This window comes from Ornithodoros turicata, chromosome 4 (assembly GCF_037126465.1).
Source record: "Ornithodoros turicata isolate Travis chromosome 4, ASM3712646v1, whole genome shotgun sequence".
Classification (NCBI taxonomy): domain Eukaryota; kingdom Metazoa; phylum Arthropoda; class Arachnida; order Ixodida; family Argasidae; genus Ornithodoros; species Ornithodoros turicata.
The window spans coordinates 8,312,437-8,425,531 of NC_088204.1; the positions used below are offsets into that span (position 1 = coordinate 8,312,437).

A 113,095-nucleotide genomic window follows, 5' to 3' on the forward strand; every position below is an offset into this window, starting at 1 on the left:
GTCTGTACCCGTGTATTCACACGAGCGACATCCCCACAGAATATTCCAGTGGAAAGAGAGAAAAAAAAAAACGTTCACAAGGCGGAAGTTCCGCCGCGTGTCATGTTGAGCATTCGTACTGCGCCGGAATATTCGGAGTGCCGTATATCGCGCACGTAGCAGAAGACACCATCGGCCCTGTCGTCTGCTACGTAATACGTTGTGGCCACCACAAGCTGGATTATAGCGACCATGACATAATCGGTAACTCCTATGCAGGAGCCCGTCCGCACTATTCGCTAGGGGCGCTACGCATGGGCCCGCGTCAAAGCCGTGTATAGAGAGAGTTTTGCCATCTTTTGATCTTTTGCCGCATCACCGCAGGAGCCTGTTTTGACGTCAGAGACGCCGTTGCACCGCCCAAAAAGCCTGAATCCAAGCGATGGCCGCTTATCAGCCAGCAGACAGGCGCCATTTTGATGCAGCACACCGGCTAGTCGACAGGTGCTTTTGTCGCGCTCAATGTAATCTACCACAATCGCCGTTGTATCAACTCGACTTCGGCGGCCGGTGGACGACAATCGCATCGAGGGAGGTCGTTCAGCCTTGACGTCACATGACGCGGTTCAAGTTAGGCTCCTCCTAATGGCCGAACCCTCTATATAAACGGCTCTGGCCCGCGTCAGAACCCGAGTGATCTCCATCGTGATTGGATAATGGAAATTTGAATTTTGAACGCGCAGAAGCGGACATACGACCGAGACCCGAGAGAGAGGTACCCGGGTTCGAATCCCGGTGCCGGCTGTGCTGTCCGGGGTTTTTCCTGGGTTTTCCTCAGACGCTTTCAGACATATGTCGGCACAGTTCCCTAGAAGTCGGCCCAGGACGCACATTTCCCCAGGGCGTTAGTCGTGACGTTGCCCACATACGTGAGGCCGACAACGGCAAGCCCTTTCACAATCACCACCACCACCATACGACCGTCGCAGACGACAGCCATGTTTCCCACGAAAACCCGTAGAACGATGATGATGAGCAATTTACAACTCAGTATTCTCGCGGGCAACACGATGCCTATACACGATGTAATGAAACAGACATTCCAATGCGTCCCAACCTTTTTAATCGGGACAACCTTCTTTTTCTTTTCTTTTTTTCAACGGTGATCGTACAAATAACGCAGCTTCGCCTCGGGTTTGCGAAACCGCGAAAGGCAGGGCATGTCGAAGCATAATACGCATGAGGACTGCGCCCGTTTGTTCATTCTGTCGAAGCAGGAAAAATGGCACAAGATCAAGACGTCTCAATCGCGCAGGTGGGTCTCCATTTCGCTGGCAAGTGCACACATGTGTTTTGCGGCCACATGAGCTGCGCACTGCTCTCGCAACATATAGAAAGCCCTGCCATTCGAACCTGGCTCAAAACACATGTGTGAGCGTTCCATGTAATCAAATTGTTGTGTTTCGAGAAGAGTTTCAGCTGAAGTAACAACGTTGAACTGGTTCACGGAAGGTGTAGGCCTAGTAGACGGTAAGTTTGAAACGGGATGTCATTTTGTAGGCGAATATGCATTTGTCTATTCGAGAGAAGTCGCTCAAAGCGCTCGTCCTCTTGCTGCCTATTGTTCGTCGCTGTCTTCCCTCAATCTAAAGGAATGTCACCTCGAGCGCTACTATGAGGGTTCGGCGAGAAACTAAGCACATGGCGCTGGATCAGATCGAAAGCTGACATTGCTGAGTTTGGGCCAGTTATGCGCAATTACTTAACCATAAGTTACTTGTGTGAACAGTAGCTCGAGCAACTTCTTTTCGAAATGTAACTACTATATAGTCATTGGTGCAGTTAATTGGTGCAGTTAAACGGTAATGAATTACTGAGTAATCGATTACTTTTTTTAACCTTCTGTAAACACTGGCAACACTTTTCAGCAAGCCCGATCTTCGACTGAAGCAATGACGCGGAGGTGACTGTGACGGCCGTCTCTAGTCCTCACGGGTTCCATGCAGACCACAGTAATACGATAATTCCTTACAACCGCCACCTACTGGAGCAACAGTAACAATAGTAACGAAACGAAGCGGATGTTTCAACGCCTATACGGTCGTCCTCATCTGGGACAGGGGGCGAGACAATTTAAAAGTAACGGGAAAAGTAACGCGTTACATTTTTAATCGGTAACGTATTACATTTTTAATGAAGTAATTTGTAACGGTAAAGAATTACTTTTCGCGCAGTAGTAACAGTAACTGTAATCAATTACTTTTTTCGAGTAACGTGTACAACTGTGGCTACTCGATACCAATCGCTTTCTGGGCGTTATCGAGTTTTCCTGGGGAGCAATGATCAAGCCATGATGCAAGCCATGTGCAATGCAGCCTAATGAAGCAAGCCACGCAACAATTTATTAGCTATCAGGCTATTTATTGTTATTGTTGAGAAGGTACTGGTGAGCTGGCCAAAGCAGCACCAACGACTTGCGCTATGTGCCCTGGCGAACTACCTAAAAGACATACGTGTTGAAATAGTCTTGTAAATCATTCAGTGCCTTCATACATCAAGCGTCATGGAGGAGCTGGCCGCACCAGTGCGACCTACGTTTCCATTTTTTATTATTTATTTATTTATTTTTTTAACTTCTATTCTGTTCTGGCTATCAGAGGATTTTTAATATCGAAATATGGAACTAGTCAGAATTGCGCCTCGCTTTATTTTGCCTTTCCCAAGAAGCGACCCCTGTACCAGCTTTGGGCAGTAGCTGTAAGTTACATGTAACTTGTAACTGTAACTCGTCCCTTTTTGCAGTTACTATAGTTACTTTTCTACAAAAGTATTTTGTAACCGAAACTATAAGTTACTCAAGTATGACGATATTTTCCACGTGTCACTTTCCTCCAGGGTGGCCTGACCATATTAAACTTAGTTACTTTTCAGTTGCCGTTAAGAAACGAAAGTCGAGTAAATGCAAATTTCAGAAACTATTTTATCACCGGTATATTTAGCACCACCTACCACGCGCTTGTTACGCCTAAGCGCCTGTACTTTCGCTTTTTTTCATCGCCAGGGGCGATGCTCTACCCCATTGCTGGTGGTGATGTGGGGAACGAAATAATGAGCACCTTCACAATAAGGATCGAGGTCCTATGGTGTCCAAAATGGTCAAAGGAGCTCTGAGGGCAGAGCGTTGGCGACCTGCACTGTTAAAACAGAACTTCACCACATAGCACGATCCTAGCCAACCATCATACCGAATGATATCATTCCGTGTCATGATTTCTTCAAAACAGGGGGGAGGCGCCTATCTGCGGGACAAGATAATCTGTCCCAGATAGGCGCCTCCTCCCATTTTCAACAAATCAATGCGCAGAATGATATCATTCGGAACGATGGTTGTCTATGAGCGTGCTATGTGGTGAAGTTCTGTTTTAACAGTGTAGATTTGGCCAGGGACCAAGCCATTTTGAGAGGGGGGGGGGGGCGACAGTCCAGCTGGTTTAGATACCCGGAGGGTGAGGTGCGGGAAGGTTGAAAGTGTGGGCAATGAAGAAGAATGTGCTCTAGATGTTCCAGAATACCGCAGTGACAGCATCTGCACTCTTAGAAATGAACTTCACCGCATAGCACGCTCCTTTAGCCAACCGTCATCTCGAATGATATCGTTATCTGGCCTGATTTGTTGAAAGCGGGAGGCGCACGCCTTTTTTTGTGACAAGTATGAACAGCATAAGTGTCACAAAAAAGGCCTCCTGTTTTCCACAAATCAGGCCAGATAACGATATCATTCGAGATGATTGCTGGCTATAGGAGCGTGCTATGCGGTCAAGTTCATTTCTAAGAGTGTGGGAGAGCCAACTTTCTCGAGCGGTACCACCACTGAGCTGTTAAAGCCGGATCGAGTCGCTTTTGTAATGCACCATCTTGATGAGAGGTGATTCGTGGCATGCGGTAAGCGAGCGTTGGATCAACTCCTCTCAGCATAGATGGGAGCGAATGTCATTTTACCATTGGCGCGAAGCCAAGGGTGTCACCAGGCGTCGAAGAATGGTACGACGGTCTTCTCTCGGTGCAGCGTAATACTCGTCCGTCTCCGAGACAGCTGCTTCTCTAGCGTTGTCGGCCTCTTCATCCCCTATGACACCACAATGGGCTGAAGCCCACTGCCACGAAGCCAGTGAGACTCTGCCGTGTCCTCTGCGCTACTCGCAGAGTTGTACGTAACGCGTTATTAGTAATTGCGTTACTGGTAATCAATTACTTTTTTCAGTAAATTTTAACGTAATCAATTAATTTTGTGAGCAAGTAATTTTCCGAGTAATCTGATTACAGTTTTCGGTAATCAATTACTGAGTAATCGATTACTTTTTTTAACCTTCTGTAAACACTGGCAACACTTTTCAGCAAGCCCGATCTTCGACTGAAGCAATGACGCAGAGGTGACTGTGACGGCCGTCTCTAGTCCTCACGTGTTCCATGCAGACCACAGTAATACGATAATTCCTTACAACCGCCACCAACTGGAGCAACAGTAACAATAGTAATAAAACGAAGCGGATGTTTCAACGCCTATACGGTCGTCCTTATCTGGGAAAGGAGGCGAGACAATTTAAAAGTAACGGGAAAAGTAACGCGTTACATTTTTAATCGGTAACGTATTACATTTTTGATGAAGTAATTGGTAACGGTAAAGAATTACCTCTCGCGCAGTAGTAACAGTAATTGTAATCAATTACTTTTTTCGAGTAACGTGTACAACTCTGGCCTACTCGATACCAATCGCTTTCAGGGCGTTAATTATCGAGTTTTCCTGGGGAGCAATGATCAAGCCATGATGCAAGCCATATGCAATGCAGCCTAATGAAGCAAGCCACGTAACAATTTATTGGCTACCAGGCTCTTTATTGTTATTGTTGAGAAGGTACTGGTGAGCTGGCCAAAGCAGCACCAATAACCTGCGCTATGTGCCCTGGCGAACTACCTAAAGGACATACGTGCTGAAATACTCTTGTAAATCATTCAGTGCCTTCACACATCAAGCGTCACGGAGGAACTGGTCGCACCAGTGCGACCTACGTTTCCATTTTTTATTTATTTATTTTTTTAACTTCTATTCTGTTCTGGCTATATCAGAGGATTTTTAATATCGAAACATGGAACTAGTCAGAATTGCGCCTCGCTTTATTTTGCCTTTCCCAAGAAGCGACTCCTGTACCAGCTTTGGGCAGTAGCTGTAAGTTACATGTAATTTGTAACTGTAACTCGTCCCTTTTTCCAGTTACTATAGTTACTTTTCTACAAAAGTATTTTGTAACCGAAACTATAAGTTACTCAAGTATGACGATATTTTCCACGTGTCACTTCCCTCCAGGGTGGCCTGACCATAACTCCCAACATGCTGTTAAGGCCCATGGAGAATCCGCTGTTTATCGAGGCTGATACATTTATTCGACTTCATATTCTTCCACGTAACTGTAACGCAACTAATGCCCTAGCCACACTGCAAACATTGCGATTGTGTCCCGCATAACTGTCATAAAAAAAAAAAGGCGTACGCCTCCCATTTTCAAGAAATCAGGGGAGAGAACGATGTCGAGATGATGGTTGGTTAGGGGGTGAAGTTGTTGCTAGGGTATATATGTCTACTTTAACGTTGTAACTGTAGCTGTACACTCTTAAAAATGAACTTCACCACATAGCACGCTCCTAGCCAACCATCATCCCGAATGACAACGTTCTCGACCCTGATTTGTTGAAAACGAGAGGCGGAGCCTATTTTGTGCCGTACATAATGCAACAAAATAGGCTCCGCCTCTCATTTTCAACCAATCCGGGGCGAGAACGTTGCCATTCGGGATGATGGTTGGCTAGGAGCGTGCTATGTGGTGAAGTTCATTTTTAAGAGTGTAGTTACTATTTGCGCAGGTTCAATTGTAAATGTAAATTAGTTACTTTTCTTTGTAACTTCGTTCATGATCACGGTTGTCACACAAAACCTTTAGTGGCTAAGTGGGTCGCCTTCCACGCCGAGGCTATAGACGTTCGACTTCCACCTGGGTTCGGATTCCGGCACTGGCTGCACTCTCAGAACAGAACTTCACCGCATAGCACATTGTGCGCCATCCACTTCCACCAATGATACACTCTTAAAAATGAGGGGAGGGTGGGGGGGTAATGGCAGGATAGGCTCGCCTTTGTTGGCCACACAGAAGTGGGCGTCGTCACGACTATAGCAAAAAAAAGGACACAAAACAAAACAAAACACAAAGAAAGGACGGGACGGATGAGGATGAAGGATGGGGATGCGGTGATGGTGCACGAGTTCGTCGGGAAGAGCAAAGTATTAGATGGGTCGTTGAGCAAGGCCTGCCTTCTGCAAAAAGAGAATGAGGTTTCTCTCTCTGAGGGCTCTTAAAAATGAACTTCACCGCATAGCACGCTCCTAGCCAACCATCATCCCGAGTGACATCGTTCTCTCCCCTGATTTGTCGAAAACAGGAGGCGTACGCCTTTTTTGTGACACTTACCGCAGAAACGTTATTTGTCACAAAAAGGCGTACGCCTCCGGTTTTCAACAATTCAGGTGAGAGAACTATGTCACTCGGGACGATCGTTGGCTATAGGACCGTGCTATGTTGTGAAGTTCATTTTTAAGAGTGTATAGGGTTATCGCTTCTGATTTGAAGGGAGAGCGGGGGCGTACGCCCCTTTGTAGTAGTTATATATCCAAATTTGCTACAAAAGGGCGTACGCCCCTTTGTATAGTAGTTATATATCCAAATTTGCTACAAAAGGGCGTACGCCCCTTTGTAGCAGTTATATATCCAAATTTGCTACAAAAGGGCGTACGCCCCTCTCGCTCTTCGAATCAGAAGCGGTGTCCTTATCATTGGTGGCAATGGTTGGCGGACAACGTGCTATGCGGTGTAGTTCTGTTCTGAGAGTGTGTGCCACTGCCACGTAACTGAAACCTTGCGTCCGTCTACCTCGGCTGTTAACTCCTTGTTGCTCGTTATATCACCCACTTCGTCGCGTCATGTCGAAAAGACACACACACACACACATAAATTGGATGATGATGAGCTGGGTCATTCTCCGCCGTTAGGCGGTACACTGCCCCATCGCGCTTGTGGAAGGGACGAGGAAGTGATGATGATGGAAAGGTGTCCGGTGTCGAAAAGAGTATATCATACTGCATCGGAATTCTTCAATAAGACACAAAGGCTACTGACAACACATTCACGATAGTATAGTACGATAAGCCACGCACCTGATAAGAACGGATGCCCTGTCAATAGCAAGGGGCCGAAGTTTGCCACTTATCTGGAAGGTTCACACGCAATGTTCAAGTATCATGCAGTTGTGTACAGGTCTATCGTACTACGCGTCTTTCGATGACCGAGCGACGACTGACTTGAAAGTTACTGCGTGGTTTCAAGTGCGTCAAGTGAAGCGCTCAAAATGTGTGTGGGTGGCAGGACACGACACAGCGCGGTGCTGCGCGCACATGTCACTGTTGGAAATGGGATTCTTTGACGTGTGAAAATCGTCTGTAGGACGTGTGTTCACCTTCAATCATGGTGTACAGCAAAGGTAATGTCTGCTTTATGAGTAAAGTTGCCAGTGAGTGCCGCGCAGTAAATTTAATTTAAAAAGAAAACACCCATCTGAAAGAGTGCCTTACATGGAATTCGACTCGTTTTCTGGAGAGCATGCCCTTCGAAATGTTGCTTTTTTGTAAAGCACCTCATTGAGAAGGGTGTTTTGTAAAACGACTGCAGTATACTGTACAGAAGCAACTGAAATACTACTCGGGCAGACTTGTACACGTTACTCTGTTGGGAAAAGTAATATTTTACGGTTACAAATTACTCGGCTAAAATTGTAATCGTGTATAACGGCAAAAAAAGTAACGCGTTACCTTGACAGTGACTTTCAATAACAATGAATCGCATTGCTAATATTATATATATATATATATATATATATATATATATATATATATATAATAAATATATAATATAATCGAATTCGTTAAATTGTGCATACTGACACGCTTTCTGGAATTGGAGTTTGTTGCCTTTGAACAGGATAGGACCTTTTATGCGAAACACAATATGCATTTAAACAACACAATCAGAGAATACCGCACAGTAATTTTTTTATACCTTTCGGTGTAAATGACCTGCTATGTCACACATACCTTGTGGTGTAAGTGTATACGTATGGTGGGAGCCTCACGCCATAAAAGTGCGTCCCATGGGACAAGACATTTGCAACACGAAAGGTATTTTTAAAAAAAAGCGCGGTATTCGTTGGGCAGCATTCCGTTCAGTCATGAAAGAGCCACATGAAAATGGCATGCTAGAACACCTCCACGTTTACACTCTTAAAAATGAACTTCACCACATTGCACGTTCCTAGCCAACCATCATCCCGAATGACAACGTTCTCGCCCCCGATTGGTTGAAAACGAGAGGCGGAGCCTATTTTGTGTCCATTATATACGGCGCAAAATAAGCTCCACCTCTCATTTTCAACAAATCGGGGCGAGAACGTTGTCATTCGGGATGATGGTTGGCTAGGAGCGTGCTATGTGGCGAAGTTCATTTTTAAGAGTGTAAAACTTGGAGGTGTTCAACGACAACAATAAATGATGAAGATGAAGATGGGGTGTTTCACCGCGGTGGTGCGGTATACCCTACACCCCATTGTACGTGAAACATTGTGAACTTTTGTTCAATCTAATCTAATCTTTAAGTAAATATACGAAGCTCAATCAGTGAACCACACCGCACAATGCTCGAAGCACTCGAATGTTGCAGGACCGGCAGAGCGCATGTGCTTCATGTAGATATACTACACGTGCGCTTGTTACAACACTTCGGCGAGATATTGGATGCGAGAATGACAATTCAATGAGCTTCTTGCGCTAGTGACTCAGGCGTTCCTCGAATTTCTTCAATTCAATTTCGACTCTCTGTATTGCCTTTACGCTGCGGTACAGCATAATGGTGGAGCGTTGCCTAAAACCAGCGGTGGCCGCCTGTCTATACTCCCGAAGCTGCTTGACGCCTTGGCGCGCAACATTCTATTCAATCATTTTGCGCAATACCGAGTCGACGTATGCGTTGTTCGATACGCTTTTTATCCGACCCCAATGGCTGACCACGTCGGTTCTTCTCTCGGCCTCCAACCAAGATCTCTCTTGATGTTGATGTTGACGAAAAAAAAAAAAACAGTGACAGATTGAATAGGGAGCTAGGGAGAGTAACAACAGCAAACTACATGAATGACGATGGAATGAGGTGTCAGGAAAAGGACGCTACAACGAAAAGCACTGGAAAGCTATTCATTAACAATGCGTGCGCAGTATAATGCAGGTGCAGTCAGTGTTCGTATGGTTACGTTTCTGAGTTGTGAGTTGGGGTAGTGCGCCGAACCTCGTGCGGGGAATTTCCCAATTCGTCATCATTAATTTATCTGTGGTAGTTGTTGTTGTGAACGCACATACTCACTTGCTTGCCCTGGGACAACGCTAGCTCAGAGTTTCGTCCTTAAGACCACAACACACGCAGATGAGATGACTCCAGTTGGCATCGAAAGCGGTGGTCTTAGAGCAGAACTTCACCGCAGTGCACGCTCCTACACGCCCAAAAATGAACTTCACCACATAGCACGCTCCTAGCCAACCATCATCTCGAATGACGTCGTTCTTTCCCCTGATTTGCTAAAACCGGAGGGGCGTACGCCATTCTTGTGGCATTATGCTGTTCATAATAGCCACAAAAATGGCTTACGCCCCGCCGTTTACATCAGATCAAGGGAGAGAACGTGTCATTCGGGATGATGGTTGGCCAGGAGTGTACTATGCTGTGAAGCTCTGTTTTTAGAGTGTACACTCTTAAAAATGAGGGGGGGGGGGGGGTGATGGCAGGATACGCTCGCCGTTGTTGGCCACACAGAAGTGGGCGTCGTCACGACTATAGCCAAAAAAGAAAAAAGAAAAAAAAAGAAAACGCATAGCAAAACCAACACAAAGGAAGGACGGACGGATGGAGGATAGAGGAGGTTGAAGGATGGGGATGTGGTGAGGTGCACGAGTTCATCGGGGAGAGTACAGTATTAGATGGGTCGATCAGCAAGGCCTGTCTTCAGCAGGAAGAGAATGAGGTTTCTTGCTTTGGCGGAACGTTCGGCAGAAGAACCAGCGGGGTAGAGGATGGCTGCTAGCGAGCCCGAGGTGGAGCGAGGGAGATGTGTTTCGCGCGCAGAATGGTATGCTCGGCAGTCTCGCAGGATGTGTTCGATTGTTTCGGGTTGTTGACAGTGGCCACAGCAGGCGTCACCCCTAGATCCTATCTTGAACAGCTTAGAATTGGTGAACGCACACCCAGTGCGGAGCCTATGGAGCATGGTCTGGATGCTTCGAGGGAGATTTTTCGTGGGAAGAGGAGGGCGATTATGATGCATGATGTCCCCGTATTCCAGGGTGGCGCAGTTCAACAAGGAGCTTAAAAATGAACTTCACCGCATAGCACGCTCCTAGCCATCCATGATCTCGAATGGTATTTGTTGAAAACGGGAGGCGTACGTCTTTTTTGTGTGACACTTATGGTGTTCATAATTGTCACTAACACACACACACACACACAAAAGGTGTACGCCTCCCGTTTTCAACAAATCAGAGTAGATAACGATATCATTCGAGATGGTGGTTGGCTAGGATCGTGCTATGCGGTGAAGTTCATTTTTAAGAGTGTACACTGTTAAAATGGCTGGCTCCTAGCCAACCATCATTCCGAATGATATCATTCTGTGTCATGATTCCTTCAAAACAGGGGGAGGAGCCTATCTGGTACATGCATAATGTGTCACAGATAGGCGCCTCCTCCCATTTTCAGCAAATAAGGACACAGAATGATACTCGGAATGATGGTTGGCCATGGGAGCGTGCTATGTGGTGAGGTTCTGTTGTAACAGCGTAGGGGCGAATGGTACTCTACGGACTTGCAAACAGGTGACTGGGTAACCTATAGGCGCGTGTCTGTAAGTCTGTACGGTCCCATTCGCTGCTAACGTGTCACGCTGAGTGTGTTCCGTACACTTTTGTCCGGCACCGTACAGAGAGCATCCCCATGAAGAATACTGAGGGATGTCCGAATGTTTTCTGTGGTGGGTGATTCCGCGGGATTATCGGAATCTCAGATGATTGATTGATTGATTGATTGATTGAAAGAAAGAAAAAAATGGGGATTGTAGCCCTCATCACGAGGGCCGGCTACCCCAGATCACCTAAGGAAAGGAATTCCAGACACGTCCACCACACACCAGACACGTCCACCACACACCAGACACGTCGGAATCTCAGAGCGAGAGGGACTGCGCACCCTTCCCTTTATTCCTGTGCCACCATCGCCTTTCCCACCCCGTTTTCACCCTTCCCATTCCCCTTCGCTTGGTGCTCCAAGACGCCACTCACGGGCAGGCTCACCGCACTTCCGCAAACGTCAACCCAACCCTTCAAATGCTGAGCAACTATACGCACTGGCGTCCAGTACTCGTGTGGTGACGTTTCAGTTAGTATAATGTTTATAAACCTATAAGGGGTCTATTGGTAATGATAAACCATCTTGTCTTTTTCCTGCAGACTCTTCTTCTAATTTTCACACAAACATTTAACCACCGTGGTCGTCCGCACCATTTAAGTTTTCGGCTATAGACTTCTCTCTGTTTATAAACAAATGACGTCATAGTGTTCGACAGCGCCGCCAATTTGGTAGAGCTGAACTAAGCTGGAATGCAGGGCCGAATAAGGTCGCGCCCGAAAGCCACGGTCTTGACGGGATTACGATGGTCCCTGGAAGGGACGCCAACTTCGGTCCTACTTTTCTTTCAATAGGAGGCAGAGAACAAGTGCCCATTCGTGGAACCCGGCCCTCCCCTTCGGGTTTGTTTCGGTTTCAGTCTGTCTACCAACGTCATGATGGCGTTTCTCGGGTAGAGGTCTATTGTCTCGAATACTGCACGGCATGCGGGGACTCCGCCCCGCCATGACGTATCTCCCTACGTAGGCGTGACGTCACGCCTCCATGTGAAACCCTCGCTCGGAAGCGCCCTGCCAACACCACCTAGATCTGGGGTGCCCAACTCATTCGTATTTGCGGGCCGCATTGAGCCATGGGGGAACTACGCGGGTCACATACCACGGCTTTGAGGTAGCCTGTTTCTGATATAGATGACACAACACAGAACTTAAAACGACATAAAACGGTTACTTAGCGTTCCTCAATCGCAGGTCAGCAATCCTTTTTATTTGCTGTGTCATGAGAAAACTTGGCACATCTTGTTCTTAATTATTGCGTCAACATCATGTGGAAGTAATTACGAAGTGTTCGCTCGTTAGATGTGGGCGTAGGTTCATCAAAGAAAACGCCTGGTCGCAGACGTACACTCTTAAAAATGAACTTCACTGCATGGCATGCTCCTACCAACCATACCATACGTCAACATACACTCTTAAAAACGAACTTCACCGCATAGCACGCTCCATAATCTCGAATGATATCCTTATCTGCCCAGATTTGCTGAAAACGGGAGCCGTACGCCTTTTTGTGACACTAATGTTGTTCATAATTGTCACAAAAGAGTCGTACGCCTCCCGTTTACAACAAATCGGGGCAGATGATGACGATATCATTCGAGATTATGGTTGGCTAGGAGCGTGCTATGCGGTGAAGTGCTTGCACGCAAGTGAGTGCTATGCGTTTTTAAGCGTGTATGTTGACACAGTTGTCTCGCGACCAGACTTGTACAAAATACTGCGCAAAGGTATTTAAAATAAGATACTAAATACTCCACGCAAAAAGTGTTTAAAATAGCGTACAAAATACTCAAAATTGGAAGTAATTTGCGTAGAGTACTAAATGCTCTAGGAAGTATTAAAGATATTCTCTTTCAAGCACTTTAGTATTAGCAGGAAGTGAAACGCGTATTCTGTATACGTGGCCCTACAAATGAAAGGAATAAACTTCATACGCATTGATTAAGCATATCTTTCATTTGCAAGGTCTCGGTGTCATGTAATATTTGGAGAATCTTGGTGAACCCAAATAAACTTTGTAGATATTTTCTGACCCAAAACTTCGTAATCCCTCGTATATGTCAGCTCGACACTTTCAACCTCTGGCGCGTGTTTATTGCTTTGGTGATTAAGGAAATAAATGCCGCGATCCCCTGGTATACCTACACTCTTAAAAATGAACTTCACCGAAGCACGCTCCTAGCCAACCATAATCTCGAATGATATCGTTACCTGGCGGCCTGGGGGCTTAATCGCTTCATTGTCGTTACGGTCGTTACAGGCTACACTGTTAAAACAGAACTTCACCACATAGCACGCTCATAGACAACCATCGTTCCGAATGATATCATTCTGCGCATTGATTTGTTGAAAATGGGAGGAGGCGCCTACCTGGGGCAGATTATCTTGTCCCAGATAGGCGCCTCCCCCCTCTTTTGAACAAATCATGACACAGAATGATATCATTCGGAATGATGGTTGGCTAGAAGCGTGCTTTGTGGTGAAGTTCTGTTTAAACAGTGTACACTCTTAGAAATGAACTTCACCGCATAGCACGCTCCTAGCCAACTACAATCTCGAATGATATCGTTATCTTCCCTGATTTGCTGAAAACTGGAGGCATACGCCTTTTTGTGACAATTATGAACAGCGTAAGTGTCACAAAATAGGCTCCGCCCCACGTTTTCAACGAATCAGGGGCTAGAACGTTGTCATTCGGAATGTTGGTTGGCTAGGAGCGTGCTATGTGGTGAAACTCATTTTTAAGAGTGTAGCGAGTGGCGGGGAATTTGAAAAGGTGGGCACGTGACACATTTCGCGTGACGTGTACTACGGCCTTCACGTATCGCGCGAAGAGCGCCGTGCACGTGTTTTATCATCGTGCCCACCTTTTTAAATTTCCCGCCACTCGTTAGTCTGTAACGACCGTTACGACGATGAAGCGATTAAGCCCGAAAACGGTAGGCGTACGCCTTTTTTGTGACAATAATTAGACAGAGCATGAACATGTTTGTCCGCGACAACGTACGTTGTCTGCGTTTGTCCAGCGTTTGTTTCGTTGTCGAACGTTTGTCCGCGTATCTTCAGATACGTCCGTCCAACGTAAGAATAAAACGAAACCGCACCAATTTCAGCCAACTTGTTCTTATCGGCGCGTCTGAGTTGCATTTGTTAATCATCAGGAAGGTCGCGAGCAACTGCGGAAAACGGCGAGCCCAACAAAAAGCTCCGTTTCAAGTCTCCTGCACTCGAAGAATCTTTACTCAAATTCGCTCAGGATATCACCAAGCCCGCGACTGAACCAGTCCGCTTCTCGTGGCATTGAAGGTACCAATGTTACAAATCGGCCATTTAAGGTTTGCTCAGAAATTTTGGTATGAATGTCCTGGTAACGTATTAATCGAGTAAAAATCAAACGCGTGGAAAGGTATAGAGACTCATCAGCGAAGACGACGAAAGCAACGCTGAGACAGACACGGGACGTCGAAGCTTCTAACTTTTAAAAGTATGATTAAAGGTTGACTATGATTACAGATTGAAAGTTCGACGTTACCTGGTTGTTTTTGTGTTACTTTTGTAGTCTTCGCAGTTGTCATGTGCCAAACGGCCCTGCTGATTTTTTCGTTAGAGAGTGACAACAGTTTTCTGTCACTAATTAACGAAACGTAAACTGCACCTGCACAGAGCCCAATGATAACGCTACGGGCGTTCATGAAGCTTGGGCCGGCCGTTCTTTTTTCTTCTTCTTTTTTTTTTTTTTTTTGTTTTTGCTCGGGGGACACGCGGGCCGCCACTTCGCCACCCTTGACCTAGACAGAGAAGGCCTGCTTACTCGTCAACCGGTGACGTAACAGCTAAGAGTCAGCCAATCAGGGTCGCGTTTTCAACGGCCGTAGCCAATCACGAACGTGCTTTCAGCGGTCGTAGCCATGGAGACGAAGTACCGTCGTCTGCGAGTAGTGATTGGACGTCCCCGCGTTTACTAAATGGAAAAAAATTTAAACGAAGCACAAAAACATCCCATATCTTTCTCAAGACTGATTTTCTGGAAAGCGTGTTGCACTTTTTTGTTGTTGTTGTTTTTTTCCTACGTCTGCAGGTCTAAAGGTTCCAAGTCAGCTGCAATCATTTCCGAGTTCTCGAATCCGGAGAACGGCGATTCGCAGTAGCAGACGAACTCTGACTTTATATGTCCACGTAGCGAAGTATAGGGAGAGGAGGAAACAAGCGGGCATTCTGTAACTACACTCTTAAAAATGAGGGGGGGGGGGGTCGAGGTAGCTTGCCGTTGCCAACGCCACCTACACAGGCTACACTCTTAAAAATGAACTTCACGGCATAGCACGCTCCTAGCCAACCATAATCTCAAATGATATTGTTATCTGCCATGATTTGTTGAAAACGGGAGGCGTACGCCTTTTTTGTGACACTTACGCTGTTCATAACTGTCACAAAAAAGGCGTACGCCTCCCGTTTTCAACAAATCAGGGCAGATAACGATAAATATTCGAGATGATGGTTGGCTAGGAGCGTGCTATGCGGTGAAGTTCATTTTTAAGAGTGTAGCCTGTGTAGGTGGCGTTGGCCCTGCAACACCGTCTGAGGAGGGTCGACGCGGAAATGAAATGCAGTTTCTTATGGATATGTGTGTGTGTACATACTATATACATAGAAGATAGGAAAAGTCGAAAGCTCAATAGCTGATGCTGTGTTTCCTTGTCAGGCGTGTCACTATTTGTATACAGTGACATAATTGAGAGGGAAAGATTACTTACATGTACACACACGCGCATGACACGGCAAAAGAAGTCGAAGCTTCCACTATATAGAATATAACGTCGAGCATAAATTATTACACAACCGAGCCGGTGGTGTTTATTCGCGCCAATTTCCTTAACCTTCAACGCAGGAATATGTTGCCCATTAAAATACACGTTGCGCACAGAATAACATATGCCCGCTCCCCACGAAACTTCACTAATGAGACTTCTTTATTATTACGACAAAGGGGGTCACCCTGTCAATCACACACGTTCCGCGCGGCTTTAAAATGTCATCGCACAAAGCTTTGAATCTACAACCATGCAGCCAGAGGAGCAATTATTAATATTATTATTCGAAACAGACCAATCAGGACGAGTAGAGCACATGCGAAGTATTTTTTGGGAGTGCGGGGGAGAATTTATCTTAGGAGTAGCGGAACAAGTCGAGAGAAGAGTTCAATTTCTCCTCTCTCTGTTTCTTACAAACACATAAACAACCAATCAGAAAGGTCATGATGTAATCATCTCATCTCAAAGCGTTGCTACAGGAAAGTAGTATAGTAGTCTCATTATGCTCACAGGATTGCGCTCGTTTGACGCAGCGCTCGAAGACAGGTAATATATACTCGACGTCAACGGCAAAATGCACGAACCCCAATAACGTTTCAGGTGGATTGTTACTCGTGGACATCTGCCTGTGGAGACTGCTCAGTTGGATCATGCCTCTAATGACTGAGTGACCGAACGAAGAAAATGTTCCATCACCTCGTCTGCCTGGTTTCCTTCATCCTGGCTGTCCGGGAGTTACGGGCTCTTCCGCCCTGTCCAGCGAAGGGGGGTGAGTATGGGGGGTGAGGGTTCCACATCATTTGTAGGGTGTCATAAAATTCTAGTTAAAATCCTATTTGGTCCACGGTATTTACCTTCAGCGAACTTTTCCCATGACTTGCAAGCGCGAAGATGTTCAGCCACGAGAAATTTAAGTTTCTGAATCGAGATCCGAAATTTGCAAAGTCCACACATATTTTTTTTCTCTCTCTCTCTCTTTCATTCTTTTTCTTTTTTTCTGAAACAGAAAGCGCCGTATCGGGCTTACCTCCATTCCATTATAAAATACGTTCTTTGCTACAATGGTAATAGTGGGAAAAAAGAAAAGAAAAAGTGACGCGCAAATACGCAACGGCAGGTTTTTCTGCGCTGGGGAGAGGGTAATGTTTTCAGAAGTCACGTGACGAAGCCTGTCCACTCACATGGCAGCAATAAGGCGGGTAGACCGGCGTGGGTCCGCAGGAGAAACCACGTGCTGCGTCGAAATTTTTATATGTCGTAGGTAGTCCCTTAGACTATACACAGAAGAAAAATGAGAATTCGGACTTGATCGGTAGGCGCGCGGTGAATTTTTTGTCGGCCCAATACGCGGAGCGCATTCAAGTGGTGGCACTGTGTCCCGCGTGTTGCAAAATCGAATTTTCCGAAGAGACTTTCAACTTGTGCCTTCACATGAAACGTAATTGCTATCGTTTGAAGCCGTTCTGAGCGTTTGTGTCCATAACAGCGTTGTAATCGCTTAATGTATCGTGGAGCAACCAGATGGGCTCGCATTTTTTGCGGGATGTCACGCAAGCATTACAAGTGGCTGGGAGCCCGTGTAGGACAGAATGCGTTCACATCTTTGTAAGAGGTATATCTGTTCAGGGTGACTATAAACAAGCATATTTACTGTACATAATGTATACATTACATAATGTACACATAATGTAATGTCAGGAGAGCCGAAGTGACTTCCAGCGTTCTTTAAAACATTTCCTTTACTACGGCCCCATGACCTCGGACGGCGGAAATCGCACTGAGGAAAGTGTAGTTGTGTAATGTCTTACGCACACACTCAAGGCTAATTCATGGTGCCTTTTGTGAACATTGCCAAAATCAGAGTTCGAGGTAGCTCGTTACTGTAACTACCTTTCTTTTTTTTTTTTCTTTTTTATAACCTGTAACTCAGTGCTTTTGCGCCGTGGTAACTTTCAGAGGAACTCGTTTCTTTTTCAGGTAACTTTGCCAAAGTAACTTAAGCTAAGTTCCAAGTTACATTTAATTCGCTCTTCACTCACGTCCACTTATTTCCTGGCTTTCTCTACGGTTCTTTCATGGCATTCTATGCCACAAAACGTGATATTCAATCAATGACAGTATTTTATTCAGGAAGTAAGAACCGCTGTCACTGAAATGAAGCTGAACCATTGTGCGCCTACAGGGAGTAAAATGCAAAGCGTTCGAATTGTTGGACATTAACGAAATCGATCTAAGCGTGTTGCACTCCTCCGCAGGCATCTGAAAGCCGAACCCAACTGCTCACGCGCGCTGCACCTGCGTAGCGCTATTTTGTGTCCGAAGTAACTTTGAAGTAACTCCGTAACTGCGAGTTACATTTCAGGCTGAAGAACTTCGTTATTTACTTAGTTATATTTTTCACACGGTAATTTAACTCGTAACGAGTTATTTTTGGCCGATGGATCTCTTGACTCGGAGGATCTCTGGACCCGCTTGGATCTCTTGACTTGTCTGAGGGTTCGCCAGGCTTGGATCTTTTGACCCCTTTGTGTTACGTCGTTAACTCTAACATCGCTAAGCAGAAACTTACTCGTATCGAAATACGAGGGACTCGTTTTACGTGCGGTATAAATAGAATACAAATGCAGGTGGCAAATCAACACCTCATTTTTATTGATTGACTTACTTACTTTGTAACACATAGCGTATAGTCCAAGAAAAGCCGACAGTTCTCTTATGTCATTTCTGTTAAAAACAGGTGGTTGCATTGTAAGATCAACCTGTTTGTAACGCAGAATTTGTAGAAGTGCTGACCTATCACAGCAGGCTCGTAGTCGAAGAGCCAAGTCTCTGTTGTGGACAGACGTTCTATATGGCGGAACCGTCTGATCATGGACTCTCTCAGGGTACGAAAGATAGCTTCATATGCCCGAACATCAGTTGTTGTTGTTCTTTGTGTGTGTGTGTGTGTGTGTGTGTGTGTGTGTTTTGTGCGTTTTCTGTATCAAGTTTTTCCCTAATTTTTTCCGTCGTCCACAGAAGGACAAAGACAAAGCACTTTGCTGCTGGTATTATTATCGGTAACAAACTTCAGTTCTAGCATAAAGTGGGGACGGCTGCGCCAATGGACACAAAAGTAACAACAACTCTGAGTCCAGCAGTATACCCTGCATTTTGTGGTTGAGGTCAATGAACGTGACAGGTCAATGTTGATTGGAAAGCACTGTCAGACAGTATATTCCCGCAGGGTCAGTAAAAGAATACAATAACGTGATAAGGGTGGGGGCCAATGAAAAGAAGGCGACAAGGATAAGTTTTAAGACCTGCGGCCTACGATTCTTTGTAAGTTGAGCTCAACATTCATGGTAACAAGCATCCGTTCTGGCATAGCGTGCTATGGCGCCAGGGACAATGGACATAAACGTGCAAAGGCAAAAGGGGGACTCGCCGCCGTAACCTACAGCACAACCTCAGGATTTTCTCGCTTACTTTTTTTTTTGTTCGTGTGTGGTAAGATGAGAGAAAACACCGAAAAGTCTTCACTGTTACCGGGCATATTACTTCCTAACTTAATACTACGTACGGCGCACCGTTCTGCAATTAACATGGTAAGGGATAGACTTTCTTTTTTGTCGAGAATCCTGACTAGTCTGACGCTTTGACTGGCTGTATCTCTTGACTCGCCTGTCACGTGACCGGTTGGATCTCTTGACTCGTTGGATCTCTTGACCGGGTAGGAAGTATTGACGCTTTGGATCTTTTGACTCGCCTGTCACGTGACCGGTTGGATCTCTTGACCTGAAAGCGCTGCGGCCATTGCTGCGACCATTGCGACCAGCGCTGCGACCATGACCTGAAGCGCTGCGACCATGGGAAGGTCGTAATCGGATTAACTCTCGGAAGACACTTTGCACAAAGTTTCGCGACATCCTCGACTACAGAAGTGCACGGAGTGCCCTTACACAGAGTGTGTGAAGTCATCTGCATTACTGTACCTACTGTGTCGTCCTGGCATCACACCTACCTCAATGGCCTCTTCGTTGTACAGCGCTGACCGTGTGTATTGCGCTGACTACCGCCTCATACACAAGAAAAAAAGTGTTTCGGACAAAGGACTTTCGCTTTGCTTCCGAGATCGGCGTAGCTGCCATAAAGAATGTGGTGCCAGCGGATCAAGCTGAAGGCGTAACAGAAATGGCCCAGCTGTGCAGAAGCTGCTTCAAGTACTTCACAGCAAAGGTGGCTGAATCACAGCACGCAGCAATGTCGGCCACATTTGAAGGAAGCTCACAGGGTGAGCCGTTTGTGCACCAGCCCGACTTGGTCGAAGAAATCAATGAGTACATATCATCTGAAGCCATTAACGTCACACCGCTTAAGCCAAGACGGAAGTCGGTGGAGGCATATGCACAGCGGAAACACTCCGAAACAAAAAAAAAAACTCCGGAAAGGAACATCCAGGATTAACTGACAGGATTGCAGCGAGTTTGCATGTAACGTGATGATAGCCTATCAAGAACATCTGACATGAAGCTGCCATCAAAAGTAACATTAAGGAAAGTGGCTCCTACAACAGCCTAAAGCAGTTCATGACACGAGCACTCTCATCCACCCGGAATGCTCTGCATAACACGTTGCCTTCTTACCTTCGTTACCTTGTCTTCTTCGCTGTCATGTTTTTTTTTTGTGTGTGTGTGTACTGTAAATATACTTCGATATGATCACCGTGGACAAATATATTTCTTATAAAGACGCAAAAGTATTCTAAAGCATTCTGTTCTTCACGGGCTCCCAGCACTTGCAATGCACGTGTGTCATCCCGCAAGAAAATGTGAGCACATCTGGTTGCTCCACAATCTATATACATTCAGCGATTACAACACTGTTATGAACGCAAACGCACAGAACGGTTTCAAGTGACAGCAATTACTTTTTATGTGAAGACAGAAGTTGAAGGTCCCTTTGGAAAATTCGATTTTGCAACACGCGGGAAACGGTGTCACTGCTTGAATGTGCTCCGGGTATAGGCCGGCTGGCAAAAAATTCACAGTGCGCCAGCCGATCAAGTCCGAATTTTGATTTTTCTTCTGTGCATAGTGTAAGGAAGTACCTACACCATATGAAATTTTCGAGGCACGTTTTTGTTTTTTTCTTTTTTTTTTTTTTAGATAAAGGCTTCGGAAATTCGTCATTTTTTGGTGGTATAGTGCTACTTAAAGAAGTACCGCTTACGTTCCTGGCAGAGTAGAGCAACAAATTATACATCATTCGATAGCCCCATGAATGACAAATTAAACGGCATAAGGCTCAATCTCATCTGTTTTTTTACATCGTCCGCAAAGTTGCAGTGAATATGGTGCTTTTCGGCGCTTTGAGTCAACTTTGATATTTTTTTGCAGACAAACAAAAACTGACAGAGCACTGCCAACGCAGGAACCTATTGTGCCCTAAGTGGTCTAAAGCCAGGTCAAGATATTACTACAATGCGACAAGAAACATATATTTTTTTCCCGTTCATTCGAGACATCAAGTGTACCGGATTGTTCGATTTCAGATGGAACTAGAAAGGGGAGAGAGCGAAACTGGGGAGCTGCGGCAGACAGCTGACCTACTTGCGTAGCGTTTTGTCGGCCGCCCTCAGTTCTCCGTACAACATTACCTACCTACCACATTATGAATAATACATAATACTAAAGCAACATTGTCCTACAGTCACTGATAGAAAGCCAGGTTAGAATTGCACTGGATGAGATGACAGTAAGGAGAAATGAGTAGACATGAGCGCGGGTATTAAATTTCGTACCCGCAACCACACCCGCACATCCCGACGCCTATCCGCATACCCGCCGATATACCCGTAGCCCAATGCGTACGCATGTTTCAGTTATATGCCGCATGATCGTGACAGCATGGTGAGGACACTGTCCGTTAACGAGCCACTTTTCCAACGCGTACGCTGTGGCCACCGCTGACATGGTTGCCAGCTTACTGATGTGAAGTGTACCAGTCTTGGTGTCGAAAAATAGCAAAAGTTAACCCTATGTGGCAAACAACAACAACTTTATTTTGAGATGATGAATTGGATATGGAACGTCTTGGAAACTATTTTGGGCCCGATGTTCGCCATGAATCGGGTAATACACCAAAATCCGACGGGTTGGTTTTGCGCCTGCGGGTATTGCGGTTATATCCGCGTAATCCGCGGAGGTAGTGCGGGTCTACCCGCACCTATTCCGCACCTGTATCCGCTGGTATACCCGCACCGCGCTCATCTTTAGAAATTAGCCATACGTTGAATGTCACGCGTTTTTTTTCGTAAAAAGAACAAGATAGATGTATGGATGGATACTGTGGTTTTTCCCTTTGGAACGGGTGGTAGCTTGTACCAGCTACCTAGAATTAGCTCATGATTGAAATTACAGCAGAACTATATTTACGCTGCCTGTGTTCGAATTAGAATTAACTAAATTATTCCTATGCCACCAATCATTTAGTCTGTCTGTATTTTGTTCTGCTTTAATCACGGTGAGAGTCCATCATGCTTTAAAGTTCACTCATCCTCTTGCGGGTCATGGTACATATTGCGGGGAGAATGCTCCCCCTGGCGAGACTTCTATCAAACCTGACGTTATTTCACTGTTCAGGGGCCACGGAAGACGTGCTGCTTCAAAACGGATCCTCATTCACGATGTCTTGTAACTTGACGGATGCTGAAGAAGGGCTCACCATTGGAATACGCAAGGAGGAGACTTGGCTGTCGTCAGTTAACTCCTCTCGAGTTGTGGTCTGGAAGAAGGATTACGTGCAGGGGGATGACAGAGCCATTTATTACTGCGTCGTCCGAGGGGACCACTGTGGTCCTACTCCGTTCAGTGCCACGTCCCTCGCCGTCGCATGTGAGTACCAGAACTACAATAAACTGCAATCTTCCTGCAGTTTTTCAACATCATCTGCATTTCTTTGAAGTTTGTCTATCTCACAAGCGTTCTTTGTGATTCGTTCTGGTTTCGTTGCGTACGTGGTATTCTGTCTTACGATGACCAATCGGTGGTGACCAAATGATGATGTACAACTATCACGAAGGCTGACAGTGATGAACGACCATCGCTTATTAATCCAATATGGCTATCGTTCTCCATTTAGATGCCCCACTGAAGCCAACGAAGCACTGGTGCATTGGACACAACCTGGAGACATTCACGTGCTACTGGAGTATTCCGAAGATCTGGACCAACACCACATACCGTGTGCTACTTCGTGTTGGGTAAGGGTGGCTCCACTTATACCATACGTAAGAATGCACTTACTTCGCCAACACATTCCATAACTACATACTGAAGCCCTGTGCAGAACGGAAGAGGTCCACAGCGTCATCATCTGCGAAGACACGCTGGTCTGGGACGCAGCAAACGTGACGTGCCGGCTCGTGACCGCAGGTGGAGCCATCTACCGCATTGAAGAGAAAACGTTCCATTTTACAGTGCAGGCCAACAACACCTTTGGCGGCCAGCAGTGGGAATACGAGGTGGACCATTTTCGGAACGGTGAGGATGACTCCAAATGGGGTCATAATCCCCTGACGTGGTTCTGATCATGAGACAAGACTCTGGTCTATACGTTCTTGCAATGTTATAATCGAACCATAACAAGAAACTATCTTCCCTTCCAGTTCACTTAAGCGCACCGACCGGTGTCATGTGCCAACCATCGAAGGACAGCATCTACGTCACGTGGGACGGTCTCCCGGAGGTGTCTTCCTTCCCTCCTGTTCACTACCGGGTGGAGGTCGCCGATCATCCTCAACTCACACGCAATGTAAGCTCTCAAAAAGAGAAGCGTAACATGACGTTGACAACGTGTACCTCGGCTTGGGGAACACAAACAGACAAAACAGAAAACAAACAGCGCGAGACAAGTCTTGCGTTGTGCTGTGTGTCTTGTGCAGCAACTGGATCGAACTTCGCACTTTTTTTTTTCAGAAAGACATTGTAAAACATTGTGTTCAAAACGAGAAAAAAAAAAGAACTGTGTAAGTTACACAGCGTGCATACAACTAGTTTACTAAGGACAAGCAAAAACGCAGCCGTCATATACGCTTAATTTTCGTCTATTTATTTCATACGCTGATACCCAGGTGGAGAACGCAGTTCTCGAACGTAGTTCGAGATGCGCAAATATGTTACAGCAGGTTGTCACCTGCTGCCAAGAGAAAGTAGGTTGTTATGATGAACAAGTTGCACTGTGTATTCTCCTTATTGTTTTGTGCGCTCCTCAAACTCAAGGAGAGGTTGCTACGGATCCCATGGATGACACCGCTGGACTTTTAGAACATTCGCGCGAAATTCTCCCGCTAGTACATGACATGGTACTTTCTGCAGGTGACTGGCGAAAATTACTCAACCATCACGGACGGCCCCGTACCGTACATCCGCTATGACGTAACTGTCCGGGCGAAATTCGACCAAAGTGACACGTGGAGCCCCGGAAGTGGAACGATTACTTGCACGACGTCGAAAGACAGTAGGTACTCAATAATATCTTTGGTGCTAGCAGCTTTTCTGCATGATACGCCCTCGCAGGACCAACAGCCGTGCCCAAGGTGACAGCCAATGGATTCTCGATAGAAAACTACAAGGAGGCACGCAATGTTCGAGTTTACTTTCAGGTATGACACCTGGCATTAGGCCACGTTGCGTATGGCACACGCATCCAGAAACCCATCTATGAAACCGATACCACTATATTCGCTACTAATTACTACTACTAATCACTACTACTCGGCATCGGCCGATAATCTGCGTAGCTAATTTTTTTCGTCCGAAACCTGCTTAGATATTAGATAAACGAACTTTAAAGATAAGCGCTGCTTCCGCGGCCTCAGAGGCTGCGGCGGCGTGACGTCACTCCCTAAGCGGAGGAGTGAGAGGGCGACGCTGAGAGGAGAACAGCCCCGTAACCCGTAACCTATGAGACGCCCGCACAGCTGTGGCCACGGAGTAGCTGCGGCATTCCTTTTCTCGAGGTCGCGCCGTCATTGGTTCTTAGGCAGTGACGCTCTCTCGTTTTTCAGGAGAGGGAATTCCGGCATACTCTCAACATCCGGCGCCTGCTCTTGTCATGTATTCCCATCGAAAAACAGTGAAACTACGCCACTCTTTCGCACGTGATTTTTCTATAACGTGATCCGTGCCTAAGAAGGAATAAAATAACCCTATAGTTTCGATATCGGCGGGGACGGATGCGACCGCCACCGTGTGTTAGGGTAATTCTTTCCCCGAGTGAGTGTGCACGGGAGTTCCTTTATATGTGTACACGCTCGTATCTCAACGTAGGGTGTCCCAAAGGAGCTGTGGCACGGTGAAGAAATGCGTTACGTGATCGTCTTGCTGGATGGAAAGGGCGGCCACACAATTGTTGCAACGAACCGGAGCGACTACGAGCTCCGTGAGCTGAGCCATAACAAAGGTTACACAGCGCGCATCTACTCAGAAAACGAAGTGGGTCGTTCAGCTGGTTATGCTACTCTCACCATCCCGGCCACCAATAGATGTGAGTATTCCCTCGCAAATAACGCGGCAGGGACTAACCTACCAAAGTGCAGTGCTACCACCTGTGGAAGGGGCCTACATCGATGCTAGTCAGGTATGGTCCGTGCGGCTGCATGTGCGAGAGGGGGAGGATATGAATGCAACGTACACGTTGTTCTGGCGCTGTGGGCGGGAGGAGAAAGTTGCTTTGGAAAGCCTGTCCTGGAAAGAACTGTCAAAGCGAGACAAGAAAGTCGATGTTGCATCTGATCCATCGTCGTGCGTCTACGCCATTGCTAGCCAGAAAGGCGGCCAAGTGTCTCCCATGACTTGGATAGACTGTGTGACACCAAAAAGCAGAGGTGGGTTCCAGGAATGGCTGTTGTGAACGACATGTATCTGAATACCAGTGCCTTTGCACATCTCTATGGTGCGTACTGGCTTTACACGTGTCTGTGCTTTCTGCAGAATATGAGGAGCTGCTATCGGGCACAGACCGAGTGTTCGCTGCCGAAGTCACCGACAGCAGCATTCGTTTAGCCTTTCTCTCCAAGTGCAACCCACTGGTTGCTACGCGACAGATCCACTATCACGCCGCCACCGATGGTAAATTGACAAAAATACTAACCGATTTATACCCTACTAACATCAATATTTGAACCAGAGTCCTACAAGCTCATAACTCTCGAGGACGAGAAAGAGGTCACCATCCCCGAACTCAGCTCAAAAACCAATTATGTGGTGAGCATCAGCAGCTTCTTAGAAGATGGAAGAGTGGTTTTTCACGAGCAACTACGCTTGAAGACAAGGTCAAGGGGTAAGTGGTCCTTAAAAGAAAGCTACAATTACCGTGTATTCACATGGACGGCAACCCAACGAAGTATTCTAGTGGAAGAAAAGACAAAAAGCTGCTCACGGGACGTACGTTCCGCCGCATGTTGAGCATTCGCACGACGCCAGAATATCGGTAGTCGCATACTGCGCACATAGCAGACGACACCATCGCTCCTGTCGTCTGCTATGGAATATCTTGTGGCTGACCCGCAGCCCGCATGACACTCCCAACACCGCCTAGAGACAAAAACACTGATTTCTTAAGCGACGTGACGTAACAATTAAGAGTCCGCCAATCACTACCGTGCTTTCAGCGGCCGTAGCTATGGAGAATAGCCGCCATCAGCCGTATGGACAGCCACTGGAAACCATAGCAGGCCTGGGTTTCAAAATCGTCTGCGGTGGTTGGCTGACACCTTTTCCCGCTTCTGCGATTGGCGGACTTTATATGTCTACGTGCGAAGGAGTGAGAGGAGGCATTATAAGCAGGCCTTCTGTACCTAGGTGGCGCCCATGGTCTCAGTTGTCTCGCGGCGTAAACCCCCAATTATTATTATTGGTATCTAGGTGGCGTTGGGCGTACTGCGCACATAGCTGACGACACCAGCGGCCTTGTCGTCTGCTACAGAATATCTTGTGGCCGAGCCGCAGGACACTCCCCGTGGCCAGAAGAACACGAAAAGACATGACGTTGACCGCACGCGCTCACGTGGCAACAAAAAGCTATGACTTTTTGCGTATTCGCTGGACTATTCTGGAGAATGTCGCTCATGTGAATACACGGTTACTTCCCTGAATGGCGATTTCTTTTCAGCCCTGCTGATGGTTGCCATCGGACTGTGCGTCGGCTTCTTGCTATTCGTAATCGTCGGATGTATCCTTGTTGCATGGTGCCGGAGGTACCGTATCAAGTGATAGTTCCGTGTGGAGAACTATGTAGATCTGAGCCCAGCACTTAACTGTGTCCTCTCCACCAGGTTCTCCGCGCAGTTTGTAAAGTACAAGACTGCCACCGTCGAGGTGCTTGTTCCTGCAGACTTTTCTCAGGTAAAGCAGATATAGCTACCTTCAGCTATATGTTGTCTCCGTAAATATAGCGGAGTTGACCTGTACATATGAGACGTGGAAAGACTCCTTTTCCTACACCAAGGTCGTTTTTCGAACGTGCTTCCTTTATTTCAGAAACCCTTGCAACGTTCAGACAGCATTCGATCCAACTATTTTCCAGAACATGCCGTTCATCAGGTAATATGATCTGCACCACATGTATGAGCAGTTGAAGGAGTGCACAAGTGCATGTGGAAACGGTGCATAGATCAGTGACGCGCATAATGTCTGCAGTTAAAATGCTGTCATATAACCTGGGTCCTCTTGCACGAGCGTTGAGGAGTACCCTCAGTAGATCCGGTAATGCTTCGAGCCCGTGCTGCCCTCAACGCTTCTCGTCCCTAAAGTACTGGCAGAGCTTTTGACGACGGTATTGAGTAATTTCCTCGAGGTTCCTGCTAGCGAGCTCTGATTCTAAAAGCGTTAGTCAGACGAACCTTTCTTTACGCAGATTACCAGTGATTCATCTTCTGACAGCCAATCATCCCAAGCACCCCTCCTGGCCAGCGAACAATCACAGCACACCACACCCTACCTGGACAATCCGAACGAACAGGAAGGGACAATAACCTGCGACGCTGTGTCGAGCCAAAGCGCCTACAGCCACGTGACAGGCCTTGGACGCCGCAGCAACTACGTCAAAGTATCTGATATGATACTTCCTCTCGAAGACGAAGCACATTCTAATGAAGTCACGTTCGGGGACACAGACAGAAGGACAGACATACATTCCTCCACGGCACTTCAACCCTATTACAAGCTATGTGCCCCAACGACCAGTCAACAGCAGAATTCTTCCAGTCAGGAACCCACAGTTGGGTTCATAACGGGGTATTCATCTTGCTTCACCCCGCCGCGTTATTTCCAACTATCCGTCGAGCAAGTCAATGAGCCTGAGGATACCTCTATGCAACGACCAATACCTAATGTCACGGGGGGCTATGTACCCTGTTCGTCGCGACCTTATTCAAAGATATCTGCCACAATCGTGAGTGAGCAACGAGACCACATACAGACAACAGCCGACGCGGCAGAGAGGTGTTTCTCGAGCAGTTCTTCACAGAAGGAAGCCTCGAAGTCCCCGATTTACTTCGAGCTACCTGACACGTCGGCGAGTCAACCAGAGGAACCCAGGTCTCGAGAGCCAGTTGCTGACGGACATGGCCGTGTTCCACCGTACCTCAAGCTATCGGCCATGCTAGCTAGTGAGGCTCAGAACCCCACGCCTCCACAGCCGGTGGTCGGTGATGACGGGTGCTGCCCTTCCGAGGCCGGAACCAGCTATCCTCCTCCATATTTTAGGCTATCCGCTATGATTGCAAATCAACCGCAGCATGAAGTACCCGTTCAAGAGTTCAGAAACTGGACAACGACAACATGCAGTGAAACTCCTCTCCAACAGAATCTGGCGGGCTGTACGGAAGCGCTCCCTAATTGTGCTTCGGAGCCGTCGACTGAACAGGCATGTGAGGACTATGAACTGAGAGACGTCGGATACAGACGTCGGCTATGGCCTCTGGCAGAGACGGAGAGCGATCCAGAACTGCCAGGAACAGTGTGCCATACGAGGAACTTGTACGTGGAAGACAACCGTGCGTGTCTTCTAGACCGTTCAGGTCAGCCCTCCCAAGACAGAGGCTGCCCGAAGTATGTCATCCCGCAGATGCACCGCCTGCTGAGTGCGAGACAGGCTGCTAGCTAGTATAAAATGCGTTACACGAGAGGGGTAAATGTCTGCATAGAAGAGCCGGGAGCGGAAGACGATTTTGCTGCCCCCTGTGCCTGTGCATGAGAGTAGGGGGATGGGGTGGGGTGGGGGCAGCAGATGAGTGTGCGAAATGCTGGGACTATGCAACGAAATTTCAACCATAAACTCGCGTTCTCAAGAATCATAAACAGAGAACGATGTTAAGCAATATAGCCCAATAGCAGTTGCACAAGCTCGCTGAGCTCAAGATCGCCGGTTCGATCCCGGCCGCGGGCGGTAGCAATGTGGGGGAGGGTAAAACATTGCTTCCAGCGCCGTGTGTCGGAGATTTCCGGCGCACATGAAAAGAACCCCGGGTGGTCCAAATTATCCTCAGTCCCACCCTGGGGGCACGTGCAATATGTCGCCACACTGCGCTGACAAACCGTACGTGTAACATCACGGTATCGTTATTATTAGTTACACAAGAATCCTTCAGAGAACGCAACTTTCTATTTCGGAGTGTCGTTTTCCCTTTCTTTCGTTTATCTCTCTCTATCCCTCTATCTCTCTTTCCTTTTTCACGTGGAGATCTGTACATACCCCTTATACGGGGAAAGGGGCAGTGCCCAATTGTACATAAAGCCAATACGGGTATGTTGAAACAATGCCTTTTTGTTTTGTTTTTTTTGTTTTTTTGCGGTGTGGAAGCCGCAGAAGCTCAATCGCGCTACTGGCACCCTTTCTCAGGTTGGGGGAGTTTATTTATGAGAAGAGCTGAGCAGGAAACCCCGTGTTTTTATGCATTGCGATACATAGTATATGAGAATGTCAGAATGGTATCCAAATGTACTGTCCGCATCTCCTTACAAGCGCGAAGCAAGGACATCAGTCGGTGCCAAGGAGTTGCGTGTCGTGCGGTGGACATCTAATTTCATGGGACGCAGGACAAGGCGTCCAAATAAACGATAAAAATCTCTTATTGTAAGCCTATTTTGTCCACATACAAAGAAAATTGTTAAGATTGTAAAGCAGCTGCTGTGTAGAGGTGCGGAGAAAGACGGGTATTGCAAAGGACCAAAGGACACTTTCAGGTTCGATCTCCTCTAAAACGCACGCATAGAAAAAGGAAGGCAATATTATTTTTCAGATTATGGTTCGATTCCAAATGTGATTCTTGTCAATTGCCAAGGTATGTTTTATCGTGTGCCAGATTTCTCGGTCCATGTCTGGGATCCACACGTAAAATTTCCACCGCTTTGTAACACTGGCCGTGGCCAGAATATGCCAGACGCATTGAAGCATCGCACATTGTCGGGAGGTTGAGGTCTGTCCCAGCTAAGGTGCACATACGGTCCATGCCAGAGTTGGAACTGCTGGTATTTGTGTATTTGTACGTAAAGACGTGAGATGGTTGAGGTAGAACACTTGCAACTCCAGTCTCAAGATTTGCAACTTGCACATGGTCCTCTGTGGCAGCAGTATCATTGTGGCATAATTCCTTACCCTAAAGGGTTTTTGAAAACGCAGTTGAATATATGTGGGGAATGGTTTTATCCGTACATTTATATTACTGAAACAAAGCGCTAATTCAACCACCCAAGAACTACCTGCGTGCCACTGGCGTAGCCAGAGGCGGGGTAAGGGCGTTCAAACCCCTCTCAAAATCGTACCTTTGGTAGCGCATTTGGGAAATGGGACAGAGGGTCCAACTTAAGAAGGAAAAGAAATCTAGCCCTTCAGCCAGGGGCGGATGCCCACCCTCGGTTTTGGGGGCGGTTATTTTGTCTGAGCGCATAGTGGGGGAGGGGAGAGAGGGACATCCAATGTATAAACTGACGTTTTCGGGAGCGGGCGGTCCCCCCCACCCCCACCCCCCATGGATCCACCACTGCCTTTAGTGTCAGCTCTCAAAATCAGGGATCGGAACCGGAACAGAACCTGAACCGAAAGCCGAAAAAAAACACGTTTTCTGTCGAACCCGAACCGAACCCCAATTCTTTTGGTTGTCCTGAGCCGAACCGGAACTGAACCGAAAAGTTGATACGGTTACCGGTTCGGGAACCGATTCAGAGGCGAAATATATAATTGTATCACCGACCGACCTTTTTTGTTTGTGTTTGTTTGTTTTTTGTTTGTGACTTTTGTGACGCCAGTTTTTTGCCGGAGCAAAAGAGGGCCCTGACTGGGTTCTGCCAAAAGGCACTCCGCTTCTCGATTTCAGCAGAAGACCACGAGAGTACAATACAGTAAAATATCAAATAAATAATAAATGTGGTAATTACTTGTCTTGTGTTTTCACCTGAAACGGTTATCTCACACTGTTACAACCGTGTAAGGTGACGGTAAGCTCGCTTTCATGGAGCAAAATTTCTGCCGAAGAACCGGTTAAACCAGGACCGAAAAAAGTAACGGTTCTAACTCCTGTAAAGTCCCGATCGCTGCCCGCTTCTTTTTTTCTTTTTTTTTTTCTGGGGGGGGGGGGAGGGTTCTCCCTGAGCCGAACCAGAACCGAACCGACATACCGGAACCGGTTCATGTATGATGGCTGGACACAGGGAGGTCACGCTCCCTCCTACACTAGATAATGTAATCCTTGATACTCATTCTGTTTCCGTATTGGCTGTTATGACTGGCCGCATGACAATAGGCTGCGGCAAAGTGCGCTACCCTAGCGAGGTACCCATGGTGGCGCTGCAGTATTTGTCCTGGCGCGTTATTGCGTCTCAATATCTCCAACTGCGTATGTTGTTGACGGGCTAGATTTATTTTCCTTCTCGTGTTGAACACGACCATAGAGTAAACAAAGCCACGTGACGTGGTCATTAGGAGTCCGCCAATCACAACGTGCTTTTGGCGGGAGGCGAGTCGCCATCAGCCGCATGGGCAGCCGCAGCCACAGAATGCATGTGTTTCAAATCGTCTACGGTGATTGGCTGAAGCAGACGACATCGCGACTCAATATGTCCACGTGACGAAGGGGTGCGAGGAGGCACGCTGCCATCGAGCGTGATGCATTGCGAGCCAGGTGAAAGTAACTAGGAAACGTAACTAGGAAAGTAACTAGGAAAGTAACTAGGAAACGTGTAGGAAAAAGACAACAAAGTGTACGCCGTATGATGTGCATTTTCGTGTTCCTCGGGGTGGGCAATAAAATAAAGTTGAAGAAAAAAACAATACACATCAACGGAGCTTGTTCGAACATGATATCGGGAATATTTCATTGAGTTTTGGGGCAACCAATGAGTAGAACCAGTCTCTGTGCTCCTGTTCGGTAGTTCTCTCAAACTCCAAGAAATGTCTTCCTTTGCAAGTGCTTGATCAGCTTAGCAATCATCTCCGACCACGTCGCAAGAATACAGGATGTCGTGTAACTCATCTCAAACTTTGCAGGGATGATCTTATTACGGCGATGTGAACAACACTAGGAAAATGCCGGCTTTTGAGTGACGTAGGCCATTCAAGTGCATTGAATAAGATTTTTATGGTTTTCTATTTCCTTTCCACACGACAATGACCTCTGCAAAATAGATAACTAAGAATGTAACAGAGACTTGAAGCAGACAACTATCAGCCTGCAAAGTTGAGTTGAGTTTGCCCATATACTGGACATATCGGCACGCTCGCCCCCATTTTCCTGACAAAACCGCGGGCTCCTTTTCGTGCAACGGCGCAAAAATTGCAAAACTGGGGCGAGCGCGCTTCTCGTGACGTCATCCACGTGGCAGTGATCTGACTCCCGACAATCTGAGCCAAACCGACTCGGCGATTCTCAGAGTTGTACCCTGGAAACTTGTGTGGAATGACAATGCAGTGGACCGCTGTGTTACATATCCCCCCCCACCCACACACATTTTTTTAAGTGTCCCCTACTAGAAGCTTTGGATCCGCCCTTACCCCACCTACTTATTTTTGCCGACATGTACGTCTCGACGACGACTCTGATTATTGTGATATGATCGAAACGTGTAATTATTAATAAAATCACTTTCTCGGTACAGCACCAAAGGCTGGCATTCTTTCTCGCAAAAACTTACCTTTCCCGAAAGACACCGGCAAATCTGTTCGGAGAGGCGCTTCCACACAGTTTTTTGCCTTAGTATTTTTGTATTACTAGGAATAATAGCGAGATACCAAGCCTAACAGTTTAGGCTAAGTTCCGCATGCACCAAAAGCAATCACTCTAAACAATCAAACTGTACGCCGACGTCTGCTTCGGTATCCAAGCTGCCGCAAATATAGTCATAGTCAAGCCAAACCAAAATCCACTAGCTACTGGGACTTGTGGCGCCATCTGCCCATGTGTTACCGAGTTAGCATTTCCGCACAGGGCGCATATGTAGCACCCTGTGCATAAGAAGTTCAAAGTTACCCTTTTCCCTTTCAACCATATTGCAAAAAAGAACACAATAAAAGCGTCAGAAGAGCAAGAAATTAGCACCTCTGTGCAGTCTATAGTGTCAGCTAACGACGTATTAAACTTAAATAACGTAATATGAACCCACATCCACGGCCGGAGGTTGTGGCGTGCCTCTATAATCCAGCTACCTGGAGGCGTGGTCTAGTGGATGGGTTGAAGCGGGGAGTTCTGGCCCATGTCGACCTATGTTGACCGGGTGTCCGCGCTAAGCTCGGCGTCGATATGGAATCCCTGGGTGACCCCGGGGATGCCAGGTCGCCTAAGGAGGAGCGAACCGGCCCAGGGCGGAAACGCAGCAGGCAAAAGCTCCCGCGTCCTGCAGTAGTGGGATAGCACCTGTGAATGGGCGGCATGGAACAGCCTCGTTAATACATTCGGACCTAGACCTTTTTTTTTTTTTTTTCTTCGTCTTCTTTTTTTTTTTTCTTTTGTGTTTGTGTGTGCGTGTTCGGCCTAATTATGGGATGCCTATCTGTCACAAACACAGATGTTCTTGGTCTTTTGGCCAATACAATTCTGGTCGTCCGGGTCTGTGAGTGACCGTTTCATCTCTTCTTGTTTTTGTATCAACGGTAAAATAAATAGTGGATGCTACATTTCATGGCTCGCCGGGTTCGAAACAATACATTTTTGCGAAAATAATTCGAATGAAAATAGCAAATGCGTGTGAGAATGCATTTAAAAAGTCGAATGAAGTTTCGTGTGCGTGGAGTGAACTAGGATGCTGCAAAAGGGGAAGAAACACATGAAGACGGCGCTTTCCAAAATAAAAAACAAAAAAATACGAAGCGACTGACACTAAGATCAGTGTCGAATATGCCACAATATTTTTACACATCAGAAAAGGCTGGAAACACATAGAAGGACAAATACATACAAAGCCTCAAAGTGCCTAGAGTGCAAAAGTTTTCAAAGTGCAAAGTGCAAAGAAGATGTGGGTTCGAGTCCTACAGCCTGGCTAACCTTTTCAGTGACTTCCATCTTTCATAATTTTTACACAGCAAGTTTACAGCAGTTTTAGCTAGATGAGCGGCGCCAGTAGCAGCACCACTGCGCCATCTTTCTGGTAAAGCAGTAAGCTGTGAACAAACCGAAGTGGAGCACTGCGGAAGACGCGCGAAGCAGAAGGCAAGGCAGACGCACTCACAGGAAAAGGCGGGAAACGCTGGAGAAGGTCCATAATGCGCAACTTGATGCGATTAGGAGTTCTGCTGTCGACAAAGGAGTCGACTCTACAGTGGCTGCAACAGAACGGCCTTGTGCCAACAACGAGAAGGTGCCCGTATTGCAACGCCGTGCTCACCGTTGAGGTAACGGAAGACGAAATTGGCGAATTCAGGTGCCATAAAGATCACGGGGATGATGGGGCCTTTCAACAATCAGCGACGGCGAACACCTGGCTTGAAGGCACTCGTCTGTTGGCAAGACAGGTGATCGCCTTAACGTACACGTTTGCTAGGGACTACAACTACGACGCGGCTGTCACCGAGTCCTCATTTGGAGCAAGACGAACATCCACCGAAACGGTGACCGATTGGTACAACTCCTGCAGGGAGGTGTGCGGTAACGCTCTGAAAATTAAATATTCGAACGTGGGCAAAATTGGGGGGGACGGCCACGTCGTAGAAGTAGATACGTGCAAAATTGGGACGCAAAGTAAGGGGAACGCTGTGGAGGGGACCTGGGTAATTGGCATGTTAGATGTCCACACGGATGAGCTACGATTGGAAATTAGCTGGGATAACGCGCGCGATGCGATAACATTACTATCGCACATCAAAAACAACGTGGAAAACGGCACTGTAATTGTCACTGATTGCTGGAAGGGCTTCGTGGGGATTGATCAGAACGGATTCGAGCGCTTAACGGGTAACCACAGCTTAAACTACGTTGATCCGGACACGGGGGCCAACACCACCAAAATTGTAGCTCAGTGGAGGCCCCTCAGAAAACAATTGGCAAGGCGGGGAGTCAAAAACGACAGCATGGGGGGGCATCTGTTAGAGTTTTTGTGGCGCCGTGATTGCAGGCGCCATCATCAGGACCCGTTTGACAAAATTTTGCTAGATATTAGGGACATGTATCCAGGTTTGGAATAAAAATTGCGAGGATCCGCCCACTTCGCCTTCCGAAACCGGTTCAAGAAGAAAGAGCCGTTACTGGTCTTGTAAGTACCGAATTGCGTGTCTCTCACATCAGCGTCGGACACCTACAGCTTGCTCAAATCATTTTCCTTTTGCAGCCATTGACGACACTTCCCGCTGTACATTTCTGGCACGTATACATCTCAGTCATCTACTCGGGCATCTCAAGCAAAACACAGTCTTACTATCAACGTGCACCAACCGAGCATCAGTGACAAATATGTGCGCTGCTTATCAAGTATCTCGACTTCACCTCGGTCACATGTTCTGTGTATCAAGCTGGGCTTAACTGTCCTCAGTGTGTCATCATCAGTCGTCCTCCGAACGTGTGCACTCTATGTGTCAGCCTGGATTGTCCCAGGCTCAGTGATCTCATTCTCCATTGGATTGGTCGTAGTCAGCCAGTTTCTTGCTGTTGGACGACCTCATGTTCTTCCTCAGCCAAGTGGAAGTATGAGACTTTTTTTTTATGTTAAAAGCTGCATTTTGTGACAGTTTCACATAGTTTTATTTTTCTTTCTCTCGTAATGTGATATCAAGTAAACCATGTTACACATTTTCCGAGAACACGATACTATATTTCTACTGCCTCTTTCGCTGGCACACAATGTTCTACGTTGTCCCACAGGCGGCCTCCTTCAGAGCCCTATCACATTCACAAGAGAAAAGAGTGATGCACATCGGAACACACACAGTAAGAGATCTTTTCAGTGAAGCGACGCAAAAAATTTGGAGCGTGCCTGAAGAAATTTAATGGAAAGAGCTGGGCCAGGAAGGTGCTGGCACGTTTACACATAACCAATGTTGTTGTGAAATGGCATAAAAGCACCAGATACTTAACTAAGCACAAAGATGCAAGTGAAAATATCCCCTGGGAAATGTTCTAGGAGGGAACACAATTTTTCATAGGCTGTGTGCTGTGGTTCGAGATCTGGGCCCGCTTGCACGAAACTGAGGGAAATACTCAACCAGATTTTCAATCAATGCACGCCATGCTAGAGTGAAAAACTTGAGTGTGTCCCTCAAACAGTTTTGTGCAAATGGGCTCCGGACAGGGATGCTAAGAGCAAGAACACGCATGACTAAAAGTTTAGGGATTGTGGATAAGGTATGCAGAGGGGTGCGATACAGCAGAACACATCTTAAGATGTAATGGTGTTTTACCGTCAGAAACAAGGGGATGGTGATCATGTGAGACGCATTCGGACAGGGCCGAAGTTAGCGTCAAATGAGAACAGGACTGGGCAGTCAAATGATTGAAGCTGAAATAATTTGTGCCGTCAATTTTAATTTAATTTCCATGCATGCTATAAAGTTAATTATAATTTCCAAACATACAGAACACAGAAGATCCCCTTCTGCTTCCTGAAGTGTATGAGGGTTTTGAGGCATTCGGCATGTGACCCTCTAACTAAATCTTCAGGAATATATATGCAGAATTACACGCAAACCTTTTCTTGGAAAGTACACAACAAAAACATTTGAAGCTTCTTGGTTCACAACGTTGTATACAATTCACCTTAACGGCCTATTTGCCAAGTTCGAATGCAAGAAAACACTAGATCCGATACTGAATATGAGAAAACTCATCATCATCATCATGTCTTTTTCTACCAGCTTGGAAGCATTTGTACATGGGACCAGCCATGTAGGATTAGGTACTTTGCACACCCGTAGAGTACCTATATGCTTCATTCCTTTCACGGAGCATAGCCATAATCGCCTCTTTAATTTATTTCGAAGTATTTATAAACAGTTGCGTTCAATTGCAACATCCCTCAGCGACAAAATATCCTGGAGCGTTCCTACTGGGTATGTCCATGCATATATTTGTGATATGCAGGGGCATGCCGTCCTAATTTTTACTTTCACGTTGAAAGCTACCAACGTGGTTTCATGTGGTTTTCGTGTAATATTTTGGCACTGGAGTCGTAAAACGTGATGGAGAGAGTGTCCTGGAGCGCCTCCATGTAGGCAAGGCCGCCGTAGCTGAACACAGAAGCCCAGGCAAACTTCAGGGAATTGCGAGGGAGAGAGCGACGGTGGATGAGGGAAGGGTTGATGAAGTTTGTACAGCCGCTGATGAAGTACTCCACCGTCCAGTCTTTCTTTTCGGGCCGGATGTGCTACAAGTGCAATGGAGCAATTACAAGTGCAATTAGAAAACGACACAACACTTGACGTTGTTCAAAACCCTGCTCGTTCATAGAGTAGTCAAACAGGAGCCACATTTTTGCTCTGTGATGTCTCGTCACTGCGCAGTTTACAATACCGCCCCGAAAAAGCAGAGCTGTGCATAAAAAAGTGAGTCTGACCACTAGGAGGAGCCTAAAACAAAGGGTTGACCCCATCAATCAAACTTTGGACCATTTCATTGGTTGCTCTTTTCTATGGGGGCAGCCATGACACCAAATTTCCCCATGAAGGTGTTGGTTGGGAACGGCGAAGCGGGGATTTTGTGACAAAAAAATTGTCATAAACTACTTTAATTTCGTTCTGAGACTATTCGTCCTCTTCTGGTCAGCTTTAAAATCAGCAATCATTATTTGTGCGATAATGATAGGCCTAACGTTAGGCCTAATGCAAATATATGCATACCATTGCGACAATCGTCGCCAATGTCAGATTCGCGTGACGCGCCGCGAGGTCTTATTTACCACTGAAAATTCGTCTGCTACGGACACAGCGCGATGGTACTTGCAGCGTACCCTTCACGTCACAGTGACGTCAGCATCACACATTCGTTTACGGGCTCCCTGAAGGAGGGAAGGGGTAGCGGAGCAAAGACCTCTCACACGCTGCAGGTGAGCTACCATCGTTATTGCACAAGAGTGGACTTTCACTGCTCCTTTAATGGAAGGACGTCCCAGAAACAGCACATTTGCACCTGAAAGGGCTCAATTAGAACTTATGTGGTTCGCCACGAGCTAGCATTCAAAGTACGATGCTGGCTCTGTGAATAGCGCGTGCCCCGCTCTGCCTACCAGGGCCGGCGATAGGGGGGAGGGAGGGATGCGAGTGAGGTGTACGAGAAGTGTCAAGAGTGCTCAGTTCATATATTTGAGTAGCATCTATAGGGAAGAACTGTTGGATGACACTGTAGACGTAGCGCTCATACTTTACCACAAGACAAAACCTCAGGCGCACATGGTGGCAGCTTAAATTGCAGCGGAGTGATACCAGTACTTGTAGCAAGAAAGCCGGGAACTAGTGAGCGAGGAAGAGGAGCAGTATATAGGTATGTACCTGCAAGTCGTGGTCATGTCCAGCCAAGTATGCGTTTACACGATGCTTCTCCAGTATTGGCACCAAATCCCTGAGCAGGCACTTTGTGGTCCCATGAGAACAGGCAGAGTAGATGGGATAATGGCCCGCGACGAGGATATATTTCGCCCTGTTGAGTCAAGCATGGTTCTTTATTGCATCTTATACCCCTTCACGCGTTGTATGAAGGGTTCCTTACGTTGATTTGCTGAGCTCTTCGTTGAGCCATCGGAACTGTCGGTTGTAGAGAGCTTCGTCCCGACTCTGAGGCAAAGGCTGCGACTCTTCATCGTTTGGATCCGTGTTTCCGCACAAGAGGACAGTGTCCAGCATCAGGATGTCGAGGGTGTCGTTGGTACCGGGAATGGTGTAAGTCTTCTTGTAGTAGTAATCAGGAAAATACCTTGGAACGTCGTACAGAGAAACTATAATGTGTCGGCATGACTACAGGAGCAGGGATTTTCCCAGCACCCCAGAATCCAGAATCTTACAAACACCCCCAAGATACCGACCAGAAAGGTAAAAACCGCCATAAAAGTAGCAGATATGGGCGTCACCCCCCCCCCCCCTACAAGACCCTCCCCTGCGATGAAAATCTTGGGAATATCCCTGCACAGGAGGCTTCCGACACTGGAATTTTTCCAGCGTCCCCCACTAAAAATACCTGAAAGCTGTTAACAGCACATCAAAAATGCCTGCGGTCCCTACAAACACAGGTCACGCGCACGTTTCGACAGCTCCTGACGAAGGGGGTCACAAAGAAATCGCATTATATGTAACAGCATTTTGTGTAGAATGTAGGTATGATGACAAGACACTGAGTTCGACAGAGTACCCTGCCTTCTAGTCTGCTCGCAGTCAATGACATTTCTAGCACCGCAAGAGACATACCATCGAGTAGATCTCTTGGTGTAGGCGATCTGCGCAGAGACATTCCCATCGTGGTCATGGTTGCCAGCCAATACGAGCCAAGGCACGTGTAAAGATGGAGCCGTGTACACGTCTTCGAAGGTTCGCTGCACAAGAGAGGACCTTTACTCTCGTGGCTCAATATTGAGTTCACACTCCAGCTCTCACGTCCACGTTCTTAAAGTGCCACTACAGACAAAAATTATATAATTAACCTCGCTCAAAAGCTCAATACGCGAAATATAAATGCCATATCAGTGAACATTAGGCGCTTCATCGAATTTTCAAAACAGCCCACGAAACTTCATAGTTTCGATTTTTCCAAGACTAGGTGACGTCACCAGGACCTCTATGCATCTGTCTCCTAGCAACAGCGCGCGGCTCCGCTCTCCGATCCACGTTGGAAGACAGCAGCTGTGGGGTGGGGACGGAAGTCGATCTTCGAGGAGCAGTGTTGCCAGACGCCTGTGTAGGCTGGACAGTCCATGACGTTATATTCCTCAAAACTAAAGATTAATTTTGTGGCACTCTTGTGTCACAGGAGAGACACAATCGAGACGCGTAAGATTCTGAAGACGAGTCTTTGTCCTTAGTGGAGCGACACGTCAACGAACTATGGTTAGAATTATTCTCCATTCCGCGTTTGCTCACTTTGAAACGCCTATCGTCAACGCTGCGGACACCTTTGAAGTAAAAGTTGTCTCCAAGGGATAGGATGAAATGGATCTTCTTGGTTTCGGCAATGGCGGCCATGGTCTTGGTCAGGCTTCGCTGGATCCTCGTGGTGTACGGATAGAACGGAAGGCCACCCCAGTCGCCGAACACCAGGAAACGAATGGAGTTGGTGTCCGACGGCTCGGCAATCCGTACCATGGAGGAACGTGCTGCCTCCGCAAGCCCAAGGCATAGTGCTGGACAAGACAGGTATGAAACCACATATAACGTCACTTCGTACAAAAATAAAACAAAGGACTGTCACGAGCTTTGTGTTTCTAAACTCTAGGTTGTTCTTGGCGAACTTGTGCATGTGCCGGAAGGATCCCTTGACAGTTGACACAGTGATTTATCCAGACTCCAATTCGTTTTTGCCCACTAATGTGTCACGGCATCTCCCTCCCTTTCTTTCCTCTGCACCGCTATAAGGGGGAGCGGGGCTTTGTCATGGGGCTTTGTACACGGAAGGTTGTTACAAAGTAACTGTAGGTCCCCCCTCGCCCCGTGCTTGCGATTCTGGATAAATCATTGACATGTATGTAAGGGAGAACGTATAAAAATGCTTGACGATTTTTTTCCCCAAGAATGCACCACAACCCCAAAGTTACACCCCTTGCGAGCCTGATCTGTACTAATCCTAAAAAAAATTCAGCAAAAATAAGCGCTATATGCACATTAAGATCCAGTGCTGGGTAGTCAGAAGGAAAGAGGTGAGACAAGGGGGACAGTTTACCATAGTTTAATGTTATTCGGAGTTACTCGGTTTAAAAATATCACTGTACACCCCACTTTGTGCTTTCTCCGTCTAGCTCACGATAACGGATATAAAGAGGAATAAAGAGGCAGCTGTGCCTGCCTCGTGACGGCTATTGTCCGTCACCATAAAGAAGCACTGTCCAGTAAGGCGAGCAAACAAGGGCACCTACCGAGGATAGCGTAGCCCAGTAGCAAGTGTGAGACGGCTGTGGCCAGCCAGGCACGAGGCCGCATGGCGCACTGATCGCGAGATTGCTCCGCTCAAAAAGAGAAGGAAGACAAGACCGGTCCAAAGCGGAGGAAGATACGACGACCTTTGCGTGATACCACCGTCAAATACTCCCTTTATTTACACTGACGTCACTGTGCGAGTCGACAAACAAGTTTCCTTCCAGTATGAATTCATTGTATACAAAGGCGTGACTCTGTGTTTGGCTTAATGCGTTTCTGTCTTCGTGTTACAGTTTAGAACATTTTTTCTTTGTCTATCTGATGAACCTTAACCGTTTGCCTATGTATCTTTTCAACTGTGCAAATTATATAGTATTGACGGTCATGCAGTGTAATATTTTCGGAAGAAAAAATGGAATGAAATCCAATATTCGTGTTTTGCGTGTGTCGACTGTGAGCAAAACACAGTTATTGGCACATATTGGCAAATATTGGCAAAACACAAATACTGACAGAAATATTTGTGGCAAAACACAAATACAATTATTGCTGTATACATTTTCCGCTTTTAGTAATGATATCCTTGCTCAGGGACGGTTTTGGGCTCAATCGTATTTATAGTGCTTTCACAACACATAGCCCACTCTTCCAAAAACATCTGAAATAACTTGAATGTGCTAATCAAGCTTGCAATGCAAAGTCGAGAAAATTACATTCCCGACAATTTGGCACAAGGAACGCGGCGACGAGCGACGACTCTTCATTAGAGTTTCGGTTTCATATCACTTTGCCGGTGACAACTCACCGCAGTGCCGTACGCAGAAACGTTTACCCCAGAAAATGTACCTAAATAGAGATATATAATAAAGTATTATAAATTGGAAAACAATCACTGACCTGAATAATTTCGTAATAAAATACCTGAGTGGATTGAAGCACGTTCAGACTCAGTTGCGTATCTGACGCTAAATACAATATGGCCGCTTACTTGGTCGAAATGTAGCGTTCGCCTTTGGACCTGTGACAGCTACTCTGAGTAGTTCATTTGACTAAGCTTATTGTATTTGTATCGGAGCATAAACTACAGACGTTGGTAAGTACTAGGAATGTGCGGAGACAGAGCTTTTGTAGTTTCCCTCTCATAGGCCTCCGTCATCCTCGTACAAACTCACTTTGGTGTGGTTTTCGGTATCGATTGCAGGGAAAATGAGCGACGTCTTGGACATCCTGGACATCGACCGTCCAAGCACGCCAGAAATCAGCAAAGAAACCATAATGGGGACTGATGCTCGAAGGGTATGCTTTATATTCTTTGACATTCCCAACTCTCACATACAGTTTCTTCACGAGTCTGACGAAGAGCAACACCGTATTGTTCCTTTTCAGAATAAAATGGTGCAAAAGCGCAAGCTAATCGAAGCCACCTTCAAACGTCCCGAGGGCATGCACAGGGAACTGTATGCCCTGCTCTGTTCAGATGCGAGGTAACATCAATACAAAAAATATGCACGTAAAATTATAAACTATGCATATAAAATGAGCAGCTGTTTTGAATTTTGGAGTGCTTGTCTTTCGGCAGAGACAACCCTCCGCTGCTGCCTACCGACTCATCGCAGGGCTACAAGCAAAACAAGGCAAAATTAGGCATAAAGAAAGTTCGGCCTTGGCGATGGATGCCCTTTGCAAATCCTGCTCGCAAGGTACAACACTGGCGATCCATACATAGGTATAAACAACAATGTTCTGTTGTAGGATGGTGTCATGCTGCATCACTGGAGACGAGTAGCTGACGAAGGAAAAGAATATCCGTTTGCAAACTTCAACAAGGTACGGTTGTTCTCGATTGTGACATGAGGACGTTGTGGCTCTCACAGCTGCAAGTAAGCTCTGATAGTGCTAGATGTACACTTAAATGACCATTGAAAATCCTGGAGTCCTTAAATCGTGATATTCGAAGCCGTTGAAATTTGTCGAGACAGCTCTGCAGTATCTTGCTGTACAACGGCTCAGACGTGGTCTTGTACGAAAAGATATGCAATACTTGAGGCGCATTGCTGATGCAATACATTTACAAATCGCGGTAAACTTTTCAGAAAAGTAAGTCCCACGTTGATTGCTTCGGCCCAGTACTGTGGGAACCACGATTCTTCACGTCTAACTTGGGTTCGAGGATGTGACATGGCGACAATTCTTTCGTAGCAAGTGCACGTGCCAACCTACTCTGGTGCAGAATACCAGCAGCACCTGACGAGTAACAGCTGGACGAGAGCGGAGACCGATTACCTGCTGGAGATGTGTCGTCGCTTCGATCTGCGTTTCCTCGTCGTCCGCGATCGGTACGCGCATTTTCTTTCAACTACAGTGAACCCTCGTTAATATGACCCCCGATAATCTGACATACGCGCTTTATGACCATACTCTTGGGGGACAATGCTGCGGAACCTCTGCAAATCTCCCCCGTTAATATGACAATTCCGCATTATGACAAAAATGTTCAGGAACGACCATGGTCATAATAACGAGGGTTCACTGTACTTCTTCCGCTTCATTCCCAGTCAAACACAAGTATCAACGCCATCTATTTGCTTGGAAGGGGATCTGATAGAACCTACGCATCATAAATACAGTTCTTCGTTTTCAGGTTTTGTGATTTTTCAAATTTGGGAGGGAAAAATTGGGTGCTATGATCTCTGTTTGATATGTCACCAGGGAATTTTCGGCTGAAACGAAAGGCATATGAAATAGGCAACTGCTGTGACATGAACCAAGAATCTTTATATTTGTGCTCGTGACTGGGGCAGTGAAGGACCGCAGTGTTCAAACACTTGCCTGAGCTGCACAAAAGCTCGTCTTTGACCCCTGTAGGAGGGGATCATAAAAGGAGGACGAATAATTTGTCACAAATAGCTCTCTTTGCTGATATTATGATTCACTTTTCCGACGGTTTACCGAGAGCAGCAAGTTGAAGGACCACAAGGATTTCGGGTAGACATCGGGTTTTACCCGAATTCTGGAAAACTTGTTCGGGGGGGGGGGGGGGGGGGGGGGGAAACTATCGTGAAAAATCAGGTTTAACCCGAAAACGAAGAACCCTAAACAGAAACAATTACTCTAATCTAAAATTACAGTGAAACATCCCTATCTTGGACACCCGCGGTGCAGCCGAAACATGTCCCACATAGGGAGGTGTTTGAGTTACAGAATATGAGGGAAAAAAAAATGGAAAAGAACACAGCTGTGTTGAAGCAAAGAACACAGCTGTGTTGCCAGCAGTGTCACGCTGGAATTCATGGTCATTAGTGGTACCTGGTACCTCTCTACCCACTCTTCACTGATAATTAGTGTTGATTTTGGTAGATTCAGTTCTGTGCGGATTCCACTCAATCCCATTACTTTTGGAGCTTTTCGAGCAGCGTGCTGCTTGCTTGAAAGTTTAAACCCACTTGGAATTAAGCTCAAGGACTTGTTCCTGAAGCATCAGCCCACATTTGATTGCCTTGATGAAGTGCACATACAAAGGCTCTAGACAAACTGAATACAAGTGCTCACGCTAAAGAATAGTTACAAGTAGACTGACATTACCCCTTTTTGGACTCCAAAAACTGAAGCAACAAAATGCTGAGACCAGTATAGGAAAAAGAAAGCTGAAAGTTAAGCTCACTGGCTCGTTTTGGGTCTTTTTGGTGCAAAGATGGGATGAGATTGAGATAATTTGGCCAGGCTTCTGTCTGATATAGCAGGGAAAACCCTGTCCTACATCCAAGGTAGGGTGGTGTCCGACATAGAGAATTTCGTCCCCATGTATTTTCAGTGGGAGCCCGCCGGTGCAATGAAATCTTGTCAGAGGTAGGCAGGTGTCCAACTTCGGAGGTTTTACTGTATGTGAAAGTAATTATGACGTTTTCGCACATATAGTGTGTAAAATATGTAACAATTATGCATTTTGCAACAGCTGGGACACAACACGCTTTGCAAGACGCTCAGTGGAAGACCTGAAAGAGCGCTACTACAACATCTGCAATGCACTGGCACGAGCAAGGGCCCCTCCGGGACAGGAACCAAAGACACGAGGTTTCGATGCCGACCATGAACGGCGTCGTAAAGAACAGCTCAACAAACTGTACAACCGCACAACCGAGCAAGTGGAAGAGGAGCAGATGCTGCTCAACGAGCTCCGCAAGATCGAACTGCGCAAGAAAGAACGTGAGAAGAAGACGCAAGACCTGCAGAAACTCATCACGGCAGCGGATAACAGTGCTGAGGCGCGCAGGGTGGAGCGGAAGGGTCCCAAGAAGAAGATTAATCTGCAGAAGAACAGCAAGACAGATGCTACAGTGAGTGGATGGGAGTTTTGTATGGACTGCAGCTATGAAGAATGTGCATCTCTGTCACTAAACAAGACCAGTTTTATCCGCAGAAAGTCCGCAATGTAATGCTGACAGGACTCATTGTTCTACTGTTTGTTAGTTTTCTCAGCTAACGTATCATCTAATTACGAATTCATTTTATGTGAAACGCATCCTCAAATTCAGAGTTCATAGTGCGTTAGCATAGCTCATAAGAATCATGCTGCAAAGTCTTATGCAGTCCTCGAAGCCTCATGAAGCTTGTACTTCTCTTTCATTCCAGTCTATCGAATCTGCAGGTATCAGGTTCCCAGACTTCAAAACATGTGGGGTATCTCTCAGGAGTCATAGGGTAAGATTTCCAGCATTGCTTGCAAGCCACTTGCACGTGATCCGAATGGTGATGCATCAACTTCAAAGTTCTCTACTTGCAGATGAAGCTGCCAGCATCCGTTGGCCAGAAGAAAACCAAAGCCATCGAACAGTTACTACAAGAACTGGGCGTGGGTAAGCTGCAGTTTGCCAACTGTAAACCTACGCACAGCTGTTAACATTCCCCCCAATCGGTTTCAGAGTTGAACCCAACTCCGACCGAAGACGTATGCCAGCACTTCAATGAGCTACGTAACGACATGGTCCTACTGTACGAGCTGAAAATGGCTCTCGCCACCTGCGAGTATGAGCTGCAGACACTCCGGCACCAGTATGAAGTCCTCGCTCCAGACAAGGTGAGCTGGCAACAACAACAACAACAACTTTATTTGATGATGATGATGATGATGATGATGATTTTCCCGTGTAGGTAATCGAAATGCCAGTTCCTGCATCTAGTCCCACACTGTTGCTGGAAACAGCAAAAGTCGATTCACCATCGAAAGGGAAGGGTATCTCTGAAATCATCGACGTGGGTGGCACGGCTGGTACTCCAAACGTAGGTTGCTGTTTAGTAGTGCTTGTCTGTTAATGTTACTGTGTTACTTCTATATTGGTTACTCATTTTATGGTCTTTCCAAACACTTCCTCAAAGCGCAAGAGGAGAGCCGCAATTGAGCAAAGCAACCTTCTGAAGAAATTCAAAAAGATGTAGATCTGCCGAGGCCTTTGTGAAATAAAGTACGTGACACTTCAAATTTCACATTTCTAGAATGTTGACCCCAGGGGCTGCCACAGGTAGGGTTGCCACCAGTCCGGTATTATACCGGCACGGCCGGTTATTTGCTCGCTCTGCCGGTTGACGGTAGGAAGATGATACCGGCAGCCTTTTGCCGGTATTTGTGACTCAAGACCTTTCATATGGGCTTTTGCGGGGTTTTCCCTTCAACATTCCACTACAGCTTGAATAAATCTGGAGCATAGACCCAACTCTGCAGTCACCAGTTCTTTCCTTAGTTATTCATTATTATTATTATTACACACAAGAACATATGTTTCCTCGTATTATCTTGAGCTCTCTCTCTATCTCTGTTTTCTGTGTGTGGTCTTCCACCCCTCACCCACTTCCCTTTCCCGCAAGCCTTTCCTCCTTTCCCTCTATTGCACCTCCTCTCCCTCAGCTGGTATTTTTCACTACGAAAGGTGGCAACCCTAGCCACAAGGGTGGCGCTTCGCATTTCACATTGCTAGAGTGTTGACCCCAGGGGTTGCCACAGGGGTGTATTGCGGTATGTCAGTCAAACTTTACCAGCAACCTTACTGACAAAGCCTTTCTTTATTTTAAGGTGTGTTAGTCTTGCAGAATAATTACATTACATATTCCTTCGTAGTACATTTATGTGGACTAGAACTCTGCGCTTCGTGATGGAATAATTCTACTCTGGCAAAACACTTGCAAACAATATAATAACTTAGCTTTTTCTAAACACAAACGTATATGCTGTACATATTTTGGTTCACAAAGCTAGACTGCAAACAAGAGATAAACTTTTATTCATTCATCATTTGCACAGAGTATGCTCATGCTTGAAGAGGCATGGTACTGTACGAAAGCTCTTGTTGTCTACTCTGTACATTCGTTGAAACCTCTTCCAACCTTACTAAATAATGTGTGTATCGAACAAAAAAAAAGAACGTTGGGTTGATGGTTGACAGACTACTTTTGCACTAAGTACTAAAAAAGGAGATAATCACCGGAACAAGTGCACAGCAACTGTGATGAGAGTAACACGGGTAAAAGTGACTAGACCGCTGTGGATCCTGTACAAAAATTGATCCACTTTAAAGGGGGGGACAAATATTCTGGAGGATGATCTCCTACGCCACCTTTCTCTGTTATCACAGAAGAGCCGAAAAATGTGATTTCTTTAATCCACCGGGTGCTCAAACGTGGCTCGGCTACTTTCGCGTATATTTACATGCTGGGGGTACTGTGCATACTAGCAAGGGAACACGAGAGGTGCCGTTCCTGGTCTCGCAAACCACATAAATACTTTCCAGAAACTATGCAGGATATTCCTGTGCACAGTTGAGTGGTAGTGTATTGCTCTCCTGATATTGTTGTGGTATGTACAGGCAGTCTAACAACTGCAGGTGTCGAAAGTATCCAGGAGTATCCTTAGTCAGAAATGTGTGGAGAATGCTATATAATAATGTCTTCGACAGCGGACATTTTTGTATGAGTGAGAGGAGGCATCTTGCCCTCTCACGTTCCCTTCACCTACGACTCTGTGCGACAATTGTCCAAGGAGGGTACAATGGGTGGGGCAAGAGATCACTGTGGTTGCATTAGGGCACGCATAAGACATTTGTGAGAGTTATACCTGTTTTGTGAGCTGCCTGTGACACGTGTAGCAAACTCTGAGAGAAGAGAAAATATGAGTATTGTACTCCAGTTTGTATATCTTTGTACTACACCCGCGCGATCGTGTATCGTTGTACGACACACGACCCGGCGCTTTTAATTTAATTAATTTAAGCCTGGAATTAATTTAAGCCTGGCGCAACAGAGATGGGGTCGTGGTAGTAAGAGCAAAGAACTGGACTCAAAACGTAATGGCAGAGGATTTGTACGAGACATAAATAAAAAGGGACGGGAAAACATGTCAGCTAGATAATGCGAGTTATCTCGTGGGAGCTGAACAAGAGCACTTAAAGTGTGCATGAGCAGCATGCAGTCATTTCTACGGGATGACAGATTAGCATCTAAGCAGCTGGCTGCCGACATGGCCGACATCTCTTTGGAGCTGACCTACTGCAAGCCGTGTCGAGACGGGTGGGAACCTGACGAAGCAACTAATTTTGTCAATCACTTTCCGAGCCATCTTTGTGCAGGCGTAGAATCCCCCCTCCTTGGCAGTGCTCACACAGAGCTGCACATCCCCTACGGCAGTGGTCTCTGAATTACTTGCCGACCTGCTCCGCAACCAAGAAGGTCGTTCAGGGCTCCAGTGGCGCGATGATTCATGAGTGTGCGTATGGTTGACCTAAGCTCTGTGGTTAGGCCTCGCAGCCGCAGTTCAAGTGGCCGCTTCGTCGTCCAGACTCAGAGTCCAGACTAGCCTCGGAGGCAGGGGCTGCGGAGAGAGAACGGGCCCAGCCACGACTTTCCACACGAGTCTCGCTACCCTCTGTCGCGGCAGGGGCATCAGATGGCAATCCTCGCGATCCACCTTCAGTTTCACTGGTTTCCCGTCGTGTAGAGGGGTCCGGAATCCACAGTATGAGACACTGCAGGAGAGAGTGATAATGGAAACTGTAAGTGTGTGTGTGTGAAGGGGTTTTGTAAGATGTTAGTTCTTAATAGACCTCTCCCTGTTTGTAAACAAATGACGTCATAATGTTCGACAGCGCCACGAGTTTGGTAGAGTTGAACTACGTTCAAAGCCAGTGGCGAACAAGGTCGCGCCCGAAAGCCACGGTCTTTAGGGGATTACGATGGTCTCTGAAAGGGACGCGACCTTCGCTCCGACTTTTCTATCAATAGGAGGCAGCGAACAATTGCCCATTCGTGGAACCCAGCTCTCCCATTCCGATCTGTTTTGGTTTCGGTTTGTCTACCAACGTCATGATGACGTTTGTCGGGTAGAGGTTTATTCTGTACTGCAATCCTGTGCATGCGATACTATTTAAGTTGAGCGTTGTTATTTCAAAATATCATTTTTCCATGGTGCACTTCGCGAGGGCGTGCTTCAGGGAGCTCCTTCCAGTGCCCAAGTCTTTCAGTGTCATTGTAGGCAGGGCCGGTCTGCTAGGGGTGTGCGGGGCCTGAGGCAAAGGCACATCGCGGGGCCTCTTTTACACCAGCAGTAATGAAAAGATATGAAACGGTAAGATTTTCTCAGTGGGAGGTTTTAGCAGTACGGGAAATGGCAGCAGGGGAGAAGGGTGTGAAATCCTCGGGTATAGCTTGCACAGTTGGCGGATTTTTCTTAAGAGTGGGACTTTTTCTCATCACATGACAGAATGGCACATAACACATTCTTCTCTCATTTGCGTGCGATTGAGTGCGTACTTCATGTTTAAAAAAAAGTAATTCCTGGTTGAGGGCTTCGTGCGCGGGGCCTATACAAGCGCGGGGCCTATGGCGGTCGCCTTACTCCCCTACCCTTATCGCCAGCCCCGATTGTAGGTGCATGAACTCAGGTGGCAGCAGCCCCTTGGCCCCACCTCCAGTCGCCCCATTTTAACATGAACCATGGTAATAAGAATGACAAGCGATGTAATTACAATGTGTAGCACAAATCATGCACCGCCCAACGGGGAGACAGCTTTCGTTTATTCGGAGAACTGTCCCCTGGTTGGGTTGCACACACACACACACACACACAAAAAAAAAAAAAAAAAAGAAACAGTTGTGCTACCCGTAGGAAGTTTATGGGAAAAGAAGAAGATCGTACTCTCATTTCAATGAAAAATGGATGAGGTTCCGAAAAACCTTCAGTCGATAAATGAAGCTGTTCTCCATACACAAGCTCTGCACTCACGTGTAGCCGAAGCTATCAAGGATGGATATCTTATCGAAGAACCAGGTGTCCCTTCCACCGTAGAACCAGCCACGGTACTTTGTGTACTTGACCACGATCTTGGTGATGTTGATGATGGACGGATGAGCAGCCACCAGGACCTTGGCTCCTTCACCGCTCTTCACCTCTTCAGAATCCCTAGAGAAGAATGTGATTTTGACGACAGCGTGAATGGCAAGGCCATGTACGTACTGTGTCACTACGAAGGTCTCGTTGTCTCCCGTATCGGTGAACACCGTGATCTCGATCTTCCCCCATGTGCTCTCCAGACCAGCGGAACTGTTGACGATGATCTTGTACTGGCTTGCTGGGGTACGTGACACGTGACCGTTACGATATGTAATAGTATTTGAGGATATACCGTGTATTCACACTAGCGATATCTCCGTGGAATATTCTAGTGGAAGAAAAACAAACAAAAAACTGCTCACGGAGCGGACGTTCCGCGGCGTCCGATGTTGAGCACTTGCGCTGCTCCGGAATATCGGACATACGTAGCAGACGACACCATCGGCCATGTCGTCTGCTACGGAACGTCTTGTGACTGAGCCGCAAGGTAGTATCCCCCATGGTTAGAAGCAGGGAAAGGTAACAGAAACGGTATTATACCGGATATCTAGTAGGTAGCGGTAACAGAAACGGATACCGCACGCTCAGAACAGCCAGTCTTAGTGAGTTGTTTTTCCTCAGACGAATGCTTTCGGGGATGACCAATGAGAAGGGGAGGTGACTCAGAACGTAATCATCTGATTGGGTCGCGACAAAACCGTTTCGCGAACCGTTTGTGTGAAAACGATTCACTACCTGAAACGGAAACGAAAATAATTTATGGTAATAATTCGGGTACTGCGTTACCCGAATTATTACAATCCTTTGCCGTATCATTTAGACAAATTTATGAAATAAAGCTGAATGAAGCGAACTAAAATTAACTGAGGAACTAAAACTAAAATGAACCACCAAACCGGGGCATGCCGATGAACCTCCGATATGAGCTGTGCAAAGAAATAGATTTCAGAATACATACACCGACGTATTAAATTTTGCTACGGTCACAGAGGTTACACACACAAACAAAGAAAAAAACAGAAGAAGAGGGAAAACAACAAGCGAGGGATGGGGCGGTACTATGGTACTGAAACGGAAACGTAACGAAAACAACAATGGTGGAAACTGAAACCGAAACAAATATGGGCCAGTAACGGAAAATATCCCGTTACCTTTTCCAGGTTAGAAGAGCACGAAAAGACATGAGTATTAGCAATCGCGCTCCCGTGGTAGAAGAAAGCTGTGATGTTTTCCGTATCTTCCGCTGGAATATTCTGCTCGTATCGTGTGTGTGAATACACAGATAGGGGAACTGATGTGCGAAGGAAGAAATTTACCACAGAAAGGTTCAGTTTGTCTGGTCATGAGGTACATCTTTCCTCGTGCCCTGGAGCGGTCCGAATAGTAGCCCATGTAACTGCAGTCAGCGGGATCCTCGCAGGGAAAGCAGTCGCCACGAAGGAAGCTTTCGTAGTTCTCGCATGAGAAAGCTGGGAAAGGACAGCGCGGACTCACAGACTCGATGAAGAACTTGAGCGCGCGCCGATGATGGCACAGGCTGTGCCAGTTGCCCACTACAAACAAGCAGCATTGTTGTTACTGTTGGAATACTGGGAAGGCTTGGAGCACGCAGGAAACAATTTTTCAAACAGGAAATGCGATTCAAAATGTAAAAAACGATTACCGAAATGTCATGAAATGACCAAGAAATACCGATTTCTCTCTTTTAATTTCTTGTTACGAAGTTACTGCTCGCAACTTCCAATCAATCTCTCGTACCGTGATCTCACTCCGATAAGCGCCCGACTGGCGGCGAACATCGCAATTAGTACCGGGTCTGACCCATGTTCTTTCGAGGGGTGGCAGGATGTTGACATCCTGTCGCTTGTTGTAAACAGACTCGGCAAGGACGCCCCGAAGATTGCCCAAGACTTTGTTTTTTGTCGAGTCTGTTTCCACACGTGTTGACAACAAGCGACAGAGTGTCAACGTCCTGCCACCCCTCGAAAGAACATGGGTCAGACCCGGTGCTGATTGCGATGTTTGCCGCCAGTCGGGCGTTTAGCGGAGCGGGATCACGGTAACGGGAGATTGGTTGGAAGTTGCGAGCAGTGTACAACATACATTTGCGTGATGCAACAACACTCACAGAAGATGTCAGTGATGGCTCCGATGAAGACGTTATTGCACCCAAGCTGATACTTCCCACCGTTCGGATAGTAGTCGATGTGTCCCAATGGTTCGAAAGCGCCCAGACCACCCTTGAGGAAGCTCTCGCCGTTGGAATGTATCACGTCGACGAGTTGCGCATCGGACGAATCCAAGCGAACCGTTTCCCCGTAGCCTTCGAAGAGTGGCGCTGCTGGATCTAGTCCTGCAACGGACGTACCTATAGTCTTCCCCTCACTGAATGGCCCGCAAACTATACCGCTCCTCACCAGTGATGCGCGAGATGTTCCGCACTTCTGAACCAGCGAATCCAGCTACGTGAGCCCCCAAGGAGAAACCCACAAGGTGGAAGTCCTTGGGCCGGGATCCGTGGTTCATCAGCCTGTGCATCATGAGGGCCACCTGCTTGCCCACCAGTCTCGTGTTGGCCGCCGCTTGCACGTAGTTGGGCAGCGTTGCACCTTTTTCCCAGTCAACCACGATGACGTTCACGTCGCCCTGGACAGGAAACAGATGGGCTGGACAATACGTGACACCATGGTCGCACGTGATCAGGCGTGTGGTCGTTGTCTAAGCATGGCACAAGCGCGATAAAGGTAACGGTTTCGCCGAAAAAGCGGCGAGCTTCTGATAAAGGTGACAGTGCGGTCTCTGAACAGAAGAGGAGGTTCCCAATAGAGTCACTAAATTAAGAGTATCGACACTTCCAAGAGGGTTCCAAGAGTGAATATGCGCCATCTGTTTTGTTACTTCACTTTAGGGCACGTTGCCATCTATCGTGCGCGGGTGAAATGTTCCTTTATCTTGCAAGCAGCTCATCAAGGTTGACGGTCTTGAGCTCACCTTGACATCCTCGGGACGCTCTAGTGGACAATACACGGATCATACACGCATCTCCATCCCACAGCCAACACTATATTAGCCGTCTTTGATCCTCAACTGGGGATGGCACCGGCACTGTGCGGAAACAAGATGGCGCCCCTGCTCTCCCTTGGACCTCGACGTCGATACTCTGAAGTGAAGCGTATTTAGTGACTCCAGTTCCCAACTATCGCCATAAAAAATGTCAAAGGTCATAGCAAAATCAAGAAGGAAGAAAGGATCGCATCGCAGGTGCAGATGCACATCAAGAATACAGTCAAGTGGACAGAAGAAATGGTATGCGTACTGCAGATAAGAGCACTTCCACCATCCTCCCGACCCACGATCGTTTCCCGCTGCTCCCGAAGCCATGGATGACCATTTTGACCGGGTTGCTGGCATTGAAGGCGGACGTTGGAGAATCCGGCTGCAGTATCTCGCCGAGCGTCCGTCGTCGTGTGTACAGGTAGAAGTGGGTGCCCACGTTCTTTGGGTGATCGGGCAGGGCGTTCAGGTACGTGAAGTGGCCTTCGCCGCGGAAGCAGCCCAGCTCCTCGTAGCACACACTTTTTGCCGTCTGCACTGACAATGCGTAAAGTTAAATACCGCTTCTGCGGAAAGACGCCCCCGGGCAAGCCCCTAACGCAGCCCATTGCCGTGTCCTAACAGTCGCCCTCAGGGTTTCCTAGAGCCAATTTGTGCACCAAAGGGTGTTCCCTTTCCTTCGTGTTCCCCGCTCCCCCATCATGGATCTCCAGAACGGGGGACCAGGGACGTCGTTCGGCCCTCTGATTTGTTGAAAACAAGTGGGTTGCGCCTTTTTGTGACGCTTACACAGTTATGTTAATTGTCACGAAAAGGCGTACGAGCAGCGCTTTCCACAAATAAGGAGTGATACCGGTGTCATTATATGGCAGTGTGTTATGGGGTGCATGGAGCGCCCTCGTTTTTACTAAACGGGACACTCTCGCCTTTTGCGGAGTGTGGCGTTCCCACGCTTCTACCCACAGGTTCTTCTTAATCTGTTTTTTTTTTTTTTTTTCATAGGCATGAGCAGGTACATGCTATTTTCGTTGAATTTGCAAGAGCATTTGATCGTGTGCCTCATCGTCGTCTTATTAGCAAACTCCCCAATCTGGTTACTTTAGTTGGACCTACCTGTACGCCGCATCGGAAGCCGGCTCTATACCGGAAGACAACATTCAATGACAACGATAGGCCCAGAGGCGCTTTGCACACGCAACGTGCACACTATCACATGCACGCGCAATTTACACTCTTAGAAAAAAGGGTGGAGCAGAAAAAAACTTGTCGCATATGTTGTGCCTACAAGGTTGCAAAGTTGCACCTGGTACATACGAATGATAGGGTTACCGTTTCTGATTCGGTGAGTGAGGGGGCGTGCGCCTTTTTGTATCAATTTGTATATATGATAATTGCTTTTACCACCCTTTTACACCCTTTATCAGACGCTATGTTGACTTATAGGTGGTAACTATATAGAAGTTACGACCTTTTCACCAGTGGCGGATCCAGGGGGGAGGGACGGTTGGGCGACCGCCCCCCCAAAACATCAGTTTATACATTGAGTTTCTCTCTCTCCCCTCCCCCCTCCCAAACTGAGTTTCTGGATCCGCCCCTGCTTTTCACACCCTTTTTTCTTAGAGTGTAGCAGAGGGACAGAGCGAATGGAGCGAGCTCTGCAGAGCCGCTACTTAACGCGCCCCAAAGTGTTTACCTCCAACACATCTTGCATAACGGCAAATGCACACACTCTCCTGCACAGGCTGCAGAAAACAGCCGGATAAAGCCTCTCCTGCCGTAAGAGGTCTTGAGAGTTTCGACCAAGTTTCGAGACACGTGTATCTGAAGCGGATAAGATGAAGTGTAAGAGAACGGTGTCCTTGTAGCGACTGGGGCTATATCTCGACTGCTACAGCACTAGTCACGCAAGTCGGGACCGCCGTTATCGACCGCGAGCCGTCCGAGGTATTCGATATACACTGTAAACTTTTTCACACCTTTAAAGGTGTGCGCTATGCACATTCAATCTGGTTGCGTAACATTGCATCTCCAGGATGATATTTTACAAAATTCGGAAAGCATTACTAAAGATCAAGTGTCAGTGCAAATCTCGCTTTCATTATGTCTTGGATGTCGTAGCTACGAGCTAATGCATATATGCATCGCTATCGATAATCGAGCACGCGCAAGTGTCTACAATACTGGTGAACAATGTTGAGATGTTGCAAGACTGAATTTTTGGAGGACAGACAACACTCGAGTAAAGGAAATTTGTGCGAAACCGTGCTCCATTATGATGTTACCGAAATTACACCTAAAAAGGCGTGCGCCATGCAAGCTATTACACCTTTAAAGATGTGAAAAGATTTAGAGTGTACGGTGACGACGACGACATGCGTGCGTACCTTTGCTGCACGTCTGGAGCGTCCGCCTCCTTCCAGACTGTTGAGCCGCGTCGTCTGCCATCTCGCCAGAGAGGTCGTGATAGCGGACCAGACTTCGAAGTCGCTCGGCTCGTCCTCCCGCGACCAGGCACCCACCGCAGAGAGGCACAACAATCCTGCGTGCAAGAAAACACATTCCGCTTTATTTAGCGCACAAAGTTTGACAGCGGGATTCTCTGACTGGTTGAAAATGGGGAGGCATATACGCCTTTTTGTGCCAATTTTGATCTACACTCTTAAAACGAAGCTTCACCACATAGCACGCTGAAGGCTAACCATTGTACACACTCTTAAAAATGAACTTCGCCACATAGCACGCTCCTAGCCAACCATCACCCCGAATGACAACGTTCTCGCCCTAGATTTGTTGAAAACGGAAGGAGGAGCCTATTTTCTGCCGTGCATAATGGCACAAAATAGGCTCCTCCTCCCATTTTCAACAAATCAGGGGCGAGAACGTTGTCATTCGGGGTGATGGTTGGCTAGGAGCGTGCTATGTGGTGAAGTTCATTTTTAAGAGTGCAGAGTGATGCCTTTATCACTCTTGATTTGTGGAAAGTGCGGGACGTACGCCTTTTTGTGGCAATTAACATTTCTGCGTAAGTGTCACAAAAAGGCGTACGCCTCCAGTTTTCAACAAATCAGCGACGAGAACGATGTCACTCGGGATGAGGGTTGGCTGGGGAGCGTGATGTGTGGTGAAGTTCATTTTTAAGAGTGTACGATATGGCACGACGACTCGTCGAATGATATAGTTATCGCTCCTGGTCTGAGGAGAGAGGGGGCGTACGCCCTTTTTGTGATAATTTTGGTACACGATGATTGTCACAAAAAGTGCGTACCCCCCTCCCCACCCCCCGATCTCTTCAAATCAGAAGCGGTAAGTATAGCATTCGGCTCAACGGTACTCTCTTAGAAATGAACTTCACCGCATCGCACGCTTCTAGCCAACCATAATCTGGAATGATATCGTTATCTGCCCTGATTGGTTGAAAACGGGAGGCGTACGCTTGTTTTTTTTTTGTGTGTATGTGTGACAATTATGAACAGCATAAGTATCACAAAAATGGCGTACGCCTCCCGTTTTCAATAAATCAGGGCAGATAACGATACCATTCGAGATGGTGGTCGGCTAGGATTGTGCTATGCGGTGAAGTTCATTTTTAAGAGTGTAGTCTCGAAGCCTCTGGTTCTCTATAGTCCTTTAGCCTTCAGGTCAATCCAGATGTATTCTGGAGAATAGCACCGTTGCATTCATTCGTACTACACTCTTAGAAACGAACTTCACCGCATAGCACGCTCCTAGCCAACTATCATCTCGAATGATATCGTTATCTGCCCTGATTTGTTGAAAATGGGAGGCGTACGCCTTTTTGTGACACTTATGCTGTTCATAATTGTCACAAAAAGGCGTACGCCTCCCGTTTTCATCAAATCGGGGCAGCTATCGATATCATTCGAGATGATAGTTGGCTAGGAGCGTGCTATGCGGTAAAATTCGTTTTTAAGAGTGTATAATTGATAATACGTGGCTCAGTGGTTGGCGCAGAACGTGTTATGCGGTGAAGTGAAAGTAACGAAGGAATGTAACAGGGCCCGCATATTAAGAGAAGGCGACCATCCATCAGCTTCCCGGGAAGGCGCGAAACAAGCAGATGCTCTTCTGGAGCGACGCCCCCGAGCAGCCCATCGCGTGTCCCTCCCAAGAAGCGAACGTACATGACATGCACGGGACACGAGTGTATATTTTGAAAGCGGATAAATTTGCATGAGAAACAAAGTCAGTGAACTACCCACCAGGGGAGGGGAGGGATTGTTTTCGGTACCACGAATAACGGCGGGGTTGCAATGAGAGCGTGACTGAGCAGCGTGCAATATCACTTGCCCGTGACGCATCTGGGACATCGGCCGCTTACAAGGTGGTTCCCTCCTATTGATGAGCCTTCTATAGCTACGCGCATATAACCTACTTTTGTTGACGCTGACTTCCTTTCGCCAATAACTTGTCAATATCCTTTTATTTTTTATTTTATTTTTGTTTTTTCGGTGGGCCGTTTAAGAGTGTCAGTCAAATATTGCGATGGCTGCGCTCTTTCAGCCGTCAGTGGTCAAAAAAGTAGAGTGTGTTCAGCAGACGAGGAATGACTTTCGCTGACCGACGGTCTATATGCGGTTCATTCGTGTGCCTAGCGGTTTCTGAAAGTTCACCGACATCTTTCTGTAAAAAAAGATGTCTGTAGAAGGTGGGATGGAGACACAGGGACGACATCCAACCGTATACCTTATGACAATGCAACTTCATCACAAAACGTGTTAAAGGTGAACCATTGCACAGAATGATATCGTTATCACTGCTGATTCGGTGGAAAGCGCGGGACGCACGCCTTTTCGTGACAATTAACGGAATCGCATGCGTGAGTGTCATGAAAAGAGGTACGCCTCCAGGGTTTCACGAAATTACGGGAGGGAACGATGTTATTCGGGATGATAGTTTCGCTATGAGCGTCGTATTACGGGTTCTTTACACTTCTCATTTTGAATAATGTATCCAAAAGAGGCGTACGTCCCCTGTTTTCAGGATGATGAACTATACCAGCATTCTGGATAACGGTTGGTAACGTTACACTCTTTCCACCGAATTTCCACGCATAACACGCCCTTCTCTTTCCTGATTTGTTCAAAATGGGAGGCGTACTCCCTTTTTTGTGACACTCACGCAGTTACGTCAATCGTCACAAAAAGGCGTGTGCCCCACACTTTCCACAAATCAGGTGCGACAGCGGTATCATTCTGTGCAGTGATTGGCCTTCAGCGTGTTTTGTGGTGAAGCTCTGTTTTATATGTCGGCACAGTACCCTGTGAAGTCGGTCCAGGACGCACGATCAACCCCCCACCCCCCGCCCGCGATAGTCGTAACTTCACCGCATTGCACGTTGTCCGCCAACCATTGCCATGAATGATAGGAGTACGGCTTCTGACTCGAAGAGCGAGCGGGGGCGTACGCCTTTTTGTAACAATTTGGATATATGGTACTTTCTACAAAAAAAGGCGTACGCCCCCCCCCCTCTCTCTCTCTCCAAATCAGAAATGATAACCGTATCATTCGTGGCAGTGGTTGGCGCACAACGTGCTATGCGGTAAAGTTCTGCTCTGAGGGCGTTCCCTCAATCTGTACGTATAAACTCTTAAAACAGAACTTCACCGCATAGCACGCTCAAAGCCAACCATCACCTCGAATGACATCGTTCTCGCCTCTCATTTGTTGAAAACGGGGGGCGTACGCCTTTTTTGTGACACTAATGCTGTTCATAATTGTCACAAAAATGGCGTACCACTCAACCACAATCTCGAATGATATCGTTATCTGCTCGGATTTGTTGAAAACGGGAGCCGTACGCCTTTCCTGTGACAATTATGAACAGCATAAGTGTCACAAAAATGGCGCACGCCCCACGCTTTAAACAAATCAGGGCAGATAATTAACGATATCATTCGAGATTATTATGGTTGGCTAGGAGCGTGCTATGCGGTGAAGTTCATTTTTAAGAGTGTATACTTCGTTTCCAAACAGAATAGTTCTAGAATACAGTGACGTCATCCACTGAGCCGTGACCCCTGCATACAGGGAAGGCAATTCTTCGCTCCAAGCAGCTTCCTCACTTTCTTGGATAACGTATATTGGTGGCGTCCTTGCACAAACAAAGTCGTCAGGGAACATCGACCTCCCCGCATACACGGAAGACACGGAAAGAGCTCGGCGCATTTTGGAAGAGCCCATCTTGACCATGCACTCTTGGGCGTCGACATAATTCCACCCGTCCTTGTTTGTGGCTAACTTTCTCTCACCTGCAGGGCCAACGACCGGCCGACCGACCGGGCGTCGCTTCGTCGTCGGCCGGGGCTTTCCCGGGCACCAGTGGCAACAGCATTCCCGGAACGGGTTGCAACGACGTCGCGGTCACCCGGTCTCGCTGGCGCAGCACCCACGTCTTTATGAGGTTCGCGATATCGTTGTCGCGCTCAGAAATAAACTCAGATCCTTCTTGACCGAACTTGACACTTTGGACCGTGAAGGAGATGCGATCTAAATATATAATGTCAGCCGGCAGAAGAGAGAGCCAAGCTTTTAACTGTCAACTTTTATCTTGGTGAAACGATATTGGGAACCATAGTAATCCGTGATGTGATGTGATGTGATGTGATAAAGAAAAAAATGGGGATGTGAGTTTCGACGAAGTCGAATTGGCTACGCCAGTACACGTACACACAGAAAGTACACTCTAAAGACAGATGGTGGTGGTGGTGGTGATAGGGCTTGCCGTTGTCGGCCTCACGTAGGCCTCTAAAGACAGAACTTCACCGCATAGCACACTGTGCGCCAACCGCTGCGAAGAATGATAGAATTATCGCTTCTGATTTGAAGGGAGAGGGGGGGGGGGCGTACGCCTTTTTGTGACAATTTTCATATACCCAAATTGCCACAAAAAGGCGTACGCACACCTCTCTCTTCGGATCAGAAGCGATAATTTTATCATTCTTCGCAGTGGTTGGCGCACAGCGTGCTATGCGGTGAAGTTATGTTTTTAGAGTGTACAAACAGATGATAAGATGATGAAAAAACAAAGAGATGATGAAAGATGAAAGTCACTGAAAAGGTTAGCCAGCTGTAGGACTCATTTCGAGGACTTTCATTTCTTAGGCAATTTGAGGCTTCGTATGTGTTTGTCCTTTCTATGTTGTTCCAGCCTCAGAACATCAGTTCTCTCTTGTTAAAGAGATGATGTCTAGAGAAGAACAGAGATGATAATGGAGTTCAACATATAGTTCAAAAGTTTCGACCAAGTGAGAGTAAAATGTCGGTATCGCTGGGGGCACACACAGGACACATCACACATTCAGCCGGTCATATAGAATCCGCGCTTCTCTTTTCATCAATTCATTTATTCGTTCGCGACTATATTTTGCAACATTTCATTCGATGAATGAATTAATTCGATTTTCTTCTACCCTCTGGGTTCATGCTCCTCTCTTACCGAGCGGTATGTCTGCCAGTCACGTCTGAGAGAGAGAGGGGCGTACGCCTTTTTGTGGCAATTTTCATGTATCTAAATTGCCACAAAAAGGCGTACGCCCACCTCTCTCTTCGAATCACAAGCGATAACCATATCATTCGCGGCAATGGTTGGCGCACAGCGTGCTATGTGGTGAAGTTCTGTTTTTAGAGTGTGGAGTTGCTACACCCTCACTCTAAGTGGGCACACATCCTCATATTGTTTACTACCATCATAATCATCATCATCGATAAATTGATTTCGAGCGGAGAAATCAATTTGGGCGAGCACCCTGATGAGACGATGCTGCGCATGAAATGAAATTGGATTCATTATTTCACGCTAAAAGTGCAAAGTTGGTTGGGAAGAAAATGAAACCGAGCGGGTAACTCCATTTAAAGTGTAACTCGGTATGTGAAGGTTTCAATGGACCTAAAAATACACTGTGAAAGATACATCTTGTACATCCCACATCATCATCATCATCATCCATTCATCGATGTTGTTGTTGTTGTTGTGCACCAATATTCATAGATACGAACAAAAATAAGGAACCACAAATGTTTCGTGTCGTTCTATGAGAAGATTTTCAGACATCAAATGAAATGATAGCGCAAATTTAATTTACGTATATTAAAAGTTGTTTAAAAGTACGACAGCGTGGTGGCCACGCTGCTCTCCGTGAAAAATGAAAGGGAAGTACCGTCAAGTATAATAAAAATAAAGAAAATGAATAAATGAAACAACCGAAGAAATTTTCCATTCCTGCTCCGTTCTTCCTTATATGCAAAAGCAAGAAAATGTGCAGGGAGCGCTATTCGGAGGCCTATTTACGCTCTTGTTACTCCCTAAGGAGCGGTGACATTCAATATAGACAATACAATCTATTGTATTGTCTGCATATTTTCGTCTACAAGAGGCGATATGATAGATATTAACAATATTTTATACTATCAGTGGTGGAATCACACTATTAAAACATAGCTTCACCGCACAACACGCTCCTATAGGCAATCATCAACCCGAGTGACATCGTTCTATTGATTTTATGAAAACGGGAGGCATACGTCTTTTTGTGACCCATATACAGTTATGTTAATTGTCACAAAAGGGCGTACGCCCCGCGTTCTCAACAAACCGGGAGTGATAAGGGTATCATTCTCTGCAATGGTTGGCATTCGGCGTGTTGTGCGGTGAAAGTCAACCATTACAGAGAATGATACCCCTATCAGCAGTGATTTGTAGAAAGCGTCGGGCGTACGCCTCTTTGTGACAATTAACATTAGGGCGTTAGTGTCGCAAAAAGGCGTACGGCTCCCGCTTTCACGAAAACTGGACGCTGAACGACGTTATTCTGGGTTAATGGTTGGCTATGAACGTGTTACGCGGTGAAGTTCTGAAGGGTGTATAGCCGCATAAAGGTAAACGTTACTCCTCTTCAGGAGTAAACATCTGCACGTTCCTTCACTCTCAGAACAGAACTTCACCGCATAGCACGTTGTCCGCCAACCACTCCCACGAATAATAGAGTTCGCCTCTTCTGATTCGAAGAGCGAGGGGGGCGTACGCATTTTCGTAGCAACTTGGATGTTCACATGACAATTGCTACAAAAAGGCGTACGCCCCATCTCCCTTCAAATCAGAAGCGATAACCCTATCGTTCGTGGCAGTGGTCAGCGCACAACGTGCTATGCGGTGAAGTTTTGTCCTGAGAATCACGTCCACGTGATGTCACGTCGGGACTGGGAGGTACCCGGGTTCGAATCCCGAAGCCGGCTGTGCTCTCTGCTTTTTTTTTTTCTTTCTCGGTTTTCCTCACACGTTTTCAGATATATGTCAGCGCAGTTCCCTTAGAAGTCGGCCCAGGACGCACATTCCCCCGGAGCGTCAGTCGTGACGTTGCCCACCTCTGTGAGGCCGACAACGGCGAGCACCACCACCACCATCAGTCTTGAGAGTGTTATTTACACAAAGTAGCTAACCACGGAAGAGATAAAAGCGCATGAGAGCAGGGACGGAATCCTCCGCAGAGTTCAGCCTTTGAAGCGACGCCAAGAATGGCGCATGACTTGGCATTCCTTCTAGAGCGTCTCGAGCACGGAAGCGGAAGTCGACGGGCACGGTCCACCGACCTCGCGCAGGATCACGGCCGCCGTAGCCGCAGAATGCACTCCCGCGCTGCTGCCCAGCGCTCACCTGCCGATGGGACGACCCAAAAGCTAACAATGGAGGCGATATGTAGGCTGCAACACTTTTGTTACCATTTCGCTATTTGGATCAATCAGTGGTCTCATCCTTTTTAGGCTGGACGTTTCGTATGCCCCCCCCCCCTTTTTTTTTTTTTTTTTCTAGCGAGAGGTGAAATAATAATACACTACGTCTGCGCTATATTATAAAGGCAAATTCGAACGCACGGACGATCCCGGACTTTTATCAGAAACGGTCACAAAAAAGAACAGAAACACTCCTGTCCCGAAATAGTGTTTCCCGGCTCGCCTGGTATGCGTCACTCTTTCAATATGTGTTATGGTCACGGTTATTGTCATTTTTTGCTTTCGCCCGTACAGGTTTTTCTGTCGTTCTGTTACGACCTGGCTGCCACGCCATGTTTGTCTCCCCCCTCGTCGTTGGTCAGCCATGTTCCTGTCAGCGAGCTTCCCCATTCACCCAAAAGGGGAAGGAGATCAAGGTCATCTTCCTGGAACTCGCCGCGGCTGGTGACCTCCTTCTCACGGACGGAGACTACTTAAGCGGCCCCTTTGTCCCTGTTGGGAGCTTTTCACTTTCACTTGTCACGATGTAAATATATTCCGTTCTTGTCAACTCACTTTTGCCTCGTCTGAGTTCTGCCTGGGTGCTGGGCCCCTCGACCAAGCTACCGACTGTCGCAAGACTTAACAACTGGATGGCAGCGACGGGATCCTTCTCATTTGCCGGACTGGTGAACAACAGCTGGACGGAATCCATGGATTTTGGCCTACGATTGGTGAGCGGTTTGACTCTGTTGCCCTTTGGTCAGGATTAGATTGTGGGAGTAGCTACAATTCTATTCCGTTGGGTCCCTCTATAGATATTGTTAGCACTTTGTCTAAAATATCAGAGGTGTGTGGGCAACATCGTTGGCGGTCAGCATGGATCTTACACCATTCCTTCGGACCGATCTGATCCGGGTGTGCAAAGAATTCGGGTTAAATGTAAACAGCACAACGAAAAAGGCGCAGGTGATTGAGGCAATTGTTGAGGCTGATTTAGGGGATGACGATGTCAGGGAAACCCTTAAAAAAATCAGCGAGGAGAAGGAGCGTGAGGAAGAACAAAAGGATCGTGAGAAAGAAGAAAGAGCTCATCAGAGAGAACTAGAAAAGCTCAAGTTGGAAGTAGAACTGAAACGTCTAACAGGCAGTCAGTCGCAAGACGTGGGGTCGATCCCGAGAACACAAAACGTAGACATGTCGAAGCTGTTGCAGCCGTTCAAGATAGGTCAGGATATAGGACTTTTCTTGGTCAATTTTGAGCGTGCGTGCGAGCGAGAAAACTACGGAAGGGATTCGTGGCCGGCTAGACTCATGACTGTTCTACCATGTGAGGCGGCTGACAGTGTAGCTCGTCTATCGGCGGAGGACGCGAAATGCTATGAGAAAGTGAAGCAGAGCCTATTGAAGAAATTTCGGCTGTCGGCAGAAGCTTTTCGGCTTAGATTTCGCGACGGAGACGGCAGAAAGGTCAGCAGCTATGCCGAACGCGGGTTCGAAATCAAAGCTAATCTTAGCGAATGGATGAAAAGCGCCGAAGCGTTCGGTGACCCAGAAAAGATCTTAGAAGTAATTGCGCTCGAACAGTTCTTCAATGAACTGCCAGACCAGATGCGGAACTGGGTGCGGGATAAGTCCGGCGTTGTTACCGTTGAGATAGCTGCAGACCACGCGGACGAATACGTTTCTCTAAGAGGTATGGGCAGCCAAGACGGGAAACCGCTAGGGAAATCGCGGAAGCATTTTTTGAAGGGAAATCGGAAACAAGAACCGAAAAACGGTAACGCTGATGGCGCCTCCCCGAAGGAGAATTCAACCGGCGAAGGCACAGGGCCTAAAGGAGGGCACGAAGAAAGACGCAACAGCAAAGCGTTTGAGAGGAAGCAGCCTATCGTATGCCATAGGTGTAAGGAACAGGGCCACATAGCCGCGGGATGTAGAAACCCGCGCGTCGCATTAGCTTACGCGGACGACAGCAGTGCAACGGAGGAGGAGATAATGAAGCCGTATTTGTATGAGCTTCAGGTGAACGGTCGTCCGTGTACGGTGTTACGTGACAGTGGTGCTAACTTAGATCTAGTGCATCCCTCATTTGTTTTACCGGAGCATTACTTGTCGAAGTGTGCGTGGATACGCCAGGTTATGGAGAAAGACAGTGTTTGCCTACCGGTGGCCGAGGTGTGTATTACTGGGCCGTTTGGTGATTTTCGCACTGAGGCAGCAGTGACGGATCGTCTTCCTGACCAGTACCTGTACTTACTATCCAATCGTACTGCCCACCTCATGCGCAAGGAGGGCATAAAGATAGATGAAGCGGGAGTGTTCGCTCTCACTAGGGCCAAAGCGCGAGAATTGAAGGCGAAAGCGGCGGAAAAGGAAATTGAGGAATCGGAACTAGCGAACCAGGTCGGAATTCACGAGAAAGAGCCAAGTCAGGACATAGTCAGCCCCAATGAGTCAGACGTTAGTCAGGTCGGTGAATACCTGGCACCGTCGAGCGGAGCGCTAAGAAATTTGGTGCGCATCAGTAAGGATGAGCTAATCGCGCTTCAGAAAGCGGACCCGACGCTGAGAAAAATCTGGGACTCAAACAGAGAGGGTGTGGCTAGGAGTAATGTAAAGATCATCATACAGGGCGGTCTCCTCTACCGCCATTACGAGGATCGCAGAGGCAAGGTCGTAGACCAGTTAATGGTGCCCGAAAGTTTGCGCGGAGATATCCTCAAGATGTCTCATGACAATTCGTGGGCAGGACACCTGGGTGTACGGAAAACAAAACAGCGTCTGTTGCAGGAATGGTACTGGCCAGGGTGTTTCAAAGATGTCGAGAGGTATGTGCGGGCATGCGACACTTGCCAGAGGATAGGGAAACCTAACGAGCGATGCAAAGCCCCTCTCACGTTAGTGCCAGTCATTTCCGAGCCGTTCCAACGGTTGGTTATAGACGTTGTCGGACCTCTACCCGTTTCGAAATCAGGATCAAAATATATCCTGACCATGATTTGCCCGGCGACTAAATTCCCGGAAGCCGTCCCCCTAAAAGAGCAGTGTTCCGCTGAGATCGTAGACGGCCTGCTTTCCGTGTTCTCTCGGATTGGATTTCCCAGGGAAATCCAGTGCGATAATGGGTCGGTGTTCACGAGTGCGCTTACTACCACGTTCTTGCAAAAATGCGGAATCAAAGTGATTCACAGTTCCCTGTATCACCCGCAGAGCAATAGCGTGGAGAAGTGGCACTCGGTACTGAAACGAGTTCTGCGGGCTCTAGTTCATGATTTCAAAACAGACTGGGAGGCAGGTCTACCTGGGGCCATGTTTGCGTTGCGTTCGGTGCCACACGAAGCAACGGGATTCAGCCCCGCGGAACTGGTGTACGGGCGCACACTGAGGTCCCCGATGAGGCTGTTAAGGGAAGAATGGGAAGACCCACGTACTGACAACACAGTAGTCGAATACGTTTTAGACCTCCTGCAGCGGTTGCAAGATACCAGAGAAATAGCCGAGGCTAACATGCGCGACTCACAAAGAAGAGCGAAAACATATTATGATCGTAATGCGCGCCCTAGAGTGTACAAAGAGAATGACAAAGTGCTTGTACTCCGTCCTACACGTGCGAACAAGCTTCAGGTTCACTGGGATGGACCGTTCAAGGTGGTGCGTAAGTTGTCCGAAACAACCTACATGGTGGAGCTAAGGGGAAAAAGGAAGGAGATCCGCACGTATCACACCAACCTTATGAAGCCGTATGTCGATTCGACGCACATTGTCAGTGTAGCGTTAAATATGCCGGAGGAGCAGCACACGGAGATACCCGAGTGGGGCGAAATTGGTTCATCAAACCCGAGTATTGAGGACATTGTAAGAACTGTAGCAGGAGAAAGGCATTTTAGCGATTCCCAAATATGCGATTTGAGGAGTCTTATAAGGGACTTTGAGGGACTGTTTTCGGACAAACCGGGAAAAACAGATCTAATTTGCCACGACATAGAGCTTACAACAGCAGAGCCGGTACGTTCACGTTCCTATCGCATATCACCCAGACAGGAGTCGATTATGAGGAAAGAGATCCAGCGGATGCTAGACTTGAAAATAATTGAAGCAGGTGAAAGCGACTACGCTTCACCTATGATCATTGTCGAAGCTCCGGGCAAAGAACCTCGACCCTGCATAGACTACCGTAAGCTAAATGCCGTGACGTCAACGCAGGTGTACCCCATCCCAAACCTGGAAGAACGGGTCGAAAGGGTAAGCAGCGCGAAATTTATTTCAACCCTAGATCTTGTCAGGGGGTACTGGCAGGTGCCAATGACTGAAAGGGCTCAGAGATACGCGGCATTCACGACGCCGATGGGGACTTTTAAGCCGCTAATGTTGAGCTTTGGTTTGAAGAACGCGCCGTTCGCCTTTTCTAAATTAATGGACCAAGTGCTCCGTGGGGCGGAAAAGTACGCCGTTCCCTACTTAGATGACGTAGCAATCTACTCGGAGACCTGGTCAGAGCATTTAGAACACTTGCGCGACATCTTCAACAGGTTAAAGAGTGCGGGACTAACTCTAAAAACGACAAAATGTCATCTTGGACAGGCAGAGGTCCTGTATCTGGGTCACCGGGTCGGACAAGGCTTCCGTAGACCAGCCGAGTTGAAGGTAGCAGCTATCGTTGACTTCCCTATACCGCAGAACAAAACCGAACTCCGTGCGTTTCTCGGTTTGACGGGTTACTATCGAAGTTACATTCGACAGTACTCTGAACTGGCCAGCCCCTTGACGGACGCTCTCAGGAAGTCGGCGCCCACGAGGGTACAATGGGACGAGAAAATGGAAAGTGCTTTCCAGAGTCTGAAGAAAGCTTTGGCGGAACCTCCTGTTCTCAAAGCGCCCGACTTCTCTAAAACGTTTACTGTTCAATGCGACGCGAGCAATAGGGGCATGGGAATAATTTTGTGCCAGGAGGATGAAAAACAACAGGAGCACCCTATATTATATGCAAGTAGGAAATTGTCCCTTAGGGAGGAAGCGTACAGCGCGTCCGAAAAGGAGTGTGCGTGTTTGGTTTGGGCGACGCAAAAACTTGCTTGCTACCTGTACGGGGCTAAATTCATCCTGGTCACAGATCATTGTCCGCTCACATGGTTGAGCCAGATGTCTAGCAAAAATGGCCGTCTGCTAAGATGGAGTCTCGCACTGCAACAGCACGATTTTGTCGTTCGTTATAAGAAGGGAAAACAGCACGTCAATGCGGATTGCCTGAGTCGCTGTTAGCGGAGTGGTAAACTGACCTTAATTGTCTCTTGTACATATACCTCCTGATACCTGTTGACTTTCATTGAGCTGTTTACGACAAAATTTGGGCTTGAAGTCCGTGTACATATTCCACGCATTGTTGTGTACTAGAGCCGAAAGCATGGGTTAACTTGCGTGTCGTTTGCTAAAGATGTTGCCCAGCAAACGAAAGGCTAGGAATCGTTTATGTAGCGCATAACGTTTCTTTGATCCTGACCGTGGGACGACCGGGACGGATGGCTCGCCTGTTGGGGTTGGGTCTGTGGATTTTTGTTCTGCTTGTTGTTTTGCCTGTTGCAGCACACTTGTCCCATCAGCCTCCACTATTCTCAAGAGAAGTTGGCACAATCACGATCAAACGTCAAGGTCTACCTGGCGTCTTCAAACTCGCCTCGGAAACACGACGCAGCAGAGGCAGCGCTCTCCTTACACGTCATCCACCGAGAGGACCGGGAAGTTGATCTACGCCTTGGCATTCTGCCCCGTCCTGAACCTGAGAGAGACTTCAGCGAGAGGGAAGTTCGTTCACCTGGCTTGCTGAAAGATCCACCTCGTCCAGTGGCCAGCGTTAAACTGCACACTCGTCCGAGGTCAACCCGGGGCGGCGACGAGCTGTTACGACCTGGCTGCCACGCCATGTTTGTCTCCCCCCTCGTCGTTGGTCAGCCATGTTCCTGTCAGCGAGCTTCCCCATTCACCCAAAAGGGGAAGGAGATCAAGGTCATCTTCCTGGAACTCGCCGCGGCTGGTGACCTCCTTCTCACGGACGGAGACTACTTAAGCGGCCCCTTTGTCCCTGTTGGGAGCTTTTCACTTTCACTTGTCACGATGTAAATATATTCCGTTCTTGTCAACTCACTTTTGCCTCGTCTGAGTTCTGCCTGGGTGCTGGGCCCCTCGACCAAGCTACCGACTGTCGCAAGACTTAACAGTTCTCAATGGATGGTGAGGAGAGTATATACGTTGTGTGACAGCGTCGAGACAAACTGTGTCGCATAACTTAACCTACAAACGCGACACCGGGATAAAAGCGGCATGAATCCACATCAGTGGGGGATTACTTGCAGTTTCTAGTTCCCTGGATAGCAATTTACTTCTCGTTTTGGTCCCCGTGACCCTGAAATTTACTCCCGAGCACTGCAATTCGTCTCTAAACTTCCTAGATGGTCGCCTGAACTGAAGGCAACGATCTGCGTAAATATGTGTGCTCTGTGGAAATTTGATGGAATAAGGCTCTGGGCAACAGTATGAGAAATAGTTGGTAGATCTTTCTTGACAAATCTATGCACGTTTGCAAGATTTTATGATTTGGAATATCAGTTTAATTCAAAGTATTTTCAATCATGCACATAGATTAGATATGTGCATAGCACAGTAAGGACAAAGAGTGAAATGCAGCACCCATACGTTCATTTAGTCCCACGCATTTAATCCTCAAAAGGACTAAAACTATACTCCTCTTCCTTTTCTCTTAGAGTGCTTACGCGTGCCGTGCTTCTCAAGTGCATCATGCCCTTCTTCCACACTCGTCAGGTCAGCACTCGAAGCGTGACCAGCTCACCTGAAGATGAGATAAACAAGAGAGTCATGGTTGATCTAACCCCCCAAGCGGTGGAATTTGTTTCACTGAGCTTTGTGTCCGTGCACAGTGTAAATATTGTAAAATTATAAATAAAACTTTTGCTTTTGAAAAAAAAAAAAGTAGCCCCGTAGTAGTGTAGGTCGTGCTGAAGACTGCGAGGTGGAGGGTTCGAATCCTACCACCGGCTGTGCTGTCCGAGGTTTTCCCTGGGTTTTCCGAAGACTTTCCAGACGAATGTCGGCAGAGTTCTCCCTGAAGTCGGGCCAGGACGCATACTATCCCCCCCCCCACTCCTTCCTGCTGTCCTCTCTCCATCTGTCCACGTCTGCACGCCGATCATAGCCACGGTTGCTTCGCCGCGGTAACACAAAAATAAAAAAATAAAAACATGACACGTGACGCTGTGAAAGATCTTTCTGGCCTCACAGAGCACGTCATGAAAGCCAGCGAGAGCCGTCGCCCACGAGTATATTTTCAAGGCAGGTATAAAGCAGGATGTCATGAAAAGAGGACAGATATACGACAATGCAATCGAACCGGATGAACCCCTCGTCACCCTATTGGCACCTCCTTCGTTTACGGGCTTCTTGTACTACTAGCCAAACGAGTCTTCTAACGACAAATTATTATTATTTTTTTTTAGCTGACATCGTTCGATAGGTGGGCTTTCCCACACAACCTCCTTCGTGCTTTTCTCATTGAAGGAAAAGGCAGAGGGAATCTCATTTAGGAACAGCCTCGATACGAGACGAAGAGAACGAGGTAAAATAATGAAGTAGGGTAATTAATAATAATTTGCCGGTCAGTTCTTATTAATTACACTCTAACTTCGAAACGCTTCCTGCACTCTCAGAAATGAACTTCACCGCATAGCATGCTCCTAGCCAACCATGATCTCGAATGATATCGTTATCTGCCCTGATTTGTTGAAAACGGCAGGCGTACGCCTTTTTTGTGACACTATGCTGTTCATAATTGTCACACACAAAAAAGGCGTACGCCTCCCGTTTTCAACAAATGAGGGCAGATAACGATATGATTCGATATCATGATTGGCTATGAGCATGCTATGCGGTGAAGGCCAATCGTTGCGCACAATGATACCGTTGTCAGCCCTGATCTGTGGAAAGCGCGGCGCCTTTCTTGTGACTGTTACACATAACTGTGTACAAGTGTCACAAAAAGGTGTAGGCCTCCCGTTTTTAACCAATCAGGGGACAGAACGATGTCATTCGGGATGGCGATTGGCTAAGAGCGTGCTATGGGGTGAAGTTCCGATCACGGCACATTATTATTATTATTATCATCATTATTATTATTATTATCTTGCGTTTTAAGGGTGCGAGATGAATATGGAAGCAGGTCATTAAACGGAAGTGAAGTCAATACTCCCCCATAGGAGTAACTGCTAAGTGTTTCACATCTTTCCATTCGAAAGTTAAAAGAGTACAACAAGAAGGAATTTATGTCTCCAAACCCAAAGGATTAACGCAGATTAAATGCGTTTACGAAGCGCGACTAATTCATCCTACCTACTTTCTTTTTCTCGCTTATCCTGCAAAAAAAAAAAAAAGAACACAAATCGTCATATCAGTCTAATTGGGAAACTTTCCTCATCATTTGGACAGGTGATTAGAATAGATGATGTAATCCGCAGAAAGCATGCATGTCGAAGAACTTCCGCCAAGATGCGCGCTTCAACGACTATCAAGGCCAGGGAGGAAGATGTCATCTTCCTCCCCAGACGACAACACTTTGGCAGCCGCATCACGAAATGCGTGTCTGGCCTCGATGGAATCATGACAGCAAAAACCGTTCTTTTGACATCACGAAAGAGTGCAATTGGGAGCATCACCAACGGATCGTTCTACATATTATCCGTATGCTTTCTATTTTTTTCATTTGTCTCATTTCTTTTGATAAAAGTAATAAATATGGAACAGCACGCACCCTTAAAATGAAACTGCACACCGCGTAACATGCTTCGCAGCCAGCCATAATCAAGAACGGCAACCCCGAAATTCTAGGCGAATCCTCCTGTATATACGACGAGGTGCTTCCACGGGGTTTACTTCCGTGGGCGATGCTAAACTGACATTTCGGCGCACATTTATAAATGCTAAGAAGGAGAAAAGAAAAAAAAAATCATCGCACCGTCCATTGTTACGACGCTCACGAGTTGTGTCACGGTATAAACAACAACGAAAACAAATAAATAAATCGTGACTATGACCTGGGGTGATTCCCCACTGGAAAGCAGTACACTACTTCATTACACACGGAACATTAGATGCGAGATACGAGAATGAAGTTAAAGTTATGTGCAAGTACAAGAATTGAACAACAACAACAACATAGATGAATGGATGATGATGATGTGGGATGTTTCAATTGAAATCAACAATGAAAATATGTAATTGAAAGCATCGTAGTTTCAGCGATATCGTATATTATGTACTCAACACTATTCAACGGAACGCAAGCAAGCTCCTTTCGGGTGATTCATAGCCCCACTTGGTTGGTTGGTTGGTTAGTTGCCGTTTAGAGTCACCAAACAAGCTTTAGTTGCCGTCAGTAATACTCACCTCCCTACACGACGTCCCCAGCTAGACACAAGGGTGGTGCAAAGACGGAATTTTCCGCGTTTTTACCCCTCAAGGACCCCCATTCGAAAGAGCTTTGGTGTTGACAACGGATTGTTGAGACGGTTGAGACGGCATCGCTGGGAAGAACCTTGAAAACTGACGATGACCACGTGCAACGAGTCCTCAGGAAGAAAGCAAACGGAGCGGTCATTTGCTCTTCGAATACCTAACCCCACCTATCTCATATATGTACGTCGAATTCACGCTCCAAAATAATTTGAAACTTCTACGAAAAATGCGAGGGACGCAGCCGCACTGCGCGATAGGAGAAAATATGGCGGCCTAGTCCGCAAGGAATTAACGGGTTTTTCTTTTCTTTTCTTTTTTAATTAAGAAAATGCATTGAGAGCATATCATAAAGAGTGGAGTTACAAGAAGTAAACACGTTCGCGATTATTTACAGATTCATCGTATATTTGGTATAAAACGACATATTCAGGAAGAGCATGCCGTTCGCGGATGGAAGTCTGAATTGGATAATTGTTTAAAAAATCAGCTGCGTCAAATGTGGGATGAAATTTAAACTGCTGATCAGCACAACTCGATGAGTGACACGCTATTATTAAGTGCAGGTATAGTGCGAATGTATTCTAAAAAAAATAAAAAAATATATGTGTAAGTCGTTGACAGAATGGCACAATCAAGTCACAATCTGGGTGCACGTACATGTACTGACACAATGTGAGGTATTCCTCTCATTTGGGATCAATGGACGTGAGCTGCACAAGGATCGAAACATCGCAATAACATCGCGATTCAATCAGATAGGTCGCCGTTAAGTTAGTTGAAACAACCCGTTTAGTAATCGTGGCTCCGGGTCCAAAGAGGTAGAACGAGTTTCGCAAACAAGAAAAAAGAAGAAGAAGAAAAAAAAAACCGTGGAAACACCAGACACAAGTATTCGAAGATATCGGAATACCAAGCATACACAGAGCCCTAGAGTAACCCTTGGCTCATATAGGAGTATACCTCTATATCTCTCTCCAACAACAGCGTGAAGGAGGAGGAGACGCAATCCTTTTGACCCGCAACAGAACCTTCTCACCTGTTCGTCAGGCGCCGTCAGTGTAAATCCCATAGTGCGACACACGCACACACACACACACACACACACTGCTTACCGGCAGCGATCAGGAAGCAGTAAAGTGTTGACTTTCTCGTGGTCGCTTCCATTGAGGGACTCACAGTTGTGTCTCCGCTGTCGTACGGCGTCTTCGGTGGGGGCCCATCACAGGTCGGTCCCAGCGCGTGTGAGCAGTGCAGCCGCAGATTCGCCGCTTTTCAGGTCACCCGGAGAAGAAGGCCCTCTCTCAGGAGGAGGGAGGGCACCGGTGGACGCTGCTCCGCTGATTAGGAGACCCAAAGTGCTGTCCGGCGGCCCGCTTCGGGACATCGCGCCTCTCCTTCCAGGGACGATTGTCGACGAAGGGGCGCGGTGGTGGTTGTTCTGTCGCGCTGACGTCAACAAGTCTTGGGTACGAGACTATATTATACACTCTACACTGTTAAAACAGAGAGAGGGGGTATGGCAGGATCGGCTTGCCGTTGTTGGCCACACAGAAGTGGGCGTCATCACGACTATAGCAAACAACACACACACACACAACAAAAAGAAAGGAGGACGGGCGGATGGAGGATAGAGGATGAAGGGTGGAGATGCGTAGAGGGTGCATGAGTTCGTCGTGGAGAGCAAAGTATTAGAACTTCACCACATAGCACGCTCCTGGCCAACCGCCATTACGAATGATATCATTATATGTGCTGATTTGTCCAAAAAAGGGGGAGGCTCCCGTTTGGGACATGCATAATGTGTCCCAGATAGGCGTCTCCACCCATTTTCAACAAATCAGAACACAAAATTATATCATTCGGAATGACGGTTGGCTAGGAGCGTGCCACGTGGTGAATTTCTGTTTTAACAGTGTAGAAGACAGAACTTCACCGAATGACGCGCTCAGGGGAACCATTATTCCGAATGACACCGTTCTCTCTCGCTGATTTGTTCAAAACGAGATGGGTACGCCTTTTTGTAACACTTATGCAGCTGTGTTAATTGTCACACAAAAAGGCGTACGCCCCGCGCTTTCTACAAGTAAGGAGTGATAACGGTATCATTCTGTGCAGTGGTTGGCTTTTAGAATGATATCGCTCTGTCTCCAGAATTTTGCTGAGGATGAGGGGGCGTACGCCCCTTCCGTTACACGATCTGCGCCAACCACTGCGCGAATCATACAGCTATCGCTTTCGATTTGAGGAGAGCGGGACGTATACGGCTTCTTATGAAATAAACATATATCCAAACTGCAACAAAAAGGCGTACGCCTCCCATTTTCAACCGATCAGAATGAGATGGAGAACATGCACTCTCAAACAGAACTTCACCGCATAACACACGGAAGGTCAACCATTGCACAGGATGGTACCATTATCACCCCTGATTTGTGGAAAACGTGGGCCGTACGCCTTTTTGTGACAGTTAACAACAACAACATATATATTGTGATGATGAAGTGGGGAGGTTTTCCACTCTAGGAGTGGAACGCTACCCCATAGCAGTTAATGACAGTTAATGTTGCTGCATAAGTGTCACAAAAGGGGTGTACTCCTCCCTTCTTCAACAAATCATGTCACTCGTGATTATGTGGTTGGCTAAGATCCTGGTACACTCTGAAAACAGAGCTTCACTGCATAACTCGTTCTTAGCCAACCATCATCCCGAAGGACAACGTTCTCTCGCTTGATTTGATGAAAATGGAGGTGGGCGTACGCCATTTTTGTGGCAAGTAGGAACTACATAATACCACAAAAATGGCGTACGCCCCCCGTTTTCAGCAAATCAGGGGAAATAACGATGTCACTCGGGATGATGGTTGACTAGGAGCATGCTATGTGGTGAAGTCCATTTTTAAGAGTGCACTCAGTAAATGGAAGTTGATTGTGCGTTACTCCGTGAAGTTCGCATTTTAGAGTGAGGACGTATAAGTTCAGATTCGCTGTCGCCGACAAAGAAAAGAGAAGTGAAGTGTATACGTCCAAAGGAAACTTATCGTCGTAAACGCAGGCACGCTTGGCGAGATTCTCATCAAACATCCTCCCTTGTGTGCGAAGGAATCCTTAAAAAACATTCTCTCAATGAGGAAGCGAAAGATCGATGTACGATAAGGAAGCCAAGAAAATTGAAGCTTCAATAAAGGAGGTCGCATTAGGGAAAGTGCCACTTTCCTCAGCCTCATTACTCCGCGAATGACCTTGCACGCGATATAAACGACGCATTCTGAAGTCAACAGTGTGCCATTCGGAGGTCGGACCACGTCGGAGCCGGCATGAATGAAAGCTGCCAAGTCAACCCAGTGCCAGAGATCCAGGGAAGATTGAAGTTCCAAGAATTGCGGTGTCTGGAGCACGAGATGACGAGGTCCCTCCCGTACGAATATCTAGAACGACTCGCGTGCAGTGCGAGTTCGCCCGGTTGCGTAGACAGCAAAGCCCGTGGCCTTTTGCAGACGGAGTTGGCAGAGCACTGGACAGCCGGCCTACAAGCTAAATAGATGGGATGGATATTCATTTTATTTCAGACTCGGTACGTAAAATACAAATGGCGTCTTTCACGAATTTCCGAAAGAACCCTCAAAATAGTTACGGGTTCTCCAAAAGTGGGTGACGTCACCGACCGCTATGGTGCGTGATTCCTAGCCACAGCGCGCGTCTCTGCTCTCCGCATCACGTTGCAAGACTGCCAGTAGCTGCGGTGAGGACGTTCGAGCAGTAATGTCGCCAGATGCCTGTCTGATTTGGCACTCCCATGGTGCTATGCTTCTCAAAACTAGAAATTAAATTTATGATACGTCCGCGTCACATATTGAGAAGCAATGACAGTAAAAACCCCGAGAATGGGGAGTTAACAAAAACGGCGGATACGTGTGTCTGTCCGTTTTTGTTAACTTCGGGCGAGCACTAACTTAAATACTCTATAAGTTATTCTATCTTAAACACATTTTGGACTAACTTGGTATCTCACAAAATACTTTTAAGAGGAAGTATTTAGTATTTAAATCTGGACCGTTTTCGCGGTGGCCCAGCCTCTGGTTTACACACTGACTAGACTTCCGAGTGTGCAAGCCAGAGCTTGGGCCAGCACAAAAACTGTCCAGACCCAAATGTTTCGTCCCAAACGGTGGTGTTGGCGTGGGAACCGCACAGGCGAAAACGTCTTTTGAGAGAGGCCTCGGCTATGCGCCTTCGGTGTCTGTCTACCCCGCTTTCAGACACTTTCTTTGCCCTTCTTCTGGCTCCGTCCTTTTGTTCTTCTTTCTCTCTTTCCCACGCAGACAAGGAAGGCCGATAAAAGGATTCTGTCTCGGTCTGTTTTGGTTGGGCACTATGCGTATAATCCCCAGATATTCCGAGTACTCCCTTTCTGCGGCATGACCTTAGGTTTAGGTAAATCCCCGGGCTAAATAATTCGCGAACGGGTGCACCAATCGGCGAACATTCTTCTTTACAAGTATCTGTCCGACACCACCTAGAAGTTGCGCACCGTGTGAATGAGTGGGAGGCGCTCATTTTTTAAATAAAAATTCTAATGAGCTTCGTAAAAAAACGTAACTTCTAAAGCAGGCCATTCGGGACCGTCAGTGGACACCTTTTAGAGAAAAATCTGCCACCGAAGCGGGTCATTTGTTGCAGTAATTAATTGGTTTCGGTTTACAGATTTTGTCGCGGCTGGTCGCGGTGAAGCGTAAAAGGACGTAATTCATTCGTGTAAGGACATATAATTCACTAGTGGATAGGAGAGTGGAAGAACGACCTTTTGCGCTTCACCGCGGCCAGCCGCGACAAAAATATGTAAAACCAATTAATCACTCCAACAAATGACCAGTGATTTCTGTGATTCAGGAGTGCCGAGCTTTCAGGGGGGGGGGGGGGGGGGGTCATGCTTGGTGAAGATTCCACTTACGGAATTTCTTAGACGCGGAAAGAATCGTGGCATAATGGTGACATATCTGCCCAGCTTGCTCGGTTTATTTGTACATGTTATTACTTTAGAACACAGTACATTAGAATAGAGATTCATTGTGAACGGCATTACAACATTAAGATGCATAATCGCACGACCGACAAAGAAAAGAGACTAGCATCTTGTCAAAGAACACCTAGCAACCAACGGTGAAAACCTTAGAATACCTCGCTTGATTGAATTGGGCGCAAATGGCTCGTGATGATCCACATTGAGTTCGCGTGCCCGCACGCATTTTTGCTCGTATATGCGTATGTATTGCACAGTCACTTTCAAATGATTTTAGGCAAATGCATGGTACGATCATCTGCATGACTGTGGTCCTACAGCTCGAGTTTGACAGCACAGGATGTAATTGGCCGGACTCACCACCAGAACGTGTTGGTGGCCGAGCTGGGTGGGGTCACCTGAGAAATTTCAGGAGGGGTGTTGCAAAAATGCAGGGAGGGTGTACACCCCCCTGAGGGGTGTGTAGGGAAATCCCTGCAAATGACCCGCTTCAGTGGCATATTTTTCTCTAAAAGGTGTCTACTGAAGGTCTCAAAAGTGGTATAGTACCCATTTTAATGCCGACAGCGCCCTGCCTTAGAAGTTTTACGAAAATCATTTCGAATTCTTATTTAAATAATGAGCGCCTCCCACTCATTCACACGGCGCGCAGCTTGTAGGTGGTATCGGACTGATACTTGTAAAAAGGAAAGTTCGCCGATTGGTGCACCAGTTCGCGAATTATTTAGCCCGGGGTTTAACTGAAACGCACCAGTAGTTTCCCCAGAAATCGACCTCTAGGGGGTACCGAGCTTCGAAAGGGAGGGGTTATATAGAGCCAGTAAATAGGGGTGCTCCCTATTTAGTGACTCTATAGTTACTACGTGCTTATGGATACACGTTCAGAGGTACACTCTTAAAAATGAACTTCACCGCATAGCACGTTCGTAGCCAACCATAATTTCAAGTGATATCGTTATCTGCCCTGATTTGTTGAAAACGGGAGGCGTACGCCTTTTCTGTGACACTTATGCTGTTCATAATTGTCACAGAAAAGGCGTACGCCTCCTGTTTTCAACAAATCAGGGCAGATAACGATATCATTCGAGTTAATGGTTGGCTAGGAGCGTGCTATGCGGTGAAGTTCATTTTTAAGAGTGTATATGCATCTGTAAGGGAGCCGTATTGCACTCTTAAAAATGAACTTCACCGCATAGCACGCTGCTAGCCAACCATCATCTCGAATGATATCGTTATCTGCCCTGATTTGTTGAAAACGGGAGGCGTTCAACAAATCATGTCAGATAACGATATCGTTCGAGATGATGGTTGGCTAGGAGCGTGCTATGCGGTGAAGTTCATTTCTAAGAGTGTGGGCCACGGCCCTTCGATCGCTCCCATTTGATATCAAGACAAGCGGACAGAGCGATCGAGGGGCCGTGACTCGGCAATCTCAGAAATTTTAGGGGAGTGTTGCAAAAAAGAAAACGGGGTAATGTACACCACCGGGCACGGAAATAAATCATTTAAAAATAAAAAAAATGCGAAATAAATCGTGTAAAGATCCATTTTTCACAAATAAACTCTGCCAATATTCACGGTGGCAAAATAAACTTGTAGAAATACATTTCACGAAGTCAACTCTTCAAAATAAATATTTCGAAATGAATCCTCTCCGATTGGTGGGCGGCCAAAGCTCTCCACGTCAGCCTCGAAAAATAGTACCGCTGTCGTACTTAAAGAGGGCCTCGATATTCCCGGTTGCAAAATTCTCAGTCTCGAAAAAGAGAAAATGATCGACTGCTTCGCAAGATGATACGCTGTGTTCAAAAATCCAATATCACTAAATAACCGCTCAGTTCTATGAATTTTTTTATGTCTGTGAAAGTCGTCAGGTAACGCGCAATGTCTGTGGAAGACACGACTCCCTCCACCAGGTTGTCATATATTGTTTTAAGTAGAACGCCTTGTCTCATGATGAACCTTTAATCGACTGACCTAACTCAATGTCACCGTGCTCAACATTTTGAAATAAATCTTTATCAATTCAGGTGACATCTTGCCACAACCTTCCTAATGAACACAACACCATGAGACACTGGAATGTTTCTACGTATTTAATACCCTGTCTACGAGGAGTTTCATCAGTTCTCCCTGGCGATTTCTTTCTTCCGCTTCCAGTTCCAGGCGCCTTGTAGCCAGGGCAGACTCGTGCTCAAATCTTGCTCTTTTCAGCTGAAACCTTTCTCGTTCTAACTCCAGCCTGTCTTCTTCAAGCCGTAGCCTTCGCTGCTCTAGATGGAGTTGATCCCTTCTGAGCTGCATCTCAGCCTTCCTCTTTTCCTCCACGTATTCCATGCCGCGACTGAGCATTCGTTTCCTCGACCCCAAAGTCGAGATTTCAACATCGGGTGGTCTGAAGCCAGGATTTGGAATTGTCACTGCGTACATGATGACTGTGTTAAACGGCAAATCCCATGGCGCATTCCACTTGTATCAAGGTGAGTGGTATAGCTACCAACAGGCACCAGGAGATTTTTTTTTATTTGTAGTTAATCATCAATCAATCATCTTTTATTTGTAGTTCAGTTTCACTTGGGAAGGATGTGTGGTAGAATACTTTTCGAGATGGTGTACTCGACAAAAAAAAAAAAATCAAATTGCATATTCTTCTGGTAACATCATTTCTGGAAGGTGTACTGCACACTGTAAAATGCTGTAAAACACTGTTTCAGAAGGGAGCTTTGCAAACACCGTTTTCAAAACTGTGTATTACACCTCCCAGTCGAGTCTGCAGAGCAAAAAAACTGCGAATTTACTAAAAAAAAACACCCTTTTATGCGACGAAGAGTGTAAGAAAATTTCTGTGTAGTACGACAAAGCACCAGGTGAATATTTACTATTTATTTATTGTTTATTGTTATTACTCTACTGCACCACTGCAAGTGGCATTATAACGTTGGTAGCCTTCAAGTATATACTAAAAATATGTCGTCCTTGTTGCACTAAGGCGACTGATTTGCTCTGCAGACCATTTAACGAAAATGACAGAGCCCAAACTGCGCACGATATAGCCAGAATTAACGTACGCCTTTGTTCCTCTGCTGTGTCAGAACTACTGGAGGAGATGCTCCTTGGCCTCGGAACACGGGGCTCCATGCATGAAGTGTTGGCACCCATGTCTGCAGCTGTTTCCACGGGTGGTCCCACATCAGTATCTGCTGTGGCGTCCTGCATTTCGTGTGCCTGCAGAAACAGGCTTTCCGCAGATGCCTCTGTATCTGCTGCTAGGCTGTCTGCATAGTTATACGAAATATGTGATATGGCGTAGATGGCAAGCTATCTAGTGGATAAACACCATGATAGGCGAGCCTGAGTGATAGGCAAAAAAAAAAACAGCCCTTGCTGGTTTGGTGTTGTACAGTGATTGTGTGTATTTTGCCCATCGCCCAGGCTCGCATATCATGGAATTATATGAAATGTACTTGCAATCATCATCATCTTAATGCATATCATTTCATAATAAGGACACTGCAGGCACAGTACTTGCAACACATTCCTTTCTGTACTGGTCTATACCTCTATCATACAACAATTCCTCCCAATTTTGTCTATTACAGCATCCTACCTCCAGAATTGCGATGCATGAACTCCGGCAGTGCATGATTTTGTGCACCACTAGCTTTTGCTGTGGAAGCAGGTGAACTTGACGGCCGCCCTAAATGGAATATGAAATCACTTAAAGACTTGTGCTGCAATAGTCATCACTGAAACTAGACCAATAGAGATGAAAAATCAATGAAAGATTGTCCCCCCTTGTCCGTCACTTTGAGTTCTTGGGCTTTTTGTCAGACTTGAGAACTCAGTTTTATATCCAGGGTCGCATACGCAACACTTCTGTCTTATTCTTTTCACATACTTTCGTTCCATTAACATAATCATGTGCCTATACAAGTGATAATGGTACGTAGAAGTTCTTAGGCACATCATTATAAGTTTGTTGAGGTTGTACCTATTGTACCAGCTGCAGAAGTTAGCCGCTGTATTTAAGTGGTGTGCAGTGTGAATAAATCTGCCAGTTGAGAGTGTGCAGTTGTGCTGTCACCTGGTGTCTCTTTATGCTGCACATACCGTGCGAACCACTACCCTGTTTACAGACGTCAGCCATGGGAGTTCCCAGGATTATTTCCAGAGGAGGGCAAAAAGCTTCCAAGAGGAGGCGAAGCGTGCCACAATAGACAGTGGACAACACGACGACTACAATCGAAACCTCTGTTATAAATGGGATATGGTGGATAAGATTCGGGTTATTGTGACGACACCTTACCATCACAACCTGTAAGTGAAGCACGGGCCAGGAGGGGACCACGGCCCCACTTTGCCCCCTTCTTGGAATGCCCATGACGTTAGCTGGTATGGAGTAAATGGGCATCCATGTCGATGGACCCTGCACCTCCATGTCTCTGATGTCGAATTGATACGTCTTTCTGATCGTTTATTTGGCTGACACCTAAGTGATTTCATGCAATGTTTTGGAATTACGGTTTCGTGTAGGGTTAAATTAATTAACGTAACCTGAAAAATAAAGCTAATTTTAGCAAACTAAATTAAAATTCATTAAAGAAAATTTTATGCCCAAAACCTCAATGATCTCTACAATGGGAACACTCCTCCAAATTTTTTTTTTTTTTTGTCGACCAATACAATGCAACAAATGATTCAAGTCATTACCTTGCCCAGAGCTGTGACTTTGCCGTCCCTCAACATCCCTCTGGAGCTCTACAACCTCTTGTAGAATTCTCTCTTTTCTGAGGTATTGCTCCTCTGTCCCTGATCTTGAAAATGAGACACAAACCTAATTAGCGACGAAGCTATCCCATCAGCAAGGTGATACAGAATACACATGTTCAAAATCATGGAGATAACACCATTTTCCAGCCAGCCTCGCACCCAGCGCTTCTGCTTCCAGCACGAACCAGAGAGGAAGAAAGCGCACGCACACCAGGGAGGAAGCACACGGACTGGGTGCTTTCCTTCTCTCTGGCTTGTGCCGTCTACTATTTTCAACATGCTCTCCCGGTCAGACGGCGCTGCTGCGCTTTCAATACGGCGGCGTCCACGAGAAAACAGAACTTCACTAACTTCATCATACGCTGAAAGTCAATCATTGTACAGAATGGTACGCTTATCACTTCTGATTTGTGCAAAGAGTAGAACGTACACAAAAAGGCGTATGCCTCTTGTTTTCAACAAACCAAGGGAGAGAACGACGTCATTTGGGATGGTACACGGCTTATGTACGATTATGCTTCATTTTGAGGGTGACTGGTTCCACGCATTGCATCAATATAGGTAGACAGGAAGTACTTACTTGCGCAAGTTGATTTTGTCGTCCTTTTTGAAAAGCGACACAAGGAGTGCTGTCCTCTCACGGGCTCCTCTCGCTGTGAAACCCTTCTTTGTCGCAAGATTCAGGCGCTCCGCAATATCAAACCATTGCGACGACGCTTCGAAGGGGTTGCGGGCAAGGACTTCCCGCAAGAGGAGTAGGTCGTCGACTATTGTGAAGCGTTTTCGCGGTATATGCTGTTGAGCGGACGGAGTCCCATCCACTGCGTCGGCCATGTTTCTCTTCGTTCGGGAGTTCGGGGCTGCCGGAAGGAGAACGATCGCAAGCCAACCGATCGTGGCTCCGAAGCGGTCGATTCCTGCGCGCGAGGGATTCTCCCCAGAGCGCATGCGCGTCGCGTTCCTCTCGCCCAACCGATCGTACCGGCCGGGTGTGCGCTCAACCGCCCACGCGCATATGCACATGATCTTTGGCGGGAAGGTGGTGCCGCGCAGTATCATATCTGAAAGTTAGATTCGCTTCTTCCCATAACCCTTTTCCCTCTATCCGATCTTCTGTTTACATGCGTTGCTTTGGATATCTCTTTGGCGGATTTGGATACGAAAACGATGCGCTTTCCTTGCGAACCGGCCCGTTTATGTAGGAGGAATTCGATCCGACAAGCAGTGGCGTAGCCAGACCTCAAAGGTAGGGCGGGCTCGATACGAAAACTCGCCCCCCCCCCCCCCCCCCCCCCCCCCCCCCCGCTGATCCTGTGTCGACAACACACACATACTTGTGCACACTGCAAACTGAGGATTAAAAAGGGGAATGAAAATAGTTGATTTAGACGTTCACAGTACGATTACATGTATAGGCTGTCATGACCAACGAAGTGGTGTCACGAGATCGGAAGTATTTTGAAAAGCTCATACTTTGAAAACCATTCAAGAGTGCTTCTTAGATAGACGCCATGAACTGCAAGAACTTTCGCGATAGTCACACTGGTCCCCCCCCCCCATATATTATGTTCTCGGATTTGCACGATTTGTGTGGGTCGGTCCGTGGCAGGTAGGGGGGGCTCGAGCCCCCCCTAGCCCCCCCGTGGCTACGCCACTGCCGACAAGCATGGATTCTGTAGGATAGACGTTAACGCGCTGCTGGTGAATGCGCATTAATACAGTCGCCTTGACCTTGTGTTATGTGGTGAAGTTTTGTATCTATGCCGTGGCAGCTGGTTGATCGAGTTGGTTTTAGTCTGACTGAAAAGTGAATCTATAATTGTTAGAAAGATTGATCCTGTAACATTACGTACAAAGACTGATAGCTGTCACCATCGTCGAAAAATGAGAGTTCCCGTTGTCCCGTCAGCATGCACTTGATGCGGGCTCGTTTCTAAAAGCACTCCCGACGCTACGAGTTACACAGATTGCAAAACGGAGTGCGAAGTTCAACTATGTATTTTCCACTCATGTGGCGTCGTCTCTTCGTGATAGATGGCGAGAAAAATGTTTATGGAAGACGCCATTTCAACAACGCATGGGTGATGATATCCACTACCCTAGCACCGAAAGTAATAAAATGGGAATGACTAAGTTTGATAACTCTAACGTAAAAGAAAGTTTAAAAAAAAAATTTTTGAGCCCCGGTTTTGAGCCCCTCACATTTCGCAAAGGCAATGTTGGAGGACTACATGTAGTTGGGGGAGGGGGCGTGTAAGCGTTAAGTTGACCTCTTTACCGTTACCTTGTATTTCTGATTTCGTCCATTCCGTCGTTTTCTATATTCAAGGAGATGAGGGGCTAGCACAACAGAATTCGACGAGTGGAGAATCAACACTATTTTCATTTTCCAATAAATTCCAAACAAAGCTGGTAATTTCTCCCTCGCAACTCTATTAATATGTTGCGGTTCAACTGATGTAATGGAGACTATTGTGACGTAAATCTATCGTCACCAGTGCTTCCGAATTATGGTCTACAGTTATTCTGTTACTTCGCGGGAAAGCATTGGAATAGTCTTCCGTCACAGGTACGAGAAGTACCTAGTTTCGAGATGTTTAAACGGCTGTTGTCGAATCTGCTGTGATTGATTTCTTCTATTTATTCCTTCTTGTAACGCTTATTGCTGTTTATGTATTTACGCTGAAACTGTCTCGGCAAAGTTATTTCTGATCATTTTTTGTTGTTGTTGTTGTTTTCATTGTCTTGTAAAAAGTGTTGTGTTTTTTTTTTCTAGGCGTATCAGATCATTAGTAATCACTGTAATTTTTACGGGGACCGCATTACAGGCGTGCCTAGCGGCCCCGCTTATAATTTGTAATGTATAGAATGTTTAAATAAAGCACTTATCTATCTAAAAAAAAATCTATCTATCTTCCATATTTCGTATCTATGCTAACCGGTGGTGTGTCTTATTTATGGAGATGATCTCTCAGGCAGTGTCTAGCTGTTTTCCCCGTATTAAAAAAAAAAAAAAAAAAAAACTGTTGACGCTAGTTGTTTGGAACGCCTTGGGTCTCCTATTCTAATATCACTACTGTTTGTGGACATTATCTGCCTTTAGCGAGTTACAGTACATCGGAAGGTGTTTACGATAACAGTTCCGAAAACATGGTAAACCAATCGCCCTGCTTCTTTGAAGGGGGTGACATCGCATTGCCAGTTTCGATTTGATAACTTCCTTTATCGTATCGTTTTCGTATAGTGCTATCTTCTCCAACGTTTATTGTGTCCGCTGCCGACATGCGTATGCACATGGGGGATATCTAGGACCATCAGGACTCAAGTTGCAACATCTGTGATATTTTCAAGAGGGATGTTGGGAGGGCTTTGCTCTGAGTCTACTGCACTTGATCCACTGACCTTGCAGAGATAAGCCCATCGATTCGCTATCTGTCGACAGAAAAGAAAATACCGCAATAATGAAGGATGCCAAGGAGATAAGGTGAAAGTGTATCTTCTTCGTTTCCCGATTTGTTTTTGCGTTTTGCATTGCCCATGCGTTGTACCCGCACTCTTGCGCATGCGGTGATGCGTGGCAAGCGCCATTGCTCTTAATCAATCGATACATTTATTTTGTTCAATCCTATAGCCTCGTAACCATGGTAACACCGATAGTACTTGAGAGTGAAACTGTACTACTTGCGAAAATCAAATCCTTAGAGATTTCACTTGATGAAGCAAAAGCACTTCCACATAATCTATGTAAGCATATACCTATATATTTAGCGTCCATCATTTCCACTGTCATCTCACTGTCATCAGCAAAATCGCTTTTGACCCACAGAAATATGACACTATTGGTCTTATTATGATCTGTTCATTAATTCGCGATGCTGAGCAATCATGTATCTGCTACTTGTGATTTTCTGTCGTTTTATTTTTTTAAATATTTGTTTAGCGCCACTATACCCTGCTTTGCCACAATTTCCAACCTTACGTACATGCATTCAAAGATAGCTTTAGCCAAGAAGCATCTTCAATGTATAATCATGAGAGATATACAGTGAACAGAGGTCAACGATGACATTAGAGAGCCCTCTCCCGTGCCATACACAGATAAAGCGTGCTAAAATGTGACGTGCAGGTATTAAAGTTCAAGTGCATTGCATATAGCACTTATCGCACGTATCGATAATATCATTACTTTTCTGTGCATCATTTTAAAATTGAGATTTCTTCGTGTATCACATTTACATACAGTGAAGCAATCACATGTGTCTGATGTATGCCCCATGCTGCTGGCGCGGATCTAAAGGGGGGGGGGGATCCAGGGGTCCGGACCCCTCCTCAATTCCAGACTCGAACATAGGGTTCAATGGGCCAATCCCAGCATTCACCTGGCACTTGTCCACAGCGAACCCCCCCCCCCCCTCGAAAAAATCCTAGATCCGCCCCTACCGCTGCGTGGCATTCGAAATCTACCACCGTATAAACTGACGTTTCTGGAAGGGGCGATCGCCCTCCTCCCCTTCCCCTCTGGATCCGCCACTGCCTCCCAGTCTCGGAGTGGAAAACCGTAACTAGTACTAGATGTGCCGGTCAAAGAACGTATCGGACACGCGAGCATGAACCTGCATCCTGCATGTCGTCTGCTTCAGTCATCGTTGCGCCATCTCCCGATAGATGTAGAAAGCGCCCCTGTTCTCACGCCACTATCGGTGGTAGATGGCAGCACCGCACAGCCGTTTTTCCCGTTCTACTACCACGCTCTTCCCTGCATAGAGCTTTCCTTGCGCAGTTGCTTTGCCGCAGTGCCTTGCTCGTATAAAGTGAAAGCCGATATTCACCCCTCCATGTGCAGTGTTGTACAGCTGTGTGTCGCGGTTAGGGCATTAAAGTGCTCCAGCAGATCCTAATGTAGTAACGCTGCTAGATTTTGACTTAGCTCTGGTAAAGTATTTCCACTTCATTTTTTGCCCTTGGCTGTCTTTCACTGTCCCTTTAAAAGTGCACAATATGAAGTATAGCAGCAGACAGACAGGTTATGCTGGTGGCGGGGTTGGGGGCGTTGGCGTAACAGCTTGTTGCTTGCAGGGACTGGAACCGTTATGTTCGGGTTCGGGTTGAGGCATATCGGTTCGGTTCAGGTTCGGGTCTAGAGCAGAAAATAAAAGGTCCGAACCGTTTCGTCGAAGCTAGGAATTTTAATAGACTGACATTACAATTGAGACATGGCATAGGCCAATATCTCTCACTGAAGTGGGATTTCTTAACACTCGCCAAGAAGAAATTTGACTGACGAGTGTAGTACGTACAGCGTCAAATCTATCAGTGCGTTGTAGAAAGCCTCGGCACAAAGTCACAGGACCACAGTGAAAGTGCACACTGTCGTAATACCTGGCAGGATGGAACGTTGTGTTCCGCTTCGAAGAGAGCTCAGAAGCGAATTTCGCGATTTCCAGAATACATGTATACACAATATTTACAACAATATATATAATATATAAGAATATACAATATAAACATTATATAACAATATATAATATTTACAACAAGGTGGCAACATCTGCTGACAAATAAATAAATAAATGCGGGGGAGAGAGAAGGTCGGTGAAATTTCATCGGGTACTTCTCACCTCATGCATGCTCGAAATTTAGAATGGATCAAGCAAGTTACTATGCCTTTTTTTTGTTTGTTGTTGAAACAAGCAAACAAAAACTTGTGAAATGGAATGCTTCTGTATATGCTCCAATTTACATTCCCCATGTAGGCGTGCTAGATTCTGCAGGAAGCTGATTATACAGGATTATACAGCACATTATACAGGATGCAGACATGTTTCTACATTCGGAAGCGAAATTAACTTGTAGTTGTGTGAACGCTGTGAACGCTTTAGATAACAACCACAGGTATGAAAGTGCATGGTGTCCACGCGCAACGCTATAAGAGACGTTTTTTAATAACCAGAAACGGTAGCGCAAACGTAACGGAAACGAAATTGAAAGGCTAGTATCATAAACGGAAAACGAAAGCGAAAATACAGGGTGTTTATTTTGATTCTTTACATATTTTTTTATAAAAAAGCTATGAGAAGAGCATAGATGTCGTTTGGCATAGCATAGATGCATAGATGCATAGCAAAGATGTAGTGAGTGTGGCGTTGTAGAGGATGTAGAACACATCCTTCTCAGGTGTCGGAAATATGTTGATGCTCGAAGGGCATTAGAGACAAGCCTCTCTCGTGTGGACTCCCGAGCCTTCGACATCACGAAACTGTTAGGTCCTCCGTAGTCCGACAAGGCGCTAAGGGCACTTGAAGGCAACCGAGCTTATGGACATCCTATGACACGCTGAATGTGTGATGTGTCCTGTGTGTGCCCCCAGCGATTCCGACATTACTCTCACTTGGTCGCAGCTTTTGAACTTTTGAACTACATGTTGAACTCCATTATCATCTCTGTTCTTCTCTGTTTTTTCATCATCTCATCATCTGCTTGAACCTTCTGTGTGTAAGTGTACTGGGGTAGCCAGTTTGACTTCGTCGAAACTCACATCCCCATTTGTTTCTTTTTCACATCACATCACATCGTTTTTGCAGTTGAGTTATACGGCCAGGAGGACATCCTCTCGAAGAAATTATGCAACTACAAGGTGACTAATTTACTAAAATTCATTAATTAACTTTTTAATCAGGAGGTTTCGGGCAAAAGCGAGATAGAAGATTGAGAGACTATCCTCAAATCCCGAAAATATCCATCCCGGCATTTCGGTATGCAAATAAGCCGAAACCAAAACCGCGCCGACCAGGAACGCAGGTAGCGCAGCGCTCATTTCACCTCAGGAAGCCACGTGATTTGAAGCGGGCTGAATGGCTTTCAACGAGGATAGTCTCTCATTCTGCTACTCCGCTTTTACCCGAAATCTCCCGCCCTGCCGTGGAACTCAACTGCAAAAGCGACATTTATGCTGTTCTCATAGCTTTTTTTTTTTTTTTTACAGAAAATCTGTAAAGGGTAAAAAGAAACACCCTGTATCGAAAATTCCTGTGTTGCCCTTCCCCGCCAGAATGTCCGCACCGGAATATTTTCTCCAGTCCACGCACTGGCTGCGTTGTCAGGCAGTCTTCCCTGGGTTTTTCTCTGACACACATATGCAAATGTCTGCACGGCGCATTGTCCGTGACACTTTTTCTTTTTTACTGTAATTTCCAGTCGCCTCTAAACTTTCCAAGGTCGCAGAGACGGTCGAGGGCTTACCCTTCGGCAAACCGGCACTGTTGTGCATCGGATATAATTGCTGAGTCCGTTCGCGAGCCGAAGAGAAGATGCTGTAAACGGTGGATGAAAAGACACCCCCTTTGTCCCCAGCAGGGGCTATTTGTGGACACTGAAAGGGAAAAGTGTGGATGTCAACACATCCGCCATCTGTGTTCCTCGGAAAAGGGGGCCAGAAGGTGTATTCCCAAACAATGCAGCTCTGTTTGTTGTCGGGCACACCTTGCTTGAGTGGTTCACTCCTCCTACGGGAGGGCGAGGAAACGCTATCCGACTTCGACACTCCAAGTCCATTGAAAATAGGACTGCGGTGCGCTTTGCAGTCTTCCCTTTATGCCTTAGCTCGAGGGCTTCTTTTTAGTAGGAAACGGAAGAACGACAACAGTAACAACAATACGCGTCCACTCTCTCGAGTTTCTTTAAAGTCAATGGACGCGGCAGGTATAACGAGCTCCTCTCATTCATCAATGCGCGACCGTTTCCAGACGTGCAGCCAATAGGCGTTGTTAACGTTGTGCGTGCCACCGGTATACGTCGGTCGTAAAACTTGTCGTGAAAGCTGTAAACAACGAGAATTGGCCGAGGCAGGCCACAAATATGGACGACACAAACAGGTAAAAACTGTCGAATCTTCTACACCCTAAAAACAGAGCTTCACCGCATAGCACGCTGTCCGCAAGCCATTGCCGCGCATGATAAGGTTATCGCTTCTGATTCGAAGAGAGAGGCGGGCGTACGCCTTTTTGTGGCAATTCGGATATATCATATATGATCCATGACCCATCATACACTCTTAAAAATGAACTTCACCGCATAGCACGCTCCTAGCCAACCATCATCTCGAATGATACCGTTATCTGCCCTGATTTGTTGAAAACGGGGGGCGTACGCCTTTTCAACAAATCAGGGCAGATAACGGTATCATTCGAGATGATGGTTGGCTAGGAGCGTGCTATGCGGTGAAGTTCATTTTTAAGAGTGTATGATGGGTCATGGATCATATATGATATATCCAAATTGCCACAAAAAGGCGTACGCCCGCCTCTCTCTTCGAATCAGAAGCGATAACCCTATCATGTGTGGCAATGGTTGGCACACAGCGTGCTATGCGGTGAAGCTCTGTTTTTAGAGTGATATAGGTCACGATAGGATAATCTACCTCGGACGCTGGTCAAGAAGGGCACGTGATACATGAAGGGTGACTCGCCGCTCTTTGTTATTTGGTTGGACGCGTTGGAAACCGATCATAACTATACATAACTAACTATGATCATGAAAGATCATGCGAAGGACAGCGTGTCTATAAGCAGCTTGCACACGCTCTGTAAGCGATTACAAAGTACGTATACCGCTATATGGACTAAGAAAGTCATTTTATTTCGCAAATAAACCAACCTCGCAAATTACGCATTGCGCATCGTCAGTGAACATTACGCACTTTCTCGAAATTTCGCAGGTCCGGATTCTCCAAGGGTACGCCATCGAGAGCTCTGCCTGTCTCTCTCCTATAGGCGACCTGCGCACCTACGTCATCGATTACGTTTCGCCGCCGCGCAAAGCATGCTTGTGCACACTATCAGCTTTATCAGTCTATCAGCCGAGCGGCCGACGCGTTTTTCCCGCTTCTTGCCCACCGCAGCAAAATATAACCTCGAACTGGTCTTCTCATGAGATCATATGTTTGTAAGCAGAGGGTCGTCTATATAGCAAGCAACAGCGCGCATACCTTCCCGCTCTCCGCTCTCCGCCTCACGCTGGAAGACTGCCAGCAACTGTAGTGAGGGGACAGAACAGAAAATCGAATAATACGACGTGAGGCACGTGAATTGCAATGGACATAAATTCGGTATGGGATCCTGAAGTAACAAGATTTAGTCCCTGAGCGCGCAGGAAAAAAAAAAAAAAAGCTCAGAAGTGAGAGTTCCGTCGCGTATTATGTTGAGCATTCTCACAGTGCCAGAATATCGGGAGGGGCGACCTACGCGCATATAGCAGACGACACCATTGGCACTGTCGTCTGCTACGACGACACTCATTGGAACTGTCGTCTGCTATACAGAACGTCTCGTGAGGGCTGCTCGCGCTCTTGTGCAGCAGGAAGCTATGACATTTTACGCATCTTCCACTATGGTGTTCCGGGGAATGTCGCTCGTCTGAATACACGGTAATGGTATCAGACCTGACGGACAATCAGAGAGGTGCGAATTCGATTCCCGCCACGCGGCGCCACCGGCATCGTTGACTCTCTCGTCACCTGCCTTCCTCGAATGGATATTCCCACTTGACCTCTTGCGTGAAATATCCTTCGTCTCCCCCCTTCTCCACTGCGTCCGCAGATCCATGCTTACTCGCATGAAGAACATATTGCTCATTATCATCGTATATAAGCCATAAAAGAAGTACGGCCTCATTTCTTATCAGGTTTAATCGACCAGTGACCGTTCCCTCATGCCAATCTTACACCCACGTTCAGAGTTGAGAGATACGTACTCTGTGTGGATGGGAGATGCAAGGGGTGTGTAATCACTCTTGGGTGCGTGATTAATAATTGATAGGGTCCGGTTCCGCCCCCACGTCCTGATGTACGAGCTTGCGATTAATGACGCGTCAAACCGCACGATGAAAGTATATATGCACAGAGAAGGTCGTTAGACTCGCTCGTTGTGCACATTACTGTGGCCACAAGACCGCGCTCTGGAGCCGTCATTGAATACACGCTCTTCATATGAAGATTCCACCAACTGTACAGAGGCCGGTACGCGTTGTCGGGTGTTATATACGTGGCGCGTGCAACTTCTACTCGTTTGTGTTTTCCTGTTAATTTTATTTTGTAACATATCTAACTGCAACTCTGTCAAAGAAGATACAGATGAGCTGCCGATGCATTAATGTATATGAAATTATGTGTCCATGTTCAAAATACACGCATTGTATAGGCATATATATGAAGGAAAGAATCATTTCATTTCGTCACATGATTATATCACATACTGACCAGTATGCCCTGCTGAATACTCCAAAAAGTACGTGGCAAACCTCCTGATTGATTGATTGAGATATAAAAAAAATATGGAGGACAAAACTCCTCATTCATTGTCACTGCATCATGAGCATGCCTTCGAAATTTTAAGAAACGCATAGTCCCTGACATTGATTCTTTCACATGATCTTTATGTTGCGTCTATATAGGAACAGCGCCTGCATACACTCGTGTGTAACATAGTAAACTGTCAAAAAGGGACACATGTCGATTTGTTCTGACACTGTATGCGTGCCGAAACCGTACAACCATGACAAGTTCACACCGCCGCAGCCACGAACACAGACAAAAAGGCATGCACAAAACAGGACGAACTGCAGTTCGTCCTGTTTTGTGTGTGCCTTTTTGTCTGTGTTCGTGGCTGCGGCGGTGTGAACTTGTCATGTACCGACTTCCCCAACTTCGGACCGTACAACCATACTGAGAAGTTACTTCGTTACACTGCATTATTACGAGCCAACACCACAACAGCAACGTCTATACGTGACTCCTAGACCCGATCTAACACTCAGTTTAATCAGTCTTCAATTTTCGTTCAACGCTTTCCTGTATGTTCGCAGTCGCGGCCAGACTTGTACGTATCTTGAGTATATACGTACTCAAAATACAGTATTTTAAATAGTTTTTCCGATATTTTGGTACACTACTCAATACTTCTTGCGACAAGTATTTTTAAAGTATTTAAAATACTTTTTCAGTATTTGCTACTCCAGTGCTCAAAAATACTTTCCTTCCTCGTCAAGCCGTATGCGGCACACCAAAGCAATAAACACGCGCCAGAAGGATGAAAGAACCGAGCTGACATATAGGAGGGACTACTAAGTTTTGGGTCAGAACATATCACCAAAGTTTACTTGGGTTCACCAAAGTTCACCATTCATTACTTGACACCGAGGCCTTGCAAATAAAAGATACACTCTTAAAAATGAACTTCACGACATAGCACGCTCCTAGCCAACCATCGTCCCGAATGACAACGTTCTCGCCCCCGATTTGTTGAAAACTAGAGGCGGAGCCTATTTTGTGCCGTACATAATGGCACAAAATAGGCTCCGCCTCTCGTTTTCAACAAATCGGGGGCGAGAACGTTGTCATTCGGGACGATGGTTGGCTAGGAGCGTGCTATGTGGTCATTTGTACGGCCACGTTCAGAATACGCGTTTCACTTACTACTAATAGTAAAGTACTTTAAAGAGTATCTTAAATACTTCTTAGATTACTTAGTACTCTACTCAAATTACTTTCAGTTTTGAGTATTTTGTACTTTATTTTAAATACTTTTTTGCGCAGTATTTTGTACAAGACAGCATCGCCTATACGGTGTCCACAATGTAAGGTCCATGTAACTCCAACGAGTCGTTGAACTATCATCAGGAAACGGAGCATGTGATGACGGACGGTCCCTTGAGACCGCGGAGGTTGTTGATTACAGGGCGAGCGCTAACAGGATCTCGGTGCGAAAATGTACCGACACGAGGTGCCGACACAAAGTGGCATTCTATTGAACGAGAACCGAACACCGTCTGTTGTTCGTGATGACAGGGTAAACCACCACCGACCGGATCTCTCCGCGTGGGAGGAAAAATGCAGCCGCGCAATGTGGGAACATCGTGTGTGTGTGTGTGAACCAGTTTGCTTCTTCTTCCCATGTGGGGAATGTAAGAAAATTCCTGAGAGCGAGAATGTCTGATGCGTTGCGGAGAGGAGTCGGTATAGCTCTGTGTCTTTTCTTCGCTGAGGTCATTCCGATGATTGGTGGAAAGCGCGGGGCGCACGCCTTTTTGTGACACTCAAAATAGCAACAAACAGCTCAGCCGGGCAACGTCACGACTATGGCAATGGGGGGGGGGATCCTGGGCCGACTTCACAGGGAACTGTGCCGAAAACAGGACTTCACCGCATAACACGCTCCTAGCCGTCCGTCGTCACGAATGACGTCGTCCTCTCACCCCTGATTTGTTGAAAACTGAAGGCATACGCCGTTTCGTGACACTTGAACAGTGCGTACGTCCGTAAGAGGCCGTAACAGCCCAAACAGAAACGTAAAAAGGCCGTACGTCCCCATTTTCCACAAGTCAAGAGTGATAACGGTATCATTACGTGCATTGGATGCACTCTAAAACCGGAACTTCACCGCATAGCACGCCAACCGTTGCCGCGTATGATAGGGTTATCGCTTGATTCGATGAGCGAGGGGAGCGTACGCCTTTTTGTGGCATTATTATCATACATTATCATATCCAAATTATCATACATACAAATTGCTACAAAAAGGCGTACGCCCCCCCCCTCTCTCTCTCTCTCTCTCTCTCTTCGGATCGGAAGCGATAACCGTATCATTCGCGGCAATGGTTGGCGCGCAGCGCGCTACGCGGTGAAGCCGTGCTTCACGAAATAATACCGCTATTAGTCCTGATTTGCGGAAAGTGCCGTGGGACGCCGTGCTTTTTGTTGTGAAAATTAATATAACTGCGTAAGTGTCACAAAAAGGCGTACGCCTCTCGTTTTGAACAAATCAGGTGGGGAGAACGTTTCTAGAGGAGATCATGGTTGTAGGAGCGTTTTACGTGATGAAGTATTTGCTCCAAGAGTGTAGGATTGCCGGAACTCTTCATTTTCATTTCCACACTCTTAAATAAGAACTTCACCGCATAGCACATTCCCAGCCAATTCTCAGCCAGGCTGCAATTCTTGGCCCATGTCATAGCCATGTCCAACACCGTCGAGGACTTCTGATGTCCCTGGAGTTCCTCTTGGCTACCGGCTTGCTCCAGACGCTGTAGGGTCCTCCCCTGCATCTCAAGGACCATTGGCGCTCCTTTCATGTGCTTCTTCCTTTTGTGCGACGTATAGCGTTGCGCAACCAGAGGGCGGGAGTTCGACATAACTTCACATAACTTCATTTTCATATTTCACATCGCATGCTTCTCGTGTAATGGGGTAGGGTACTGCTCTCAAGCGGTGAATCACCCCAGGCCATAGTCATGATTTAGTTGTTGTTGTTGTTTCCCAGCCAACCATCAACCCGAGTGACATCGTTCTCGCCCCTGATTTGATGAAAACAGGAGACGTACGCAATTTTTTATGGCAATCATGAACCGCATAATGCCACAAAAATGGCGTACGCCCCCCGTCTTCAGCAAATAAGGGGCGAGAACGATATCACTCGGGTTGATGGTTGGCTAGGATCGTGCTATGTTGTGAAGTTAATTTTTAAGAGAGCACTTCCCATTTTCCATTTTTGTTTGGTGACCCACCAAATATTTTCGTTGAAATTCGTTGTCTTCTGCCCTTCCGCCGCACGTTTAATGTATACGCTTTGTAACCTCGTAAAATGCACAACGAAGCAGAAGGCACGTCAAAAGCCTCCAGAATGAAGACCGTGCAGCTATAGACCACACGCATTCCATCACTTTCGATAGAAAAAAAAAAAAAAAAAGAAGTGTTGCACAATGACAACGTGCACGAAGAATGACCTATGCAGGGTGCATAGGTCTAGCTGCGGTGTTGCTGTCCTGCAAACTAATTCATCGCGAAAGATGCCCCTAACCTCTTCGCAATGTGCGTGGGTGCTAGGAATGCTATGGGAAGGTTCTTTCGATACCTGCTTAACTGGTTTACACACTTGTGGCTACCTGCTTATGCACATACTATATTCCCGCACATACATAATGCATAAGCGATACATCGTTTGTAGTATAGATCGAGATGTAGTGTGCACAGCACCGCATAAACTGGTTCTTTATACGCATCCTTCGTCGGAAGAAAGCAAAGCAGGAACTAAGCCTTAGTGCAACGACACGATGCTATATGGCACTGTTAAAACCTGGTTACATAACGCCCGTTCGGAGCTGGAACTGTCATTCCGAATGTGATCGTTCTGTCTCCTGACTCGTCGAAAACAGGCTGTTTACGCCTATTTCGGACGCATTACGCTAAACGCGAAGTGTCCACACGCAGAAAAATAACCGTTCTTCGAGAGTTCTTCACAGTGCAAGAAACCTTTCTCTGAACTTTTCTTATCTTCAAGAACGAAAAAATGGCTAAGGTTCTCCTGGCCATGCTCCTGCACTCTTAACTTCGCCGCATAGCACGTACGCTCCTAGCCAACCCGAATGACATCGTTGTCAGCCCCTGATTTGTTGAAAACGGGAGGCGTGCGCCTTTTTTTATGACACTTTTGTATATAGTAGCACTGAAAAATACGAACAAGCCGAAGTTCTTTCTCGAATGGAGTGCGTATAATAGGTAGATCCGCCCAATTTTCAACGAATCACGAGAAAGAACCACGTCATTCCGAATGATAGTTGACTTGAAGCGTGTTTCGTAGTGAAGTTCTGTTTGAATACACGCCATAAACAGAACTTAATGAAACTCAATGGGGATGTCGCGGCAAAGTCGGACAGTCATTCAGAGTCCTCTTTCCTGATTTGTTTCAAATAGCAAACGTAACTACCTTTTTCTGTAAACACGTTGACTGATACAAAAAGGTGTACACCCTCGATTTTCAACAGGCGCGCGCCAATTTTGTAACACTTTGTGTACATGCAAAGGGTTACAGAAAAGGTTTAGGCCTCCTGCTTTTGGCGATGAAAAGGCAGAGCGGTATGGTTCCGAGTGCTTGCTGGCCATAAAGCGTGCTATGCGGTGAAGTCCTGTTTTGAGAGTGTATATACCCAGCGCTCATATATGCCATTCTTTTCTCCGTCGCCCGAACGAACACGGGTATACGTTCGAATATACAGGGTGTTTCAGTTAAATCCCCGGGCTAAATAATTCGCGAACCGGTGCACCAATCGAATAACTTTCTTTTTTACAAGTATCTGTCCAATACCGCCTACAAGATGCGCACCGCGTGAATGAGCGGGAGGCGCTCATTGTTTAAATAAAAATGCAAATGAGTTTCGTAAAAAAGCGTAACTTCTAAAGCAGGGCGCTGTCGGTATTAAAATGGGTACTACCCCTTTTGGGACCTTCAGTGGACACCTTTCAGAGAAAAATTTGCCACCGAAGCGGGTCATTTGTTGCAGTAATTAATTGGTTTCGGTTTACGTATTTTTGTCGCGGCTGGTCGCGGCGAAGCGCAAAAGGACGTAATTCATTGGTGTAATTCATTGGTGTAATTCATTGGTGTAAGGACGTAATTCATTGATGGATAAGGGAGTGAAAGAGCGTCTTTTTGCGCTTCGCCGCGACCACACTCTTAAAAATGAGGGGGGGGGGGGGTGATGGCAGGATAGGCTCGCCGTTGTTGGCCACACAGAAGTGGGCGTCGTCACGACTATAGCCAAAAAAAGAAAAGGAAAACGCATAGCAAAACAACTTCACCTTCAACCTCACCTCATAGCACGCTCATAGCCAACCATAATCTCGAATGATATCGTTATCTGCCCTGATTTGTTGAAAACGGGAGGCGTACGCCTTTTTTGTGACAATTATGAACAGCATAAGTGTCACAAAAAAGGCGTACGCCTCCCGTTTTCCACAAATCGGGGCAGAAAACAATATCATTCGAGATGATGATTGGCTAAGAGCGTGCTTTGCGGTGAAGTTCATTTTTAAGAGTGCAGCCGCGACAAAAATACGTAAACCGAAACCTATTAATTACTGCAACAAATGACCCGCTTCGGTGGCAGATTTTTCTCTGAAAGGTGTCCACTGAAGGTCCCAAAAGGGGTAGTACCCATTTTAATACCGACAGCGCCCTGCTTTAGAAGTTACGCTTTTTTACGAAACTCATTTGCATTTTTATTTAAATAATGAGCGCCTCCCGCTCATTCACGCGGTGCGCATCTTGTAGGCGGTATTGGACAGATACTTGTAAAAAAGAAAGTTATTCGATTGGTGCACCGGTTCGCGAATTATTTAGCCCGGGGATTTAACTGAAACACCCTGTATATATCGGCTGGAGTGATTTTAGACCTTCCGGGGAAATGCATTGCCAGAACCATCACTCCCTTTCACGGCTAAATGCACGGAAGGCTATGCGAAGCATAGAGGGGTCATTTCCAGTTCTGGGGAGTAAATTTCAGGATCGGAGGTCTAAAATTGCAATCTATAGGAGACATATAGATGCCACAAGGCCATGGTCCATGGGTCCGGACCCCCCCCCCCCCCCAATTCCAGACTTGAACATAGGGTTCAATGGACTAATCCCAGCATGCACGTGGCACTTGTCCATAGCGGACCCCCCCTCGGGAAAATCATAGATCCGCCCCTGGCATGAAGAGAACTGCCTCAGGACAAGAGCCGCCGATATTTCGAACATATAGACTCGCCCAGAAGAAGAACAGTCTCTGTTCGAAATATCGGCGGCTCTCGTCCTGGGGCACTTCCCTTCATAGTCGTAAACAAGGACTACATACGGCTGTTTGACTGTCCGCAGAGGACATCGTAAACGACAAGGGGTCCTCACATGACGTCATATTCAGAGTGGCGTGCACATGGCGTTCTTCATAATTTTGTGCGCGCGAGGTGCTCCCTGCTCTGAACATCCGCCGTTTGCTGCTAACTTATTCACGTTTATAGAAAACGACTCCGCCCTCCTTAACAAGTCTTTCGCATTACATTCTGCAATACCCACAAATAAAATTTCGGCTTACTTTGAGAATCGATTCGATTGGGCAACACTGTGCAGTCGCCCATATGTATCGCTTCTCCTGTCAAGCACGCTTTCTATGCGTGGACAGCGCTCCTGATGCCGAGAAAAGATGCATTTAAAAGCACGGTGACACCAATACGGTACTCCAAGCACGTTAACAAGCGATGCTCGCCAGCAACAAAGGCGGACACCTGAAGTGATCGGTGCGTCCCAAAGAAAAGGCGCGACGCCCGAAGGAACCACATATTCCAGTGAAGCGAGAAACCGTTATCTCATCTTACCACATTTATTCCACCCTGTGGGAGATTCCGGCAGGAAATCGTATATTTTCTTGGACCACCACAACCACCACTCTATTGTGGAGGGGAACCTTACAGGGTAGAAGGACATACAGCTCATGTGTTTCACGTGTCGCACCTGGTCGTTCTCAGCGATTCCATTTGACGTGCCTCTCCCCGCGAAGAAATAACTCCAAGAACAAGAAGACGAAGAAAGAAAGAAGAAGAAAAAAAAAAGCGGTCTTGGACGTTTTTTGGAGGTCCCGCAGCGTCAAAAACGGGGATGCAGCTGTTTGCAGGACACTATAGATTTAAAAGAAGAACTTGGTCGTACAGACTCTATGTAAAGCACACGTGTCAAGTACACTTCAAGAAAGAGGAACTTGACCCCGTATCACGGTTTGCGTAGATGATCTGCGGAGTGAAATGATTGGCCAATTATTTGCATATAGACATAGGGACGTTTTTTTTTTGTTTTTTTTTTTTTTTTAGCCCGCACTGGGAAACGTCCCCAATGAACAAGAGAGAAACTGATGTTCTGAGGCTGGAACAACATAGAAGGGACAGATACAAACAAAGCCTCAAATTGCCTAAGAAATCAACGATGAAAGATGAAAGTCACTGAATCGGCCATACTCCACCGAAAAGGTTCTTGGGTGCTGGCCAGCAAATCAGCTCATACCTGCCATGCGCGCCCTTGTGCAATTTCTCGTCTCGACGGACCTGTTTGACACATTGTGACACTCTTTGTTTTTAGTGCCTTTAGACTTCGCTTTTGGTGACAAGCTCGGTGATGATGTTCTCATTTATTCTTCCAAAGCGTTTCAAAGCGTCGAGGTTAGTGTAGTTTCCCTTTCTTTTATTAATAACGCGTCCTGGAGTAGCCAGTCCCGAGTGGCTCGAGACTACCATCTCCATTTTTTTCTTTTAAAATCAATCAAGCAATCACTGAAAAGGTTAGCCAGCTGTAGGGATCGAACCCACATCTTCTGGATTACTGGTCCAGGGCTCTACCAATTGAGCTAAGCTAACACGCCTCTCCAGCGACTTTCGGGGTTTTTCGTCCCCAATGACATCATCATTCGTCATTAATTGTTTGTTGTTGTTGTTTGCGCGATGTACGTGTGGGTCGATGGACTCCAAGTTTTCAAATATAGAGGAAGTTTTTTAAAAGTGCTTTCTGTTGAGGCTTTTGTCTTCTGCTCAGCATGTGTTTAATGGACGGCTCAAAACAGTGAGTTACAACGTACTGCATTTACCTTCTACGTCTTGTCGTGACACGTGGGCAAAAAAAAGCATTTCTCCGTTCTTCTCTGGTCATCATCTCTTTGTTTTCTCATCATCTCACCATCTGGTCATCTGTGTGTCCTTTCTGTGTGTAAGTGTACTGGAGTATAGCCAGTTCGAGTTCGTCGAAACTTACATCCCCATTTTTTTCACATCACCATCACCATTTTCGGCACGGAGGTTGCCTTCTGACGAAGGCTCTTGAAACACCATTTTCAAAACTCATATCGTTAGCATAACAAAAATATAGCGTAACGTTCGTATAAGAGCGTATATCACAGACAAAACGCGCGTCCTTCCTCCTCTACACTCTCCGAGCGCTCCTAAGAGATTAACGGTCGTGCCACAGGGGTTTAGCGTAACGAAATAACGCGCTAATTTTACGTTTCAACGCTCACTCAACCATATTACATTTTCCTCATACGCACCATATTCTCCTAATCCACGTGTGCGGACTACTTCTGCCTGCCATGATATATGTGTGTGTCCCGTATCAAATCCACAGAGGAAACTCTCATTTTTCCCGGGATTCCTTTTCAGCCGGGTCGTATATAGGAGCGTGGGTTCTGCCTTCAAACAGCGCCGGCCTTAAATATACCTGCAAGCTAAGAATAAATAGACGCAGCATGACGGCAAGTGACGAGACAGGTCTTCCATTTGCAATGGAAAGCAACCAGAGAGACACCACACTGAGATGCCACTTGGAGATGGAGAAGATTATACAGATTCATCTCTTTGCACTAATCTCCAGCGGGTGGTGGGCGGAGGAGCCCCGGTGACCTCCAGTCGTGACCAATCTCTCGGGTAGGCGACGCGGTTGGTCCCGCACGCTGTGTGTCTATCATGCGTGTTTTTCCCAAGTATGCGTATGCGGTTCAGAGTTTCACCTGTTTCCTTTCGACCGTTAGACGTGCCTATGACAAGTGTTCTGTGGCCCGAGATAAGTGTACTGTCCTCGAGGTCTCCTCTGCTAGTCGCTGTATATTCAGAAGAGCGACGTCCCTTGTAGCAGACGACACCGCCTGCGCACTTAGCAGACGACACGTCTGCGTCGTTGCCTGTCGTCTGCTTCGGAATGTCTCGCGAGCGCGCCGCGGTTATAGCAGCGCACGAAAAAACGTGACGTTGAGAGTTGGCTCTTGTGCGTGGCAGTAGAAGGCTATGAAGTTTCTCGCATGTCGTGCTGAAGTATTCTGGGGAATATTGCTGGTGTGAATGATTTCTGCCAGGGGTTTATACACAGACCCAAAACTGTGGCAAGTTGGAACTATATATAGTCTCCAGGATTACCACTATGCTTCCCAAAAACGATATACTTCTGTGGCAACGCCACCAACACAATAAGACATGAACACTATAATCGATTCCACGTACTTATTAGGAATCCAACAACAACAACTTTATTTTGAGATGGAGAGTGGGGAGGTTCATCACCAGAGGCGATACTCTACCCCATTGCTGCTGGGGAGGTGGGGAATAAAATAAGCAGCCCCTTCACAATAACGATCGAAGTCCGATGGTGTCCAGACTTAGGAATCCAGTCATTGTAGTAGCCAATCTAAGCCATTCTTCCAGAGGCGTTTGCAATAGAAATAGCCTCTGGTAGCCACAAGCTTGATGCGTTTAAGATTGTTTGCTGCGATTGGATGAACCACGACCTTATATGTCCAGCAGCGAAGGAGAGAGAGAGAGAGAGAGAAGACATCGAGCGAACCAAGGCGTGCGTGTGGTCGCTTGTGGTCACCTCAGCCAGCCCAACTGACATAGAGCAAGATCAACGAAATACGATGTTCCTTAAAAGGCGCCATATTTTTAATGGTTCATCAGCCATGTTGTATCGCTTTTCAGTATTTGGGGCCGTCATTGTACCCCACGCATGTATACCCGAAAAGCTGTAATGCCTGAAAAGGTGGGCGACCTTCCTCCTGGTCGCATGCCACTCAGAGTTTACTCGGGGTAAATAATGGAAAAGGAGCCGTTCGACAGGTTGTTATGCGGCCACAGTCTGTTTGCGGATGTGTAGGAGAACAGACAAGTACCTGGTGCACATGTGTCTTTCAGTCCTTCTTCAACTCTGGCAAGAGACCCTCAGCCATGCTTGAGTTCCTGCTCGCCACGTTAATCCTCGTCACGCACACGCACACACACACACAAAGCCTTGTGGCTCGTTCCAGTGGAGGCACCATATTTGGAGACTTGAGGCGGTGTACACACTTTGCTTTCATAAAAAAAAAAAAAAGCGATCTAGGTTGCTTCGATCTATATCCGCATGAGTCAAAATCCGTTCCCGTCTAAATTGCAGTGCAGAGTGGATATTATTCTAGCAGTTGCTTTGCAGAGATAGTGCTACCTTTAGAGCGACTTGCACGGGGAATTCCCCATTCCCTGCGACAGGATTCGAATGCGTTGCTGTGACTGCATGTAACGCGAAGAAAGCACCATCGCCTCATATACCGGCTACAATCCACAGCTGCGAGGCCAACAACGAGGCAAACAGCTTGCAACATCACCAAGAAAGTCCCGTCAGCGCGGTCATCACACGGAGTCAATGCTTCGAGCGCGAAACCAACGCGAAAAGCGTATAAAAAGCTCCGGAGACAAAAGAGAGCCTGTTGCGCGCAGAGAGAAATGCAAACACTTGGTCCGTGTCTTGCGCGCGCAGTTTGCTCCGGACAAATACTACGAGACTGGTTGTCAGCAGGAGGGGCAAGGAACAGTCGTACGGGACAAGAGGTCCGATCGCGTGCCACTCGCCCGTCGCTCCATATCGAACCACTTCACGACGGCACCGTCGGTCCTGTTGGGCATCCCGGCTAGGCATAGCCGGTCTGGCAACACTACCTAGAGTAAACAAAACGTCATTAAGGGTCTGCTATAATCCCGACCATGCTTCTACGGACGTATATAGTCGCCTAACCTTGTGGGTGGTGGTGGTGAAGGGCTCGCCGTTGTCGGCCTCACAGAGGTGGGCAAACGTCATGACTGACGTCCTGGGGGAATGTGCGTCCTGGGCCGACTTCTAAGGGAACTGTGCCGACATATGTCTGAAAGCGTCTGAGGAAAACCTAGGAAAAACCACAGACAGCACAGCCGGCACCGGGGTTCAAACCCGAGTACCTCCCAGTCTCGACGTGACATGGCCAGCACGCTAACCACTGAGCCACGCGAGCATAGGTGGTGGTGGTGGTGGTGGTGGTGGGGAAGATGAAAACTGATCGCGCGCATAGGTAGCCGCTTGTAGCCATAGAAAGTCTGTGCTTGAAGTCGTATGCGCCGATAGGCTGAGGCAGACATCGCGACTCGATGTGGTGAAGTAGTGAGAAGCACTAACCACGTTTACTGTGTCCGGGTGGAGTTTCCTCAGGAACAAACAGTTACCTCGGTGACGAGCGAAAGGCCACCGTAAATGAAAGGACGCAATGTGCCGAACAAGGCATCGTTGCTCTGTTTGCATCAATCGCGCAAGCAGCGTGCACAACTCTGCCTGCTCATAACATCAGAACCAGTTAAGAATCAGAGCAAAGAAGGGTCGGTCACTGCCTCCGTGACAGGCGAGGATCCCACACACACACGCACATCAAGAGGTGTGACCAAGTGACATGTCCGTCGAAAGCCAATCACGGTATCACCCTTGGTCCGCGATGGCGCGTTAAATAGTCAGCCGTCAAGGGGCATGACGGACCTTGTATCACCGTGGACCGCCTTGTAATCAAGGCACACAATCTAGATGGTCTGTATACCTCCAGGAACCGTCAGTCAGGAGAGAATCGCCCACGGCCCACGATGACTCAGGGACTTGACGGAGACTGATCTGGGCCGCCGGCGCTATATTTGAGCAACCGTCCGTTCGTTGTACCAGACTTCGTTTTTCCACGCCACAGCCCACGTCCGAAGAGCATCGGCCGGAAAGCGAACATCGGTTATATGTTGCTTCCTTCAATTGACGGCCGCGTGAAATTGGATCGGTTGTACCTGGAACGAGGGAGCAATGGCAGCAGCAGCGAGTGGCAGCGAGTGAGCGAAGTCAGTGGCTCTTATGGGAAGGTGCGAAAGACCTGCGTAAGTACAGGCAAGGAAATGAGCATGAATCCGCAAGTACGCATTAGTGCCTCTGCCGACGCAGTGAATCCAAAATGGCGTCGACGTGTGCCATCCCTCGCGTTGCTGTTCCTTCACCTTCTTTATTATTGGACAGCTGCAGACAGCATAACGTTTCTGAGAGAGTTTTTATGCTAACAAGTAAAGACGTTTGTGACATTATAGTTTCGTCATGCAGATTTTTTCCTACAAATGCAGTGACCGCGGATGCGGATACACCTATTTCAACTAGCGCGGTCGCGGATCTTACATGCGCGGATACCGTGGGGATGTGCATACTGCCAATCCTAATCCGCTCTCACCTATAGTTATCGCTTCTGATTTGATGAGAGAGCGGGGCGTACGCCCGCTTTTGTAGAATTAACGTACATATCAAAACTGCGACAACAAGACGTACGTAAATACTTTTTTTTTTTTTGTCATTGTTCACATAACATTTATCAGTTGCTGTCACTATGTAAATAGAACTTGGCCGTACAAAGCGTACGCGTCATTCACCTTTCGCAAGCCAGACAATTCGACGATGTCTATCTGGACGATCCGTCATAGCAGTGACAGCGTAACTTCGACACACTATATACCAGCGCATACTGCCACTCTGACTACAAGACGTATGTATATGCCCTTGGAGGTGACCACCCTGCGGCCTCTTCCCTGTCCGTCCCCATAAACGGCCACTTAACATCCCCTCCTGTCAGCGATTTGGAGCCCATTGTGTCCGCATTCCAACCGCGGTCCAGCTCCTTCAGGTAAACAGCAGGTGTGAGCCAGCTTGTACCCACCCCCGTGTATAACAACTCCCGTGGGGGTGCCCTTTGCTCGGCAGATATTTCACGCAGCACTCGTATATTGTCCTTGTTGTTGGAGGGAGCGACCCCGTATAACGTACTCTCGTTGCTGTGTCGGTTTCGCCACTTTTTCACGCCTTAATAAGGGTTTTTGGAGGAGAACGGCGTTAAAAAGTGTTCCTCTACTGCTGGTACACGTATCGGGCGACGTGTTTCCCTCCCTGGGTCTTCAGCGTTTACGACGATTTTCGATACTTCGTCGTTGGTTAGGACGCCGTAAAGCTCTCGTGTTTTGGTCCTTGCATTCGGGGGCGTTCGAAGCTCTTGAAGCCTTCCCGGCAGGAGGCTGCCTCATTGACTTTATGTGAACTTCGGCTATAACACCACGCCACCTGTGTATGTATCGTCCAGGATGGATCACTCTAAAAAGATTGAACCACTCCGTTTTTCAACGAGTGTTTTAAAGCAATCTTCCTTTTGTTCTACCATTCCAGAGTGGAATTCTCTGCCCCAAGAAGCTGTTAATGCTGCCAATAACTCTTTATTTATGGTTAAGATTAGGTCTCTTATGCATTGATTCTTAGTTTTTTTTTCTTTTTGTTATTCGTTTTTTTGTGTGCAATATTTCGTGTTTGACCTGCTGAGAATGATGCAATCACTATTGTATTACCTCACTCCTCTGTTGTAATGCCTTACGGACTCTCTGAACTGACTGACTACTGACTAGGAGCTCTCTGAATAAATAAATGAATAAATACTTAAATAACAATACCTTAACGGCTTTCCTTCTTTCTTGGTGCACCTTTGACTGACATTTATTCGTGTCTTTCGTGAAGTAGTCATTCTGAGGATGGAACGCACAGACAGACAAACACAACACGGCAATCAAAGTCCTCAAGAACATGAGAATGAAACATTGCAGTCGCCGAAAAAGTCAAACAGCGGCGGGATTCAAACCCCACAGCTCTCGATTACCATTGAAGTGCCCTATAGCGATTACGTCACAGTGGCAGCGCACGTGACAGGTAATCATGTGCAGATTCGATTCCGCCGCTCTCCGGCTTTCTCGACGACGCAATTTTCGTATTTTTCGCCTAATTTTCATTTTACCTTCCGCAAAGAATATGTCGCTATCCTGTAGATTTTTTGTCTTTCGCAGAAATGAAGGAAGAAAAAAAAAAAAACATGCAGTCGTTACATGCCAAGGACGTAAACAAACACACGGAACAGTGCTTCGCAAAGCGTTCCCGAGCAGAGGAAGGACGCCCTCTTAATCAAGAACAGTCATCGCCGTGAAGCTGCTCTCGGAGCACGCTGCAAAGGTACCTGTACTTCCATGAACTCTCCTGAGAAAAAAAAAAAAAAGATGCGCTAATTTTCTCTCGTCCTTCTTGGAACACGCGGCCGTATACACGATGCACCGTAAACTACGTCCCACGACCGGCCCAACCCCCGAAAAAGGCTCCTCCGTGCCACATGTCCGTGTTAGCATAACCCCCCTAGCAAATAATGCATCACCACGATATCTTTGCTATCTCTCGATAGCCTCCTTCGCAATATAGTCGCGTGCAAGCAAGCTCGGACTCTGTGGACGCGACGTTTGCGACCCTCAGGTCCACGAGGGCTCCAGGTGTAAGAAGGCCCCCTCGTCGTTTGCGCGGAAGGCCTAAAATGGCAGGTCGTTCTGTACGGCCTCCGGGAAAAGTCACCCAATTGTTCGTGGTCGGAGCGCGTGAGAGGCGGCAGCAGCGGTTTGCGACGTCGGCGTGGGCAGTGAACGACGTCCGTTAGACGCGGAACGCCGTCAAGATGGGAAACAAGGAGGTGTGCGAGCGAGCGGACCCTGTTTTGACGCGGCGCGCGGTGAGTCACGCACCTGACACCTGTGATTGAATATTATCGCGCACAGCCGTTGGCCGTTTGCACAGTTCACTGGAGTTGGGGCTCTGCCAAGCAGGAATCATTAAAGGACGTGCGAGGAATGGTGGAACGCTTTGTGCACCCCGGGGCTCGGCACCTGTGCCAAGGGAGACGCGGGAACCACACCATTCGAGTGACTCCTTACGACAGACTTTTATTTACAATGTTTATATGAGCAAACAAATGAAGCCAAGGGCGTTTCTTACGAGGGTTGCAAATCATTCTGGCGGCAAACAGTCGGTGAAAGTTCCTTCTGGACTGGAGGCTTTTCGTTTCCCTCTTCGCCGCAAGGGGATGCGATTAAAGCCCTAAAGCCACTGGAACGTTGTTATTTTTTTCACGGGATGCTCTTCTAGAAATACGAGGTGAAGGCCATGCATTTGATAGTGTACGTTCAATAGAAGGATATTGTCACATATAGGGACAACGAGGACGGGGAAGATCATTTCTCCTGTTCCGAATAAACAACTCCCTTGGTGGATAAAGGATAACGACCAGCATCTGAGGTGGAAAAAGAACTACAGTTATCCTTTCCCGTAATACTTGGTGGTGGTGCAGGGGACTTATATCTATCATCATTATCTAATCACTATTATCTATATCACTCATTATATCTAATCAAATCATATCAACCCACATGCACTGGGGTAGGATCTCACGGCCTAAGCGGGGAGACACACAATGACATCATCATTCACAACTTAAATATCTTTGCCATTCAACGAAGTTGAAGAACTCTTCTTTGCTAAGGAAGCTTCCAAAGGAGTCGTCCAGGAGAAATCCAATCCCTTTCAAGAAAACTACTTTTTCTGTTTCCAATCGTTCTTTCAGAAGAAGAGATGTCTATCTCCTCATGAAAATGATGTCTATAAATATGCTCTGAACACAGACACCCGTATATGTGTCTACCACTAGACGGATCAAGGTCCCTATACTCTTTGTTACACGTCAGGCACGGATGTAATTGAGGCTTTTCGAGATCCGCCTGGAATTCCAACGCCTTTCCTTCTCTTCGGCGGGATCTCGACGTCGTTCCGCCAAACCTTGATGTTGTTATCGTGGGGATATGACAGCCGGGGACGACCTCGATGACCTCATCGGTGTCTTCTGCCGCATCCTAGCGCGGAATCCGTCTTTCGTAATGAGACGAGCCGGGATGCCTTTCAAATTGCTGTACGCCTACTCGTATCATTCCCGCTTCAGAGCGTTATTTCAATGCACGATGGACCAATGAGCCTTCTGCCGGATCGCTCTTTCTCTACCGCGAGGCGTACCAAGCGTGTGTATTAAAATGACCTGGAAGAGCGTGCTGCACTCTCACAACAGAACTTCGCCGCATGGCACGCTCCTAGCCAACCATCGTCCCGAATGGCAACGTTCTCTCCCTTGATTTGGTGAAAACGGGGCACAAACGCCATTTTTGTGGCGATTACTATATGAACTGTATAATGCCACAAAAATGGCGTACGCCCTCCGTTTTCAGCAAATCAGGAGAAAGAACGATGTCACTCGGGACGATGGTTGATTACACTCTTAAAAATGAACTTCACCGCATAGCACGCTCCTAGCCAACCATCATCTCGAATGATATCGTTATCTGCCCTGATTTGTTGAAAACGGGAGGCGTACGCCTTTTTTGTGACAATTATGAACAGCATAAGTGTCATAAAAAGGCGTACGCCTCCCGTTTTCAACAAATCAGGGCAGATAACGATATCATTTGAGATTATGGTTGGCTAGGAGCGTGCTATGCGGTGAAGTTCATTTTTAAGCGAACCAAATATCGTCCCTAATGACAGCTCTCCCCTGATTTTGAAAACTGGGGCGTACGCGTTTTTGTGACACTTCCCTGGGTTTTCCTCAGACACTTTAAGACAAATGTCGACAGTTCCCTGTGAAGTCAGCCCACGACGCACGGTCCCCTTCCCTCTTCGATAGTCGTAACGTTACCCGCCTTAGCGTGGCTGACTTACTATGGACTCCTAAAAATGAACTCCACCGCATGGCACGCTCCTAGCCAAGCATCATCGCGAATGATATCCTTATCTGCCTTGATTTGTTGAAAACGGGAGGCGTGCGCCTTTCTGTGACAACAGCTTAAGTGTCACAAAAAGGCGTACGCCTCCTATTTTCAACAAGTTCAAGTTCATTATCAAGAGTGTATACGGCAAACTGTTCCATCCACCACATTGTGACACTTATACGGTTTCGTTAATTGTCATAAAAAGGCGTACGCCCCACGCTTTCCACAAATCAAGAGTATCAATCTGCGCAGTGATTGGCCTTCAGGGTGCTACGTGGTAAAGTTATGTTGTAAGGGTTTGCCTTCTTGCTGTGCTATTGTAATTCAAGTTGGGACAGTTTCTCGTGGTGCACGGTATACAAGAGACACGGGCTTGTGGTGGCTACGCAAAGGAAGGCATTCATGCATTGCTCTATTTAAGTGCAGCCATATCTGGTAATATTCACGTTCCTGACTGATACACTCTAAAAACAGAACTTCACCGCATAACACGCTGTGCGGCAACCGTCGCCATCCATGAATGATAAGGTTATCGCTCCCGATTCGAAGAGAGAGAGAGAGAGAAAGGGGGGTGTACGCTTTTTTGTCAGTTATCATATATACAAACTGACACAAAAAGGCGTATGCTCAACCCCCCCCCCCGTCTTCGAATCAGAAGCGATAACCCTACACTCTTAAAATAAAACTTCATCACATAGCACCCTCAGGGCCAACCATTGTACGAGTGATACCTCTATCACATTTGATTTGTGGAAAGTGCGGGGCGTACGCTATTTTGTGACAATTAACATTTCTGCATAAGTGTCACAAAAAGGCGCAAGCCTCCGGTTTTCAACAAATCAGGGGTGAGAACGATGTCACTCGGGATGATGGTTGGCCAGGAGCGTGCTATGCGGTGAAGTTCTGCTTCGGGATCTCCAGCGACGTCCCGGATTCGATTCGGTTTGATTCGGTCAGAGTCCATTCTAGAAACATTTAGGTTCATTTCCGTCCCGTGGTTATGCGCTGGATATTGCTTCCGATACCTGATTCCTGAATTTTTCTTAAATTATACATTCCCATGATATTTTTTATTCAGACCGGAATCAGTTCCGGGATCACCCGACCTGATCAATTCCGATTCAGGAATTTCTGTACGAGCTAGCTCAAAAATAACCCGGGTGGTGTTTGGATCCGCAAGCCAAGGAAACATACACCCCACTATCAGGGTTTCGAACATGTACCCTGCCTGTTACCTATCCTCGGTGGTCGTGTCCTGGAAATACCACTTTCCCGCAGTATGTGTGACATAAAACAATTTGGAGCTCTGGATGCCGCCTGATTGCTTACTTCCCCTGCAGACAGTCACACTCTAGAAACAAAACTTCACCGCACATTACCACGAATGGTACACTCTAAAAACAGAACTTCATCGCGTAGCACGCTGTGAGCCAACCACTGCCACGAATGATAGGGTTATCGCATCTGATTCGAAAAGAGTGGTGGGCGTACGCCTTTTTGTGGCAATTTGGATATATGAAAATTGCCACAAAAAAGGCGTACGCCCCCGTCTCTCTTCGAATCAGAAGCGATAACCCTATCATTCTTGGCAATGGTTGGCGCACAGCGTGCTATGCGGTGAAGTTCTGTTTTTAGAGTGTAGGGTTATCGCTTCTGATTCCAGGAGTGAGGGGGGCGTACGCCTTTTGGTGGCAATTTGTATATCATAATTGATACAAAAAGGCGTACTCCTCCATCTCTCCTGGAATCAGAAGCAATGACGCTGCCATTCATGCACTCTAAACACATAGGGGGGGTGTCGAGGTAGCTTGCCGTTGTTGGCCGCACTCAAGTGGGCATCGTCACGACTATAGACTCTAAACACATAACTTCACCACATAGCACGCTCTTAGCCAATCACAATCCCGAATGACACAGTTCTGCACCCTGATTGGTTAAAAAGCGGGAGACGTACGCCTTTTTTGGAACACTCATACAGTTCCAAAAAGGGCGTACGCCCCGTGCTTTCCACAGATCGGGAGTGCTAAAGGTATCATTCTGTGTAATGATTGACCTTCACCGTGAAATGTGGTGAAGTTCTGTTTTTAGAGACTCTTAAAACAACGCTTCACCACATAGCATGCTGAGGGCCAACCATTGTACACTCTTAAAAATGAACTTCACCGCATAGCACGCTGCTAGCCAACCATCATCGCGAATGATATTGTTATCTGTCCGGATTTGTTGAAAACGGGAGGCGTACGCCTTTTTTGTGACACTTATGCTGTTCATAATTGTCACAGAAAGGCGTACGCCTCCCGTTTTCAACAAATCAGGGCAGATAACGATATCATTCGAGATAATGGTTGGCTAGGAGCGTGCTATGCGGTGAAGTTCATTTTTAAGAGTGTACAGAGTGATACATCTATCACTCTTGACTTGTGGAAAGCGCGGGGCGTATGCCTTTTTGTGACAATTATCATTTCCTCATAATTTGTCCCAAAAAGGCGTACACCTCCCGTTTTCAACAAATCAGAGGGGGGAACGATGTCTCTCGGGATGATGGTTGACTAGGAGCGTGCTATGCACTCTTAAAAATGAACTTCACCGCATAGCACGCCGTTGTGTGTGTGTGTGACAATTATGAACAGCGTAAGTGTCACAAAAAAGGTGTACGCCTCCTATTTTCAACAAATCAGGCCAGATAACGAGATCATTCGAGATGATAGTTGGCTAGGAGAGTGCTATGCGGTGAAGTTAATTTTTACGAGTGTAAGAGCGTGCCATGGTGGTGAAGTTCATTTTTAAGAGTGTGTGGTGAAGTTGATTTTTAAGGGTGTGTGGCAATGGTTGGGGCAGGCCGTGCTATGCGGTAAAGTTCTGCTTTTAGAGTGCAGGCCCCATCATAATAAAAAAATATGAAGCAAGTAACGGCTTCGTGTAAAAAAAAAAAAAAGAGCGTAGCACC

General features: G+C 46.9%; 6 protein-coding genes across 9 annotated transcripts; 3 read left to right on the forward strand and 3 right to left on the reverse strand.

Annotated features, from left to right (window-relative positions):
- The first annotated feature begins 1,346 nt into the window (after positions 1-1,346).
- Positions 1,347-31,300, forward strand: LOC135390922 (uncharacterized). 4 transcript variants are annotated; one of them, XM_064620921.1, is made up of 17 exons: positions 7,314-7,563; positions 16,398-16,431; positions 16,486-16,654; positions 22,509-22,760; positions 23,008-23,128; positions 23,215-23,408; positions 23,534-23,679; positions 24,243-24,384; positions 24,444-24,529; positions 25,197-25,413; positions 25,466-25,753; positions 25,860-25,997; positions 26,056-26,208; positions 27,040-27,124; positions 27,203-27,272; positions 27,408-27,470; positions 27,784-31,300. In XM_064620921.1, the coding sequence occupies exons 3-17, from the start codon at positions 16,570-16,572 to the stop codon at positions 29,032-29,034; spliced, it is 3,291 nt and encodes a 1,096-aa protein (XP_064476991.1). In that variant the 5' UTR covers positions 7,314-7,563; positions 16,398-16,431; positions 16,486-16,569; the 3' UTR covers positions 29,035-31,300. The 4 variants fall into 4 exon arrangements, with proteins under 4 accessions (XP_064476990.1, XP_064476991.1, XP_064476989.1 ...); XM_064620920.1 differs by lacking the exons at positions 7,314-7,563; positions 16,398-16,431 and adding an exon at positions 1,347-1,509; XM_064620919.1 differs by lacking the exon at positions 16,398-16,431.
- A 3,272-nt stretch (positions 31,301-34,572) lies between these two features.
- On the forward strand, positions 34,573-36,162 carry LOC135392674 (uncharacterized). The gene is made up of 2 exons (XM_064623396.1): positions 34,573-35,606; positions 35,682-36,162. Exon 1 carries the CDS (start codon positions 34,621-34,623, stop codon positions 35,536-35,538), a length of 918 nt encoding a protein of 305 aa, XP_064479466.1. The 5' UTR covers positions 34,573-34,620; the 3' UTR covers positions 35,539-35,606; positions 35,682-36,162.
- A 1,142-nt stretch (positions 36,163-37,304) lies between these two features.
- On the reverse strand, positions 37,305-41,503 carry LOC135392673 (tartrate-resistant acid phosphatase type 5-like). The gene is made up of 6 exons (XM_064623395.1): positions 41,397-41,503; positions 40,408-40,667; positions 39,739-39,863; positions 39,047-39,250; positions 38,830-38,977; positions 37,305-37,709 (listed from the first exon to the last, which is right to left on the reverse strand). The coding sequence occupies exons 1-6, from the start codon at positions 41,458-41,460 to the stop codon at positions 37,464-37,466; spliced, it is 1,047 nt and encodes a 348-aa protein (XP_064479465.1). The 5' UTR covers positions 41,461-41,503; the 3' UTR covers positions 37,305-37,463.
- An 871-nt stretch (positions 41,504-42,374) lies between these two features.
- On the forward strand, positions 42,375-46,878 carry LOC135392675 (DNA methyltransferase 1-associated protein 1-like). The gene is made up of 12 exons (XM_064623397.1): positions 42,375-42,490; positions 42,599-42,693; positions 42,784-42,881; positions 42,977-43,097; positions 43,150-43,224; positions 43,597-43,733; positions 45,350-45,731; positions 46,027-46,095; positions 46,178-46,250; positions 46,317-46,471; positions 46,546-46,674; positions 46,771-46,878. Exons 2-12 carry the CDS (start codon positions 42,604-42,606, stop codon positions 46,828-46,830), a joined length of 1,389 nt encoding a protein of 462 aa, XP_064479467.1. The 5' UTR covers positions 42,375-42,490; positions 42,599-42,603; the 3' UTR covers positions 46,831-46,878.
- A 768-nt stretch (positions 46,879-47,646) lies between these two features.
- On the reverse strand, positions 47,647-74,384 carry LOC135390924 (pancreatic triacylglycerol lipase-like). The gene is made up of 9 exons (XM_064620925.1): positions 74,182-74,384; positions 56,209-56,363; positions 54,087-54,356; positions 53,188-53,416; positions 52,899-53,123; positions 52,087-52,323; positions 50,894-51,008; positions 50,663-50,839; positions 47,647-49,406 (listed from the first exon to the last, which is right to left on the reverse strand). Exons 1-9 carry the CDS (start codon positions 74,231-74,233, stop codon positions 49,196-49,198), a joined length of 1,671 nt encoding a protein of 556 aa, XP_064476995.1. The 5' UTR covers positions 74,234-74,384; the 3' UTR covers positions 47,647-49,195.
- Positions 74,385-80,167: 5,783 nt separating this feature from the next.
- On the reverse strand, positions 80,168-83,881 carry LOC135392676 (uncharacterized). The gene is made up of 5 exons (XM_064623398.1): positions 83,437-83,881; positions 82,797-82,900; positions 81,694-81,783; positions 81,155-81,361; positions 80,168-80,506 (listed from the first exon to the last, which is right to left on the reverse strand). The coding sequence occupies exons 1-5, from the start codon at positions 83,877-83,879 to the stop codon at positions 80,175-80,177; spliced, it is 1,176 nt and encodes a 391-aa protein (XP_064479468.1). The 5' UTR covers positions 83,880-83,881; the 3' UTR covers positions 80,168-80,174.
- Positions 83,882-113,095: the final 29,214 nt, after the last annotated feature.

Bases quoted from the DNA above. Each gene is read 5' to 3' on its own strand.
- LOC135390922 (XM_064620920.1), top strand. From the start codon at position 16,570: ATGTTCCATCACCTCGTCTGCCTGGTTTCCTTCATCCTGGCTGTCCGG. The intron at 23,129-23,214 runs GTAAGGGTGGCT...AGCCCTGTGCAG, and splicing joins CGTGTGCTACTTCGTGTTGG to AACGGAAGAGGTCCACAGCG. The intron at 23,409-23,533 runs GTGAGGATGACT...CTTCCCTTCCAG, and splicing joins GGTGGACCATTTTCGGAACG to TTCACTTAAGCGCACCGACC.
- LOC135392674 (XM_064623396.1), top strand. From the start codon at position 34,621: ATGCGCAACTTGATGCGATTAGGAGTTCTGCTGTCGACAAAGGAGTCG.
- LOC135392673 (XM_064623395.1), bottom strand. From the start codon at position 41,460: ATGCGGCCTCGTGCCTGGCTGGCCACAGCCGTCTCACACTTGCTACTG. The intron at 39,864-40,407 runs GTGAGCAAACGC...TCTCTTGTGCAG, and splicing joins TTGACGATAGGCGTTTCAAA to CGAACCTTCGAAGACGTGTA. The intron at 37,710-38,829 runs GTACATACCTAT...TTGCACTTGTAG, and splicing joins GACATGACCACGACTTGCAG to CACATCCGGCCCGAAAAGAA.
- LOC135392675 (XM_064623397.1), top strand. From the start codon at position 42,604: ATGAGCGACGTCTTGGACATCCTGGACATCGACCGTCCAAGCACGCCA. The intron at 42,882-42,976 runs GTAACATCAATA...GTCTTTCGGCAG, and splicing joins CTGCTCTGTTCAGATGCGAG to AGACAACCCTCCGCTGCTGC. The intron at 46,675-46,770 runs GTAGGTTGCTGT...ACTTCCTCAAAG, and splicing joins GCACGGCTGGTACTCCAAAC to CGCAAGAGGAGAGCCGCAAT.
- LOC135390924 (XM_064620925.1), bottom strand. From the start codon at position 74,233: ATGGAAGCGACCACGAGAAAGTCAACACTTTACTGCTTCCTGATCGCT. The intron at 53,417-54,086 runs GTACGCATACCA...TTTCCTGTCCAG, and splicing joins TGGAAGTGCTCTTATCTGCA to GGCGACGTGAACGTCATCGT. The intron at 49,407-50,662 runs GTGAGTGCAGAG...TCTCTCCTGCAG, and splicing joins CTTGATAGCTTCGGCTACAC to TGTCTCATACTGTGGATTCC.
- LOC135392676 (XM_064623398.1), bottom strand. From the start codon at position 83,879: ATGTGCATATGCGCGTGGGCGGTTGAGCGCACACCCGGCCGGTACGAT. The intron at 82,901-83,436 runs GTAAGTACTTCC...CTCATTTTCAAG, and splicing joins GACAAAATCAACTTGCGCAA to ATCAGGGACAGAGGAGCAAT. The intron at 80,507-81,154 runs GTACGTTAATTC...TCATGTACGCAG, and splicing joins CACAGCAGAGGAACAAAGGC to TGACAATTCCAAATCCTGGC.